Source organism: Lacerta agilis, chromosome 11 (assembly GCF_009819535.1).
Source record: "Lacerta agilis isolate rLacAgi1 chromosome 11, rLacAgi1.pri, whole genome shotgun sequence".
Lineage (NCBI taxonomy): Eukaryota > Metazoa > Chordata > Lepidosauria > Squamata > Lacertidae > Lacerta > Lacerta agilis.
This window is the reverse complement of record NC_046322.1, coordinates 21,058,205-21,192,339: the sequence shown is the minus strand read 5'-3', so window position 1 is coordinate 21,192,339 and position 134,135 is coordinate 21,058,205. Positions and strand designations below refer to the sequence as shown.

The window sequence follows — 134,135 nt, the reverse complement described above, 5'->3', positions numbered from 1 at the left end:
TTCTATAAATTTAAACAGTTTACAATTGTTGTAGGTGATAGTGGGCGATTAAAAAAGAGAGAAAAAGTTTGTCCATTACCAAAATATTATCAGACAGCCCAAGTTTGTCAACTTGTCAGCTGGCATGCACCCCTTTCTCTCTAATATGTCATATAAATAGGAAAACATCACCTGGGCACATGTAAGATGAGCTTATTTTATTTTATTTTTTACAAAATCAGTGCTCTGGTGCTATTTTGTAAGGCAGTCAATTCTGCAGGTCTTTGTGTCATAATAGTTTGTAAATCTTTTCACCTACAACCTCCCAGAGACTTGTACATGAGGATTCCTCCCCAACTGCCTGCAAACAGCAAGGATATATTAAATATTGTGATGCTATCCAGGGATGTTTGTAAGGTTTTTCTAGAAAAAGTGTTTGGATGCAGCATAAATTTTTGAAAGTTATTGTAAGGAGGATAATAAACAGGGAATCCTTGTCTTTGGGGGTTACAGAGGAGCATCCTGAGGGCGATAGTTTCATTGGTTGGGGCAACTAATTATTTTGTTGTCAGAAATTGCTCTATAAAAGGCATAAGAGAGTGATTCAAGGCAGTTTCCTTTTATCTGCCTCACCAATTGATGTCTATACAGAGCAAGCAGGGCTCCCCAAACACGTCAGTCTGTTTCAGATACACAAGATTAAGTAGCAAGTGACATTCAAGACCAATCGGCCCACCCAGAAGAAGTGAAACCAGCGGAAAAGCTGTCAGATCCCCCCTTTTCTCCATTAATCTTGAAGCTTTTCAATGCTGCCAGGTCGCATCTCCATCAAACAAGCTGGGGAGAGTGTCCGGCTATTTTCTTTCCACTAACTCTCTCCTCCTATCATACCCCCTCTTGTAACCCCTTTTGTGCTGGGCTCCAAATTACCTTTACCAGGGATGGAAGGAACACTCATCTTCAGTGCGGTCTGCAAACCTTGACAAGACAAATGCAGATGTTCTCTGTGTCCCACGAGCGGCACAAAAATATGTGCAAATGTGAATGGAAGAGATGTTGGCTATTTACACCAAACGCTGTAACTGTGCGTTTCATAGTTTGTTTATACTTGCGCCACTGCTTCCTTTCCTCTGTTCTACCGTGGCATGCAAGGCTTCCAATGTGCTTCTCATTTCCCAAGGGTCATCAGTAAGTTGAAGATAACTTACGATACATGATTTGTTTGGAGATGGGGCACGCATCAGGGCCGTTTCCTCATGTGTGAGAGCGAAGAGGAAAAGCCATTTTTTTTAAATAAAGTGCCTGACATCTGCATTTTAAAAAAAGTATTTATATTAAGAATAAGCATTCATGGGTGCAACCCCAAGTAGCATACAGCTAACCTAAAAATAATCAACACATATATATTTTTTAGTGTGTTTCTGATTGTACATCTTTTGAAAGGGTCTCATAAATTGGCGATGTTCTGACTCCAGCTCATGTTTTGGTACCTTAAAGGGTTATTGCTGTCGATGGGTAAATCTGTATGTTTTGATTTATCTCAGCTTTTCCAGTCTTATGTTTAGTTCTCCATATTTTCACATGAAATGTTTCCAGCATTTAAGTGTGCATTTCTCCAAATATATGTATTTTTTCTATGCCATTTTGCATAATATACACATTTTTTGATAGCAGTTTTCTCTAGTATAATGCACATCAATGCATTATTTTCAATAACATGTGCATTTTATACACACTTCCCCCCAATAGTCATGGCTTTGTACACATTGGAATGCTGTATCACAAAATTCAGAGAAGTGCTACTGTGGAAGGATACATGCATTCCAGGTCACAAATAGTTTTGGGAAGTACAAATTAGGTTCACATTAAAATGTTAATTCCTTCCGTATCCCCAGGTACTGCAATACCGAGTGAGTTAATGTCTGAGAAATACAGTGAGCACTTTAGAAAAAGTAATATATGAGCTCAAAGCTTCAGTGCTATGCATAAATTATCCAGAGTAAATTATTTTTAAAAGTTATTTCAATGTTCTAATGTTATATGGTTTTATTGCTATTTTAAACATTAGAATTTTAGTATTGCATTATACTGAATTGCTGTAACAACTGCAGAGAGTATAACACACCTAAAAGGCAAGCTAGATATATATTAAAATAAACTTAAAATAGATCCCATTGAAATTTCCTTGCAAGTACACAAGGCATAGGGTTTAAGGTGTACATTTGAGAAAGAAACCGATAAAGGTCACAAACCAAAAAGGGACAGGAAAAGAAACTAATTAGAAAGATCTATGAAATTGTAAAGACAGCTCCATGCATTGAAACTGGGCCCAGATCATCTTCACTGGAGGGGGGTGGGTGGGTCTTACAACAAGATTACTGCCTTGATCTGAATTTATTGAATTCCTGCATCACAGACTCACATGATATCTTGGTGGGTAGAGCTGGGAGCAAACCAGTGGGAGGATGAAGAAGAAGCAATGGGGAGAGGAGGCCAAGAAAGAAGGGATGGAACAGTAAAACAAGTTGTGGAATGACAGAAAGAGGAGATCTTATAAGAAAGGAATGGAATGAGAGTGTCCCTGGCATTGAGCGGGGAAAGTATTCTATAGAGACAATGTGAGAGAAATGTTTCTGTTGCATTTCTCCATTTGTTTTCAAAGGCAGGCGGTACTAAGTTCCTTTAATTGCCAGGTGCTTGCTATCGTTTGCCGGTATGACATAATGAGAATGTGTCAGGTGTCGTTTCATTTCCCTTCACATATTTCATAAGTTGTTGTTGTTGTTGTTGTTGTTGTTGTTGTTTAAGAGCACGTGCTTTTGATCGACTCACAGTCCACTTTACCAGATTGCGAAATGTTTCAAACAACAACAGCAAGCGTGCCATAGTAGGTTTAAAGAAATGAAAATAAATTGCTTTTGTTTTAAAAATTGTTTTTGTTTGCATTTTTAAAGGAAACTCGAGGGCAGAATCTTTGTCTTACTAGCGACATGCCTTGATTTTGTCTTTTAAAATGTCGGGAAGCAGAAAAGGATAAATGATGTTTAAATGAACAGTGGCGTGTTTTATCTTCCTTTCTTGAAACAGAGATCCCAAAATATAAGTAGCCCCATTAGTGATCCTGCCAGAACTGTGCAGACAATGCCTCTAATTGGCTCTCATTAGATTTTATGTGCCATGGGCAATGAATGGTGTGTGACTCGGCTGCCTGACACGCTGTTGTGTAGAAAGCCCCTTTTGAAAGGGGAAAGGACTGCTCTGTGTTTGAAATGCATGGAAAGAAGCCTGTCACTGTGGTCATTTTGCCCAGCAGTGAAGAACAGAAGAGCAGCTTCAGACCAAAAGGCCCACTTTGCCTCAGACTTCATTCCTTGGGTAGCCACTTGCTGACAAACTGTTTAAATAGTACAGGGAACCAACAGAGTCTCTCTCTATTGTGGCATCATCAGTCCAGTATTCTGCTTCAGTGTTCCTGGTCCATGTTGTTGGAGAAGGAATGGGGATGGGGGATTTGCTGGTTTACTGCCAGAAGACAACTCCATGTGCAAAAGGCGAAGCAAGTCATCAGTGTGATGCAAAAACTGGCTCTTGAGTTCAGCCTGCGTGAATAGATTGCCGCCTCCCAAGTCGTAGGAAGTCAGTCGTTCCACTTTATTTTGCACCTCATCAGACTTCTGGTGTTCTAGGTCCAGTTCTGGATTCTGCACATTAAAAGGCAAATTGAACGAGTTCACAGGAGGACAATAGAGATGCAAAGGTATGTGAGATAAGTCCTGCTATAAGGAAAGGGTGAAGGATCTGCGCATTCAGCCGAGAGAAGAGAAGACTAGATCTAATGGACTTACATTACAAGAGGGTGGGTTGAACGTTTAAAACAAAAATGGTACCAGGAGCTCAACAACGGAATTGATTACCTAAGTTGGGAGGTTTTCAAGCCATTTCTTGGGGGTAACCTAACTCCAATCCTGCTTGCACTATACATTCAAAGCTGTATCATACCATTTTAGTCAGTCACAGCTACCCCAAAGAATCCCAGGAACGGTGGTTGGTAAATGGTGTTGAGAGCTGGTAGGAGACCCCCCTACTCCCCTGGCAGAGCTACAGTTCCCAGAGTTCCCTGGGAAGAGGGATTGATGGCTAAACCACTCTGAGAAGTGTGGTTCTGTGAGGGGAATAGGAATCTCGTAACAACTCTCAGCACCTTTAACAAACTAAGGCACTGGAGCCAACTGCTAGATGCTGAAGGGGTCTTTGTCCCCCCCTAAAATATTTGAGAGGGCTGCTCCCCCCCCAAGTTGATGAGCATTGCCGTATGGTTTGCATGCACTGTCATGTGATCGATTATGCGGGGCAGGCACCCGCAAACTATGGCACCCAGAATTATTTGGGGGAATCCATGACATGATACTGCTTTAAATGTGTGGTGCTGATGTAGCCCCTGTATCTCCTGCACCGAACAGGGAATTGATCTGGATGGACTTAGAAGCTCTCCTTTCTATGTGACATGCCCTGAAAGAATTAGCTGAGTCTTCAGCACGAATCTGAAGAACCTGTGCTTGGAGCTGCAGGTGCTTCTCATTTGAGTTACACTTGATTGCAACTGTTGGCTGGCCTGCCTCCTCTGCTGCTTTCTTCCTGGGAGTCTTTACCCCAGATATCCTTGCATTTGCAACATGGGCCTCTGTGAAGCCATCTGGGAGAAGTTCTCTGAGATTTCAGTCTGAATGCATATGCAGCCTGCCCCAAGTCCATAATTCTGCTGGAAATCCAAAATTCTCCTCGGGATGCTTCACAAATAACTAGTATTGGACCTATGGAAGCCAGGGTAAAACTGAACCACACAACAGCCATAATCTACAAACTGAGTAAGTAACACTGCAATGTATGTTTGTCCTATGTATGTTTGTTCAGAAGAGAATATACAGAAGAGAGCATTACACTTTGCAACATACAACGTGGCCACAATGGCTATGTTCTACCTCAATGGTCAGAGGTATTGTGCCTCTGAATACCAGTTGCTGGGGATCCCAGGTGGGCAGAGAGCTGTTGTGCTTATGTCCAGCTTGCAGGTTTCCCACAGGTATCTGGTGAGCACAGGATACTGAACTAGATGGACCACTGGCCTGATCCAGCAAGTTCATCTTATGTTCTTCTACATAAGAACCCAATTTATGAGAGTGTGGAACTACCAAGTGGGCCTACTCTGCTGATCTTTACTGCCAAGATGGTCTACAGGGAAGGAGGTGGTCTTTCATATACTTAAAGGTGTAAATTACTTAGGCTCTAATACTTATGTGAGCTCCCTGAATTGAGCCCAGAATCTGGCAATCAGTGTAGCTGTTTTAAAATGGAGATTATATTGCTTCTAAATGGTGGTCTGGCTGCTTCATCTCAGGCCAGTTGCAATTTCCAAGTTGCCTTCAAGGGCTGCCCCACGTAGAACACATTCCAGCCATCCAATCTGAGCATTAGCAGGGTATGGAATCAAAGAACTGTAGAGTTGGAAGGAACCCCAAGGATTGTCTAGGCCAGGGTTTCCTAAACTTGGGTCTCCAGATGTTTTTGGACTACAATTCCCATCACCCCTGACCACTGGTCCTGCTAGCTTGGTTTCCACACCCTTGATGATCTTGATCGCCCTTCTCCGCACATGTTCTGTCTTGTCAACATCCTTCTTAAATTGCGGTGCCCAGAACTGGACACAGTATTCCATGTGTGGCCTGACCACAGCAGAATAGAGCGGTACTATTACTTCCCTTGATCTGGACACTATACTTTTGCTGATGCAGCTTAGAATTGCATTCACTTTTTTATTGCTGCATAACACTGTTGATTCATGTTACGTTTGTGGTCTACCAAGACCCCTAAATCCTTTTCACATGTACTGCTAGTAAACCAGGTGTCCCTCATATTTGTGCCTCTGATGATTTCTGCCTAAGTGCATAACCTTACATTTGTCCTTATTGAAATTCATTTTGTTAGTTTGAGTAAGTAAAGGGATTATCCTCCTTTTCAATGTATGCTCTTTCTTGAAATGGGTATTCAGAATATAGGCAGCTGCTTTGTACCTAGATCATTGGTCCATCAAGCTGACAATTGTCTACACTGGCTGGCAGCAGCTCTCCAGGGTTTCAAGTAGGGTAGAGTTGTCATATTTTGAAGAGCAAAAGAGGACACTATGATGACTTTTATTTTAAATACTCCTACTATACGTAGGATATAAAAGCTGTGAGGGGCAGGAGAAGAGATGAAGAATGTAGCGTTTGGTGGGAAATGAATTGCAGGAGAACAGAAACAGCGTTGAACAAAGGCAGGTCAGATAGGAAGTTAGAATGGAAACTGCTGCCTCCTCACATCCCTAGTCTTACACAGGGCCTTACACAACCTCTTACACAGGAAAAGTGCTATAGAGTTAAAGCACTGTTTAAGAGTGCCTGTAGCAAACTGCCTTTTTCTGAGCTAGACCATTGCTCCATCTAGCTTAGTACTGTCTACACTGACTGGCAGCAGCTCTGCAGGGTTTCAGATGGGGGACATTTCCAGCCCTACCTGCACATGCTGGCTACTGAATATGGGGCCTTTTGCCACTGTTCTGTGGCTCGTACCCCATTCTAATCTGTTCAGTTGAGTGATTGTGAACATAAAAAAGAGCAGAGGTAGTTGTTGTGTATAGATTAATATGGAGCACAAGCGCTGTGGTTTAATTTATTTATTGTCCTCCTCTGCTTCCTAATGGCCGGAGACACTGGCACATTTGGTTAGTTTTGCATGCTGACAGCACAGCACATTGCAGATTGGTTGTAAACACATATTTTATTGGTTGTGTGCAATTAAACTGTTGAGTCAGAGTTGGACCACAGCTGCTCAGCCGGTCTTCGAGGAAAAGCCATTTAAAAATAGTTCGTAGGAATTGCTTATTCTTAATGCCAGGGCACAATATGTTACAACCAGAAAGATCCATGCTCAGTGTGTTCCTCGAAATGTTTAGCTGTTTCCTTATGCTTCAGCTGTGCTGTGTCTCCCTATGCAGGGGAGAGAGAGAGAGAGAGAAATGAAATGCTCAATCTTGTGGACCAGAATGTTTCTCCTGAGTCTGTCTGGTTGAAGCAAATGTAGCTCTCTTGCATTTATTGGGCGCTTGCTACTTCAGAGCTTTGCAGTACATGCAAAAAGCTGCATTGGCTGCTTTGCCTTGTTTCCCATTTGCTTGCTTGCTTGCTTATTATATTTACATCCCACCTATCTCCCAAACTGGGATTGCAACATTTAAAAACAACTTTAGAAAACACAAAAGCAAACCATTTCACCAGCAGCCTGCTATAGATGGGGCTAAGAAGATGCTCACCCAAGGATGTTAGCACCTGGGCAGGTTTGTAGAGGGAGCCTGGACCCAGGCCATGTGAATTAATTAATTTTTGTATCTCGGCTTTCCTCCAAAGAGCTTAGGGTGGCTTACGTAGTTTGCCTCCCCATTTTATCCTCACAAAACCCCAGTGAGACAGGTTGGGCTGAAAAGTAAGTCACTGACCCAAGATCACCTATCGAGCTTCATGGCTGGGTGTGAATTTGAACCCAGGCCTCTCTGGTCATATAGCCCAGCACACTAACCACTGTGCCACACTGGCTCTAAGTGATGGGGGAAACTTGCATGTATACGAGTCCTGCGTGTACATCGGCATGCACCTCGAGCTCAGTGTTGTATCATCCACTCTCCAGCCTGCCCCACAGTCATTTGGCAAGCTTACATTTCAGAGAGGTTAATGTAGATTTTAAAAGGAAATAATGAAACCTATGTATTGGGAGGGTGGGGGAAAACCTGGCTCATTGACAGATTGCATACTTTACATGCAGAAAGCTCCAAGTTCATTTGACTGGAAGAAATCTCCAGCAGAGATGTCACAAAGATTTAAGGGCAAACAGCCCCCCACCCTTTCAATCCTTGTGAGCAGAATTGGATGTGTAGCCTGATGTGAATAAGGCTCTGCAAACACCTATTCCACACACACCCCTACTAAGGTGAGGAAATTACACTGTGGCACAGGGAGGCAGCAGCGGGGGTGGCTCCGGGTATTCACAGGCGAGCATCCTGACCTCTGGGAACTGGGGCCACATTTACACCATAAACACTGTAAATACATAAAATACCACTGTAAATAGTCATGGCATCTCCTAAAAGGATAATGGGAGCTGTGGTTTGCTAGAGTTGGGCTCCAAAACAATGCAACCCAAATCTGAAACACCATCTGCATCACCAACAGTGTGATGCAGCAGCTAAAAAAGCCAATGCAATTCTGGGCTGCATCAATAGGAGTATAGCATCTAGATAAAGGGAAGTAATAGTACCATTGTATTCTGCTCTGGTCAGACCTCACCTGGAATACTGTGTCCAGTTCTGGGCACCACAGTTCAAGAATGGTACAAGCTGGAACATGTCCAGAGGAGGGCAACCAAGATGGTCAAAGGCCTGGAAACGATGCCTTATGAGGAACGGCTTAGGGAGCTGGGTATGTTTAGCCTGGAGAAGAGAAGGTTAAGGGGTGATATGATAGCCATGTTCAAATATATAAAGGGATGTCATTTAGAGGAGGGGGAAATGTTGTTTTCTGCTGCTCCAGAGAAGCGGACACGGAGCAATGCATTCAAACTACAAGAAAGAAGATTCCACCTAAACATTAGGAAGAACTTCCTGACAGTAAGAGCTGTTCGACAGTGGAATTTGCTGTCAAGGAGTGTGGTGGAGTCTCCTTCTTTGGAGGACTTTAAGGAGAGGCTTGACAGCCATCTGTCAGGAATGCTTTGATGGTGTTTCCTGCTTGGCAGGGGGTTGGACTGGATGGCCCTTGTGGACTCTTCCAACTCTATGATTCTATGATCTTCCAGGTCTGAAAAAGTGCTTTTTGAGGCTCCCCCACTTATTTCAGGGCAAAATCACTTGAGAGCAAGGCCATTGTACTCTTGCAGGAAAAACAGGATGTCCTGTGTTTCTGGGGCAGTCGACAGGTATGCCCTCCCAGAGCTGCACTTTACGGAGTGGCTTAGTAGTCAGTCTCTCTACCCAGGGAATGGTATATCTGGGAGGGGAATAGGGATCTCCTAAAACCTCTCAGCACCTTTCACAATCTACAGCTCCCAGTATCCTTTGGGGGAAAGTCATGACTGTTCAAAGTGGTATCGTAGTACTTTAAATGTTTCATGTGAATGTGGCATGGGGCGACCAGTCCTACAACCTTTGACAAGATGTTGCAGGTCATGTTTCCACCAAGGCAAAGATGGTGCAGGTTGTGTTCCCAAGTTCCCCTGGATTCTTCAACGTGTGTGTGTGCGTGTGTGCGTGTGTGTGTGCGTGCGTGCATGGGTGCACACACATGTGCTTTAAATGTATGCTGCTCTACATAGCCTTTGCTTTTCTGTTTTGGCTTCAGTGCCAAAAACAGAGGTGTAGGCATTTCCTAGTGCCAGGTCCCCTCATTCTACAGCTTGCATCTCTTTTAAACTAGTTCAGCTTTCTCCACCCTTCTGGCTGTTTTTGACTGCAACTCCCATCAGCCCCAAAGAGCCCAGTTGTGGCGAGTGAGGGGAGTTGTAATCTAGGGCTTCAGGCTGATCAATGAAAGGGAGAAGCAGATGATAATATGCTACAGGGACAGGAAAACAGAAAAGGAAATGGTGATCATATGTCACAACTTGGAAGTTTGAGCTGGTAGAGCCCAGAAACATTGAGATTCTCCTAGAAACCCTTTTGTCTGAATTGGGTTGAGGTGTCCCTGGTGGAAGGCGATCACATCAGACATTTGAATGTGTGACCTTAGCCATGTGATTTTTGCTCACAACTATATCACTACTGATGCTCATTAATCCTGGATGTCAACTCAAATATTTCTTCAGTGCTCAGTTTGACTTTTAAGCAAATACTTTTTTTTTTGCCTTTGACTCAACTGAACAAGACTCAACAAAGGAAATTTTCGCAGCTTGCATACCCTCCTCACTTCACAACTGGCGTAATTACAATTATGTGAAGATTAGAATTGCCTACGGGGCTACAACAGTCTATGTGCGGAACAGCAAGTTTACTAGTCCCCGAGAGAGAGTTTAACAATGGTGGCAGACTTCATTACCGAGGTGTTTGTGTGGTTGGCAGAGAACGGATCTTTAAGAATGCTCCCGTCTTTGTTAGTTTTAATACAACGTGCTTCATTAGCATTATTCATGATGCTATCGCACACATTCAAATGTTTCCTGACTCCGCAATTGGAAATAATTTTATCTAGCTCTGAAGCAGTGCTCCTTTCCCCCCCTGGAAAGTGTAATAATAGGTGTGTGTATATGTGTGTGTGTGTGTGTGTGTGTGTGTGTGTGTGTGTGTGTATGTATGTATATATATATAGAGAGAGAGTTTTAGTCTCAATGATAATATAATGTGTAAGTAATATAAATAACCATAGTCTCTGTATTGGCTACCAGGCTTTGCTGGTGCTTCTTTCAGACTGGATATGGAAGATGGCAGAAGCAGTAGTGGTTCACCATTTAGGACGGGGGGACAGTCCTGTGGCACTCCAGACATCAGCTCTCATCCATCCCAGATGGCTTGGTTCATGTCCTGGGATGATTAAAGAGCTCGGCAAATGTATGGTGACAGGTCAGTGTGACTTCTATGGCACTTTAAATAGCTAGAATTGCAATTGCTCTGGGTGGATGGTGGGCACCATTTGCACCCATGGGCTTCCTCAAGGTGGTAAGACCACCTTGTTCGCAGGGAAACCAAAATGCTTGTTTACAAAGCTGTTGTACTGCCAACCTTACTGTATGCTTGTGAAACATGGACCACTTATAAATGCCATCTCCAAATCCTCGAAAGATTCCATCAACGGTTTCTCCGAAAATTGTTACATATCACTTGAGAAAACAGGCGAAATAATGTCAGTGTACTGGAAGAAGCAAAGATCACCAGTGTCGAAGCAATGATTCTTCAACATCAACTTCGTTGGACTGGTCATGTTGTGCGGATGCCAGATTATCATCTTCCAAAGCAACTACGCTATTCCTAACTTAAAAAGGGAAAGTGTAATGCTAGTGGTCAACAAAAGAAGTTTAAAAACTCTTCTCTCAAGGCAAATCTAAAAAAATGTAGTATAAACATGAACAACTGGGAAACACTGGCCTGCGAGTGTTCCAGTTGGAGAACAGCCTATACCAAAAGTGTAATGGGCTTTGAAGATGCTCAAACTCAGGATGAAAGGGAGAAACACGCTAAGAGGAAGGCATGCTTGGCAAACCCTCAACATGATCAACTCCCACCCGGAAACCACAGTCACTTACGGACTCACTGTTAAAACCCTGTTTATGGAAGACAATCTTACTCAGCTACGAGTGATTGCCGAAGAAGACCACCTTGCATTTCTTTCTTAGGAAGCTGCCTTATACTGAGTGAGACCATTGGTCTATCTAGTGCTGTGTTGTCTAGACTGGCAGGCAGCCGCTCTCTGGGATTATCAGGCCATGGGTCTCTTTCCAGCCCTACCTGGAGCCGTGGAGGACTGAACCTGGGGCTTTTTTGTATGCAAAGCAGATGCTCTACCCTTTCCCAATTTTGTTTGTTTGTACAGTTGCAAATGATAGATCCCCCTGTCACCTACAGCCTGGGTTTCTGACAGATTGCTTCCCTTTCTCTTTCATCCATTGGGTTGTTAATTGCATCCAAATAATGATCAGATTAGCAAGCTGCATAGAGATGCTGGGCATCAACTTTCAAGTGGATGGAATGTAAACAGTGGTGGGGCAGGCCTCACCAGGAGCACTTTCCCCCTTTTGATAGTAAACAAACACACAAACAAAACCCATTCTCGGCTTGTTTTCTTGACCGGTTGCCACAATCTGCATTCCCCCACCCCCCAATCTCGCAAGGCCTGTCTCCCTTGGTCCATATGGCTAGTCTTGTTCCTGCTGGGTCTCAGTTGTGTTCTGCGGTCTAAGCAGCAATAACCTCTCACAGTGGAAGGTGAAAACTCCAAAGGGGACAAGCCAGATTAGCCTTCATCAACATGCACATTAGTGAAGGCTGAGCTAGGAAAAGTTAGGTTAACATCAGGAGGACTCAAACATGCTGTTCAGTTTAGATCCCACATATCGTTTTTGGTAGGACTTTGGGCAAAAGCCAGAGAAAACGTGTCATTTATCCTAAAGTAAATGAGATTGAAAGTTTCTTTTCCTGGGGGCTCAAGGAGCTGTGCAGTATCTTAAATGTGCAGGTGCTACTGCACCTCTCCAGTCTTACATTTCCTGCACCTACATCTGCTGCTACCACCTCACTGAAGCAGATAGATGATAGGAGATAGATGCACTCAGCACTTCTGTGCCCGTCCCCCAATAGCAGCCAGTGACATGGAGTGGGGCAGGGAATGCTAGGTGCAGAGTCCCCAACAACCAAAGCTGTATTCTTCATGCTAAAATGGGGCGGTGGACCTACTGACCTCTGCGCCACTCCCAACTTCTCCTGTGTGGACTGCAAAGATCTGATAGGGCTACTAAGCATGTTTTATTCATTTCAACAATTTATCTACCACCTAATTACAACCATCTCTAAACGGTGTTGGGCTGAACATGTTTATAACCGTTTACTGGTGTCGGCGGCTGTCCATTGGGAGTGGAAGGGTGGGCTTTTTGGTGAGGGTGGCCTTAGTGACAAACTGCTATTCATCTGAAATACTATAACAAAGCAGTCAAAAACTGACTATAAGAGCTTTGCGTACACCTCTTCTTAAAAGCTGGTGGCTTTTGATTGCAAAAAAACTATATTAAAGTACATATTCCTTGCTTTTTGTGTTAACATCGCAAAGTTGAAGGGAGAAGCAATGAGTCACTTGTCCGTTACTCACTTAATTACAGTGAGCTGTATTCAACCTTGCATACTTAGAAATGTTTATAGCAGGAAACCACCAAGTCATTGTGAGAAACAAGTGCTTCATTAAGGGGGTATGCAAAGAATGCCACAGTCTTCTTTACGAAATCATGGAAAACTAAAATAACCCATTTTAAAAATAGTTCATAGTTGCTGCAAAAACAATTTCCTCCTGGATATATATATTTTTTAACCTTGACTCACCGGTGATTTGGGGGGGGGGGGGGACAGGCGCATGTGAAAACATGGGAATTTCTACTTTAGCCTCTAATGTAATAGCCTCTGTTCCTTTCTTCCTATAAGTTATCTACAAGTTCTAGTACTTAGTTTAAGAACAGTTTACACCACATTTAATTGTGTGAAAATACTTAAGACTCTGGCAGTCATTTACCACTGAGCTAATCGGGGTAATACTTATCCCGTATCTAACCTGATTTTTATTTTTTAAGGGCCTCTGCATGTTAAATGGATTATTTCAAAACAGGAAACATGAGTTCCTGGGTAATATGTGAAGCAGGGTATTGCATGTGCAAATTAAATTGGTATAATAATGCTAAACCTGTTATGCTTTAAGTCTGCTACTTTCTTTCATATAAAAGCATCTATTATTGGTTTTTTTTATTTATCTAGGGTGTTGACTCCCTTACTAAGGTTTACTAACCACTCTATGGTTAACCCATGTTCCTTTTATTTCTTCTTTAAATTTAAGTGCTGTTCTAGGGTATCTTTCAATTATCAGCCATCACCAAATTTAATAAAATTCCTGCAGGTTGGCCTATTTTTTCCAGTTCTTGTAACATTTGCATTATCTGCTCTCCATATTTAAGAGTGTTGCTCAGCATCTTCTTAGTTTCAGAGCTAATATTTAAAACTGCTCTCCTACAGAGCCTCTTAACTTATACATGCTTCCATGCTGACCACTGGGACTTTTGAAAGCAATGGAGAAAACGTTGCTTTCTTTTCCTAGATGGTGTGATTTGACCTGAATGGTAAAGCCATTTGTCCACTGTGTACGGAGACATTATTATGACATCCCAGCTTTCTCTGCCCTCTGATGGGTGCCTTCTTTCCTGCACAGCCGATATGAGAGCAAGCACTGGATAAAATGACTGGTAAGTGATGTTGAGGTTGGGGTGCGAATGTGTCATTCCTACCATTCCTGCTTTTTGGCCATGATGGCTGGGACTGATGGGAAATGTAGTCCAACATCTGGAGGGCACATTGCCTACTCTTCCAGTGCACTGACATTAGCTCTTCTGTAGCTCCCAGCATCAGCCAGGTGGTTTATCTTCCCCCTTCCTTTAGCAGGCAGGACAGTGGAAAAGCTGCTTCTCTGTGAATAATGCGACCACCAGCTTGTCACCTGGCTGCCAGCATTTTCATCTCCAAATTTGCACAAGGTTTATTTTAATCTGCCTGAATGTATGCTTTATTCATTACCTCCCCCAACAGAACACTTTCCTTTAGTGTTACAAGTTTTACCTGTTGTCAGCCAGTGAACCCCTGTGAGTTATTCAACACATAAACTATACCCAAATACTGCTTTATAGTAGGACCAGGTCCCCCATCTTTTGCCTATTTGTTAACCAGGTTTGTCAACTTACATAGAAATAAATACAGGTAAGAGGACAACTCTGGATTAAATGTAGACATTCAAGTCTCTCTCGGGCTTAGTCCCAAATTTAGTGACGCCATAGTATTCCAAACACTGTACTGGAGGGCTAAATGCAATCCCATAAGAATCTGGACCACCCCAGTTCAGCGAACAAGACAGGGCGGAACAAGAGGCAGCACAGCGTAAATGCGGCACAATTGGATTCAATGGGGAAGAAGCAATTTTGATAATTCCAGCATTACTACAAAGCAATTTTAATGGCATTTCCTGTTCCAGAAGAATACTGTACTATTCTTGTTGGGTTTGGGAAACTGCCTCCTTTCTCCTGGAGGTCAGAACAAGAGGGTTAGTTGTGTAATAAAGTCTTTTTCTTTTTTGGCAGATGCTGAAGTTCAGTAACCAAACATCACATTTTAACACACTGCCAGATAACCTCTCCAGTGATGAGTTCAAGCCAAGCAAGTCCCCTAATCATGAAATTAAAAAAGGGAGAAGCTGAACTTATGTCTAAATATAGACTTCCACTTCCCTGCACCAATACTTTGCAGATAAAGGAGGGATTAGCTTTCTATTTCACAATATCACTTACTGGATGTATTTGTTTAAAATTGTCCCATTAAAACTATGCAGTGTAGTAACACTGCCATGAAGCTGGAATCACTCCCTACAGCTTTGGCACATTTTAAGCTCAAGACATGCATATACTGGGTTTTTTAAAATGCTAGTGACGGGCAGCCCAACATTTCACTGGTGGTTTCAAATATGAGTTCAGGCTCCCATCTTGACCTTCTGCCACTGTGGCTTCTAGCCACCCCACCCTCCAAAAGCATTCCACCCCCCCCAGCCCTTTTGCTTAGGATTTTAATCGTCATAAGAATTTCATCAGTAGCAACTTGTTACCTGGACTGAGCACCAGGGTTGAGGTGCAACAGCAAGTCGGTATCTAGGTCTTCCCCAACAGTTAGGATCACAACTCCATCAATGTCAGGAAGTGGGCAGCCTGGTCAAACCTCAGCCAATTTTCAGTGCCTTAATAAGAAAATCTTAATTTACGGATGTGATTTGGTTTTGGGTTATTTATTTATTTTGGTGTGCATTGATCTCCTCCTGCTTATTTAACATGCTTACATATTCATCATGCAGTTCCCATTCTTGAGCACCAGGAGGAGTCAAGAAGAACTGCCTCCTCAAAGCTGCTGGGTCCGGAAGCACCAAGGAACTAGAACTGCATTCATATCTGCTCTTGGGAGGTAAAAATCGTTTACTATACCTTTGATCATCCAGATGTTGTTGGATTGGTCCAAGCCACTATAGTCAATGGTCAGGCATGTAATCCTGATGGACAGCATCAGAGCTGGTTGCTCATGCTACCACCAAGGAAAGTGCTAGGATTGGGTGTTGCTGTCATGAACTTAGTTTCTGGAAAGTCAGCAAATGGTTTTGGCTATGGCAATTTCCCTAGGTTTTTGCCCTGAGGTCTACTGTCTCCCCCCTAATACTCAGAACACACTGGGTTCTGTCCAAGAGGATGGCCACCCCCCCAAAAAAAATCCTCTCACAATGGCAACAGCATAGTCAGGTCCCTGGCAGCTGCCTACCCTACTGTTGTGCACCAAGGGCAGGCAATGGCAGATTTTTCTGTTGTGGTACTTAAAGCATTACTGTGAATGTACCTTCAAGGGCTAAAAACAAGATCTTACAATATTTTCTCAATCAGACTGCAACTGAGGTTTATAGAAATGTGACACTTAATTCAGTCTTTCAGAGCTAGTCTTCAGATAAGGAATCTTTCTAGGAAGTCAGCTATAGTGAAGTGAACTGGAAGATACTCAGAGAAAATGCAGTTTACAAAACTGCTTAAAACAGTAAGCAGAGATCGCCTGCTGCCAGCACTTAAACAGATTAACCTCTTCTCTATAAATAAGTGAAAAAACCAGAGGAACATCTAACAGCCTTTCTGTGTGAAAGGATGGACATTTATTGAACTATAAAATTACTCCAAAAGGCAAGGCTTGATCTTTAATGTTGCAGCTCATTTCAAACATTCCTTTTAATGAATTCCACGTACAGCAATTTCCTAGAGGTATGAACACCCCAAATCTCCTCTCTAAATATAGGGAAGTTTGTAACAGGTTCAATTGGAGACATCAAAAACATTTTAAATAGACACCACAAGATGCATGAGTAGTTTAAAGGTCAAATTTATTAGGAGATTAAGAGATGTATTATACATGGACTATAAATACAGCACAGCTGACTTTATTCACAGTCAGACGCAGAGACAGCCAATGCCAACCTATTTTGTGGACACCCTTGTTCTTTTGTTCCAAGAAAAGTTTGCACCATAAGACTTGGATTTAGGTTTTGGAATCCTCTGCTCTTGAACATCATAGCTCCAGCCTAGGAAAAAAACATGTAGAGAATTCTAAACAACACACATGCACCCAATAACAGAGCAAGTGCAACACAAACAATTGCAATGTCAAGCTTTTAAGAGCTAACAAAAAAGAAATAACCAGCATATTTGATATACTATATGTAATTACTAGCTTATTCTTTTGTAAAAGGCAGTGAACAATAATCCTTTAAGACAGATATGCCTTAAATGTGACCTCCACCTGTTCTCAGGTTTGTCAGATCTCAGGCACTGTGTGTTCCAACTTTTGCCGCTCCTGCTGATAGACCAGCACCAACAGTTGACACATGAAGTCCTGTAATCCCATGCATCTACACCTCTTTTTCTGATGTCGGGCCAAGTTTTGAAAATATGCATGGTAGCAGGGTACCACAATGCCACAAGGAAGCCAGAAGGACAAGGAGGTGAGCTTGGGAGAATTTATTAAGCGGCCTTCTAATCAGAATCAGCTGCTCTGCAGACCAGGGACATTGCCAATTCTCCCACTGCTTTAAAAAAAATATCAATGAAATCAAAGGACTCTAATCTCTGGAAGGGGTTTTCCCTCCCTGTAAACCTTATTCCAGTTGCACCCATCAGATTCAGCACATGGAGTTGCATATGATGATAATACAGGGGTGGAACTGCTGACCACAGAAAAGAGATGGGGAGTCTATTGCTGATAGATAGGGTTAAATGAAGGGCAGGCAATCTTGATAACAGACTATTAAAATACTCGGCAAAAGTGCAACATGGCCATTCTCTGTCAGTGAGCAGGTTCTAAAGGCTACCAGGGAGTAGAAGGGAGGGAAGATTCCTTCATTCTTATATACGTTTTATGCATATAAATCCGGGCCAAAGGAATTATGCATATGCTTTTTTTGTGCCCAAGTGTGTGTTCTGAGGTGGAGCTGAATATTTCAGAAGCAGTTTGCAATAAGCCACAAAGGTTGGTTTTCTGTTCAAGAAGACAAGTCTACGGGATACAATAGCAAACATTTAAAGTCTAGTTATATTCTACAAAAGATACAGAAAATGTGTATTGTTGTGACCAAGTTTGTAAGGCTAAGCTAATTTGTTTCCTTTAGAAAAAGTATTTAGCAGGCGAGCCCGACAGTCCCCTAAATATGCGCTATGTGGAGCCATAGCTCAGTGGCAAAGCACATGCTTCACGTGCAAAGAGGTCCCAGGTGTCTCCAGGTATGGCAGGAAGGATATCCTGTCTGAAATCCTGGAGAGCCACTGGCAGTCAGTGTAACTTCCTATGTTCCCTAAGGCAGTGTTTCCCAACCTTGTGCCTCCAGATGTTTTTGGACTACAACTCCCATCATCCCTAGCTAGCAAGACCAGTGGTCAGGGATGATGGGAATTGTAGTCTCAAAACATCTGGAGGCACAAGGTTGGGAAACACTGCCCTAAGGTACACCAAGCCCTCCTACGAGCACAATACCCCATTTTCAGGAAAGGCAGCATACTAAGAAACCAAGCAGAGGGGACGGATGCAGGAGGACGTAGGTGATTTCAGTGCAGGATTAGATTGTGCTTTTATTGTTTCTGCTCTTCTATATTTCACCCAATAGAAACCTTTAGATGAATTTATAATAAGTGAGGGGAAAGTCCAGAAGTATTCTCTAGATGCTTTTAACGTCATGTTCTGTAACAGAGCCTTCCAAAAAAAAGCTGCTTATTTCATCCCATCCCCATTCTCCACCAAACCAGATCCACCTGTACATTAATGGACAATCTCTGCTTTCCATCCACCAACCACCTGCAGGCCAGGTAAGCATGCCATAAGATGACAATGAGGTGCATACACAACATACCCAAATGACTAAGCTGTATACCACACATACCACGGAAACCCCACAATACAAGTCAGCTGATCGGATTGCTTCCTCTCAGTTCAACTTCACACATCTAGTTCGCTCCAAAGAAGGATGAATAGGAATGGCAGTATATGCAATTTCGAATGTCCTTTATGCACCCAGAATCTCTTTTGTACTGGGCCAGGGTAACAGCTATGTTTCCAGAGATCACCCAATATTATAGGAGCAACTGCCCCGAGGGAAAAATCCATGAAGTGGCACAGACCAGCTCCCTCTTCTCCCTCAGCCTGGTTAATGTCCTGTCATGCTATGATCCCGGGGGAGCCCTCCTTCTCCCAGATAGGCAGGCATGAGCTTCTACTTGCCCTCCTGTGACTAAGCAGGGATGAGCAGAAATGCTCTGTGCAGGCATGCGTGTACACACACAAAAAATAAAACCCTACAAACAGAAAAGGTGCTGAACTTCCAGTGTAAGTTAAAAATACCTTCAGGATAATTCTTTTCTGGGATTTGTTTTAGGAAAGTTTATCCTGAAGCAAAAAAATACGCTAAGAAGGAAGATATTAGACAGGCTTGGGTTTAGCACACTAGCCTTCATCCCTCTAGAGACAAGCTCAACTTTTGACTCTAGAATTTGAGAGTGAAAATGAGTTTAATGGCCCCTTGTTTCCCCGAGTGTTATAAACTAGCACATAATTTGGCATCCTTGCCAAGCAGCTCCAATCTCTGTGCTCAGGAGGCCTAGTTGTGGAATTAGTGAAACTTGTAGACCAAGATAAAGGTGCCCTGGCACCGGCAGAGGGGAAACCTTGTTCCTCGCCCGCATTACACTGGGCTGTAGGCCAACACTCTTGGTTCTTCATGTTAGTGAGTAGAGTACTAAGTTTCTTGTCAAATATTTGCAGGAAATGAGATAGATAAAAGGGTTTAATTTTTTGTGCCAACACTTAAGGAGCTGCAAATGCTTACAAGAAGTCCTCCTCCTCAGAAAGCCCTCAGACTAATAAGATGTTAGGGAAAACTGACATATCTGAAGTGTGTTTTGGTTCTGTTTGGAAGATGGCTAGTTCAACACTTTCAGCCTTACACAAATAGAGCCAGATGAATCCAAGAATGTGCTTGAGGCAGCTGGAGTACAGCACCTGAGCACAAAATAATATTTATCACAAAATGCTTAGGGGGCGTAAGTGATAACAAAGGTGCCCCTGTTAAGAGCTGGGTTCTTGGTGCTAAACTTATTCCCCTGAAGGAATCTCCACTGGACTGCAGTGAACTTTCCTACTGAGCAAACGTGCCCGGTATCGGAAGCCAACTTCCCAGTTGGCAAAACAGTAAGGATGTGTGCCCTGCACTGACTTGTGAGCCACATCAAACGATTGTGCTTTAAGTCACAGGGCTTAAGCCTATCCTTTAAAAAAGATGAGTCGGTATGCAAATGCATATGATGTATTTTTCCAAATTCAAATTTCTCACAGTAGCCAAGAATTAATCCTCATGGTGTCTGTAAAATCAACTGTGTTCCTTCACCTCTGAAGGTCTGGCAGCAAAACACAAGGAATATATTATCTCGCACGCTTCCAGTAGATTGGGGGACTAGAACAGACAACTCTGAAAACATCTGGTTATGTCAGCAAAGTTGCACAATAACGCAATGCTGCCTCTTGCTCGGTCATAGGAAATCTTAATCACTGACAGCAAAAGTCAAGAAACAAGGTAATCCCTGAGTCAGGCATGAGCATTCAAGGCTGGGTGCATTATGGAGAAACCTGCCAGGGATAGTTGTGGAGCACAACTGGGTAGAGCACTTGGTGGGTAGGAGAAAGGCACCTTCTGATAAAGATAATGGATTCCTCTTTCCCATTAAGTGGCAGAAGCAGGTAGTGTGCCACCAAAGCACTGCATGGAGTGGGATCTGCACATACCATTTTTTTCAGCGAAGGCTATAGCAGCTTCTTTTGTAGAAAAGGTCATCAACACATTGGACAGAGGATCCGCACTGCAAAATATCAATGTTTAGTTATTTCTTTGCTTAAAACATTTTAAATACCACTCTCCATCACACTAGATTTTAGTGTGGTACCTGTATATACACACACAAACTTTAATACAGACTACAATTTTCACATTTATCTAAATGCCATTGGGGGGGGGGTAAAAATGGTTCTGCCTGGCACTGTTATATTTAAGAGCAGTATTAGTGCCAACAGTGGAGAAGACATTCTATAACCTGGGTCTCATTGCTGAGAAAGCCCTCTTCCTTGCAGGCTGTCTTTGTACTGGTGATGGAAGAGTTACGTGGAGGGAGAGTGTCTTGGCAGATGATCTTAAAAAATAGGCATGTTGACATGGGAGTAGGAGCTCCTTTAGGTAGTCCCTGAGCCATTTAGGGCTTCAAAGATTAAGGACTAGCACTGAGCAGTATTCCAGGCAACAGTTTCGGAGCATGGATCACTGGGGCCAGCCTCCCTCCATTCGGAAGTGGCTGGACTACTGAAAAACACTGTATGCCACAAAAGTCATTTGGACCTCTAATGACAGTGCTGGGTCTTAACTGCTTTCTCGGGATCAGTACAATGGTTCAGAAAAGACTAAACACCATCTCCCAGGACAGCAAAACTATCTACCTACAACAACATCACCTTGTCAGGATTCAGGTTCAGATTATTAGTCCTCAGCCAGCTTATTACCAAGTCCAGGCACAGCCTCAACCAATTCAGATGACAAAGAGAAACAGAACTGAGTGTCCTCTGTGTGCTGAGATCCACTGGGGAGTTCCTCCTCCTCCTCCTCCCATCCCCAAGTGAGGCTCAGCACCTCAGTGATGGCAACCCAGAAATCAACCACTTTCCACCTTAATATAACACTGGGTGCCAACTCTAGCTAGTTTTCAGTGTCAACTAAAATTTCATCTCTTCTGTCAGACTTTTAATGGGGTATGACCGTTGGCACATTGATATTCATACTGAGAAGGAAGGGGTGGGTTGTCTACTCAATTTACTGTATTTACTCAAATCTAATGCTCACCTTTTTGGGCCAAATTACCGTATGTTGCGGAAATTAAGGTGTGCATTAGATTCGAAAGCACATTTACATTCGTCAGCAAATACCTTTTTCTGGTTTCAAGGTTCTGAAAATTGAGGTGTGCGTTGCGATTTGATGGCACATTAGACTCGAGTAAATACGATATATTGTTTTAATTGTTTCAATGTTACTGTGATAGTTTTTTTATTTTATGCAACCTGCCATGTGATCATTTATTTGATGAAGGATGAGATAAAAACACATGTATGTAAACCATTTGATATCACCCAGCAGCTTCATACATTAAAAAACATGGGGAGGAGATAAAAAGGAACATTGTGGGACAGCACAAGAACCTAAGGGTTGAATAAAAGTCTCCCAGTCTCTTGAAAATACAAAATGCAGTAAGGCAATATAATTCTTTATAATAGAAGCATTTAATCAGGCCAAATATTTGTAATCTCTGACCAAATAAGTGTACTTGAGGCATGATGAAAGTTTTCTGCCTCTGGCTTCCTGTTCTTCACGATCCCCAATAGTTTGCAGATGGGAATGCATTTTAAGGTGTCAGAAAATTAAAATGAGGCAACAATGAAAGATAGTCTACTTTTTTCTGCTCTCATTTCATATTTCTAGAGAGGAGAAGGCTGAACCACAAAAGGGCCAATAATTCTTAGCCTTCCACTTTCTGAATTAGCCAAACATCCAGCCCACAGCACCCCAAAATGCTAAACATATGCAGTACATATTTTTTTCCCGAATGTCTCTTTCATGGATACCCCCACCACAATAACTAAAACAGAACTTTCTGTGACGCCTAGAGAAGCATGGTTGAATTCTCAGAATTTATGAGAATACATACGTACATTATAGAGCTTCTAAAATTTATATAAAAACTTATCCCAGGGTCACAAAATGGGAGAAACAGACCATTTCACTGAGGACAGCGGACATAGTTGCATCATTATTAAAATGCTGTTTTGGCATGCAATATGCAATGCTTGCAGAATTGTCAGTTATCTTCTTTAGAGATACTGAACTAACGTGCTAACTTTATATGCAAAGACTGATTGTGAACATGATTGTTTGTTTTTTTACCATGCCTTTTAAACACATAATTGAACATAATTTGTGGAGATGCTGCCGCATGCTACTGTCGTACAAACATACACCAACTCATTTTGGAGGTCACTCAGTATCAAATTAGGTGGAGAAGGAAATCGAAGGTATTTTCCAGCCCCTTGTAGTCTGCCTTGGGCGACAGCAATTTAAATATGCTACTGAACATATTTAGGACAGCAGAGTGAGCTCCATTATCACAGTCACTGCAACACACACTTATTGTAACTGTTGCTGAAATCTAAGTTCATTGAATTGCCAAGATCTCTTCTCAAATGTGCAGTGAAAGATCCTCCAAAATTTAATTTCAGAATGAATCTGCTACCAAAATAATACTTAGTTGTTGTTTTTACTACATTCCTATCCCTCCTTTCCTCCAAGGTGCTCATGATGGCATACATGCCCCCCCACCCCCATGTTATCCTCCCAACAACCCTGCGAGGAAGGTTAAGCCAAGAGATTGCAACTGGCTCAAATTCACCTAATGGGTTCATGGCTCAGTGGGGATTTGAAATCTGGTCTCCCAACGAGCATTGCAAATATAATGCTTCATGTGTTTCATTTAAATAATTTCAATACATTATCCTGGTAATCTTTCAGTCACTCAATACAGTGGATCGTGAGTATTGTGCTCATATTACAGATGGCGAAATGAAGGCTGAGAGCTAGGGCCGTGCCTCTGTATTTGAAAGTTTCTAACTTGCTTGCTTTGAGAGGAGGCAAAAGAAAGCCCTCTTGAGGCACAGGCAGTTCTGCGTTAGCAGAAACTGAGAATGGACCTTGGAATTAGAATCTTGTCTCTCGACGTCCCATTTAAGCAGTGACACCAGTGGCAGCCAGAAGATATGCAACAGTCTGTCTACCAAACCCCACTGCAATATCAGCCAATGGGAGTCTTCGGAGACAGGCAGACGAGAAGGGTTTGCTAGATTCAAAAGGCCAGAGAATAAAGTTCCATAGCACTCAACAGCCTACCAACTATGGAACCTGCCAGCTATTTTATACTTACGAAGATGCCCAGCCCATCAGTGGGTTTTCCCAGCGCTCCCTTGTGTCAAATTCTATCTTCCATTTTTTTGTATTGTTAACACCAGCTTGCATGGCATTACGGGCTGCAACAAAAATGTGAACTTTTCTGGTTTTGATATGCTCTTCTGGTACACCTGTTAAAGGTGAAATGTCCTGCAAAAAGGAAAAAAAAAAGAATAAACAAATATGACCCGGGTAAGAATAAACAAGTTACTTTTCTCTTCTTAAAAGATGTCATTTCCATCCAGGGAAATGATACGAACAATCCAGTAGAAAGAGGTTTATCACTTCTGGGTTGGATTTAACCAACTGCTCCCACTAGTGCAGATCTGTGCAAGGACTTTTGGTAGTGTAACTGGACTTTCCTCCCTCTGCTTCCATACATGACATGGCAGGGAGGAGGAGGAGGGGAGACCGTTCCATCAAGCAATGAGAAATGCTTGCACTGACTGAGCAATCTCCTTAGTGCTATGTGGAATTCCTCCCTCTGAATTAAACTAACCTGCAGGTAAGACTCTTGAGACTCTTTTCACTCTCTGTAGAGTCTTGTTTGAATCCCAATAGAAGTGAATGAGAGGTTTAGACATTGGGGTTGCAGAGATGGATTTGAATGGGCTGCTGTAAACTTATTTTCCTGTGGCTGTCAGTGCCGAGCATCTTGTTTTGGACTAGCTGTACCAACCTCAGTCATTGCTGCGTGGTAGCAAGTGGTGTATGGGCAGGTGTGGAAGGATATGGTTTCAACCTGACAAGTCAGACATTCCAAACTAGGTTGAGGCAAGTATTTGGGTAAAATTACTTGAAAACATTGACTTCATAGACAGCTTTGGATGCCATTCTGAGGCTTCTGAATACTTTGATAAAGCAGTTATGAATTGTAACACAATCTGGTTGAAATCTAAAGACTTGCAAGTGCACTCAAAGATTTCCAGATCTATACCAGGGTTCTCTCTCCTCCAAATGCAGTTTCCCGTGCAGCATCAGAGGCTATTTCAAAGGGTCCCCAGCTTTCAGGAGTGTCTTTTGTGAAGGGGTTTGCAATAGCAGCAGAAACAATCAAACAGCCTGCAGTGTTCATATAACCCTCTTGGATCCTGAGCATTGCTGGAAGAAATTAACCCAGTTTAAAATATAATCTGTCTTCTTGTTGCTACGAAGCAGCAGTGCAGAAAAGAGGGTGCCTCCCATGTTACTTTTTATTAGTAAAAATTTGTGGGTTTTAAAAAAATAAATGTTGAATTGTACAGTCACCCAATATTATTATCCAGTTTTTTAAAAAGGCACATAATGGGAAACTGAAAAGTCAGTGTAACCAGTGTTAGAAAGCTAGATATATGAGCTAGGCGCCGAATGGCTCCTTAAACCAAGGGTGCAGTTGCCAAAATGGAATGTCTAGTTGCCATTTTGAGCCAGACAGCTTGAAAAAGGTATTTTTCAATACGACTTTTTGGTTCCTGAAATATGTTCCGATTGCACAGATGAAATATCACAGATAAAATTCTACAGGATGTGTTGCCAGTTTGTGAAAACAGTCAAGATCCAAGGATCCCCAGGCATGCATGGGTCACAAGTGGCCACTAGCCAGGTGTAAAATGTGCCTGGCGAATTTTGAACACTGCTAGTAACTTACTGTAGGCAATAGTGTCATTGTATGCATTCTGTTATGGGACGCGGGTGGCGCTGTGGATTAAACCACAGAGCCTAGGGCTTGCTGATCAGAAGGTCAGCGGTTCAAATCCCCGCAAAGGCTATCAGTGAATAATTAATAAACAGGCAGATGCTTGTGAAACTTAAGTCTCCCCCAAGCTGGAATGTTTAGCTCGAACATTATATTTTACCTAGGATAACCAGTGCAAGGGACGCAGGTGGTGCTGTGGGTTAAACCACAGAGCCTAGGGCTTGCCGATCAGAAGGTTGGCGGTTTGAATCCCCATGACTGGGTGAGCTCCCGTTGCTTGGTCCCTGCTCCTGCCAACCTAGCAGTTTGAAAGCACGTCAAAGTGCAAGTAGATAAATAGGTACCGCTCCAGTGGGGAGGTAAACGACATTTCCGTGCGCTGCTCTGGTTCACCAGAAGTGGCTTAGTCATGCTGGCCACATGATCCGGAAGCTGTACGCCGGATCCCTCGACCAGTAACACAAGATGAGCGCCGCAACCCCAGAGTCGGACACGACTGGACCTAATGGTCAGGGGTCCCTTTACCTTTACCTATGCATTCTGTTAAGGTTTGAGAGGGGAAAGGCAGCAAGAAGGCTGGATTGTTAGAATGATGGTGTGGAAAGGGGGGGGGGTTGGCTTCATGATGCAAGGAGCGGGCCAAATCTAACCAACAGGAAGGTATCCATCTCAAGCCCTTTGTGTTACCTGCTCCCCACCCTTTATTCAATTATGTGTGAGATCCTGCCGGACAGAGAACTGTCTCTTTACACTTGGTGTGGTAGTATTATATCCATCTGAAGCTCTTGTGACTGGGTCAGGCTATGAGAGTAAACTTTACGGAAAGCCTCTCAGCAGTTCTCTCTAATTTGCACAGCAATCCTAGTCCTTTAACAGCTGTTGACAAAAAAAAGTGTGGATCATCAAATACTTCCTGCAGAAGCCACCACATCAAGCTAGCAGAAGTAACTCAAAACTGCCGCCTACTTAGATTCTTGCATGCACAATGCCAATGGGAGAGGCTTGGACTGTCTTCCGCTGCCTTTCTCCAGGAACAAAAGGCTGATCTGGTACAGGTCCAACTGCAGGCAGACAGAACTAATCCAAACCAGTGATGACATGACTTAAATTTGAGGAGGCAAACAAGTCTAAATAGCACATTGGGATTTTTAAAATAAGCCTCCAGCTACCAACTTCAGAGTCTCTTCTGTCACAGAGTTTAAAAGCTCTTCATATTCTCACCAGACCATCCTTAGAAAGAAAGAAAACAGGAGGCCCGTCTTCTATCCCATTCCTCCCCTTTTTTTGCTTCACTTTATAAAATAAACTCAGAGAGATCAGTCACAACTGCCAAGTGTGAAATGTTTGTCTTGCATTTAGAACCAAGGGGGGGGGGAACCCCACAGGAAATTACAACAACGCACAAAAGCTGAGCTCAGACTACCTAAAGCAAACTGTCAAAATATTTTAACAATTTAATCATAAATGTTTTCTTTGAGTGCAAGTAGTGTTTATGTTGAATACCAGTCTAGTCATAATATGAAGACACACCAATTATTAGTCAAAATGTTGCAACACACAAAACTACATTCTCTCCTGACAGATTGGCATTTGATGGCTAAAAAAAGAAATATCTGAAAAGTTGTTTGGTTGGGCAACCAATTGTCAGGCTTCACACAACGTGTTTTACCTGCAGAAAAAATAAGGCGAGGCTTGATTGTTCCAACATGTCTGTTTATAGAAATCAACTAGCAATAATACATCCGCTTTCATATTAACATATTCTTGGGATTAGGACATATTAAAAAAAGAAGGCGGGAGGAATCTTTTATAGGTCACCGACTAAAAGGAATCCAGTTCTCATTAACTTCCAAAAGGTAAGGCTTTTTTTTTTAAAAAAAAAACAAACATGAAAAATGAAGTAGAGGATAATAAGGAAGAATAAAAATGCAAAACTCATTTTTACTGGTTTGAAGGTGTGTCATATATATTCAAATGATACGATTCAAGTCTCTTTTTTTGTTAGAGAGACAGAGATGGGGGTGGTGTGTTTGTACACAAGAGGGTTTTTGTTTAACAACCAAGCGACACATAAATTTTTTGAAATAAGAAAAAATGCTTTTTACAACAAAGCTTACAGGAGGCTTCAGCGTGAGCTGCCCAGCTCTTTGGGGAAAAGGCAGAAGATCAACAGAAGACAAGGAAGGCACAAGCAAAAGCACACTATTTTGGTGGCCTGGAGGCAACAAGTATTTTGGATGGAAAAGCGAGAGCCAGAAAGAATATCCCAATCTCCTCCACCAAGTGCGGCAGCTCAGTGCGCAGGGTATATGCATGGTCTTAAGTGACAGAGATCCTGGCTTCTGGTGTCTCGGCTTTTCTTTCTCCTTTCAAGCAGCACAAAGCCATCAAAAGTGGTTGCTGACTACATCACACTGAGCCAACATGAAGAAAACAATCTCTTCCCTTCCTCACACCCTGAGCATGGTCTCCATTTCTCCTACTGACCATCTATGTTGGGAGCTCAGCTGTTGGGGAAGACAACATGGCCCTTGCCCTTGCAAGCGCATGTTGGGAGTTTGCTGGCTCCAGGGGTGCCCTACTACAACCTGCAAGCTTGCTTTTGTGTCCTCTGCATCAGGTGTGGAGAACCTTTGGCTCTCCAGATGTTGCTGGACTGTAATGCCCAGCAGCCTGAGCAAGCGTGGCCAAGGATGATGGAAGTTGCAGTTCAGCAGCATCTAGAGGGCCAAAGGTTCCCCATAGTTGTTCTACGAGAGCCAGTGTGGTGTAGTGGTTAAGAGCGGTAGACTCGTAATCTGGTGAACTGGGTTTGCGTCTCCGCTCCTCCACATGCAGCTGCTGGGTGACCTTGGGCTGGTCACACTTCTTTGAAGTCTCTCAGCCCCACTCACCTCACAGAGTGTTTGTTGTGGGGGAGGAAGGGAAAGGAGAATGTTAGCAGCTTTGAGACTCCTTCGGGTAGTGATAAAGGGGGATATCAAATCCAAACTCTTCTTATCAAGTAAGGGAGCACAGTTTAACCAGTTCAGTGTTACTCATAACTGCAGAGTAGGTGGGGGAGATGATCCTCTGCAGCCATATTTTGCACATCTATTTCCCTACCCCTAGTAATAGTGAAGCATTTAAAGAATCAAAGAGACTTGCAGGGGCTATGTGGGGGTGCCCTGGCAGCCATGTTTGGCACATCTGAAAAGGGGCTGTACCATCTCTAGCATGGACCAGGATTCCCCTTGTGCATGAAGAGCCCCATGACCACTGAACACACAGATGGCAGTGGCAGCAGGGAGGAAACACATGGCTGCTTAGTGCACTGGCAGAGACAGCATAAAGCACCCCGCAACCACCCCCCTTAATATATTTCCAATGTAAAAATGCAGCATCCCAAATAGTAATACTGCCTATTTGTTTGCATTTATTTATTCTCTCTCACACTTCTCCATGAAGCACTGCTTTTATCGCTCTGTGGTTTTGCATACTATATATAAGATGTGGTAGCCAACTAAGTCATGCTCAATCCATTGAAACAAGCAAACCTAAGTTGACTGATTTTAGTGAGTATACTCTTGTGTATGACTTAGTAGTTGGCTATCACTAAAAATAAAATAAAAAAATGTGTCGGTGTCAGAAACTCCCCAACCCTTTTTCGCAAAATCTACTGCTTTTGTGAGTGGTCAGCTATAGTTTTGCAAAATATGTTCTACCTGCCAATCAGCTGCCACCTTCCCTATTTGCTAATATTTGTTCAAACTCACAGATGATTCCCAGCCCACTTGCTGCCCCCTTGCACACATTATCGTATTTCCCTCTTTCCCCCCCCCCATACCACCCCAAACACGTGCAAGGACCTCAGGACCACAAGTGTTCCAGAAGTGTGAAAATGCACAGTCCTGATGTCTTTGTATCTTTTTTTTAAGAAGAAAAATTAAGTAATATTATGGATGAGAGCCTGGCTCACATGGAACATAGCTCCTGGAGTTGTCTGGGTGGAATATGCTCGCTGCACAGCTCACATTCCACTCATACTCTCTTTTCTACCGCCCCCTCCCCACAGTGTAGCAGTGCTAAGCAGAATAAACTTGCTTCAGTGCTTGCATTCTATTCAGCCAGTCCCACCTCCAAATGTATTTTGAGGCCAAGCCAATTGCTCACTTTTGTCCCAACTCCAGTGTTACCTCTCCCTTCTTTGCGCCTGCACGGAGGCTTCAACTGCTGTCTGCTCAACCCCAGAATCCTCCAAGTGCCCATGCAGCTCAGTTTCTTCTGATTTTTTGGCTCCTCCGCTCTTCCCCCTTCCACAACACTGTACGCTTTCTGCACTTCCACAGAACTAAATTTTTTTTAAAAAAAAAATCCTTCCAGTAGCACCTTAGAGACCAACTAAGTTTGTTATTGGTATGAGCTTTCTTGTGCATGCACACTTCTTCAGATACTAGAACTAAATGTTTTAGTTTGATATATCTCAACAGTTTCCCTAGGCTTGTTCCTGCGCCCACCTCATTTGCATGTGGAGACACTAAGAAGCATGATAGTACTGTAAGCTTACGCACTCTCAAATTTGCAAAAATTAGCAGGTTTTTAAGGAATTTCCTGTGTTAGCTTCTGCAGTACACGAATCATGGCTTCTTCTTCTTCTTCTTTTTTGCAAACACTTGCAGGTAGGGGAATCCTCCCACAAAGTGTGTCATATTTTTTAAGATACTTGAACAGGTAAATCTCTGTTTTACATTGTCAGCTGCAAGTGAGAAGGTATGATTATAAGTGACTCACCATCTCTATGGGAAAAGCATGCCATGGAGGCCTCCTGTTTACCATGGTTGCTAAACATGCATTGGTCTTTAGACTACCACTATACTAGGTGATCTTCCCAGGTGCTTTCCTCAAGGCAAAAGTGAAAGTACAGACCTGGTACACATGGCGTTTTGGATTATAATCTGTGGCTTCATGCTAGTAGAAAGTGCTTGTCCAAGGCAAGACTCCATTCTTATCTTCTTCAGCCCTCTGTACAAAAATACCACATACTACTCCAGAGAGTCACCCAGCCCTTAACAGCAGGGATGCAGAGAGCAGAAAACTGCAGTGGGTAGAGCAGAATTGATATTTTTGCACAAGCAGAAGTGTTTTCTATTAGAATTAGGTCACCACTGAATGCAATCACATTTCTGTCCTTTATATTCTCATAAGACATAGTAATCATAACTTTTCTCCTTCCCCACTTCTGAGCAACAGTGAATCGTCCCCTGCCACCCCAAACAGCATCTGTTGTTGGTCCTGAGTACATGGAAGATGTGCTCTAGATAGAGGCCAACTGCTGTCTGCAGTAGCCGGACTTGCAAAAGAAGCCAAGGGAACTCTGGAGAGGAATCTCCTTCATGACTCAAGTGGCGGAGGATATAATCCAGTCTCTCCTCTCCCCAGAAATGGGGATATTTCTACTGAAAAGCAGCACATCAAAGATGAGGGCTTCTTCACTACTGGAAGTTAAACACTAAAGAAAGCTACACTGTGCCCTAGGTGCACAGCATCAAGTCTCTCTTTGCCTCACTCCCATCAAGTCAATCCACTGCAAGGCCTTTACTGTAGTTATTTTAAAATATTTTAGTGTATAGCTTTACAATAGGACTATGCTGCCCTTGGAAGATTTGTTGTGCTTAAAAATTACTTCTAATGAAGAAAAAGGTCCAGTCTAATGTGAAAAAGTCAAGCTGTAGATACCATGTATTTGAATGGCTGCAACTAAAGAGGGGGGAAAAAAACCTTTAGTGGTGGCAAGGGATTTATCCTTCTGAAAGCCTCTTTTTCAGAGCAAGAAGAAAAACAGGGCCTGCTTTAATAATTTAAAATAGCTGCATGATGCTGCTAGCTCGTTGTACTTTTGATTCATTACAGCCAAAGTTTCCATGCCTTCTGGGAATACAGCAATTGTTTATTGATATCTCCCCTCCCCCTCCCCACATACACACTCCTCCCTCCCCCAGTTTAAAGCTGGCAATTGAACAGACAGTTGTTTAGGACAATGAGTTTCTGGATTGTGAAGCCCTGAGTTGTCCTGACACAGAATTGCTGTTTTTGCTTGCACTAGACATGTAAGGTACTGTAGCATTGCTGAGCTGTTGCCAAAGATATGGAATAAAGGCTTGGCATCTCTCACATACTTGACACCTAAAGAGCACAGAAGCTCTAAAATTCCTATTCCCTGTAGGCGCACTCTCAGTCTAGACAAACTGATTTCTCACACTTTGAAAATGCATTACAACACTCTATTGTGATCATTTCATCCACACAGCTTCAGCTACTGACAGAAGAACCTGTCCTTTTAGCGACATTTCAATGGGCTAAAGCTCCCGCTTCAAGACGCCATTAAAAACAATATAATACTTGAAAAGAAAAGTCCAACTCTCTACTGTGTCTCCAGCGCTTTGTTCCGAGTTCAAGTTCTCAGTGAAAACTACCTGTGAACCAACTTTCTGAAACAAAGATGTTGGGAAAGAGTTGGGTTTTTTATTTATTTAAAAAATACCTTTTTTGTATATTTAGCAGTATTGTGCTTAACAATTCCAAGCTTTTTGTGTCCATTTATTTTCAAATGCTGACAGCAAAGCACCTGTGGGATTTCTTTGATATTATGTTGGGGGTGTGTTGGTGTGTGTGTATTCAAAATATAGAAAACAAAAAACTGGTGCTTTGTATATATAATGAACTAGAATCCTGTTTGGCATGGCAAATGATTCTTTCCATTTTGAAGCAGGTTTTCAGGTGGAGTGATATAAGAGGTGCTTTTAAGAACAGGGAACAAAGAAAGGAATTTTAATAACGAAATACCTCATAAAACAACTGTAAAACAACAACAACAACAGGAAACCAATTTCTAGGGTTCTAACCTTTAATTTTCACTCCTACCCCCAAAGCAGAGGAAGTGGGCTACTTTTAAATTATAACACTCCCTCCAAAATCATGGAAGAAGTTTCATCATTAGTGTTCTGCTTCATTTCTGAGAGTAATTGTATTACTTCAGCTACCTTGTTATGGGGAAAATTAGTAATGTAAGCTTTTAGACAATGATATGGCCACGGGGAAGAAACAATAACAAACCCACTCTCCTACCCCACAACCTTTGGGCATCAGCAGTTTTTGTTTCATGAAATCAGGAACATACAACAATTTCACATCTGCATAACGACAGAGCACACAAATATGACAAGAGATTGTACAGAACCCATGAGAGCAAATATCTACTGTTTAACATTTTCCTCCTCTCTAAATAAAAGGAAGCCAGGAACAAGCAATGGGAAGTTGATGTCAAAATGCAGAGAACCTCCCAGCAAGCGTCCAGCAGCCACCCAAGATTCAGAGCCTTGCGAGCTGCCCTCTTTTCAATGCCAGAATTTCACACATTTCAATGACCATTATGACTTCAAAGAATCAAATTTTCATCATTGTCCATCATCTGCCAGTTGATTTGTATAAAAGGGTTCTTCTGCATGCACTCCAGACAAAAGCCCCCTAACTTCCATTATATCAAGTTTAAAAGTTCTGTTTGTGACAGTTGTGTCTGTAGTAAATTAGGGTAACACTGAAGGAGTGCAGCTGCTCTGCAGGAGCCTCCTTTTTGGCACCATTTCACTTAAATAAAAAACTGAATAATTAGCCTCTGCCTTTATTAAACCACACTGGACTTAGTAATTACTTCCGGTTGCCCAACCTACTTAACCTCCACAGTTTATACTTTTTTATATATAAAGATAGGGACTGAAGAGATGATATCGCTACTTTAGAGAAGTTTAGACAAATTTGCTAGCATGCCTCATATTTTAAATAGACCACTAAGATGCTGCAATGGAGTTGGTTATAACAGACTGTGCCAGGACAAGCCCTGGAAGTTTAAAAACAAAGTTCAAGAGCATGGAGTTGAAAAACATACGACTGGGACAACCGTGGACAACTGCAGTGTCTGCCTTTATGTATTGCTGCTGAAAATTGTTTGTGTAGCTTCTTGAGGGTGAAACTGTTTCATTTCTCAATGCTTTTCCCTATTGTTTTCTCAGATGAGGTTTGAGGAAGGGAAGTCTGCAGAATAAACACTTAACATGAGCAGGTATGCAACTACTGTAATAGATTCAAACAGCACAAGCAGTGGGGAAGCGCATTAGCCTTCAAGAAATTACTTACTATACCCAAACACTTGCCTTTTTGCTACATAGACATTCATACAGTAATTCTGGGTTGATTCCCACATGGAAGGCAGCTGTGGTTTTTCTCCATTTGATCCCTTCTGTCTATCTCCCAATAGGGAATCTTTGGGAGAAATGTCAGCATGCTGTACAAAGATATTGTTAGCAGTGGTTTCCATAAATACTGTGATGGAAAAAATTCTGTCAATCACTAACATTGCTGCTGGCTTGGTTACTGTATCTATGTATAACCCAGCTCATGCTTGTTATTTCCCCACAGGCACCTGGAGATGACCAGGAGGGAACGAAACACCAAGCTTTTGTGCATCACTGGGCACTGATCTGCCCAGAAATAGCATCCTACCTGAACCATTTGCAATGCAAAGGCTTCCCTGCCACACAAAAGTACTGAAGGAACAGCATCAAGGAAGGGGTGAATATTAAAGAGCAATTAACACAAGTGAGCTCTACCACAGTTCCTACTCACAGTTTTCATATTCATTACAATCCAGTCCAAGCCTCCCCACAAATGTGCAAAAATGAGAATGCAAAATATGGCTGAAGATTTGCTATCAATTTACTTCTCCTTTGCCCATCCTGTGTTAACTAGTGGGGCAAAATATTAGAGACCTGAGATCCCATCTTGATGACAACCCAACAAGAGTTGTCGCTGAATTTTCCCTAAAGAAAAAAACAGCAGGAGGAACCAAAGAAAGCAAAAAGAGAATTTCTGACAGAGGGGATCAGCCCTCCACTTTCAGGGATGATTTGCAAATTACTTCCTTCCCCCTTTTTGTGAATACCTATGGCGTTTCAATAATGCATCATAAAAGCATAATACACTAGGGCTTCTCCACACTTCCTCTGGCCCCAATGCCTTCTCCCAGGAAAAAACCAGCTCTTCGCTCTTTAATGCTTTAATTTCAGGTATCCAAGAAGATGTCACTTGATCTGAGATTGAAGAGATGTGTCTGTAGGCTCTCTGGTTTTAGCCATACTACCAGCTGTAAGAACCATCTATAAGCTTAACAACCCAGCACCACCCAGAGCATGACACCTACACAGGCATTAGTAGCATTGAATTTTTTTTGAGTGAGAGGGACTATCAAACCAAGACTACCTTACTTCCCTTTTGCTCATTTCATATAACTAATTAGTGAAACAGTAATGTTTGCTTTTGTGTCCCTCTTGTCTTCTCCCTCCCCTGCAACTATAACAAAAACAGAGAAAAAGTCTAAGCTCTGGTAACCCCTGAAATATTTGGTGCTTACGAGATTTCTTTAAAAATAAAAACCACCACTGCTGTATTTATCCACAGGCACACTAAGATCCTACCTGTGCACATTAAACCCTTCCATACAATTTCATCGAGAGAATGAGGTGTTTGGAAATTGGGAGTTATATCCTACCACAGAAAGAAAGGAATAAAATTGCTTGTTCTGCAGGCAGACACCCAATTTTTTCATCCACTCCAAACACACACACACACAGGCTTTAAGTATATGCATTGCTGTGCTTGACAGTTTTTCAGACAAAACACAAGAAAACCAGCAGTGAAGTTCAACACAAAAGGAACTGTCAGATTAGACATGCAGGCAAAAAGATAGATTTCTGAATTTTCATCTTCCCCAAAAGAAGCAGCATGCTACACAAACCTGAGAAAGGCCAACCATGAGCAATTTCCCACCAAATATGCTCAGTTGCAGATTCTGGCAGTTTGCCACTGCTACCTTGCTGCTGCCATTCTGTGCCACAATAAGCATTATTTTCTGCTTTAAAAATCAGGAAATAATGGTTAAAAAGAAGAAACTATGACTATAGAGCAGCTAAGGGGAGTTGCACAGGATTTCTTTGACTCCGTTGTATAGCAAACCATTTACATTGTTGATAAAAAACACAGCTAGCAATGGCCTCCACAAAGCCGACAATGAATCATGGAATTGTACAAAAGGAAGGGGGTCCAGGGGTCATCTAGTCCAACCCCCTGCAATAATATTCTCTATCATCCTCATAACTTATATTTTCTTATATTGTTCTTCCATAGTGGTGTCAAAAGCAAGTTCTAGTTTTGGTACGATCATGAGAACAGTGTGTTGGAGTGTCATCCTGAGATGCATGGAGCAACTCCATGGGAAAGAAAGCCCTACTGAGGTGTTGTTCTCTTTATATAATTAGAATGGTGAAATGGGGAGAAAACGGACATGCTAGCTAGCTTCACCCACTTTGTCAAATTCCCATTGCCCTCCATGCGCTGGGGGTGCAGAGTCTGCTGTGCTCATGGAGGCTCTCCCCACAATTTAGTATCCTGATCGTGCAGGATTATACCTTAACATGGCTAAAGTGATTGATGAATCTGTGATCATTGCAGAGGTAAAGCATGCCTGAAGAGAGAAAGGGTTGTATAAAGAGAGGTGGGAAGAGTTATGGATTTTACTGAACTTATTTCTTGGACATAGAACATCTTTCTGTGAAAGTTTTGGTCTCAAAAACAGTGTCTCCCCAACTCAATAAAAGCTACTGAAATGTTTTTTTGAAAAATAACTACTACTACTATTACTATATTACTTATACCCCACTTGCCCATCTGACTGGGTTGCCCCGGCCACTCTGGGAAGCTTCTAATAGAATATAAAAACATAATGAAACATCAAACATTAAAAAATTCCCAGTACTGGACTGCGTTCAAATGTCTTTGGAAAATAGTGTAGTTGGTGGAGATGCTCCTTCAGGTATACAGGGCCGAGGCCATTTAGGGCTTTAAAGGTCAACACCAACACTTTGAACTGTGCCCAGAAACATACTGTGAGCCAATGTAGATATTTTAGGACTGGTTTTATATGGTTCTGGTGGCTGCTTCCAGTCTCTACTCTGGTAGCCACATCCTGGATTAATTGGTAGTTTCCAAATCACCTTCAAAGGTAGCCCCGCGTAGAGTGTATTGCAGTAATCCAAGTGGGAGATATCCAGAGCATGTACCACTCTGGTGAGACAGTGTGCAATCAGGAAGCGTCTCCGTCAACACACCAGATGGAGCTGGTAGACAGCTGCCCTGGACACACTTAGCCACAGAATTAAAGGCAGGTTCTCCCACTAATGTGTAACTGTATGGGAAGACAAGCCACAAAGGCACACATAGAGCTTTAAATGTTCACACGCAATAGGTTAGGGCAGTTTAGGAAATAGGAAAGGGGTCCAACATGCCAGTTTCAAGCATTATCAATAAATTAACATAAGGTTGAGCTGAACACAACTACGCGTTTGCCACAGAATAAACAGTGTGGGCAAAGATTTTGGGTCTAGAACAGCCTGCACTAACCTGGGGCCTTTCAGACATTTTGGACTACAACTCCAGCTAGCCTAAAACACATGGAGGCTGTGTTACTGAAGGCTACTCTAGAGCAGCCTCTGCAATGGCTTAGAAGGTCCTCTTATGTTAACTTGCAAGCGTTAATATGAAATCTTATTTTAGGAAGTAGAAGTATTAGATGCTGTGCCCCCAGCCCCTGCCAGTCAATACATTCTTTCCCCCCCACTCTTCCCCATCTTGAGTAATGAGAGATGTTGCACTTTCATGCTGTGATAGCCATTGTTAACAAAAGGCGGGAAAACAAGCACCAAGTAATGAAGATTATTTCCAAAGACAGCAGGTAGGGGAGCTAGGAAGAACTGACACAGTTACCCTGTTAAAATAGTACACAATAGAGAACTGTTAGTGTTAGCATTCTGCACTGCTATGCTTTAGGGATGTCACAGCTATTAACAGTTTAAACTTTCACTGTATTTTGTTAATTAATGCCTAGTACTTTCAAGTCCCCATTAAACTCTACTTCTAGAAGCCTGTTTTCCTAACTCACATTTAGTATATACCAGAAGTACTCTGGTGCTTCTCCCCCCCCCCCCCGTTTCTCCTCTCAGCAACTGTAAATAACCAATACATTTGTTAACATTTATTTTAAATTTTCCCTTGCCCCATTTCTCAGGGTGGATTACAAACCAGAAACAGGAACCTCTTTGTTGTAGAAGTTGTCTTTTGTTGTGTTTATGCAAACAACTTAGAGGTTTTCTCTCTCTATTGTTTAATATAGTATCAAAAATAAACAATAAATAACTTTCCAAATTCAGCAAAAGCCACTCCAAATTAAGGAGGTCTTTCCAAATTGTGGCAAGATTTTAACTCTCTTAGGGAAGCAAATCTGAATAAAAAAAATGTATTGAACAAACCCACACAGATTTCCCCCTTGCACTGGCAGACCCCAACACCCTTCTTCCTGCCACACAGATCTCTAGTAGCGGGGGGGGGGGGGGTTGAAAGAGAGAGAGGAATGTGTCTGGTTGCACTGTCCCTCCCGACACTCCTCCTAATGCTGAACTCAGCCTGGCCGCATCAACTGCTGTGTAGGCAAAACAGCCCCACTGAAAGGCAAGAGGGATGTACTTATGCTTCCTATGCAACACCCCTGACATATTACAGACCTGTGGGGGCACATTAAAGAGGTAATACTATAGACCAGCTGAAGCATGATAACATATGACCTAAAGCAGCCTTTCCCAATCTTGGGTCCCTACAGTGAGAGGGAAAAGTATTTGATCCCCTGCTAAATTTGCCCTCTGATGAAGGAATGACCAGCACATAATTTTAATGGTAGGTTTATTGTAGCTGTGAGAGACAGAGTAACAACAGGAAAAACCCCAGAAACCGAGAAGACAAAAGTCAAGAGACTGATGGGCATTATAATGAGTGAAATAAGTATTTGATCCCTTTGCAAAAGGGTGGCAAAACCCTTGTTGGCAATTACAGAGGTCAGACGTTTCTTGTAGGTGGCCACCAGGTTTGCACACATCTCAGGAGGTATTTTGTCCCACTCCCACTCCTCTTTACAGATCCTCTCCAAGTCAGTAAGATTTCAAGGCTGATGTGTAGCTACTCGAACCTTCAGCTCCCTCCACAGATTTTCAATGGGATTAAGGTCTGGAGACTGGCTAGGCCACTCCAGGACCTTAATGTGCTTCCTCTTGAGCCACTCCTTTGTTGCCTTGGCCGTGTGTTTTGGGTCACTGTCATGCTGGAATACCCATCCTCGACCCATTTTCAGTGCCCTGGCTGAGGGAAGGAGGTGCTCACCCAAGATTTGACGATACATGGTCCCGTTCATCGTCCCTTCAATGCGGTGAAAAGTGTCCTGTCCCCTTAGCAAAAATACCCCCAAAGCATAATATGTCCCCCTCCATGTTTGACGGTGGGGGTGGTGTTTTTTGGGTCGTAGGCAGCATTCCTCCTCCTCCAAACACGGCAAGTTGAGTTGATGCCAAAGAGTTGGATTTTGGTCTCATCTGACCACAACACTTTCACCCAGTTCTCCTTTGGCTCATTCAGATGTGTACTGACAAACTGCAGACGGGCCTGTACATGTGCTGTCTTGAGCAATGGGACCTTGCGGGTGCAACTGTAGAAATATTTTTTTTGTTGATTATAGTACTAATGTATATAGTACCTGGACATAGTTGGGGCTGTTTTTTTTTGGGGGGGGGGTAGGGGAACACTGTATTTGATTGCTTGTATTTGATTATATGTTGTTCTTATATTCAACAAATAAAATATTAAAAGGAAAAAGGAAAAAAAGATCTCAGTCCTTCACGGCGTAGTGTGTTACCAACTGTTTTCATGGTGACTATGGTCCCAGCTGCCCTGAGATCATTAACAAGTTCCCCCCATGTAGTTCTGGGCTGCTTCATCACCGTTCTCATGATCATTGCAACTCCACGAAATGAGATCTTGCGTGGAGCCCCAGACTGAGTGAGGGAGGTTGACAGTTATTTTGTGCTTCTTCCATTTGCAAATTATTGCACCAACTGTTGTCACCTTCTCACCAAGCTGCTTGGCAATAGTCTTGTAGCCCAGTCCAGCCTTGTGCAGGTCTACAATCTTGTCCCTGACATCCTTGGACAGCTCTTTGGTCTTGGTCATGGTGGCTAGTTTGGAATCTGCTGGATTGATTGCTTCTGTTGACAGGTGTCTTTTGTACAGGTACTGTAACGAGCTGGGATTACAGGTAAAACCTCTCCCTTACAGCAGGTGCTTCTAATCTCAGCTCGTTACATACAGTGAAGATACCAGGTAGCCTGACATTTGGCTGGTTGACAGGGGATCAAATACTTATTTCACTCATTATAATGCACATCAATCTCCGACTTTTGTATTCTGGGTTTCTGGGGGGTTTTCCTGTTGTTATTCTGTCTCTCACAGCTACAATAAACCTACCATTAAAATTATGGACTGGTTATTTATTTGTCAGAGGGCAAACGGGCAAATTTAGCAGGGAATCAAATATTTTTCTCTCTCACTGTAGATGATGTTGGACTACAACTCCCATCAGCCTTGGCCAGTATGGCCCAATGGTTAGGAATGTTGGGAATTGTAGTCCAACTGTATCTGAGATTGGGAAAGGCTGATCTGAAATATCACAGGAAGCCATTGCTCCTGGCTCTCCATAAGAAGCTGCAGCACTTTGTTGTCTTTCTGGTTGTATGCTTGAACCCATATTTTAAGCTGGATTCAAATAAACCAGACAGGATCCAGTTCATTTGAATCCAAATATGTGAAATTCATAATTTCAAAAAAAATGAAATATATAATATTAATGAGCACATTTAGTTTGCAGCTGGTTACAATAAGACACTAGATTAGTTCAGAGGAAACTATAGGAAGCTAATTAATGAAAAACTTCTGCAGGGAAGCTGAATTATCTTTTATAGAAAACTTCAATAAGATATTGGAGGGGCATTCACTAAGGATAGGGAATTCTGCCACCACAGGACGTTGTTATGGAATTACTCTTATTAAGAGGCCCCAACGATTATAATTCTGTGTTATTTCTGGAATTAATTGTTGTAAAACAGAAGGCTTTTCTTTAAAAAGAGTGCTAAGGGGACATTTATTATTGACAATGACAATCTCAGCCATTTGTATGGAAGGTATTAGAAGCTCTTCTCATTGTTGCCTCCTCAAAACAGCGGAAGGGGCTGGATTCAGTCTTGTAGTATGCCTTCTCCTGCCCAACCACCCCAAGAAAGATATTTTGCACTGTTCATATGGTTCTGATTTCAGAAATTAAATTCTGGAAATTACATGTGTGTTTCCTGATACCACAGGGAATGAATGCACAGAAATCTTCTGTGAGCATTAAACTAATGCTGGATTGGAGTGGTTGTGGATAGCAAATTTGAAACCTTGCAAAGTTATTATGACAAGTGTCTCCCAAAGCTGATTGAATATGTTGCATGTCTTCTTAAAGGGCTGCACTGAACTTCCATCATAATGAGGTCTGAAAACCTACTATTCTTTGATGTAAAGTGAAATGCTACTTCATGAATAAAAAGGTCTCCCATATGCCTTCCAAAGAGACATATCCTTTGACCCACTGCTCCGGACTAAAGCGTTGAAATTTCTGCACAAGAATGCCCTCTGAGCAGACAAAACAGACACTTGAGATGTTAGAAAAATTGTATAACCCCCCAATCTCAGACGCTCCTGCAACCTAGCAGAGATAGCACAGCCATGCGAAAAGAAACGGAAGAAATGAAAGCCAGACCAACCAGTCCCTTAATCTGAAAACTAAATGTAGCTACCATCACAAAAATGTATTTTGTCAGGATAGTAATTCAAAACGAGCTGCTGCTGACCCACAAAAATACTCGAAAAGCTAGCAAATGATGATCAAATGCCATCATGGGAAATGAGCATCTCTCATGTAAAGTCTCCCTTTTACAAACAAGGATAAATATATTGATTTCATTGCTAGATCTGCCACTGCTACAGTCTGTCGACTGGCAGAGAACTTGTTGCCTGCAGACATTTTACAGAAAGCTCTGTATCACTAGCCAGCTGAGCTTGCTAACACTACCACATGCTTAATCAAACAGTAATTACTTAGAAAAGCAAGTGGCAGCAAGCACTGGGGGCTGAATTGAGATACACTATTCCAATTAAAGAGGGAATTAATTGGCAGGCAATGAATTGCAATGAATTACCAATCTTTTAAAAATTGAATATACTTATCTAAATATGCATGTACTATGCCACCGTAACCTCTGTTCTCAAAATCCTATTCATTTATTTTTAAAGGGCTGCGTTGGAGCATTCATTTGGGGTGGGGGGACTGCAAGCTATATGGTTCTATTACAGAAATGCACACCGTCTCAAAAAGTTTAAGGGTAATGGTTTGCCTGTACTAGCCCAAAGGCACATTTGCAAGGATTCTTGAACAGAAAAATCATGTGGCATATTACTGCACTTTCTATCAATCAAATGTTATTTTAAAATGTACCTTCACCACCAAGGTTGCTACATGACAGCCGATAATCAATTAGTAAACTCTCCGGAATACAAGACAAGGCACCTCAGTGTTTGCAGAGGCCTGCCCATTTACAAATGGCTTCTATTTTCTACTCCCTTGCTTCACATACACTACTTGCGGAGTTGAATCTGCCACCACTAATTGTGGCTTTGATTATCACTTTCAACATGGCAGACTTCGAAGTGATAATCATGAGCACAATTAGTGATGGAAGAATGCAAAAGAAACTGAAAGTTAAGCATTCTGGAAAAGAAGGACTGAAATAAAGTTAGATAAATTGCACTAAACGTTAAATGTGAACAGTCAAAACAGAGTGAGCACAACATAAATTAATTGTACATTTCCAGTGTCTTTAAGTCTGAAGCTTGCCTCCCATCTAATTAATCTGGAATTTCTTTTCATAACAATGCCACCATATACACAAAATAAGACTCCATAGATGGGTTCTGTGGCAACAGGGAACAATTCAAACAGATGATGCTCCAGTTCTATTTTGTCTAGTAAATACTGCTAATAGTTTCTCTATATCTAAAACTGAGCCTTGTCACCAGTTTATAGTGCCAGTACCAAATACTGACCAGTGATATCACCTTCCAGTAGAATTGAACATACAGATAAATAGTTGTGCAGCTACTTTTGTCTTAACAACTTTCTCTTCCTTCACTTTCCAAGGATGCAAATCTCTCTCTCCCCCTCTTAAAAATCTAATTCAATCAACACACTGTGTTCAAAGAACTTCAAAAGAGAAAACCTCACCAACCTCTAGGGAGATGTAGTTTAAACCCCCCCCCCAAAAAAGTCTGCAGACCCCAGATATACTAACTTTTCCAGCAATGCAATTACAGCTACAAATCTGATGTGCCTAAGTATCAGGGCTACTCGAAATTCATGAAATTAAACTAGTAATGATAAGCAGAGAAAGTGCAGCCAGCATTTGAGGCAAGGTGTAACACCAGACACAAAAAGGACTAAATTGGGATTTTAACATATTCTGTGCACTCTTTGCTTATAGCTTAAGCTTTAGACAGGTGAAATAAGTGTGAGAAGAAAGACTGCCCTTTCCTGTAGAATTCCACCTTTCACATAAATGAAACTTTCTAGAAACTTTAAAAATGAAAAATGCACTTTAATTTCTACACAGATTACAAGGAAAACAGTTTCATGTAATAGTTACTTTTCTTCTCCAAATTAATGTGCATGAACATGTTTAAAATCAAGAACTATATAATTAATTAAGCATAGTTTTAGAGCTCTTATAAGAATTTCAAGTAGTAAGGACCACAGTGTACTAAGAAGTATGGCATTGGAGCCCCATGCCAAGTTATTTAGGCATGTCTTGGATTTGCTTCTGAGGTTCCTTAATTACCCTTGGAAAAGATGGGTGGGAGGAGAAATCAAATGTTTGAAATAGAAAGCAGTAATGTTGTAGTAAACAAAAAGAATGGTTACCGGTATGTCCTTTAGTCCAAGGAACAGTGTGCTAATAGGACTCAGCATACCAAGCAACCAGCAAATACAGTAAGAAAGCCTCCATATTTTCCCTAGAAAACACCTCCATATAATAAAAACTGCTATTTCATTGGGGTAGGTTGAAAAAAAAAACCATGAAGAATGGATGAGGATTTGTGGGGGGGTTGGCTCTGCTAACCATAGCTCCCTAGGAATCATACCTCAGTTGCACAAAATCTCAGATTAAATCACTTGTATTTGCTGGGAAAGATCCTATCTGAAACAATGGAAAGTTGTCGTCAGTCAATGCAGATCATTGGTTCAGAACTGGTGGATAAGGGCCCACTACCAGGCTGAAGCCTTATCTAAAGTGGGTTGTAACAGCAGTACAACTGCAACACAAATACATGATTTTAAAATTAGAAAAGTGTTCCTGAAATAGATGTTTGGATTAAAGGTGGGTCCCACTGATAGAGACAATACTGAGCTAGATAGATCAGCGGACTGACTCAATGTATAAGGCAGCTTCTATGGTTTTATGTTGACAATGTGGCACTGCAACCTATTAAGAGAGTCCATTCTAGCAAAAAGTTAGGACTGATTGGTAGATGCCAAGGAATAATTAAATTTTAGTGGGGAATACTCAAAAGCACTGAGCTTCAGAGTTGGAGTGCTGCTCAGATAACTGGGCCTCATGTGGTCATAAGACACTTGAAATAAAATTTGCCAGAGTAAATGCAAGTCGTCATATAATGATTCTGTCAGCTGGTCAGGAAAGAAAGAATGCTATCCTATCAGTAAGAATGGTGTCAAGAATTCAGGATATTTGACAGCTATCTTAAGCAACACTGCAATTTTTCCAGATTTCTCTTCAACAAATTTTTGAGAGTGTATGAAAAACAAACAAACCAGTTCCTATATTGTTAAGGTCAAAGAAGAAAGGTTTCCTCCTGTCAATGACATTAACCTTCAGTTTAAACAGAAAGCTTTGGTCACATGGCAGTTATAATCCTTCCAATGCCTGCGTCCAAGATACAGCTGTCCTTCAACTATGCTTTGAACTGGAACTAGCTGTAAGAATATATTTGGATGGAGACGAGAGTGAAACTAGTCTTCAGCAGCTAAATGGGGCAAACCACAAGTCTTGGAGCACAGAATAATAAGCTGCAGATAAGGCCTGAGCCTGTCCTGTGGGGAAGCCACTCTGGAGAATCTCTGTACAGACGAATTGGCTGCCTCTAGGATGCTTGTACAATGCTGGCACATTGTTCCAACAAATGGAGTTTTCAGCATAGTTAGGAAGCACTGAACAATTCATTTGAGAGGATATTTCAGTAATTGTGGCAAAATCGCTTGCTTGTGCCAGAAGCCTACTGATACTTGTTTAGGATTTAGGTTTTCATGAGCCAGCAAAGTCAAGGTTATGTTTAGATTATGGAAGGTATCTCCAATAACAAAAATGCAAATACAACAGCCTGAAATATGTTTAGGCCCTGCCTTTTAAACATGGATTTTTCCTCTAGCCTACTTCATTTGCTGAATATGAACCACAAACCCAGTCCTTTTCATACATTTCACAATGGAGGACAAGCAAGTTAAACCACATTTCATCCAAAGTATGTTAAAGGACATGTTATGTCTATAAAAGATTACAAGGGATGCCTTTCAGCTCAGTTCTTTTTAATTTATTCCAAACTCATTGGCAGCTCATTATAAAACCAAGACCTTTGATTTATCCAAGACATTCCAAGCCAAGAGTCATGTCCAACGAAGTCACTCTGTTCGCCCAAGGACTTCTGCCTGCTAGCTCCCCCTCCTTCTCCACCCACGCAATCTAAAACCCCAAACAGATTGGGGGAGGGGGGTGCTATGGAAGGAGAAGTTCCATTTAGCAAGTGGAAGTCCTTGCATGAACGAAATGATGTCCTTGGATAGTATTTTTAAAGAGTAAACCAATACTTCTTGTCCCAACAACTCAGACCTGTAGTTTGTCACCAGGCTACTTGCCCACGTTAACTATTCTTCCTGGTGAGTAGTTTGGCAGACCCAGTCTCTCTTTCTCAGGGACATATACACAGGAGGGTTACTAACATTTTGGGAGCTTATTTGCGCATATTTATATATATATCTCTCATGGATATTTCTATACTATCACTCAGTAAGATCCCCAGGGAGAGTTACATAATCACAACACATTCCCTATGTCGAAACTTAATCTAAGCTATCAGTGCCATTTACAGGGAAACCTAACATAAGATGCCCATCCTTTGTGGTTCCAGATGGTTACTGATTCATTTCCAGACTCAATTCAAAGTCCTATTACTTTTAAAGGGTTAAATTATTTGTGGTCAGGACACTTGATGGATTAGTAGAGGAGGTTTCTTTATTAGAGGCACATTTGTGGGGTAAGTCTTAAAGAGACTGCTCTGGAGCTGCACCAAGTTGTGGAACCCACTACCAAGAGAGATCCATCTTTTGCCCTCTTCTGCCTCTTTTGGCAGAATTAAAAAAAAAAAAACTTAACTGGCCAATATGTTTTGGTACTTATCTACTATTCAACTAATCATTTGTAAATGTTTTTTAAAGTTCTACTTGAGTGTATTTTTTTTGTATTTTATATTGTTAGTTGCCAAGGGTGTCCCCAGGTGGAAAGGTAAGACATGCATTTACTAAAATAAGATAAATCTTAAGGCATTCCTAACATACCAGGGAATATGTAAATCTGTCTAGCACTACAAGTCCTGTTTCAGCTTAAGAACCATAGTGTGCTATTCTGTCAACTAAACATTCATCTCTCTTACCAGTCTTAAAAACATTTTTTTAGGGACTCCGTGGAAATGTTCTCCTTTGCTCCTGTATTCTACATTTTCAGGTAGCTCTAATTATATTTAATTCCTAACTGCAATTCAGTAATCTGTTCATAACTAACATACATACCAGATCAGACCATTAGCCTACTTGCCCAATCCAAGATGGACCATCTTTATCTATGCCAGTTTTCATTTGCATTCATTTTAAAGACCCAACGATGTCCCCAAACCACAGTAAATCCTGTAATAGGAATGAAATACACTCTTGAAAGACAGAAGTACCGAGTTAAATGTAAGAATCAATTTTAGGCCATTCATACATCAGACTGTTAAACATACTGCTTGAGGTATTGGACATTTGGCAGTAACAAATGTTCTAACTGAATGCAAAACATTGTAAAATCCATTATATTAGCAGCAATTCTGAAGTGACAGCTAGGAAGTCAACGTTAAAGGAAATTTAGAAATGAAATGTATACTTCAAACTGTGTTCCTTTTGAATGCTTCAAATCTTGAGCTAAGCAGATCTCCAGTTCCCTCAAAACAACAATCTGTATTTTCAAATTTTACTGAGTTCTTCTGTTATTGGGTGATGTCCTATTAAGTCATAATCATACAGAGTTCTTGAAAAACAATACTGATATCCTGGGTAGCAATCTGGGGGTTGTAGCATGCCTCTAGGTTGATGGGCATGTGGTAGAAGTCTGACTACAAGTACCCACAGTGAATACTTAGCCTCTTCTAATTCACTTACGTGCACAAATACACACTTGCTTGGAGTATGTTCTATGGAACTAAATGAGACTTTCTTCTGAGTAGACACACATAAGACTGCACTGGGACTATTGTGTTATCAGTTCAAGAACTGGTCAAGCTTACAACAATGACCACAATTTTCGGTATCACTAAGCTCCAGAACAGATACTGAAGTATCCATAGCATTATCTATAAGAGGTCTTAAAACTATGTCACAGAGAGCCACTCCTAACTCCAAAGAATTATTTGGGCCTCCAAGCGTAACCAGCACAAAGTAAAGACAAACAGCTCAGCTGGCAGCATTCAGTTATCTCCAGTCTGAGGTCAAGCAGATCAAAGGAGCAGACAGGGATCAGAGAGATGCTTTCAGGTTCCCTGCAGAAACAAAACAACTTGCCACTAGTATTTTTATTATTAATAATTAACAATAGTATTGTGGTACCTATGTACTGGATTAAGCATTTCTTGCTATAACATATGGACAAATTGGGACAGCTACTTTTATATTTTCTGTTTTTGAGCTGCAAAGTGACCTGGAAGAGCAATACTTACCACTCAACAAATCAGAATGTGAGTGGACTAACAGGCATGAGGGCTCATGCAGAAACACTGCAGAGATTACTGAAGTTTAAGAGAACTAAAGTATATGTGACACACACAACTTTATAAAAGGAGAAACAGGATTTCTATAATAGTACTGGAACCAATTTTGTTTCATATGGTAGAAGTTAAATCATTTTAAGTTTCACTAAGGGAGACCACTGCTGACATCTCACGTCAGCAACAGGGCAATTTCCCAACATAGACAAAGCCTAGAGGGGCCACCTCTCACCCTGCATTTTATAATGTCAGCCAAGATCAGCTGGCAAGCCATAGATATCAGCTCCTCAGGATAAACTCCGGACCTTTGGAATTCAACCCATGGATGGTTCACCTGGTGTTGCTGTTAGGCCACAAACTCAGGATGCTACAGAAGGACCCATGCTTTAGATCTGACTGTTTAGATGTAGGAAAAACATCTGTGGCAAGGCTAAGTGAGGAATCTTTTTGAAAGTATTTTTTCTGCTATATCGAGGACCTCTTTGTGTCTCATTTAAGCTGAGTACGTATCACCCACATAAATTATCCTCTGCAAATATCCACAATCTGTCTCCCAGTCTAGGAATCACTACAATATTTTGCCTATTTCTTTTGCAGAATTTATCAATGTCACCATAAGGGCATTCAAATTTAAGAAACACATTTAAAATTCAACTCCACTGAAACGTGATGCAGTCAAATTATTCCATAGTATCCAATTTCAGCAATAAAAGGTGAGGAAATAAGGGCAGCCCCTTTCCCAGAAAAGCTCATGATTAACCAGTATTATGAACTGTGTGTCTGTCTCTATGGATGGATGGATGGATGGATGGATATAGATTTAGTTATAAGTTGGTGGGTGCCAGAGTTTGTGGGTGCTCTTAACCCCTGGACCATTAAAAGAGGACAGATGGGAGAGGCCCCTCCTCCAGCTCTGAGTCAGGTAGAAGATGAAAAGAAGAGTTTTTGAAGAGTGGAGTGGAGATTTTAGAATGGAGTTTTTGCAGTGATACTGCAGATGGTAAAATGCAGCAAGCTGGAGATAGGGTCAGACCCACGTTTTAGAGTATCTTTGATTTCTGTTTGAATCTAAGGCTGCAGCTATGGGAGAGACCAGACCCTCTTGGAGTGCAATGCTGGGAGCCCCTCCAACACAGGGGCTCAGCTTGTATATATGTGTATATAAACCATATATCATAAATACACCAGAGTCTTTACCGTGCCTCATTTCCAAAAGGAAACAGGGACCCTGGGTGAGTGCCTGGAACTCCTAGAATCTCGCACTGCTGAGAGGCTGGGGTTGTGTGAAAGAATATTAAAGCTGCTCCACCGAGCTAGAAGACTAGTGGCAAGGGAGGAAGAAATTTGCAAGGTTGTCCATTCAAATTTCAATAATTCTGATTGAAGTTAAGGAAGTTACAGAGTCAGTCTCAAAGTATATATGAGTAACCAGAGTTTGGGTTATTAAATTTTATCACATTAAATGGACACGATGCAAATTTGTGGCTCATTGCTGTGGGTGTTGACATTAAGACCTCTTAAAACTGGATTGCATTAATTTATTTATCATCATCAAACATCAAAAGTTCAGTCTGCCACAGAAGCACAAACTGAACTTTTTGTAATGATCTTATAGATAGTTAATTCATTCAGGGTCCACATTTCTAAATTTAGTGAAGACTAGTCTAGCCGTACTTCAAATGATCCTAGAAGTTCAAATAGGTTAGGGAGGGTAAGGGGTAAATTAGAACAGACATATTTAATTCTGAGAAGCTTGGAGAATCCCCCCCCCCCAATAGCTTTGCAAGGATTGATTGATAACAAGTATTATTTTTTTGGAGGGGGGGAACTATTCATTTAACAAAAAATACCTGTAAAAATATGCAGAATCTGTATCTAGGGTTAACACAGAGTGCATTTTACCTACAAAATGAACTTAACTTACACAGGCTGTTTTACATATAAATATTTTGCTATATTTAAAGTATACAAAAAGTGCAGTTGAATTTAAGTGTGCTCCCACACAATGACCAAGCATTTCAACAAAACCTGCACCAACAATTGTTCTTCATATTCCTAGATAATGTCACTGAAGAAGTCAATCGGAAAGTTTCATTTCATTTAATATTAATTGTAATGGCATTATTGAAAAGGAGGAGCACAATTAATCCCCACCCTGATACACTGAAATGCTCCTGAATGCATAGGTGAGCTGGGAATCCCCCCAGCATGCAGCTCTGCGCTTGCTAAGAGGGGCTGAATGCTGTATATCCTTCAATAACCACCCTGTTTAATTAAGGTAGCACTGCAAGTTTTCCCAAGTACTTGTTTAGCCACTGCCATTTGCTTTCTAGGAGGCACGTTCTTGCAATGTTCAAAGGTAAGCATACTACAACTTATGTATTCTTGGGGGTTCTATTACCATTTTCCATCTCCAAAAATCAAACGTGATACAATTGTCAATGAAGATTATTCTTTTAACTATGACATTCCCACTAGGAGTCTTGGATGCTTTACAACAAAAGTCAGGCCATCGTATAATGTAAGCATAAATATCAGGTTGCATCACTGTACTAGTAATGGACCACACGCTGCAATATGTTAGAACTTAAAGGCTGCCAAAATTATGATCTGGTAATGATTAGCAAAAGAATGCTACACAGTTGTTTCTAATTGCAATCCTTCATGCATATTTAAAACAGGGTGTATGAACACAGTTTGCAATTAATTTACATGGCTTCTTTAAACTGTATTGCGATAAAATGAGACAACCCAACAGTTAATTTTAAGAAGTGTTTGTAAATCATTCATGTATAACAGGGCAGTGGGCAGATTCCAATATGTCACATTAAAAATGTTTTTTACTGCTTCCTAACCACAATTTAGTCAACATGAATGTAGTCAAGATGCATAATTTCGTATTTTAAACTCTTGCATATCTCAGTACACACTTTTTTTCCTGAAAACGTATTCCTGCATTGCAGGGGGTTGGACTAGATGACCCACAGAGTCCCTTCCAACTCTTCTATTCTATTCTATTCTATTCTATTCTATTCTATTCTATTCTATTCTACTCTATTCTGACTTTTATGACCAAGGTACCCCTTTTTAGTCAAGAAAGGCCTTTTACTCGGCAGTTACCCTCTTTTTCCAGTACACTATGGAGGACTGAATACCTGTTGCACAGAGACAACCCTCAAGGCAGCATACGCAGCAGAAAGCCCTTACCAATTTTTCATCAACTGTGATGAGTTGCGTGTCTTGAGCTTGGTCCTGTGCCAGCCGCCATGTGGAAGTGTTCAGTGACCTGCAGTGCAAGACTCGAAGTTAAAAAATGATTCATGCAATGAGAAAATAGAGGCAGACAAATCTTACATAAACAAGTTACTTTAACAATATCCATCTTGTAAAAAAAGGGGAGAGAAATGAGGGCTCAAAAATCCACCCACCTCCCACCACCCCCCAATTAGTTCTGTCTACTGAGTTTTTGGCAGACTCTCACTTCGCAGTTCACAACAGGCTGCACTTTATGTCAGCCTACAGGCTCTCTGTCACACAGAGACTGCCAGTGGCAAGGACTGTACTACTCTATGCAAGTACAGTAGCTGGTTTGTCACGAACAAACAGAAAAAAATGCAAAGCTACTTCGACTCCTCTGGAACTCTGAACCTCAATGAAGCATCAGAGGACTTAAACTCATTAGTCCCTTTCCAAACAATTCAAACTGTAGTGGAAGTTTCAAGGCAGGATCATAAATGAAAGAACACTCCTGAGACACAGATTCTGAATTAATGCCTAGGCCCTGTTCAACATTTCTCTGATGTACACATTTATCTACAAATAGCCACTGTAATTGACTTCTAAAGATCTGTCCCAGCAAAATGATTCAAGCTATTTCTATGGTTCAGTTAGTACATTAGGCCAAACACTGGGCTGGATCCAAAAGTTGTCCTTGCACTGGACAAAAGGACTGACACTCTGCACTGGGAACGCTGTGCAAGAAAATCCAAATAAATTCAAAGAGGTTGTATAGCCTCTTGTGTAGGCAGAAGGAAACAGAACTGCTACAGAATTAACCTCTCATATCGCTATGTGAATTATTGCTTAAGCATGTGAGGAAAGCAGTGGCAGCTCTTTTCCTTCTCAAGGTTCTTTGGATCCAACCCATTGTCTTCACTGTAGTTATCAATATTCATTAAATAACTGGAAGCAAAGTAAGAAAACAAGAAGTTGATGAAAGATTCCAAGCACACACTTTTTTTTAAAGATGAAGCTTGAGACTTCATCTTTTTTATTAGTCTATTGTTTTTATACTGTAGTCATTTATATGCCACTTTGTAATCAAGATACTACTAAGATGAGTTTGGCCAAACTGCGAGAGGCAGTGAAGGATAGGCGTGCCTGGCGTGCTCTGGTCCATGGGGTCACGAAGAGTCGGGCACGACTGAACGACTGAACAACAACAACAACAAATCAAGATACCAGTACAGCTCATTAAAAACCAAGATAGGGCATTATAAATCTCCATCCATTTCACTTCCACCCCACTCCTCTTTGGGAAACATCAGATCAGCAAGTTTACTACAGACAGAATTTAAAAACCAGACTCCTTTTAAGTTTTGAATTGTCTCTGAAGCAGACTTCACAAAGCAAGCAGACTTCCAAATGCAAATTATGTTTCGAGTTTATGAGGTGCCATAGCTGCCTTGCTGGCATAGTTTCCACCACTACATGAGCATCACAATTTTTGAAAGTCAGCTATTTGGTCTGACTGTAACTTGAACAAGTTTGAAAAATAATATGCCCCACTCCCACAAGACGCTGACCTTAAAAGAGAAAGCAAAAAATAGTTTACTTCAATATTAGCTTTCTAGTAGCTTATACTTTAAACTGTGGTGATTAATTGAGAGCACTTTCAAGCATGCAAACTTAACTAGTATTTTATCTTGGTTATAACACATCATTCTTAATAATGACTAGAAATCAGGCTTACCCAGATGTGCAATATTTTAACAAAGTGAAGCAAGCTTCCAAAGTAGAGACTATCCCAGTTGTTTCCGACTGAAAATGAACTTTAAGGCTACTCGCAAAGTTCCATTTATTAGAAGAAAATACCTAAGAGTGTCTCGCATGTTACCTTGTGAATTCCAGAAAGCTAAAGAAAATATATCTGAATGGCTCCCAATGTGAAGCAAACAAGATAAAGCCAGAATTTCAGGCAAGTGGTACATTCTCTTCTAAAAAGTTTGGACCTAATAAGAATCCCAAGAAAAATGGGGCAATAGCATCTTATTACATGGTGCTATCATATCTCACATAAGAACAGGGCAGAAAGCAGGGCCACACAGCCAACCTTAAGGATCAGGCAGGTAGGTGTGGGAGCAGACACTTTCTGAAATAGCCTGCTCTTAAGCTGTTTATGGCTTTAAAGGCACAAACCAGCTCTTTAAATCAAGCTTGGAAACAAAATCAGTTATATATGCTCCAACTGCTGAAATCCAGACAATAATTTGGCAGAACCGTTTTTGCACTCACTGAATCTTATAGAACTGTTTTTTAAAAGCATCCCTACATTGCAGCAATACAGCACTATCTGAAAGTAACCAAGGCAGAGGTGACCGCTAATCTGTGGTCCTGCAAATGTTGCTGGGCCTGACGGGAGTTGCAAGTTCAACCTCTGGAGGGGCACATGTTAGTCATACTCTACTACAGGATGAGTTACTGACACCAGGACCATCGTCTCCAGAAAAGGCCAAATAAATGGCAAACTAGCCAAAGCTACCAAAAGGCTCTCCCTGCCACTGTGGACATCTGTAAATCTTATGAGAGTAACAAGTGTGGATCAGAACTACCCGCACGCTATGCACCTGCTGCTTCAGGGAGAATGCAGCCCATCTGTGCAAGCTAGATGTGGTTCTATTACATTTTTGATCAAATATTCTCAAAAGGCAAGCACAGCCAATCATCAGCATGCCTTGGGTTCCATTCTTTGCCAATAACATCTGTACAAGGCTGTTAATATTATCAGTGTTAGAAAATGGGATAGGAATGCCAGAAGCCATGTGGTTCCTGGGATTTAGGACAAAATGTCTAGGCACCTTTTTTTTGCTGCTCTGCTACCAGAGCAGGCAGCCCCACAGCAAAATAAATAAAAAAGAAATTTAAAAAATGCTGCCAGGCGAATCAGGGAGTCAGCAGAGTACTGCGGCAGCAAAAGACACGTCTTTTGCTACCACTCTACCCTGCCAAACATCTGATTCATCCAGCAGCGTGGCAGCAAAAAATGGTGCATCTTTTGCTGCTGTGCTGTTGGGCGAATTAGATGTTTGCCAAGGGTTGTGCTGCAAAAAAAGAGGCATGGTCTTTTGTTGCCGCTGTGCCCAGCAGACCAGATGACTGCAGCCAGGCAGGTGGGAATGCTAGGTGCCAAGGGCGGCCCCTGGACATCTCCATCCAGTCGCAAAAGTCTGATTGCCAATCACAAAATGCGACTGGTGCTCGTTCGGCTTTCAAACACTGTGTGGGGTACCCTCAAAACTACTGCTCTTCAAATTGAGGAGACACAGTTTCCACTTTAAACAACTGAGTGAAAGTCATAGTTCATGGATTTACACTCTGAATAAAAACAAGACAGAAGTGGTGATGGTTGGTGGTCCCTGGACTGCAGTGTTTTTGTAGGTGATTGATGGTGTTCGCCTCTAGCTGCAGCTGATCAGGACCACAGGAGTTGACTGACTGCTGTCAAGATCCAGGAAACCAAGATTGCTGCTAAATACATTATGCTGTGTGTTTCTCCATAAATAAATATAGCTATCAGCTGAATAAAAACCTTCAAGACCTGGAAATATCCAGTGGGATTTACATCCAAAGAAGTTACATTCAGAGAGGGCGGGGTTACACTGTACAATGTATGGAATTTATTTCAATCAAAGAACACCAGTTAGTTTCTCTATTACTTTTGTTTGTTTGTTTGATCCTAACACAACAGGGCCGTTTCCACCATTACAGTATAAAATGAAAACACAAAATACATCTCATAAAAATAACCAACCCCCCCCCCCTAACCACCACCCCAATAACAATATACACATTTACTACTTATCTGGCAGTTTTTAAATCCTGCTAATTTTCCTAGAATTGCATTAATTTTCCACAGTTAAATATGTGCAGGCAAGCCACTACATGCCTGGGAAGTGCTATGAAATATTTATTTGTGACATATTGACAGGGAAAAAGAGATTTAAAAAATCAACCTCTTTTCTATGTTGCATAACTTTTCCTGTCTAGAGACAATTTTATTCACCACAGGAAACAGGGCAAGTGACCTTTACTATGTTATATTTATAAATATCTAAAAAATAATTGTGTTTGTACCCTGAACTAAAGACAGAGTAGATAAACAGGATTTGAAACAAAGATCTGAAATGAAAATGTTCAAAAGGATAGACAGTACACATAGAAGAACTTAACTTGGAGAAAAAAGGTACCTGACATTATGTCCAGACATGGACAGGTGATTTCACTATATCAGTCTCCTGCAACAACACTGTCTTGGAAACACAGATGCCACCCATTTGGTGCATGAATAAAAACCAAAATAAAACTAATTTTAACATTACTAGCCAAAGGTCAGGCAGCTACTTGGTATCATGTATCAAAGCCAATTGCTACAGAAAGTTCACCTGTCTTTTGAAATTGAACTCATGACCCTTTAGGTAATAAAAACACGATTTAGGAAATGAACAACTACTAGGCATTTCATATGAGCGTTACAAATAGATACAACTGAAGCCCCCCAATGTTGATCACAACCAATAGTGTTATCAAACTCCCAAGTGAAAAAAGTGCAATTCTTCATGCTTCCGTAGCATCAGATGCCGAATTAGGTCAATCAGAGTGCTATTTATACATACAATTGCTTAAGAAAATGAGTAATTTGATAACAAAATTGCTGAAAGAAAGAGTCACCCACTGATAACAAGCCAAGGAACTGCTGCCTAGGCCAGACAAGGTAGACAATGATGCTGGTTCCAATAACTGCTGCAGCAAAACAAGAACAACTCTTCAGCTTAAGGAGGAATACAAAATCTAACAGAACAGTACGTAATTATGCCCATGCAGCATCTCCTTAGCTCCTGACTAGTACTGTACTGGAATTCTGTATTTGTGGGCGGCTGGTGGGAACAGGGAGACGACTGGGGGAGGAAGGATTACAAATTTGCAAAAACCACAGGTGACCTAAGTTCTGCCCTGCCAGTGTTTTCTGAAATGTCAAATGTCTCCCCACACAAATATATTCAGATTGTACCAAAAGCCACAGTAAATAACAAGTGTGCTTTTATTATCACAAAGTAGTACAAAAGTCAAAGGGTTTAATTCCAGAACTGCGAGGAATGAAACAGCTAACGTTCCACAACCCACCTCTGTGTTCAGGGAAGGCTATGATATTTTACTTTTCCAAACTCCTTCTGAATTTTATAAATTAGTTACAGGGGGGGGGGGGCGGCACCTTCCAGATAACAAGACAGGTACAACATCTTCAAGCTTTAAAATGTGTATGAGTGGCATAGTTACAGAAGATAAGCCTTATAGAAAGTTTATTAACAGAAAGTAAAAATAAGTTGCCAAAAACAACAACACTGAATTTAGTTACACTGAACATCATGATATAGGAAGCTACTTAATGTGTTCTAAATGTTGTACACCACCCTGGGATCTTTTGATGAGGAACAATATATAAATCAAACAAATAATAAATAAATAAATAGGGTGGTGCTGATGAATGCCAAGGTTGCAGATTTGATCCCAGTAAGGAACAGCTGCATATTCCTACATTGCAGGGGGGGAGGGGTAACTAGATGATCCTCGTGGTCTCCTCAACTTCATAATTCTATTTATACAGAATCAAATCATTACTCCAACTAGCTTAGTTGTGTCTACACTGACTGGTAGCTCCCCAGTTTCAGGTGCAAATGCTTCACAGTCCTACCGGAGTGGTCAATGACTGAGGCTAGGACTTCCTGCATACAAAGCATGTACTTTGCCACCAAGCTGCAGCTGCTCTTCCTCCAATTTTGATTTATTTTACTTAAATTATTTCTTAAAAACCTTCTTTCAACAAGACATCTCAGGATGAAACCAAAAAGCGTGAATAAAACTAATTCACGGCACAGATACAATTTACAATCAACAAATAAAACACAACGAAACAAGTGACAATTTAAAACCTAAACTAAAAGAACTGAATGGAGATAAAATCCAGAAATTATCTAAAATGTCTGCACAAGTAGGACAGCATTCATGTAGTACTGAAAAACTTATAACACTGGCACCAGGCATGTTTCTTTGGGAAGGGCATTCCAAAGACATGGTGCCGCTGTGAAAAAGGCCCTCTCCTTTGTTGAAAATGTAACAGATTTCTACTAATGCTTGGAGTAAGCCTGTTACAAAAGACAACCCAAGAGTCATTTTTTTTGCTGCCAGTTGTCCCCCAAAGTCAAAGGAACAGTTTCAAATAGCTAGTTTGAGGGGGTGTTGTTTATATGTGCAACTAGTAATTGATAAAAATAATAGAATCAGAGTTGGAAGAGACCACAAGGGCCATCCAGTCCAACCCCCTGCCAAGCAGGAAACACCATCAAAGCATTCCTGACAGATGGCTATCAAGCCTCTGCTTAAAGACCTCCAAAGAAGGAGACTCCACCACACTCCTTGGCAGCAAATTGTGAAAAAACTACCAACACTGGCCTTGTTCACTTATTAACTGTTAACGAGTTTGCTCACTTCTAATCAAAGGAGTTTGTGCCTTTAGTAAGAAAACTTACAATAATGTAGGGCACAGTACAACTATAAGGGCAAAATATAACATCACATTCGTGTATGCAATAGTACTTCTCTTTCCATGCCCTCTGCCACCACCTTCTACCCCCAAGGGTGTCTCCCTATTCTCAGGAGCAGATCTGGGGGACATGCAATGGGAGGAGAGAAAAGAAAATTCCTCTTTTCATTTGTGGAACAAGCAAAAAGTCACAACTGAAAAACCCATAGGGGATTTCAATGGTTACTAGCTTGGTGGCCTGAACTGCCTTAGCAATAGTTCTGAAAAAGTATATATTAACTAATCATTTACTTAACAATTTAGACCAAAACCATTAACACTATTATCTTATGCACTTATTATTCAAAACAAAAATAAATTCCTTCCAGTAGCACCTTAGAGACCAACTAAGTTTGTTCTTGGTATGAGCTTTCGTGTGCATGCACACTTCTTCGTGGGCATGCACACGAAAGCTCATACCAAGAACAAACTTAGTTGGTCTTTAAGGTGCTACTGGAAGGAATTTTTTTATTTTTGTTTTGACTATGGCAGACCAACACGGCTACCTACCCGTAACTGGACTTATTATTCAAGTATTTTTTAACAAACCAATTATGTTTATGTGTGAAGTATAACAGCATAACAAATAGGAAGAAGCAAGTGTGAGCAGATGCAAAAGAGGCACCTTTAATAGTTGTGCACAACTTCACAACAACTTCATAAAGGGAGCTTTAGAAGGAATTTCAGCAAGTAAGGCAGATCCCCCATCCATTTTCCTTCTGGTCACTTCAGAAGAAGTGGGTATAAATGTCAAGAAGAATTAACACATTCAATGGCAACTCTTCACACAAATCGTTCACACACAGGGTAGTCCATGTTTGTCACAATAGAAAACAAACCAGACACACTTGCCCCATTATATATCTCCCCAATGTCCTTCTATTTCTTACAGTGCAATTCTTTCCCAATCACTTCAATTGAAATACGCCCAAACAGTATGCACAGGACTGCATCCATAACTATCCTATGTAAAACCATCTCACATCTTAATTCTGCTATGCCATGTGCAGATGTGAATTTGCTCCCTGCTCTTAAATTTGCATTTTAAAGCACTGCACTTTGAACATGCTACACCCTTAGACATCCATTTAAAATATATATACACACACTAATTACAAATCTACAAACAGTAGATTATGAATTATGAGTATCTTGCGGCACCAGATACTGCATTTCTAGATGAAACCAATAATCAGTGAGTTGACAAGTGTACACACAACCAGGGGCTGCATTTGGTCATGATGTTTTGAGTCTGAATAAATGGTTCTCTACAGAAAACAAGTTATTTATATTTATTTGAGGTTTTGTAGTATCAGCAGTGCAAAGGGCTGTTGCAACTCATCTGCTCTCTGGACAGGACACTGTTCTGTTGAAGGATATATATCTACTCAAAATACTGTGTAACATACGTTCACAAAATAATCTTATTTTCAGAATGGAGAATTATTCTCTCAAAAGCAGGGACTTCAAAGAGTTTATCCTGTGATGCCATACAAAAATTCAATTGACATCCAGCATTATTAGCAGGAGTACTAAAAGACAAATAAATCTTCTTAAATAGAGAAATAAGAGTTAAACAACACCTGTAAATTTTTCCTAATGAATACCTAGAGGCTTTGGGGGAGAATCAATGGAATCTGCACTCTGTGGCTGCTTTCAAGTGAAAATTTTAAAACCTTGCAGAGTTCTAGTCAAGACTTTTACATGCTGTTTACTTTCATCATGGTACAGCTATTTCAAAAGATGCCTACAAGTGGGTTGGTGAAAGTTTAATCTCTGTGTATGTTTCAGTTCCATGACTGACAAACAAGTAAGAGACAACTTCTTCATTCAGAAATTGACTAAGGGCTTGTAATTTTTTCTTAAGTACAATAATAAGCAGTGTTATGAATCATGGAAAAAACATTGAACTTATTTTTCTTCTTTATCTAAAACTAAATGAATTTTATTTAGTCTAGAAAAAATGTGTTAATTTGTATTGCCACCAGTCATATTGATTGAAGAACAAAGTTCAAATACTGTTTGAAATTGCCCGCTCTCTTTGGATATAGGGAATGACCTTCCCAACAGAATGGAAGTTTCTCACACTGACAATCAAATATGTGCTTTGTGATGAATAACATTCTTGAGATTCCTGAAAAACACAATGGCTGGTTAAGTAATAGATCCTTCAAAGAAGACTGTTTATCTGCCAGAAAAATATAGGTGTCAAAAGCGAGAGAAACAATTGAAAGTCATGCCTCTCTAGAATGCAAGATGAATATTGAACATATATTGATACTGATTATTTGAACACAACAAAAGCCATATTTGCATTTCAATTTGTTGTATACCATGCAGTAATTAGAACTGTGGTATAATCTTAATTTTAAAAACCAGCACTGCTTTTGATTTATTGACCTACAAAATTTGTTAGTAGGCTCTAATTAAGGGTGGATTAAGACATTGTTAGTGTCTGATTTTTCCACTATTCAAAGAAATGTGAAAGTAGGTTCATTCTTTCTGTGAGTTAAAATCCTAGACTGCATAAGCAACCCAAGCAGTTGCTTGAGGCAGTATTTTTAGGGGCACAGTGAAGCATCATGAAATCAGATATGGACATCTTAGGAAACTTTACAATATAACTCATTGTGCAGGCACATGCAATCAAGTGCCTTTTATAACATTGCAAGGAATACTGGGACACACTTTCCAGATGATGCTGTGTACCACTTGGGGCGATCTACTGCCTTGAGGTAGCACTAATTGGATATTTTGGTTCAAGGAGATCGCTTAAATACATCAATGTTTGTCTCAGTGGGTTGAAAAGAAAAATGCAATGTAAAGAAGCTGTTATTCGAAATCCCCATTTTAGGATAACTTAAGACCAGTGCTTTTTTTCTTTAAAAATATTTAGGGGTACTCTCATTTGGACTCAAGAAAATCACCATTTTATAGTTCAAATCGGGGAAAATAAATACAGTAAATGCACCAAAGTACAAAGATTCACAAAACGTTTAGGGGTATGCATACCCCTGCGTTCCCCCAGAAAAAAAGCACTGCTTAAGACCACCCAAGAACTGAAGCTCCAATATTCAATATAGAATTGTTTTTAAAAATGTATTACCAATGAGATTTAGGATACAGAAGACAACCCACAAAGCATTTGTCCAGAAGTGTAGCCATTTTAATCTATGCTAACATCAGACTATAAAAATGTTGCAACTGCTCAGATCCTGATTCCCAATGACACAAACATTTGCATACAACTGTGAAGTTCATTAAAAAAGGATAGAGGTAGGCCAAGAGACAAGTAGGCCTTTATCTAAGAAAACTCATGTAAACTACTTGCATTCCAACATTACACACATTTATTGGGAAACTTATTTTGCACTAAGTCTCACTGAATCTATGTATAGGGGTTTGGGTTTTTCCTCCCAAAAGGAAATGTATTTCATATTTTGCTCCAGTACAGATCCATTTCTTCTTTCTGGTGTAAGAAACAGCAGCATATGAATCTGAATCTTCTTTTTATCCAGCAGTGTTTCTGTGCAAATTTTTCCAACCAACACTGGTATATGTACTAACTGATAATAAAGCTATAATGGATGAGACAGGTTAGGGATGATTAGAAAAATCTTTATAGCCCAATCCTATAGTAAGGTAAGGCATGCCTTAAAATCAGTGCACTAGAGTGTGCTTGATTCTGCAAAAGATCAGGACAATTTTCCCTCATAGGACATTAGGAGTACAGTATTTTATTCCTCCCACAGGTAAAAAAAACAAACAAACCACAATAACCAATCAGATGGGTCAAATTTAGCACAGAGAAGAGAGGGAGAAAAATACACAGAAAGACTACTCAAAAGGTAAGACTTTTATTCCATACAAGCTCCAAGAAAACCTCTGTAGCTCCTCCCTTCCGCTTCTCCCTCAAACTTGTTGCTGATAGCATATGGTACAGTTCAATTTGTCTGAACTAAGTGAACTTTCTTTAGCTCTAATTAGCTACAAATGTAGTAACTTCTAATCATAGGCAACCACCAAACCTAAACAGTATGAAATGAATATACTCTTCCTCTTATTTTCTCCACTAAATCAGCAATGAATTTGTTAGGGAGACTTTGGTTAAGATGCAAAGGAAAAGTCAAAATATGGTGCACATATACACATATTCACACGCTATAATAATATTCAGTGCTTCCCAGTCCCCAAAGAGTTTGTTGAGAGATGAAATTTGTCATTCAGAAGCAGCTACAGTACAGGACATTGTCCATGCTGTAAGTAATATGTGTGTCTGAAAAGAGATCAGGTGCCTTACAAAGATAGCTTTGAATATATTTATTCCAACATTTTTTAATGTCTTCATGTTCATGTTCTCTCAAGCCATACAAATAGAAGAGTTTACTTACAACAGAAGTTACTGCAGTGGACTTCCTATTCACCCACAAGCAAAACAACAGTACATATGCATCTCCATATGTATAGTGTACAGTTTACACTATTTTTTAAAGGAAGAGGAAAACATGATTTGCAACTACGGAAAGTTCTGAGAAAAGTACATCTTAAGTAAGCTTCAGCCAGAAGATCAACATTAATAAAGAAATCGTCAGCATCACAAGAATGGAAAAATCAGGCTTCTGAAACGATGGGCTTCTTTCCCATACAGGAGTCAAATCAACATTAACACAAACCGGAAGGACTATCATCACAGTGATCGCTGTTGCAAATGGCACGTTCTTATCTTGTATATACTGCCTTTCCGCACGGAAAAAGGCACAGGCCTACCTACTGCTTCCTTTTACATTTCATGGCCTTCACCATGCCCGGCTGTTTGCAATTATCACCTTGCGCCAAGTGAATGCACCTGACAACCAAACACTACGCTTCACGCAGCTGAGGTCTCCAAGCGAAAACATACAACACAATAAACCTGTTTGTTTAGGTGCCTCTTGGACAATCTTTGTTGTTGTTTTTCTATCTGAAAGGAGAGCTAATTCGCGCTCTCTCTCTCCCTTTACAGCTGGATGCACAGTGAACTGCGCATAGTGGAGGCCAGGTAAAAGAATAAAAACCCTTAAGAGTTGGGGGTAGGCGAAGAGCTGCTCCCCCTCACGAGTAGACTCCCAGGGGCATCCACAGGGGGGAAAGGCAAAGCTGGGTTAGGGGCGTCCCAGTTACACGTGCATATGTGTACACACACACACACCCTGGCTCGTGGCCTCAACCCACGCCCTTTCTCTACGACGATACCTGGACAACGAGACACATACACACCCCATATCTCGTCCCACCCCCAATCCCATTCCTGGGCTGGTGGGCAGTGGAGGATGAGGGGCCACGGCCCTCCCGCTTCCCCTATCTACCCGCCGACGAGCCCGCTTCCCGTGTGTGTATATAGACAGATAGATAGCTAGATATATACCTGGGGCCGAAGCCGCCGGTGGAGGCAACGGCTGCCGCTTCTCTCCCTGCCCCGCGCGCCAAGTGCCTCGCCGCCGCAGCCGCTGACATTGAGAGCTCCTGCAGAAGCAGCACCGCCGCCATGTTGGTGCGAACAGCTGCGGCGGAGACGGGGCGCCGCTAGGGACAAAACGCCTCCGTCCCGGACGGAAACGCGAAGCGGGGGGTGAGGGAAAGGAGCTGAATGGCTGCAGCTACAGCTGCTGCTGCTGCCGCCGCCGCAACAAATTACCACGAGAGGGGAGAGCAAAGAGAGGCGGTGGGGGAGGAGCCAATTTTAAGCAGGAGGACAAAGTGAAAGGAGTGGGTGGGGTGAGGTGAGGTGAGGTATGGTGCAAATCATACCTGCGCGATCCCGCACGTGTCTACTTGGGAGCCATTCTCGTTGACTTCAATGGGACTTGCTCCCAGGTAAATCTCTCGTGGCTGCAGTAATAGCCACCGGCGGCTCCTGGAATGGCTTAGCAATATGTCTGTGTGATTTGAAGATTGGCGTTGGGCTACGAAGGTTGGGGGGGACGACGACTCGGGTTCAGTTCCCTCCCCAGCCACGGAAGTTTGCTGCATGACATTGGGCTAGCCTCTCTCAGCTTAACCTACCTCGCAGGGTTCTTGAGAGGACAAAGTGGCTGGAGGGAGAGAGCCCTTTTATGCTGCCTTGAGAAATTCTGAGGAAAGTTGGGATGTAACCAATAGAGGCAGGGGGCCTCCTTCCCCTCCCCACCCCACCCCACCCCAAGCCCCTTCATTGGCCCAATCTTACTCACCACCAGAAGTGGCAAATAGGTATGGTCTGGAGAACTTGGGTTGCTGACTGATCAGAGACTGGCTATAGCCAGGGGTAGGCAACCTAAGGCCCGTGGGTCAGATGCGGCCCAATCGCCTTCTAAAACCAGCCCATGGACGGTCCAGGAATCAGTGTGTTTTTACATGAGTAGAATGTGTCCTTTTATTTAAAATGCATCTCTGGGTTATTTGTGGGGCATAGGAATTTGTTAATCCCCCCCCCCAAATATAATCCTGCCCCCCACATGGTCTAAGGGACAGTGGACTGGCCCACAGTTGAAAAAGGTTGCTGACCCCTGGGCTATAGCTTCTGTCTGTCTGCTCATCCACCGCTGTTTCTGGGCACCATCCAGAGGTCAAGGTCAAGGAGGCAGATGTGGCAGCAGCTGCAGATACCGGTACCTCTTCCTCTAGGTGCACAGCAACCCCTTGTCAGTTTTACAGTGGTCAGGGATGGTGGGAGTTGTGGTCCCACGACAAATGGGCAACCGAAGTTGAAGAATTCCCCTGGGCAGTCCTGCTGGGCCCAATTCTCCATGCTGCATTGCCCCAAGAGCAAGGGTAGGTCAGTAAGTAATAAGTATAGATCCTTCTGAACAGAGAGAGCCTTCGAGAGATGAAGGACATATAATTGATCCTGGGCAGGTTTGTGCAACCATCAGTTACTGAGTCCTCCCTGCCACCAGAGATGAAGTGAAGGTGAACCAGAACAGCCTCAACACAATTGCTCACCTTTCTTTCCTCTCTCTCTCTCTCTCTCTCTCTCTTTCTCTCTCTGCAGTCTTGTTTTTATCATTCTCTGCATGATGCAATTGGGTGGACTGGGTTTGCTGGTCGTCTCCAGTTCTTTTTGTACATAATCCAAAAAAAGGGGGAGGAAGAGAGAAAAGAAAATGGCAGCTCCTGTGAGGAGCAGCTGCTGCCTTTTCTTTCTCTAATGGTTTCTCTAAGCAGAACACCTGGGTCCGGTTCTCCCTCCTGGGTTGCTCAGAGAATTAAAAGAGGGTGAGGGGACAGAGGCAGGAACAGGCGTCTGATGGCTCAACCACTTGCACTCTCCCTTTAAGTGGCATTTCAGGTTGATTTCTACAGGAGTTGCCGATCTTTTTAGGTACTTGGGTGCAATTAGATTTTTGAGCGAGTGCTGTGGGCACCACCCTTCCTCTGGAGAGACAGAGAGTGCATACATACGCACAATAGATTTAAAGCTCCCTGTTTTCCCCAAAGAATCCTGAGAACTGTAGTTTATCCCTCACAGAGGTTTGATTCCCAGTACCCTTAACAAACTAGAGTTCCCAGGATTCTTTGGGGGAAGTAATGTGCTTTAAATGTATGGTGTGCCTGCAGTCTTCAATTTAAGAAGAATTAATCTTAGCCTCGAAAACCCCATAGAGCTGAAAGATGAAGTGTGAAAGAGTGTCCCTTGTTCAACTTCCTGCTTCAGCTCTACTAGCTTTTCAAGGGACAGAAAGGCACTTCCCCCTCACCAGGTCACAGCAGTGGGTTCAAAAGCTGTTTCTCAAACTATTGTCACTAATTCCTGATTTTTTTGAGGAGCCCTTATTAGATAATAATTATTGCCACTGGAATACATTGTATTCACCAGACGTTTGCAGTCACCTGCAGTTTTTACACCTACTGCACTTTGTAAACCTTTTAATAACATTTGTTCATATTCAGTTCTCTGCATGTTCACTCAAAAGCAAGACTCCCTGTGAGTTCTGTAATTTTTTCTCCCGAGTATGTATCCGTCAGATTGCAACCACACAGCACAATCCTAAATACCTAAGTGTGATCAATGGAATCAACTCCCTAGTGAGTGAATCTAGTATTGCAGTCTTAGTTCTTATTAAATAAGAACATAAATATGACTAATTGCTTGTATGCTAACTCCTGTGCACATTGGATTAGTGGTGTCTTTAAGAATAAAACTATATTGGTGATAGAATGACTCCCTTCTTCCTGCCTGGGGTATGTTTCTCTTCCTGGGCTGTACACGTTTGTTACTTTCCATATGCAAAATGATCTCTCCTGCTGGTAATGTCAGCCCCCCCCCCCCTTTTGTGATGTCCGAATTAGGAATTGAAAAAGGAATAATGGCAGCTTTCTATCCACTGCATCTTTTAAATCTTGCTAAATTCACTATGCAATACTATTACATAATGAAAGATTTATTTTTTATTTTGACACCATTTTCTGTGTTTTAAAATCAGTGAGGATACTCACATGGCACATGTTATTTGTGATTTTATGCAATCCCCAAGCAATAGCCAAAGAGCTGATGAGGCGGTGGGGGAGGGGTGGACGCTATTTGTTACGGCCTGCTGGACTGCATATGAAATTTACAATGAAGTCAGAGCTGTCTGGTTTTAATTCCCCCCCCCTTTCCTTTTGTATGAGTCTTCAATAAAACATCACAGCCCATGGAGAAAAAGAAAAATTGAAAACAGGCAACTTCTGCTACATTGTCCGTTTCACATGCAACTAAACAGACGGCACAGACCTACAGGGAAACTCCACCTTTTCCCCATAAGTCTGCAGAAAATCATTTTTAACGGGCACTGCTTTCATTGCTGGCTATTGATAATGTGGATTGAAATCTACTGTTTAAATGTTACTCTAGAGGCAAGTAAGAATTCCAATCAAACCCCTTGTTATCAGAATGAGTCAGGGTAGATTGTTTGTGTTGCAACTTGTTCCCTGTGGCTTGTATCAAGCCCACCCTTTGGGCTGTAATCAAGAGAGGGCTCATAATTCCTTTCAATGCAGCTTCAATGTAAAGTCCATCACTGATAGGCCAGGAATACCATGAATGCCTTCCTTGCATCACTGTGGCTGTTATGATTGCTCACAACTCCTGTGATATTTGGTCATATCAAATATTGGTATGATATTCGATACAGGGAAAGGTCCTAGAACAGATAATTAAACCGTCGGTCTGTGAGCACGTAGAAAAGGATGCTGTGCTTACTAAGACCCAGCATGGGTTTCTAAAAAAAACAAGTCATGCCAGATGACTATCATTTCCCTTTTTCATAATGACAAACTTGGTGGATCAGGGGAACCCTGTAGACATAGTGTATCTTGATTTCAGGAAGGCTTTTGACAAAGATCCCCATAATATTCTTACAAGGAAGCTGGTAAAATGTGGGCTGGACTAGGTAACTGTTAGGTGGATTTATAGCTGGTTGACTGACCGAACTCAAGGAGTACTCAAGTACAGTTCCTCCTCACCCTAGAAAAAAGTATAAGTGGGGGTGCTGCAGGGTTCTGTCCTGGACCTGATGTTCAGCAATTTTATAAATGATTTAGTTGAAGGTATTGAGAGGATGCTGATCAAATTTGCAGATGACACCAAACTAGGAGGGCAAGTCAATGCCATTGAAGACAGAACTGGGATTCAATATGACCTTAACAGATTGGAGAACTGGGCCCAAACTAACAAAATGAATTTCAATAGGGACAAATAAAAGGCTCTACACTTAGGTAGAAATAATCAGTACATGTGAAAAGGATCTAGGGGTCTTGGTAGACCACAAGCTTAACCTAAGTCAACGATGTGATGTAGCAGCAAAAAATGCTAATGCTATTCTAGGCTGCATCAACAGAAGTATAGTGTCCTGATGAAGGGAAGTCATAGTACTGGCTCTATTCTGCCTTCGTCAGACCACACCTGGAGAACTGTATTTAGTTCTGGGAACTGCAATTTAAGAAGCATATTGACAAACTGGAACATGTGCAGAGGAGGGCAACCAAGATCATCAAGGACCTGGAAACCAAGCCTTATGAGAAACAGTTGAGGGAACTGGGTAGTAAAGAGGAGATAGAGAAGAGATAAGATTTCACATGGAAGGAGCAAGCTTGTTTTCTCCTGCTCTGTAGCTTAGAACCCAAGCCAAACCAATGGACCTAAACCAAGAAAGGAGATCATGACTCCATCGTGTTTTTATTCTTATTCTTAATCATTTAGTAAATTTATATCATGCCCTTCCTCCCAAAGGATCTCAGAGTAGCAAACACATTAAATGCATGGTTGTTAGGAAACCCCTTACCAAACACCTGTAACAAATTACAGTTCCCAGGCTTCTTTGGGAGAAGCCATAACACTGAAAGTGGCATCATAGTGCTTTAAATTTAAGGTGTGGACTTCTATATGTCTCCCGGGGGTTAATAAAAGGCTTTATTTGTTTGTTTTCAGAGGCATTTTAGAATTGAATTTATTTTGCTTTCTGACAAATAAATAAATTGTGCCACACAGTTTTATTGTTCTTTGAACTAAGATTATTGATTATTTTACCCAGGTTTTCTTTGTGTGCTTATGCACATCACCTTGGGTACACACTGGAAAAATGATTAAAATATTCTTTAACAATTGCTTACCTAGCAGACGGCGGGACGTGGGTGGCGCTGTGGGTTAAACTACAGAGCCTAGGGCTTGCTGATCAGAAGGTTCGAATCCCCGCAACAGGGTGAGCTCCCGTTGCTCGGTCCCAGCTCCTGTCCACCTAGCAGTTTGAAAGCACATCACAGTGCAAGTAGATAAATAGGTACTGCTCTGGAGGGAAGGTGAACGGCGTTTCCATGCGCTGCTCTGGTTCGCCAGAAGCAGCTTTGTCATGCTGTCGACATGACCCGGAAGCTGTACACCGGCTCCCTCGGCCAGTAACGCAAGATGAGCGCCACAACCCCAGAGTTGGACACAACTGGACCTAATGGTCAGGGGTCCCTTTACCTTTACTTTTACCTAGCAGACAGGGAACTGTGATTCTTTTATCCCCCACCCCCACTTTAGAAACCTGCAAGATGAGTGGAAGGCAGGGCTGCAAAGCCTTAAAAAATAAATAAAACTCATTTCAGGCTTGTTTAGCGGCCGATGCTATTAAGAAACCGTTCATACTGTTTGACGTAAGCAGGGATTTTCTTTTCTTTTCTTGCATTGTCTATGCAAAAGCCCCCTTTTCTCTCCCCCCCCACTTTATAGTGTCTTCTGTGGGTGTAAAATTGGTTATGTTTTCCATGAGAAGAAAGAGGTAAAACAGATTTTTGTCTTTGAATTTTTATAGCCATATGCTCTTATGTTCTTTTTCAGGTTCCCCCCTCCTTTAAAAAAAACTTTAAAAAAATATTGGGTGTGCCTGACTGATGCTTGAGCCTTGTGAAAATAAAAAAAGGGTGCTGATCATAATGGCTTGAGTGCCTCGAGCAGGATAAATCAGACACGTCTTGGTAGATAATAATGTTAAATGCTAATTATCCTTTGCTGGGAAGAAAATGTCTCTTTGTTGTTCTTTTTGAAGTCTGGTGGTGAAGAGAAGCAGGGACTTTTGAGGCTGGTTTAGCAAAGACCCCACATATTGTAAATGTGATGGGTGCCTTGTCTATTAGATCTCACTGCTCAAAGTTAAATAGACCCTCTTTACTTGTTCCATCTTTAGAGTGTGTCTAATATTCTCAACAGACTGTTGCACAAACATACACCCTGCCTTCTCTCAAGTGCCGACTACAAGTCTTGAAGACAGGAGTGTTAACTGCGAACCCTGAAATCTGGTATACCCCTAAAAACCCATGCCAATGGCTTGTGCTAGTTTTCTGAAGTCATATGCCACCACCACCAAGTGGAGACAAATATACCCAGTCAGAGTTTCTGGTTAACACCCTCCTCACCCCCCCAAAACAACCCATCAGTTCTAAAACTACACCAAAGATTCTTGCTATTATTTGTGACTTTTGAATGACATAAAATTATTTGGGGAAACAGCGTGAAGACACTTTATAAGAGAGAGAAAACTGTTTCCCTCTTTTATCACTGGGGGAAAGAAGGCTATCAGTGAATAATTAATAAACAGGCAGATGCTTGTGAAACTTACGTCTCCCCCAAGCTGGAATGTTTAGCTTGAACATTATATTTTACCTAGGATAACCAGTGCAAGGGATGCAGGTGCTGCTGTAGGTTAAACCACAGAGCCTAGGGCTTGCCGATCAGAAGGTCGGCGGTTCGAATCCCCGCGACGGGGCGAGCTCCTGTTGCTCGTTCCCTGCTTCTGCCAACCTAGCAGTTTGAAAGCACGTCAAAGTGCAAGTAGATAAATAGGTACCACTCCGGCAGGAAGGTAAACGGCGTTTTCGTGCACTGCTCTGGTTTGCCAGAAGCCGCTTAGTCATGCTGGCCACATGACCCGGAAGTTGTACGCCAGCTCCCTCGGCCAATAAAGCAAGATGAGTGCCGCAACCCCAGAGTTGTCCGCGACTGGACCTAATGGTCAGGGGTCCCTTTACCTTTTTAACCAGTGCAAAATGTGATGAGCTCAGTAGGCTGAGTATTTCAAAGAATCAGCTTCATACAGCTACAGGTATATTAAGCTCCAGCTTGGATATTTTCTATGTGCTGTAAATTAGTCAGTGGGGAATTATTTCTCTATTAGATACCAGTTTCTTGTTGCTCAGACCATTGTACTCCTTCCAAATAATAATAATAATAATAATAATAATAATAATAATAATAATAATAATAATAATAATTTGTTATGTATACCCCGCCCATCTGGCTGGGTTTCCCCAGCCACTCTGGGCGGCTTCCAACAAAATATTAAAATACAATAGTCTGTCAAACATTAAAAGCTTCCCTAAACAGGGCTGTCTTCAAATGTCTTCTAAAAGTCTGGTAGTTGTTTTTCTCTTTGACATCTGGTGGGAGGGCGTTCCACAGGGTGGGTGCCACTACCAAGAAGGCCCTGTGCCTGGTTCCCTATAACTTGGCTTCTCGCAGCGAGGGAACCCCTGCCCTCCAGATACTGCCAAATCACAACTCCCACCAACCCTGGCCATTGGGCATTCAGGGCGGGGCTGATGGGAGCTGTACCCCACACCTGCCCCTGAACTTTAGTTGAAACATGGGAAGTCAGCGAGGCTTGGCTACCAAGTGGTTGCTGATTTTGTTTTTGAGGGAAACCCTTTCTTCTACAATGAAAGAGAGAGAGAGAGAGAGAGAGTGTCCACACTGATTTCTTTAAAAGTAGAAATACTTCACTTAAAAACAGCAACAATCATGTGTACACGATTGTTATGATTACAAGAAAGCCCAGCTGAAGATGTCAAATGGTTTTCGGGGAAACCCCAGAAGGCTGCCAAGTGCAGACAAGTGGAGAGGGGATTTGAAGAATAAGGGGCAAAATGGGAATGTGCCGTTCCCCCCTCCCCCCCTGTCACCCTGCCTCCTTGCTGTCACCCCAACGCCAGCATCACACCTCTTTTACCTGCAGCACCAGTGGTATCCCATCTGTGAAGTGCCAGTAGCAGCTTCTGGCAAGGTATCACCAAAGTCTCATGAGATCTCATGCATTCCGTGGGATCCTGTGAGATTTCAGCGCATCAGAAACTGCTACCACTGGTGGTAGAGACAACAGGGCAGGTTATGGAGGCAAGGTGAGGGGAGGCAGGCTCCTCACCCTGCCCCATCAGTGGGATGGGCCTATGTAAATATCTTTGTAGATGAAAGAACATGTATAGGATTGCACTGTTGGTCTGCAATCCTATATGCACTTACTTAGGATTCAGCCCCCTTGACTTCAGTGGAGCCTTACTTCTGAGCAGCCTTCGACTGTGCTGTATGAGAGCTTATTTCCCGGCAACTAGAACCAAATTGTGCCCTTTGACAGTGGGGTTTTCACCTGTCCAAACACTTGAATGTCCCTCAAACCATTCAGATAAATGAGGTGTGCTCCAGTACCATGAATTTCTGACTGAATTTTTATAACGTGTAATAGGCACATCACTAAAGCTTGTAAAATAAAAAGCACCTCTGTATATTAGCTTATTGTGGTGGAAATCTAAAGTCTCAAAAGTAATTGCTGATGATGTGAATTTCTTGTTTAGGTAGTTGCGTTGGGATTTCCACCTGATAGTTTAAAAATAATATTGTCTGTCAAAAGTGATAAACAAAACTTTTTTTTTCAAACAACAACAACGGTTCTGATATTTGAATAATAAATGTTAAAGTCATTATGCAGCAGAACTCAGGCCTTTAAAAGAAATTATAATTTATCTTAAATTCTACCCAGTTGGAAATGTTCAGATTCTTCAAGCCAAATTATACAATTACGAAGGACTATTGCAAAACTGGGGAGAACAGGATGGAGGTATCCCATGCCATTAAAAGGCTTAGCATATTAATAGCCCTTTGACATTATCAACCATTCAGCTGCAGGATTCTGTCATAGGAAAGAAAAGGCTTCTTACCCCAACAGGAAGCACTGGCAAAGCAAAAGTGACATTAATTCCCTGTCAAATGAAACCTAACTCTTGTTTCTGAGATGCACAATGCATGAAAATGCTTGCTTGTTTGTGCACAGTTTTTTTCTTATGTAAACTTCTTCATATATTAAGAAGCTCGCCGTTTAATTTTGAATCACTTTTTTATGAATTGTGTTTTCATCCTATTAAGTTTTGCAACAAAGACATTCCCATTACCCATTACAGTTCAGATCACAAAATGTCACCTCCAGCAGAAATCCAAATGTGCAGTGCTCTCTCTCTCTCTCTCTCTCTCTCTCTCTCTCTCTCTCTCTGTGTGTGTGTGTGTGTGTGTGTGTAACACGACTATTGAGGCTTTCTCTGCCCAAAGTCAATACTTGCACTTAGGTATATGTCATGACAAAAATTAAAAGCCAAAATAAAATTACTCATCATCATCCATGGATTGCTTGTGTTGCTGTTGTTTTATAAGAGTTTAATTTTTTTGTTCCAAAGAGGCTGTGTGTGCTTGTTTTTTTTTTTCTTTTCTGTTTGTTCCAGAGCTGTCACTCTAAATTTGGTGGTAGTGGCGTGTCTTTGCACAGTGAAATCTTGATCCTTTGCTAATTTTGTTTACGCGTGTATTATTTTTACACACCCGCTCCTACGCTGTCCTATACACTTTATATTGTCAATTATTTTTTCTTTCAGTTAACATTTCAAAAGAAGGGAAATAATCATTTAAGGGAGATAATCTCTTCTGTAACAAAGAGAGAGAATCAGATTTAAATGAGGCAGAGTTCATCAAAGAGACTTGTAATCCTTATTGTGTCTGTGTATTCCTCCAATCAATTCACAAAACGTACTTTAAAAAAAACGATAGCACAAATCGCAGCAAACCTAATACATCAATTTATATTCACACACAGTGTTTGACGTTTTCATATATTGCAAACTTAAAAATTACTTTAAACATCTTATTCCTCCTTGCCTTTTCCATGTATCACATGGAAGCTATGGATGCAGAATTTAGCTTTTTGTTTTCTTCCATTGAATTTAATTGTGCCCACAAATGTAATACTTTGTAAGAAACATTTTGTTGCTCTAGACAGAAGTACACACACACACAAAAAAAAAATATTAAGGTAAATTTGGAACCCTAACCATATCTATTCAGGCATAGGCCCTATTGAACTTAATGGATTATTTCCAGGTAAGTAATGTTAGGATTGCAGCTTTAGGCATCTATATTCTATATGATTTTTATTCAAATCTTTGGAAGAGAACTAGACAATCTGATAAGAGAAGCTTTAATTTTTCTTGAACAGCTGATTTGCAACCAATGTGATATTAGTGGTTTAATTTGCATCAAGCTAAATAGATTAGAATTTCATTATTTTATATAAATCTTTTTTTATATCTCCAAGTAGTTCTGGTCATTCTTATTAATCTGAAAACCTGTTTCACATACTCTTTTATAATACTTAACTATAGAAAGCAATAGAACTAGGCAATATTGGAACTATAGAAGTATACAGGTTAATGACACATTCAGTTTAAGGTTTTCTAGTCCAAAAGAGATACAAGTATAATCCCCTTTAAAATTCTTCATTCTACATACTTTTAATCATTTAACAAAACAAAAAACAAAAAAGCGTAGGCTAAGATTTAGGTAGAAAGCGGTGGAGTTGTATAAAATGCCACATGAACAGGTTCCCAGAATAAGGGATCCTACTTAAAGAAAAACTATTCGCTCCTATGTAGACACAGGCTACGTTCACACCACACTACAAATCCTAGAGTGGCTTAACATCCAATCCTGTTTCAGAGAACTTTGGGAGGGAAATAGGGTCATAACAACTCTCAGTACCCTTAACAAACTGCAGCTCTTGGGATTCTTTGGAGGAAGTCATGAGTGTTTAAAGTGGTATTGTAGGGCTTTAAATGTATGGTGTGGACACGGCCATCTTGTGGTCCTGGAATGGCAAAGTCCAGCACAAACCTATGCATATTTATTCCATGGGACTAATTCCCAGAAAAGAGTTACAGGATTGACAGAAGCTGTCATGAAACGGACAGCAGCTGTCTAGGGTTTCAGACAAAGGTCTTTCTCAGCCCTGTCTGGAGATGCCAGTAAACAGAGTCTAATTAAACTCTCAGCAGGGCACAGGGCACAGCAGTCGTAATATGATTTTCATGTATAAAGGTAAAGGTAAAGGGACCCCTGACCATTGGGTCCAGTCGCGGACGACTCTGGGGTTGCAGCGCTCATCTGGCTTTATTGGCCAAGGGAGCTGGGGTACAGTTTCCCGGTCATGTGGCCAGCATGACTAAGCCGCTTCTGGCAAACCAGAGCAGTGCATGGAAACGCCGTTTACCTTCCCGTCAGAGCGGTACCTATTTATCTACTTGCACTTCGTGCTTTCGAACTGCTAGGTTGGCAGGAATTTTCATGTATGCACATGCTACATTAAAATATCTGCAGAATATTTATTGAAATAATAAGCTTTGGTTTAAGGCAGTCTGCCCCAACCTGGTGCCTTCTATATATCTCTGGGCTACAATTCCAACCATTCCTGACCCTTGGCTTTGCTTGTTGGGATTGATGGGAACTGGAGTCAAAATACCAATTCAGGCATGCACTATAGTGGGGGTGAAGTTTTTTAATTTAAAGCATGGGGATTTTAATTTAAGGCACCTCTCCTTGCCATAACATGTAAACCTGGGGTGAAGAACCTATGTCTCTCCATATATTGTTGGACTCCAGTTCCCATCAGCCCTAGCCAGCATGGTCAATAGTCAGCGATGATGGGAACTGTTGTCATTCAGCAGCTAGAGGTCACAGTTCCTTATCCCTGGTGCAAGTAGTAAACATATCCTGCAGTCTTACATGTTGTGTTCATGTGCGTTTTGGCCTCCATGCATCTTGATCCAGGACCAGCTCCGCTTTTGAGAGGTTGGTCCTTCTGTTGTATTGGCAATAGTCCAAGCAGTGCTGGGCAGCTTGGTCTACCCATCCTTTAAATTCCTCATGACCAATGGCCATCCTGGCTTGAGGTTATGAGAATGCAGCCCAAGATAGCTGGAGGGCACCAGATTGGGGAATGCTCATGCACACACTTTAAAAAAATGGATAATATGCAGAGCTCAGCATATGATAGTGAAGAAGAGGAGGAGGAGGAGGAGGAGGAGGAGGAGGAGAAGAAGAAGAAGAAGAAGAAGAAGAAGAAGAAGAAGAAGAAGAAGAAGAAGAAGGTGGTGGTCACGGTTTACAAAATTGCATTTGAGAGGAAAATGGATTTCCTATTTCTGAAACATGATACCATGCAACCATGTAAAGTTCTGCTAACAATACATTCAAAGCATCATCAGCAAAACCATATTTCTTAATTATAACTAATGGATGAAGTAGAATTAACAGCAAAAGTTGACAATTTAACCTTTCACCAATGTCAATTGAACAATTTAACCAATGTCTCTGAAATAAGGATTCAGTTCTCATAGACTTGTTGCTATGTATTTAAGAATGACAGTATTAAAATTAGCAACATGTTTCCTGCTCCGTGTTCTGCCTCATCACAGTTTCCTTTGACACGATCTATTCTTTTTAAAGTCTCTAAAATGAGACAGGAAATGTGTGTGCATGCGTACAGGGACGGGCGGGGACGACGACGACGACACACCACTGATTTGGATCCTAACTTCATTGTGATTTGTCCGTCAGTTCCCTGGATTCCATCACAATTAGCACTTCAGTGTCCGGATTTCCTTCTCCTTGAATGCCCACAAGGTTCTGCCTGTGATGGCTTTTCAATGTGAAGACCTGGAACAAGAGGATGAATTCAATAGCAACCCAAACTGGTGAATGAATGGTATTCCCAGGCCATTGTGCGGGTTAGTCGCATGTGGGGAGGTAAAAACAAGGCATTCTAGTCTTTCTTAACGTCTCATCTACATATCAGTCTCATGGGACCTGAAGCCTTTTCAGCCAAAGCTTTCCAAAATAAGAGCTAAGAGGTGTACGTTTCCCAGGACTGCCAGCATGAACATCAGTCATCTGAAATATGCAAGATCCCGTTTACACTTCACTCCCTTTCTCTCTCTTTCCCGACCCCCAAATGCTTGGGATATCTGTAACATCAAGTATTGGCCAAAATTTGAATATATTTAGACAACTATAAAACTGGAAACCCAGTCCCAGCTTAATGCTGAGCATGGGTATTTTGATTGAATAACACCTTTTAGTTCACTTTTGAAATGGGCAAGCTCTCCCAAAGTTGCCTCGGATTAACTCTGAAATTATCTGAGCTCTTCTGGGGAAATAAAAAAAAATTCCAAACAATTTTTATGAGCCAATCCAAGACTATGGAAAACTTACCTGTCGGTCTGCCTGCTGTATTTTCTCAAACTGCTGGTTGGAAGAGAAGTTGCTTTGCATGCAGCAGGTCCCAAGTTTAATCCTTGGCATCTCTCCATAGGGCTGGGAGAAGTACCTGTCTGAAATCCTGGAGAATTGCTGCCAGCCAGTGTAGTCAATACTGATCTGTGATTGAACTCAGTATGAGGCAGCTCCCTTTGTTCTTAACAAACCGGCTCACATCCCCAAAACACGTTCCTCCTCCTCCCTAACCTCCCCTGTAATTGGCCAATAGGGGCTGCCATCACCTGCTCCCACCCCACCCCACCAAAAATGCCTCTGGGAATGATGCGACATCATGGCGTGGCTTTGTTCTGTTCAAAATTACAAAGTGGAAAGCTGCTGGGATGCTGAGGGCAGGAAAGTCTCCACCCCTCTGTGCTGGGGCTGGTGGCTGGTGCAGGTTTGTTTTTAATTTATTCCTTTTATTTTTAAAATACATAACCCACTTTTCACCATCTTGGTCCCAAAGCGGCTCATAAAATACATACAGAAAATATACAAAATGAAAACTATAAATTAAACTTCAGAGGATTAAAACACCGGTGCTGGTGCAGCATTCGTGGTGCAAAGGCCCCCTGGAATAAAATGGCTTTAACCAGGCGTCCGAAATGTAGCAGGGACAGTCCTTGGCTGATTTCTACTGGGAGAGAGTTCTGTAGAGTTGGGCCCACTGTACTGAAGGCACAGCTCCTCATTGACATGAGTTGCGCTTCTGGTCCATGGGAGACTACTAAGAAGGCTCCACCAGATGATCGGCTTTGGACCTACCAACAGTCCAAAACATCTGGAGGGCAGCAGGTTGGCATAGGCTGATCTAGGGGGTCCTTCAATTTTCCCTCATTAAGTCTGCACAGTCTTTTCCCCCTCAGACAAGCACATTCAGAGCCTGCCAGGACAGTGAAAATACAGCTTGCTCCTCTGCTCAGTTCCTTCTCTGTGTGTACAGAAAGTTATTCTAAGTACATGTGTTTGTGTTTTGTATTGCTTTATGATTTATTGTACCCCTTGATATTTAATATCAGCTAGCAGTATAATAATATTTTTTATGAATAAATATCACATTGAATCTCACGGGAGCAGAGAATTGCCATGGAGGGAATGTTGCTTTGAAACAGGAAATTTAAAAGGTCCAAATCCTGCAGAAAAGAGGCTTGTGGCACCTTGAAGGCTAACATTTTTTTTGTGTGTGGCATGAACTTTCATTTGTTCCATGGCTTTTAGCTACCAAAGCTCATACTGCTGTGTAAGTGTGCTACCCTTTGAAGGTGTCACAGGGCTCTTATAGTTGCCCTTTCCTGTGGAATTGTATCTTTTTACACTCCCTGTTGCAAAGTACTCTGTAAATACCTCTATGTGCCATACAGCAAACTGAATTTAACAAGTCAGTTTGTTTCAGAGTAGCATATAACTGAAGCACAGCACTCCTGGGTACAATTACTTCCCTTGATTTTTCCCAGCGAAATTCACACAATCCTGGTATGAATATGAATTCAGCATGGAACAGTTGGCAGGTTAATACATTTATGCGCATTAACATGGACACCTCATATTCAATGCACCTGCAGCTTTGTTGCTTCCTTTAATCTGTCTTGCTTATGCATTCAGTTAGTATCCCATAGGAATAAATGTCTCACACATTCCAAGCATTTCTGAAACAGACTGGTATCTCTTAAACATATGGCAGACTTGATTTCATAATGGGGCTCACCCATTCTAAGCTTCACATCACCTACCAATTACTATGTAACTGAATTGCTGCTCTGAATATGGAATACTGTACACTTTGTTTTTTTGGCTGTAGTAGTATGAAATATAATTACAAGTTATTTGGCAAGGGGAAGTGGAAGAAGAGATAATAAATAGAACTTTTGTCGGTTTCTCATTTTCCATATAAAAATGAAGCGCCATCAAGCACACTTTCAGGGTAACATGCTTGTCTGTTGGTCCACAAAAAGGGCTACAGAGAATGGGTCAAGCGGCTGTGCTTTCATATTACATACCTCCTCTTTTTCCAGGACATGTCCTTTTTTCCATGGATATGTAAAAGGAGAGTCATCATAAGCCACCCGTAGTTAAAGGCAGAAGTGGGCAAATGTGTCTTCTTTTTTGCTCTTCAAAATATGTCAACCCCATTTATATGTCCATTTATTGTCTCAAAGGCTGTGGCTTTCTTCACGTATCAGACGCTGGCCTGTCTCTTCTGTTCTCTTCTTGGGAACCTTTCACCAGCTACGCCTGCCTATGTGACATGGGGCCATTTTGTGGGATGCATTCTGCAACACGTCATTGGCACAAAAATGCCAAGAGAGAAGTGGTGGTAAGAGTGTGAGGATGGCTGACCCCTGAATCAGAACAAAAATCAATCTGTATAAAACCCATTTGGCGTTTTCTCAGAGAAAGCAGCAGGGCAAACAAAACTCCTGGACCCATGCCTAGAAAGTATGGGACAAGCAGAATGTGGATGAGCGATCAGTCTTAAACTGGACACATAGTGTTGTATCCCCATTCATGCAAGGACTTCCACATGTGCAACAGAACTTCTCCTCCCGCACGCCCCCCATCTGTTTTAGGGATTCCCCCAACTCTCTGGAGGGGGGATGCAGGGGCACATGGGTGGGGGACACACACAACTGATATAACCCATATACATGGCAGCTGTTTGGAATGAATAATCTACAATGGGGAACCAATGCCCCTCCAGATGTTGGGGATGCCAACTCACATCAGTTACAGCCAGCACAGCCAATGGTCAGAGATGACACAAGTTGTAGTGCAGCAACACCTGGAAGGCTACAGGTTGCCCACCCCTAATCTAGAGCCTGACAGAAGAAGTGAGATTCTGTTAGAGCTTTTGGATCTCTCAGCATCTTTTGACACGACTGATCATCAAAACTTTGTGAGCTGGCTGAAGAAGTTGGGTGTATGAGACATAATTGTTTAGTGGTTCCGTTTCTAGACCAGTATTCCATGTCTGCATCAGGACCAATAGCAGAAGGTAGAATCGGATGAGTAATGCTCTGCCTCATATAAATGGAAGGAATAATAATTTGGAGATATAGATATAGATATGTCAGGTTATGTATCCACAGCAGTAACCAGAGAATGACCTCTGGGAGAAGTGCAGACATAAGAAATGCCATGGTACACCTGCAGCAGCACAACTGGATGCCTTCATCTGCTCCAGCTGCAACAAAACATGTCTCTCATATATTGGTCTCTACAGCAGCAGCAGGCTCTGTAACTCTCCAACGGTTGGACTTCACCCTCAAAGGCACACTCTTCCATTGTCTTCTGAGACAGACAGGTGCCAATCTTATAGATACATATGAATTGAAGTAGCTTTGGAGGAAGCCTAAATCCTGAGCCAAAGCAGGGTGCTTTGGAGCAAATCGGGACTTGTCTGAGATGAAGTGGAATCAGTACAAGGCACCCCAACTCAAACCAGGAATCTCTGCTAAGCACCTTGCAGTGCTTGAATGAATCAGATGCCCCTACAGACAAGTGTCTGCTAACATTACCTTATAAGGAAAACATCAGAATAGAGGGGAAAGGGGAAGATAGGGCAAAAGGGAGATTGTAGGGGAGATTGTGACTGTCAGGTCATGCTTGTAATCAGGAGGGATGATTTTACCCAGACACTCTAATCCCAGTATTTTCAGAAAGGAAAACCAATAGATTTTAGTTTCGCCTCTCTCTGAAAATCAAATCTAATGGTAGCCAGCACTAAGACTGCTGGACCCATTTGCTTGCAGTTGTCATGTTTCTTAACTAGGGGCACCTCTCACATGCCTGCTATATTCCAACCAACTGGTTGTTGTTGTTGTTTTTAAAAAACCAAACATTAAAGGTGTCATTGGACATGCCTGAAAATTTGATCTAATTCTGCCAAAATAAAAAAGTTATAGAAGGTACACACACACACACACACACACACACACACTTTTAAAGACATCTAGCACAGCACACACCCCGACCTATTTGTCTGTAATTTGGCATGTTTCTTTCCTCAAGGCACCTCTCCTATGTCTGGTATTTGCAGACCAACTGCCCACAGATCACTTGGGGAGATTAAGTGAATCCTTTTTATCCACTCCAAGGCTACAAAGGCTGCCCTTAAAGGAAAGCACCGCCACTATCCTTCTGAAATTTGGCAGGGTTTATTCCCTTAGGAAGGGTTACCATGTCTGCAAATTGTATCCCATTTCAGTGTGTGTGTGTGTGTGTGTGTGTGTGTGTGTGTGTGTGTGTGTGAATGGCAGCCACCACAACCAGTTTCTGCAAAATGGCCTTGTTTCTAGGGAATAGGGGTGAGAATGTGAACTCTGAAAAATACCTCCTGAGAAATTTCAACTTGCACTGGCTCTAAAGTGTCAGAATTGCAGTCCCTGGTATCCTGCTCTGCTGCTAGATACTCTAGTAGCAAAAGTAGCCAGGATGGCTGATTACCACCTTTGATTTGTATTGTGATCCTCTCAGATCATGAGCTTGCATCCTGCTTTTTTTACGGAAGAGAAGTCCTGCTAAGATTGGCTGCCTGTTTGCTTCTAGGGCCAATTCAAGTGTTAGGGCTTACCATTAAAGACTCAGATGACCTGGATCCTGCTTATCTTTAAGAGTTCCTCTTCCCATATGTGCCTTCCTGGTCTTTCAAATCTACCCAAGACGTCTTGCTCTGTTTTCTATCATTATACCAAAGAACACAAAACGAGGCCTTCACTGTAGCAATGCCCCCTGTGTGGAACTCCCTAAAAATTCAACTGTTACCATTACAGAACTGCTCTGGAGGGCAGGGCCTGAACCAATGGCTTCAAGATACAGGAAAGGAGATTCCGCTAAACATCAGGAAGAACTTTCTGACAGTAAGAGCTGTTTGACAGTGGAAAGGTCTCCCTTGGACTGCCTTGGACTTCCTTGGACTGCCCTTCCACAGAGATTTTTAAGCAGAGGTTGGATGGCCATCTGTCAGGGATGCTTTAGCTGAGATTCCTACCTTGCAGGGGGGAGTTGGGCTAGATGACCCTTGGGGTTCCTTCCAACTCTACAATTCTAAATACAAACATCGCAGATCTCCTAGACCTCTCGCATTTCATGGCCTTTTGGTCTCACTGTTTACAAAATCACTTTCCCTATCTGTGTCTGCCAAGTGAGGATAACAGTTCATGCATCTGATAAAGCTGATACTTTCCCCCTGAAGCTTGTGCCAAAACAGATCTTGAAGGTGCTTCGGAAAACTAAATTGTTTTTGCTGTACCAGACTAATCTGAGTACCCTTCTGGAGTTCCCCAGAAGTTAGGCATTCTTTTATTTGATAAGGGTTTTGCTGGCATTTTGCTCATTGCATCAGAGTGTTCCAGAGGCTTCCACTGATGGAAGTCTTATTGCCAGCTGAGTGACAGTGTTGGATACAGCCCAGTGGTGCCTATTCACCAAGTATAAATAAATCCAGCTATCATTTTAGGTTTCCATAGAACTACTAGGTGCAAGGAATTAATTCCTCAGCAAGTAGACCTGTTAATACATGATTAAAACTTCACGATCCCAGTGTCCACCAATAAAAGCTTTATTGTATGCAGGCAAAATACATGGTTATATTGACATTGTATGGTTTTACAGGATAAAGAAAGAGTCCCCGGAAGGATTCTTGAAACTGGACTAAGCTCTTAACGACATAAAGAGGAACAAAAGCTGTCACTGTTACAATGTTTCTTACAATATTTCAGCCTTCCTTCGAGAAGCTGAGGGCATTGTATAACCCACATTTTATTCTCACAACAACCCTGTGAGTTGAGTTTGACTGAGAGAACGTGACTGGATGAAGGTTCACCCCATGAGCCTTGTAGCTGAGTGAGGATTTGAACCTGGATCTCTGATGTTCTAGTTCGACATTCTAAACAATACTGCACACTAGCTCTCAGGTGCCTCAATGTGAGACGTTGCAAGGAAGTTAAGAGTATAATTTTCTAGAATCTAAATGTGACTTCGCACCAGAATGAAACGTTCATTCTGTGTGGAACAACCCTTTTACTCAATCGTGGTTGAATAAATAATAGCAGATAAAATTATTTGAGCCGTGCTTGTTCACCAATTTCCCATAACTCTAATAGATCACTTTTAAAATGTCAGTATTGTTGCAAACCCTGTTCCTTTTACATCCCCCCATGAACTAAGGTTCAGGTTTCATTTATTCAGGTTTACTATGGCTCAGAGCTGTAGAAACGGGGAACCAATGTTTCCTGTGTTGTCAGACCTCAACTCTCATCCTACAAGTTCTGGCCGCAATCAGTTCAGCAACATCTCTGGAGGGATGCAGGTTCTCCAGTCCTATGCTAGGCATTTTGCCAGAGGCCTGCAATCTCATGGCAATTTCTAATGATCTACTGGAATCCACTATGTGAATTCGTACCATCACACAGTGAATTTTTTCCTTCGCTCTCTGCTACTGATCATCACCAATGTGGCCCCAAATCACTTAGTGAGTTCAGCAAGCGATATGGCTGGGAGTAGTAAATTCAGCATTTGAATATAAGGTTTAATGCAGTGCTGCAAATAAGTCTTCAGAAGACCACTAGTGGCCAGTGTTAGTTGTATGGAACTTAACTTGAGAGGGCAGAGCAGTGGGGTTGTAAACATTTTGGGGGGTGGCTCACTCAGGTGGATTGCCTCCACCATAGCCCTGCCCAATCCCCATCCAGGTTATCTGCAGTGACACTGGTGTTTGGAGGGTGACTCCACCCTTCCACGCCAGCCAATACTGCAAAAATTACTTAGCCCACAGATTATTTTACTAGTCCACTGCTACTTGGTTCATCTGAAAGAAAACCATCACCACCAGTTTCCCAGAGTATAAATGCTTCCCTTCCCAATCATGTGACGCTTATTCCTACTCACCACATGTGATGAGGCAAGCAGCCATTTTCAAACCCGATCAGCACCAACTCTTGGAGTTCATCCAGCACTAGATTGGGATATTATTTTTTTTATACCCAAAGAAAAGTGCAATTTTGCTTCCATGATGGAACTCAAAGTAGCATATAAAGGATTTACCTCATGGTCTTCCATTCAGACACTGCCCAGGGCTATATGTGCTTGGTTTTAAGTTGACAGGCCTTCAGACAATTCCTCAGGGCTCGAATTAACAACCTGCACTCGCAAACCCGGTGCCCTCCAGCTGTTTCAGACTGCAACACCCATCCCCCCCGGCCAGCAAAGCTAATGGTGAAGGATGATGGGAATTGTAGTTCAACACCTAAAGGGTACCAAGTTGGAAAGCCAGCTCTGAACCCTCCTAAAACTAACTCCCTCCACATTCAAAAATCCTGGGGAGGGGCAACCAAATTAAGCAACCAATAACTGAAGCCAATGTATTATAGGGAAAAGAAATCCATTTTTTATTTTTTTCACTCATAATTTATTTACAAATACACATTATAACTTTTATATACATTGCACATTTACATGGTAGAAAAGTACAAAACTATATATTTAAATGAATTTATATTTAACTCGCCATGTTTGAAAATATAAAATTGCCTCAGAAAAAAAAGTATTATGAAAAGCAAGAAACTTGAACTGATAAAGCTTTGATATAATATTCTGTGAACACTTTGAATGAGAAATGAAAAGGACTTTTAAAAAATGGAACTTCAGGACTATCTTAAAGGAAACATCAAATAAAACGTTGATGCGTGTGACAATGTTTTTTTTCCCCAATAAAAAATTATGCTCTCATTACATTTAGCCATATAGCTATTAACAGCCTTCATAATCCGATCTTTGGGTTTGGATTCTCATAGTACAGTAGAAACACCCAGTACACTGAGATCACCTCAATAACATGAATCAGTCAGAAGAACATAACCAAGGGGAAGAGGTTTCCTTAAAGACTGCCTCATTGCACCCCGAATATATAGTTAAGTCAGTTAACAGCGCCTTTTGGTCAGTCAAGATTCCTTGTAAACAAATACCCGAGGGATTGTGGATGTATGTACAGAACCGGCAAGGAAATGCAATAAATAAAAAATGTAACAGGAAACTGACATGCAAAGTTTTGTTAAAGTGGAAAGGAGTTAACATTGGCAGAAACAAGGATATGAAGAGTTGTGACGGGGATTTGGGGGGTTAAGCTCTAAGGAATGGATTTATAGTTTACAAGAAAAGAAGAAGAAGCTTTACTATACAGGCAAGAGACCTCACAATAAATAACACTGTTCATCCCATAACGATTAAATTTCTTCCAAAAAAAAAAATAGGTGTACAGTCAATCGGACATTTTTTTATGTATAAATTATAAAACATGACACAGTATAAATAAATGTCTACAAGATTCAACTATATGTATACTTTTTTCTTCCCCAAATAAATAAGCATACATTTATGTACAGTATGGACATTGTATTTCTTGCCCAATGGCTGTTCCAAAAGTGATGGAAGTTTTACCACAGATTGGAAGATATAGGAAAGCTGTAGTCCTGGTCGTCGTCTTCGTCTTCATCCTCAGGATCTTCATTAATGGCTAGATAGGAGAATACAGGGGAGCTGTTGTTTAAACACGGACAACAACAGCGCAGAAGCAGCTCAGTGCATGTTTTCAAAGCCCCCTGGCATAGCCGTGATAGAGAGTTGCATTTTTACTTTTTTTTTTTTTTTTTAGCGTGGCTTGTAGTGAGATGCTCTTTGGCACCTGCTGTTACGCAATAAAGTTTTTGTGTGCATGTGTGTATGTGTTACATAATCTATGAAGTCATAACTGCAGCAAGTTCTGAAGACTCAATGGCTCAGGTTTTATTGGCAGATTCCTGAAATTAGATAAAAAGTGCTCTTGTGTTCTAGGTGTTTTTTAAACCGCTTTTTATTTTTTTGAGTCCTTCATTCAGAGGCAACTGCAAGGAGACAGCAGCCCACATGGTTAAGTGTTAAGCTAGTTTCGGCGGGGGTGGGGTGGGGGGTCGTGGGAGGGGGGAGGGGAGGGAGGGTGCGATTAGATTGTAGCCAAGTGTTAATAAAGCAAACAGCAAAGCACACGGAAGCAAACCATATTAAGAGAGGGCAGGAAATTGCCCGAAAGATGCATTTAAGTCAGCCCTCTGATGTTAAGCAGACCCTTTCCTACAGTGAGAAAAGGCTCCCCAAAATGTCCGCTGTTGGCTATCTGTTATGCCTTACGAACCACAAGACGTCTGTATAATAATATAAATCTTTCTGTATAAGATCTCTCTCATGTTCCCTTTCATGTTTAATAAGGGTGCCAGTCTTCCCTAAACTGGGGACTGTTTTGCCTTCAGAAGATAACCGTTCCTGGGAAGGTTAAAAATCTCACTTACAGTTGCAAGATCCTGAGTGCTTGACTTCCAAAAGTACACCCAGTGAACACGCTGCCTCCTTCATAGCACATTCGCTTGGGTAAGTGGTGTTATCGCTGGCACAAACAGATTCATCCGATTTGCTTTCGGGACAGAGCTCATCGCAGAGGGCACACCGGCCTCTGCCCACTTTTAAATCCCACAAACATTTCTTCCCGGTGCTGCATTGGATGTCTTCGCAAGATTTGGCCTCTACAAGAGATTTTCATTTAAAAAAAAAAAAAAGAGGGGAGGGGGAAAGAGGTTGACGTTTGCTTGCTTGCTTGTTTTTTTTTAAAAAAAGAACAAAAGCAAAGTAATTGTGAATTTATATTCTGACCATTTCTGCAGGGTCACAATGACGATTCCAAAAAAACAACAACCCTGTGACTGCCCAACAGGAGGCAGTAAAGCTGGAGGTGTGGGGGAGAAGCTAGGACTTAAAATTGAGTTTTACTTGTCTCCTGGTTTTCTGATGGAGGGTGGGGCCCTGGCTGAAAGTTTTAGCTAGAAGAGGGAGAGTTTCAGCTAAAGGCACTGGAGGCTGTGAGTGCAATCTCAGAGAGGTTTCCTTATCCATCACTCTCAATCAGCAGAGGCCGATGCCCCTTAGGACTGGCAGGGAGGCCAACAGTAGATGCAACCAGAGTCAATGGCAGGTAGAACAAGAGACAATGATAGGCATGGCCAACTAATTCTGGTTTTGTCCCCATCCTCCTCCCTACTGAATTCTGCAAGTGCAAGAGATGGAGGAGGAGGGGGTGGGATCTGACTGCCAGTGCCACTCTCTGGACTGATTATTAGGAGGTGGGGGCTGACAGAGGACAGACTAAGATTGGTAAGGCAGAGCTCCATTCATCCTAGCAGACCAGCCTCCAATGCTGTCTGCTCAGGCTAGGTAGAGAGACAGGGTCACGATGCTGGGTGCTGAGAGGCACAGCAGTGAGGTGATGGATAGCAGAGCTGTGTGGGCTACCCAGCTTGCCCTGCACCCCATAAGCTATGCTGCTATCCTCCTCTTTGGTGCAGAATCCTGTTCCTTCTTTCTCCTGTTTTGAAACAAGATTAATTTGCTAGCCTGATTCACTTTTTGAACATGGAAGGTTGAGGAGTGCCATCTGTTCCTTTGCTGGCCTTAAGATCGTTTTACTCTACTTCCCTTTGGGTGTAATGACTCAAGCTGAAACCCTTGCCATGCCCAAGTCCAAATCCTACAAATCTGATTTATTGGCAACAGCTACCACAGAAAGTCCCAGCCCCTAAAATTGTGTTGCCTGGTGTGAAGGACAAGGTGGTGACACTTCTCTACTCCACATACAGAAACCAACTGGCTGGTGGTTGAATCTTACTTCCATACTAATGACGGAATGATACTCTTCACCACACCTAGAGAGGATAGGAGAGGCTGTGTGGCAACACAAGGGAATGGCTGCAGAGCTCAGGAGGAACTTTAGGTGGCTGCTGCTTCTACCCACCAGCATCTGCCGCCTGAGGCGGTTCCCTCACTTCGCCTAGTGTAGGGCTGGCCCTGACTATAGGGAAGCACTGGGGGAGGGTGTCAGCTCTGTGTGTGGGCTGGATAACAAGGTGAATCAGAGTGATTCAGGAGTCTTTCCCTGCTTCCCATGCTGAAGTGCCACGTCAAAAAGAAAGACAGGCCTGCCCACTCAGGATTATGGACGAAAATGAATCCCTTTTATGTCCCTCACACAAACACACACAAACACAAACTTGGATCAATTTATCTGCAATTTGACAGGCATAATCCACTCTGGAAGGACTCCTGTGCCTACAAACTTTATCCACTCTGGCCAAAATGGGGGGAAAGTTTTAGCTAATGTTAGATTCCCCAATACAGTGAATGAAGAAACACAGAGTTGTTTTAGACACAGTGCCTGGTGGGAACTAGAAACACAAATCAAAGCAGAGAGAATTCAGAGTGACCTTGAAAGGAACCGGAGTTTTAAAAAGGCAGAGATTCAAGGTGAATTTTTAACACACATGACTGCCTCCAAAATGGCCCTAGGTTGCCTGATAAAGCGGGTGTTGGTGACACACATTGCCACTGAGATCCATAAGCATAAGCATACTCTCTAGGGAGCAAATCCCATGGAACCCAGTAGGACTTAGAAGTGGGCTATGTGGCTCTTGTGTCATACTGATCTTCCATGTCAGAGGTAGTGGCCTACTGCCAATGTAACAGCTTCCACATGAACTGCTGAGCCAACTCTGGGCACAGGGACAGCTCTCAGTGCTGGCACAATGTTATAAACTAGTAATTGCTGCTGGTCCCAAGACCCCTATGCTCGATCTTTGAGACCAAAGATCAGAATAGGATTTTTAAGGGAAAGGCATGCGAGGAGGGAGGGAGGGAGGGAGGGAGAAGCATCTTGCTTTCTAGGGCTCAATTAGTCCTCTATTTTTATAAACAGTGGAAGACCCAGCCGCAATGGTCATACTGAATGACTAACTCTGCATTCTCAGAAGGGTCAGATAATGTAGCAAACCACTTGTGACACCAGAAGGAGTTGCAAAATCAGCTCGTGTTACAACAAGGAGTCCAATCAAAATCAAAGTTTTGTCTCCCACTCTAGGTGTTAGGTTAGCACAGCAAAGCAAGGGAAGACTGCATGATCAGAAACCTCTCTGTCTTGAACGGTCACTACAGTGGCACCTCGGGTTACAGATGCTTTGGGTTACAAACTCCACTAACCAGGAAGTGGTTGCTCCAGGTTAAGAACTTTGCCCCAGGATAAGAACGGAAATTGTGCGCCAGTGGCGCAGCGGCAGCAGGAGACCCCATTAGCGAAAGCACGCCTCAGGTTAAGAACCGTTTCAGGTTAAGAACGGACCTCTGGAATGAATTTAGTTCTTAACCCAAGGTACGACTGTATACTCATTTTGCGTATGTTTGAATTTGCATAGAAATGTCACAGGCTGTAAATTTTGCATGTCAAGGTCCTTTAACTTCAACATTTACAGCCAACCGAGGAAAAACATTTCATGCAACCAGTACAATGGCTTGTGGTGCATGAACACTAATACCAGGTTAAATTTATTTGCCTTGAGGGATCCACTGTAGTCTTTGTTGTTTTAGCATGGAGTATGTATGCAAGTGCATAGGGCAGTGGTGAGGTGGGGGTGGGGGTGGGGGGGCTGCTGTTAAAAAAAGTTAAAAATCTAAGATCTTGGCCACATGCAAGGTGCTTTTTAGATTGCAGCTGTTGCCTTTCTGTCCATAAATTCAGTACAAGATATATAATTTGCAACTGATTATCAAATTAGTAAATTACATAGGAAAGCATATCAGCTGTTGGCTTCAGTTGTACAACTTTTAGCTGAAACTTTTAGCTGTATTATCTTCTTTCTCTGATGCTAAGGCCATTATGCACGCTGACATGGCTGCCCTGTTATTCCCCCACTCCTGTGGGTGATCTAGTTTTCCCCATGCTGTGTATAGCACGGGAGAAATTGCATTTCTCAATGGTCCAGGCATAAGAGAGATGAATATGAAAGCAAGTCCCCTTGTTCTGTTCACCTCCTGTTTTGTTCATCTCCCCAGTTGACCTCCTGATTTGCTTGTGCTGTGTTTATATAGCTTTGTGTTAATCGTTCCTTCACCCCACACTTTTCAGTGTACTTCCCTGTCGTTTTCCTAACTGCAGAAAGTCTGTTGATATTTTTTAAAAGTGGATTTGTAAGACCACCAGAGCACTTCAATCCTTTTTAATTGTGCTAACCTAAATGTCCAGTATGTGCTTTAATCCCTTGACCAAACATAAATGGAAGGATGTAGGGTTGCCATATTTCAAAAAGTGAAAATCTGGACAAAAAGGTTGTTGAGCTTTTTTGGAAAAATATATGTTTATTTGCTTCTCATATGGACTGCCATACACCCAGGTTTCACCAGACATATTGACTGATTTCCAAAAATGCCACCTGGATGCCATTTTTGATGGGCCTATTCCAGACATATGGCAGCCCTAAAAAGATGAGAATTCAAGTGGGTAGTGGGGGGGGGGGAGAATGACTTGAAAGCTCACTGAAGCAGCTGAGGGAGGGACCAGAACCTGCCATGCTCTCAGTCATCAAGGAGACAACAGGAGACAACAGGCTCAGTTTATTTTTTTCTGAATTTGATTTTTCCAAGCCCAGCACAATGCATGACCAGGGTGGGTAGTGATGGTTCCCTGTCACTAATTTTGACACTGGCAGATATCACCAATTGGCTGATTTCCCCAGGTTTGCTCAAATAGGCTTCTGCATTTTTCACTTGTAGAAGTCACAGACTTAAAATATGAAGTTCTTTGCTTTTTATCATCCATTGTAAATGCTCACAGAGTGATGCATTCTGGACTAAAATGTGCTTTTAATAGCACTTAGGAACGCTGCCTGGGCGGCAGAGCAGGACAAAGTCCTTTAATGTAAGGGAATGTAAGTACAAAGGAGCTGTTGAGGTGTAGTGTCTATAGAGTGCCGGATTTAAATAAGTTGAACATACATTCAGAACCCTGCTCTGATGTGATGCACACCACGTGATCTTGGGGAAGAAGACACAGGATATGTTGCTAATCTAAAGTCTGACCCACACAAATGGCAGATGAGGTGGTAAAACTCTGCCAGGACAATGCCTCTTGAGACTGTATAAAAGGTAAAGGGACCCCTGACAGTTAAGTCCAGTTGTGGACGACTCTGGGATTGTGGTGCTCATCTCGCTTTAATGGCCGAGGGAGCCGGCGTTTGTTCGCAGACAGCTTCCGGGTCATGTGGCCAGCATTACTAAGCCGCATCTGGTGAACCAGAGCAGCGCACGGAAACGCTGTTTACCTTCCCGCTGGAGCGGTACCTATTTATCTACTTGCACTTTGACGTGCTTTCGAACTGCTAGGTTGCCAGGAGCAGGGATTGAGCAACGGGAGCTCACCCCGTCGCAGGGATTCGAACTGCCAACCTTCTGAGAGAGAGAGAGATCCCTACAAAAATCCCTATAAAAAATGGAATGCCAGGAAGACAGCTAAGGTAGAAGTTCTCTATTTCATCTACTTTTCTACTACATTTATCTATTTATTGTATGGAGAAGCATTTGATCATGTAAGTCCATAGCAGAATCAGCAGAGAACTGGGTTTCGTAGAAAAATTATCGAGTTAACTACGGCTAGAAGTATTAACTGCTTTTGACTGTATTTCTGCCAGTGATGAAAGTCTCGATTCTGGGGGTGGGGGTGGGGTACTCCTTGCAAAAAGGTTAGTTTCCATTGCCCTCACTTATCCTGGCCCTTAGCTGCCATCTGTGATACAAATCTGACTCGCTTTGTAAATGATATCTTGTTACTTAATTCCTCAGTGCGTACGGTGATCTATGAGGAAGGTGCAAGAAGTTGCAGCAAGAGGGGAAATGGCAGAGATATAGCAGCCAGGTAAATGGAATTAGAAAAGTGGATTTTCTGTAGAAAATTCCATGCCACTGAAACGGCTAGTCTTGACCAAAAAGTAGAGAAAAACTGGCTTACCCCTTGCACAACACATTCCATTCCTCATCTTCCACACAAAAACCACAGCAGAAGAAAATGCTAAAAGTTCCAAAATTACTTAAAAACCAAGTAGGAATGTATTCCTGGAATCCAGAAATCCAGGTTTTAGTTCAAGAAAACTTTCTATTTAATTCAGTTGACAATTACTGAGGACAAATCTTTGGCCCACCTCCCATTGGAACCCCTAATATATGAGGATACCAGATCTTTGAAGATGTTTTCAGACCACATGGCTTCAGTGTTGAAGTCAACTGGATTCCAATAGAAACAACTGCTTGAACAACAATTCATGGGGAATATTATTTTACATGGACCGAAAATAGCTTTTCTCCCTTAAAAAATCTAGATCTCTCACAGGAGTGGGGAAATAACAGTTTGTAGTGAAGCCATGTAGCGTGCATAGCCATAGCATCAGAGAAAGAAGGGATGTGAGAAACCTCTTTCCAGCCTTGGCGTACTGAGTGATAGGATGGAAAGGAGGACTAAAGGTCTTATTGGACTCAGTTTAAAATCTGAACCACAGAAGAAATTTGGGGCTCATAATACCAGCTTCATATTGTAGTTACTGGTACCCAAATTTGCGTTTTTGGGCTGACAATACTAGTCTCCTATTGGAATTACCCAAATCTGCATTTTTCAAGTCTGGAATTATGAATTTCAGCACCAGCCCAACTCCGGATTCTCTCCCCTTTCTGTCACTTAAACTGCCATCTGCTCCTCTTCTGTTGTAAAGAGATTGTATTACAATGACTATGGTTGCCGGATTAAGGAGAAATTTCAGGGGATTATTATTACCTGATAGTTTAATTGATTAACAGTGCAACACTATAGATGTCTACTTGTCACCACCACATCCAAATACTAGTTGGATCAGCTCATGGATAGTGGGGGCAGCGGACCTCAGGGGATGCACAGGGCTTTGGATCCAGTGGCTCTAAAGCAAGTGGCTCCCCACAATGGAAAGCCCTATTTTAGGGCTATGTGAACTTTTGTGCCCACTTGGGCATAGCACAGACCCTCCAAGTGTCCCTATTTCCCAAGGACGTCCCTGATTTAGAGAACCCACCCCGCTTTTCTGATTTGACGCCAGAATGTCCCACTTTCCCCTAGGGCGCCCCTACTTTCATTGGAGAAATGTTGGAGGTTACGGAGTTATCTGACCCTCAAGCTGTTTGAAAGCAATCCTGTACAGTCGTACCTTGTTTTGCGACCGGGATCCGTTCCAGAGCCCCGGCTGCTAGCCGAAAAGAATGCAGGACAAAGTGCCATGTCTGCGCACATGCGCTTCCGGGTTTGCCATGGACGTTTGCCAGAATGGACACTAGACAAGGCGGACGTTCATGGAGGTATTACTGTATAAAAGGTAAAGGTACCCCTGACCATTAGGTCCAGTCGCGGACGACTCTGGGGTTGGGCGCTCATCTCGCTCTATAGACCGAGGGAGCTGGCGTTTGTCCGCAGACAGCTTCCAGGTCATGTGGCCAGCATGACTAAGCCGCTTCTGGCGAATGAGAGCAGTACATGGAAATGCCGTTTACCTTTCCACCAGAGTGGTACCTATTTATCTACTTGCACTTTGATGTGCTTTCAAACTGCTAGGTTGGCAGGAGATTACTGTATAAGGAAGGTTTTTTTCATGTTTAATGTTTTATTGTGTTTTTATATATGCTGGGAGTTGCCTAGAGTGGCTGGGGCAACCCAGTAAGATGTGTGGGGTATAAATATTAAAAAATATAATTATGGAATGGGACCTCCCCATTTTCATTGGAGAAATGTTGGGGGATATGATAGCATGGGGCCTCTGCCACAGTGGAGTCATCCCATACTAGTGATTCAGAGGCCAGCATGGAGGAATCCATGCAGCTTCCTAATATCTCAAGTCATTGACATGTGTTAGGATTGTTCCATCAATCTATGTACATTTTCCCTTAAGAGGAAAAAAGCCACAGCAATTCTTAAGAGAGAAGCATGCTGAAATTTGGTATTACTTCTGTACACATGCATTGAAGCAGGCAGAATTTTGTAAGAGGCACTTCCTTTTCACATAGGAGTGAATGCCTCTTGCAAGACGATGCTTTCTATCTATCTGCAGTGTTAATAACTATGGCTATTAAAAATAATTTTCAAGTTGACCTCAGGGCACCTTTTTAGTCAATATAATTGTTTAAAATTGATTCATCTAAGCAATTTAGCAACTAAATCAGGTGTGGGGAAATTGAGGTTCCAGCATGGTTGGACTCCAGTTCTCATCAGCCCCAACCTGCACAGCCAACATGTAGCAATGATGGAATATTTAGTCAGCAGGTTCCTCACCCCTGATCTAAACCTTGCCATCTTAATTGCAACAGGAATGTAGTTTGAGAGCAGGCAAAGGTGGTTTGAAATAAGATCCCTGTCACAGAATCATCAGGTAGCCTTGATCAAGTCTCTATCTCACACCCTCTTTCTCTCGCAGCCTTTAGTTCTTTAACTTTAAAATGGAAATCATACCTCATAGAATCATTGTGTGTAAAGTAAATGAATATATATTTGCCTTGCTGGCTTAGGCCACCTATTTCTGAGGGGCACAGATACCCTGAAAGCAGCCTCTCTCCACTCTGGAGGGTTCCTCTGGCTTCCAGGTTGCCCAAATCCAGGTGTCTTGTCCAGCCAATATTGAATAGACTATCCCTGACACTGGCTGTTGTATGGCGCTCATTGCCCTTCTTGTTAAGGCGATTGATGGAAGCTCTCTGGGTCCCAATAGAGTAGCCCCACAAGCCATTTGTCACTCCACACATTGGTAAACTTCCCCGTGAGACAAGAGGAAGCAGAATGAGGATTACAATAACAGTAAATGGTAATATTTAACGTTTATAGAGCACCTTTTGAGTGTTCAAAATCCTACATTCCTGCAGTGTGAGTCTATAAAACAATATTTTCCTCACCATTCAGAAGATACAGTTGGCCCTCACTCATCTTAGGTGAACTCAGAAAACCTACCAAGATGCCCACACAGAAGAGGTTCTGTGGGCAGGAAGGAGGGGTGTGTGTCCTCAGATGGGGGGAAATCTATTTAAAATGACTTGAAGATGAGAACTGGTCAGGGTAAAAGTTAAACACAGGATCATAGGAAGCTGTCCTATGCCAAGTATTGTCTACACTGACACGCAGCTGTTCTCCAAGAATCGAAACTGGGTTTTCTCCCAGCCCTGCCTGGAGATGGCAGGGATTCAATCTTCTGCATGCAGAACAGATGCTCTAGCACTCAGCCAACGTCCTTCCATAAACACTCCTTCTACCTGTCAGTTCTCTCCTGTGGCTGCCTCTCCACTAGACACCAAGCAGGGAGCCCTGTGTTTCCCTCACAATATCTGGTTCCACCCATGAGGCACAGATCCCAGGTTGGGTGGTGTAGCCTCCTTCATTCAGGCCTCTTGGGTTTTTCCCTCCCCAGTGCATGGTACTTACTGATACATTTTCCTTCGTAGGCTAGACCAATGGATCTTCCGAGCAGGCAGGTCGCTTTCCTCAAATGACAAGCGCTTGCATATGTGATCCCGTCGTTCCCACAGAGATACTGTTCAGGGGAGGTAGGCTCCGGGCAAATCCGATTGCATGTCACACAGTTGGCATTATTGTTTTGATCGACCACACACGTGGAGCTGCCAGGGCACAAAACATCCCTACAGGTCTCTGAAAAAATAGACAGGGGGGACAACCTGTGAGCAACCTCCACTACCAAGCAACCCACAATAACACGTGGCACCACCAACAACCATTGAGAAGTTGTTTAGTAGCTTTTTACATTAAATGGAAATGAACACATTGAAGAGGTGGCCACTTAGGACTCTCTGTCTCAGTGGTGGGGAGTCTCTGGCCCATCTCTGGCTATTTAGGCCTTACCCTCCTTCTCCACCCCTACAAATATATCTGCCTGTAAAGTGTGAGCAGGCAAAGTGCTTAGTCCTCATCCAGTGGGCTCCCACTTCCAGTTTGTGAAGTTGCATATGCTTGATGTTTGTTGCAATCCTCTAGTTTCTTGATGTAAACTGCTGTTTTTTCCTCAAACCAGCTTACAGCAACAATAGTCATTTGTTACTTATACCCCACTCATCCAACTGGGCTGCCCCAGCCACTCTGGAGAGCTTCCAACAGAATATAAAATTCTGTTACAGGACTGCCTTCAAATGTATTTGGCAGGTTGTGTAGTTGTTTATCTCCTTGACATCTGGTGGGAGGGTGCCACTGCTGAGAAGGCCCTCTGCCTGGTTCCCTGTAACTTCACTTCTTGCAGTGAGGGAACCGCCAGAAGACCCTCGGAGCTGGACCTCAGTGTCCAGGCTGAACAGTGGGGGGTGAAGATGCTCCTTCAGGTACACAGAGCCAAAGCAGTTTAGGGCTTTAAACACCAGCACCCAACATTTTGAAATGTGCTAGAAAACGTACTGGGAGCCAATGTAGATATTTCAGGACTGGAGTTATATACCGGTAGTCCTGGCAGCCGCTCCCAGTTCCCAATCTGGCAGCCACATTCTGGATGAGTTATAGTTTCTGAGTCACCTTCAAAGATAGCCGCATGTAGAGCTTCAATATGACTAGCCGCATTTACTTCATACTTAAGAAGGATGTGTATGTGTGAGACAGCCACCACACATGAGGCAGATGACAGCTGCAAGAGCAGGAATTCCAGGTGGAGAGGTTTGCAAGGCCATGCGCATCCAGGCGAAGACACATCTGCCTCCTGTCTGGTGTGAACAGCACCATGCAAATGTGAATTGAAACACAGCGGGGGTGGGGCAGGGAACGGACTTGCTGTGTTTTAAGTCTCCCTTATCTGTGGCGGCAAAGGGGACATAAGGATCTGGCCCATTGTCCGGATCCGGTTCCCTACCCCTGCTTGGTTTACTAGCCACAACATGGATAGCACTGCTGTTTTCAACACTTGAAGTAGGCGTCACATTGGCTGCATCCCAGTGCCCCTTGTGGCGAACCCTTGCCAAGCCAAGAGGGCACAAAATAATAATAATAATAATAATAATAATAATAATAATAATAATAATAATGTATTTATATGGGTCCCTATTGAGAAGAGCCACAAAAAAGCAACTGTATCAAAAGGAATTATTGTGAAAATAAGTAATATTTAGGCGGGGAGGTGTGGGCACCAAATTTTGTTCTCTCCTGGGGTGCCATACTACCAACATCCACCCCTGGGTGTGGATGAGTGTGACACTGTGAATGTTCTCTTGTGGAAAAAGTAACAGCTCCAAGCACATGAAAACAACTAGGGCACCAAGGAACAGGATCAGCTTTAACTATTCTCCAGGATGATTCTTGCTTTTTAATTGTACATATGTTAATTTTTGGGTGTGTGTGTGGGGGGGGGGGTAATTTTAAAGTGGCATTCCCCACCTATAGCCTGAAGAGGAACACTTGAGTCAACCGCCTTAGGACTCTACCACCTCATTCCGTTACACATGGGTAGGCACCCTTAACAAACTACAGTTCCCAGAACTCTTTTTCCTTCCTTTTTTTTTAGAGGGGAAGCCATGTGCTTTAAATGTATGGCGTGTCCACAGTCCTTATTGGGGGGGACTTGAGTTAGAATCCACAAAGCACTTTCCTGCACTGGTATCTCCTGTATTATATACCATGATAAGTAGTATACCGGGAGCATCAGCAACTCCTGTGCTTTTCCAGATATACCTCCCCCCCCCAGCATTGCGACCCAGAGAACAGATTTCTTGCAAACTTACTTTTGCATCTGCCCTGGTACTGGACTTCAAGTTCAGGCTGCTCTTTACACCTGGCTTTCAGAAGGGCACACTCGTTCTTATAGGTTTTCCCATCCAAGCCACACACCGGGCCCTTCCATGTGATATTAGAGCAATCCGGAGCGCAGACACACCGAGGTTTGTTCTTCTTGTTCATTTTGCATTTCTTCCCAGGCCCACAGTCCACGTTCTCACAGGTTTCTAAAGTGGAAATGGGAAGGGAGCAGGGCGGTGTTGGGGGGGGGGCGGGTAGAAGAAAAACCCAGAGACGTTGCTTTAATTAAACGCCCAGAATCCTCACCACAGCTTCACAAACCACAGGCTGACCCAGAAAAATAAGGAAGGTTATCCCCTCTCCCCTCGCCATAGCAAAAGGCCATAAAATAAAAAACACAGGATCTTCCCCGTTTGCTGAGCCAGGTGCTTTAAACATGATGCACAAGTCCGTATCCACTCCACTCCTTCCCAAATGCCCCTTATTCTGGTGCAATAGGCACAAAATCATGTCTGTGCACTCCCTAGTTATTAACCTGCAATAGCAATCATTGGGCAATAGCAACGGACATTAGAGCCCCCTCACACACATTGAAAGGGTGGGACATGCTATCCTTTTAATCATCTGATGGCATGCCAGAAGGGCTAATCTCCAATGAGAAACTGCTTGCGCAGGACGAGCAAGTGAGATGCATGTCAAAGATGGTTTCTTTGAGGAAATCTGCCTCAACACCTTCCCTTCTCCTGTCCGTTGGAACCATAGAATTGTAGTGTTGGAAGGGACCACAAGGATCATCTGCTCCAACCCACTGCAATGCAGGGATCTTTTGCCCAACATGGGGCTCAAACCCTGAGATTAAGAGTCTCATGGTATGCAGTATCTTCTCTGCTCATCCAGCACCCATGACCTGCTGGGTTTTGTTCTCTAACCTCTTTCATTGGGGAGGTCATTTAAGTTACAGACAGCCCAAGGTTGCATGTGCCTCTCTGAAAAGCCCTGGCTGTGATCCATTTCTTTTAAAAATTATTATTAATCTACAATAATCCTGCCCAAGATACTTAGGTAAGTGAGTTGCTGCTACACCTTAGTTCTTTATAAAACAGCCTTCGCCATCCTGGCACCCTCCTTATGTTTCGGACTACAACTCCCATCTGCCCTGGCCAGTGCTGGAAAACGCCTGGAAGGCACCAGGTGAGCAAAAGTTGCTATGGAACTTTGCACACTGTTGCCACTAAAAGAAAGTTCGTGGTGGCTGCCACCTTCCTCTTTCATGCTCACTCACACGCCATGTTCCCCCATGTAACCAGAGCTCAACTTGAGTCTTCATCACAGCATGCTTTGGACTCCAGTGGTCAGTAAAAGGAACAGGGGTGTTGTTGTTGTTTCTGGCAGGGCCCCTGTGGCCACAAAAGCTGTGTGGCAAAAGGCTGCTCCCAGCATGAAGATGAATTGGCTGGGAAAGGGTGGCCTGCCAAACTTCTGCTTGTTGTGCAGCTGTTAGAGGCACAGGGGGAACTGCTGGCAAGCCTACCTGTGGACTCTGGTATGAAGAGCGCATGCAGAATTTATTTCTGCATAACTCTAGCTGCCCCTAAACACATCTAGAATTAGCTCGAGGCAGTCTTAGAGCCTCAGGAACTCTCCATCAAAAATAAAATAAAATAGCCACGTCCATTATAAGGATATGGTCAGCGCATTTATTTTCTTGTAGAGAAAGAGACACCGGATGGCAGACTGTCTAGAAACACCAACCTGAGATCTGGAAGCCCTCTCTGTTGCTGTAGGGCTTTCGCTAGTCAACAAACGGCAAGGCAAATGCACTCTGTACCAGTTCAGGGGCACTTTAATCTATTCTGCCTAGCTACATGTATCACATGGTTAGTTAGTTATTCAGCATATAACCCACCCTTCACCAGATGATCTCAGGGTGGAATATGATTGAGGACACGGCACTGAAAACAGATGCCTGGGCTCTGAGCCTTGCCACAAATTACGAAGCCCTAGGCTGTGGTGGGTGGGGTGAGAAGTCTCCTCCTTCCTAGGAAGGGGAGGCAACTCAGGTTCAGAGATTTCTATGCAGAAGAACTCAGGTCCAACCTCTGACTTCTTCAGGGATAAGAAGGATTCTCAGGTTGCAGGACTGGGAAAAATGTTCTGCCTGTGTGACCATGGAGAGAGAAGTGCTGCTGGTCAAAGCAAACACTAGTGGTCAGTGTGGACCAATGGTGTCTGACTCAGCACTGTGCAACTTAACAGATTCATTCACATGTTACAGTGGACACAGGTACAAAGCTGTCACACAACTCACTGAATGTAACATGTGAACACCCCTTATATATGCTGGCGAAGAAATACAGTCCTTTCCTATTTTTATTTTTATTTTTAAGAGGCCCCCACCTTTGCAAGGGATACAGTTCGGGGCACCCCCGCTGAAAATCATCCACTTGAAAAGCACGTGATCGCTGACGTCCTCCTCGGTCCAAGAAGTGGTAAGCCTGCCGGTTTTACAGCACTCCTCCTTGCTGAGACCATTTTTGTAGAGGACCTGGCAGCGGCCGTTCCTGGCTTGCCGGAGCCAGCAATTCCCAGCTGCATTCAGAAAGAGAGAAAGAGAGAGAGAGAGAGAGAGAGAGAGAGAGAGAGAGAGACCCAGCCATATCAATGTCAGTTACCAGTGACCCAGACACAACACGTGCGGCTTTCATTGACTTTTACTAGACTGTTTACTTTTTATTTGTCCGGTTTCATAACCTGAAGCTTCTCCTCTGGACCAAATGGAAGCGCTATTCCAATAACCCGATGAAGCCAATTTGACGTCTTACTTTTCCATATGGAGAAAGCAAGCGCTGTAGCTTTGGAGGGGAATGTGGCGTGTAGGGTAGGGTGGGGCCCGAAAAGACTTAATTGCACGTGACGGGGGTTCGAAATAGATCTCATGAATTATTATTTTTAAAAGAAAAAAGGAAGGAAAGAGAAGATCATAAGGGAAAAAATGACGCTTATTATCTCCCCCTCATTTGTTCATCCCTCCACCCACCTTGCTTAATCCATACATAAAAGTTTGCACACACACACACACACACACACACACAACCGACGGGGAAATTTCACTACATTCTTTCCCGTTCCTCCACCCAAAGTATAGGATTTGGCAACGGTGGTAGCAGCGATGATAAAACCGTAGTCTTTCGAAATCATCAAACTTTGTTGATTTCATCAATAGAAGAAATAGACGGCTTGTAGTGGAGGAGTGAGTGACCGAAGTGTGCACGCGTACTGCTAAGCGCAGGAGGAGTGAAGCAGAGAAGACTCGGATTAAGCTGCACAAGTTTACACGGGTTTACTAGAGAAAAACAACTGGGGGAACATACGCGCACACAAACACACTGTTACCCACAACAACAACAACCTTGCGGCTGTCTGCTGCTGCTGCTGGATCCGAACCAAGAACACTGATTTGACCTGTCGCCCCATTCTCTGAGACTGAAGAATTTGGGGGAGGGGGGTGAGTCCCTCTTGAATCACCAATGGGACTCCTCCAAATACTCAGTGGCAATCGATTCTGCTTCTTTATCCATATGGGACTTTTGCCAGAGCAAAGAATTCAAAAGGAAATCGCGCGCGCGCACACACACACACACACACACACACGACTAACATGGTCCCAAGCCCCAAATCTATCCGCCTCAAAACTTCCAAAGAGTAATGGTAATAATAATTATCGTATTTTAGCTGCTGTCAATCTAAGGTTGCAGTACAGCACCAAGGGAGACATAATCATTAACAAAGCCAACAGAAATAAATACCCCAAGTCTAGAGGTATCCTAATAACCCCTCAACCCACATCTAAACAATACTGGAGTGGAGATAGGGCAAAACGCTTTTAGTTGTAAATACGTGGTTGCATTGTGGGGTTGTTGTTGTTGTTGTTTTTAAATCACCCTAAGATATCCTTTGCCAAAGTTCACAGAATGGCATAAAACTGGAGGAAAGGAGGGTCACATAAAACAATTATCCAAACTTGAAAAAAAACTCTTTTCCTCTAGGAGTGTGAGCTATGATAATGAGTTCCTTTCGGAGCCCATATTCCCATCCTCGTCGCGCCAATATGATTTTAGCAAATTAAACAGCAACCTTAACAAAAAGCTGCAACAACAAAAACAAAACTGCACAGCCTCTCCCTCTCCCCCCCCCCAGGCGCGCGCGGGAGCACACACAGATTCACACATGTTCAAAACCAGACCTCCATGGTGGTCGAACTCGGAAAAGTTCTTAGCTGGTGCAGCGGCTCATTTAAGCTGCAGCGCGTTAGGGATGCAAGATAAAAGCTATTGAGAAAGGGGCTAGAACTAATGATGATGAAGGTAATCAAGATTTTAATGATGATTGCGCCTAGCCTCTCTGCCCGATGCACCCGGCCAAACGCGGATCGCCCTGTCACCTCTGCGCCGTTTGTGCCAAAGAGCCCGCGCAGAGCGATCTTAAGCACGTTTCCACCCCAAAAAAAGTAAGTCCCAGTGCGAGTTGAAGGGACTTGTTTATTTATGTCCGAGACGGCAGCCGTAGACATGCAAAATCCCAGACATGTCTGCTCAGAGGCATGCCCCGTTGAGTTCCACAGTCAGCTCATCTGACGGGAGTCTCTGGAGAAAAGCGTGGGGGAAGAAGGCAGAAAGGGTAGACAGACAGACTCTCTCTAGGCAGACGGATGACAGAATAGGCACATCTGCACATTAAAAAGGCGTAAAAGCGCATCTTACCCTGTGCTGTTTGATCTTCCATGAAGTGGCAGAAAAACAGCAGCAGAAAAACCATGCCCGGGAAGATTCTCTGATTTAACATCCTTAGTTATTTCCCTCCAGCGGAAAGAGAAGACGCAACCTCTCAAGTGGCAGGAGGAAGACGAGGGAAACGAAAGAGCACGCCAGACAGACAAGCCTGCTTATTGAATGAACGTCAGGCTCTGAATGCTGCCTCTCTTTAAATCTATGGGGTCTTAGCTCTGCGGTGGGCGGTCTCCTAATGTGTGTGTGTGTGCGCGCGCGAGTGAGTGTCTGTGTGTGTTCGGGGGGGGGGGGAGAGTGTTCGAGATTTTTAAAAGTTGAGTGCGAATCAGTGTGAAACCCTTTCCAATGATCCGACCCCCCCTTTTTTTTAGGTGCGCGCGCGCGCGCGCGGGCACACAGACACGCGCGCCCATCTAGTCTTTACGCTCCGCAAGCCAGGCACTCCACTCGCCACACTGGCGGTTAGACCGACCCTACCTACCCAAAGAGACTCGCCTCACCTTTCTTACCGTCTGCGGTAGCAGGAAGGAAGGAGCGTTCGTTGTTGTGGTTTGTGTGCGTGTGTCTGAAGCCAACAACAGTTTCTAGTAGCCTTTAAAAAAAGGGGGGGAGCTTATAAAGAGTGAGGGAATAAGAGCACCCCCTGACTCCACTAATAAACCAGGGCGCAGGGAAAAGAAGGGGGAGAGGGGCGCGTTTAGACACAGGAGACGCTACTTCTTAGGGAGTCTGTTTCGAAAGCCCTGTTTCGCTGGTTTGCAGCGTCTGCCTTTCCCTAGCCCCTTCCCAACCCAACCTGGCCGGGGGGGATTATGCGAGTTGCAAAACAGCGGTTGCGTTTGGAACGGAAGAGAATTGTGTGTGCAGAGATACATGCATGCAAGGAGGTGCAGCTGGGCTTGACGGCGACTGAGCAGTCACGAAGTTTCCTCCCGAGAAGAAAAGGACGAAGCCTTGGCGTTGTCCTCGTTGTCTGTCTTTCCTGCGCCCCTCTCCCTGGAAGTGTTTGGAGAGGGGGGTGTTGCACGGTCTCCCCACCCCTCCCGCCGTCTCCCCACCACCAGCCCCGCGCCCCAGATGTTGTGGCTACTCATAAATCTCTAACCCTCACACCTCCAAACAGTAGTTAAGTGTCTGGCGCGCACATATTTCGCCCTCTCTGGGACTCGTCAAAAACAAATCAAAGTTTAATGCCCGGTTCAATACCCAAGTGTGAGTCTTTTCACTTGGGGGCTTCAGGAGTATTTGGAGTTGCAATGGAAGGTGGTGGCGGCGGTGGAGAAGAGGAAGGAGAAGAAGGAGAAGGGACTGGCGATGGGGAGGCGACGTAGGCGGTCCCTTTTCTCGAAGAATAAAATAATAAGCCACTCTCCTCCTCTACGACGGGGGAGGCGGAGAGACGGGACGGACGCGATTGCAACAGGCCTAATGAACTTTTGCAGCGTTGCTAGTCTATTAAGCGCTGTCTGGCATTCTTCTCGGCTTCTTTCAAGAAGAGTTGGCGGACTCATTTATAATAACATTTTTTGGCACCGCTGAATGAAACTGAGTAGGCGATATTTCCTTTTATACCAAACGATTACTTAACGGGAAAAAAATGGGGAGTGTTGATTCAAAAAGCCGCCTCTTTAAAAACAACAATAAAAAAACCACACACCCAACACCCCTCTCCTCCAAGCCTCGTCCAGTGCCCGGCCCTTACCAACAGGGCAGCAGACAGCAAAAAATGCAGGCAAAACATTCTTGCTTACTGCCAGGTCACTGGGATTTGTACCGAAGTCCGGCCGATCCTTCTTCAGACTTCCCCCCTTTATCCCCTTTTCTCCCCCCCCTCCATCCCCAAGTCTCTCTCTCACTCTGCCCCCCCCCCACCAACCCCCCTTCCTACAACTGCAAATAACTCAGTGATAACAGATTTTTTTCCGCCAACTGCAGGAGATAGTGCTAATCTTTTAATAAAAGATCCCATTACAATGGGATCTGTCTGGACAGACTATAATAGATCTAGAAATACAGCCGTGCTAATATTAGAAGACAGTTGTTTGGGTGCCTCAGACTGGGCCACGGTCCCGCCTTTGAAAAATGGGCATGAATCACAATACCACGCCGAGGCATATCCCCCCCCTCCCCCTGTCACACCCATTCACAAACAGACTGGTTAATGACTGACCTCTTCCTTGCAATTATATATATATATTTGGGTGGTGGTGGTGGTGGAGTATAGTCATTATGATCTTTATTGCCGAGCTCCGGGGCATCTTGATAATTTCAGAAGCTTCTTTGCATCCTCCGCCGCGCCCCCCCCCCCCCGCGTCTCACCCCGTTCCCCAAATCAGTTCAGCCGCGCTCTCCCTTTTCCCCCTGTTCTTCCTCTCAATAGCACGCCTGATGCGGGGTTGATGAGCGCCCTCTTATGGCGGATGCCGTTATGCACGGACAGGAAGGAATAAAACAAGCCCGGCTTCTGCAGGAGCCGTCGTTAAAAATGCGGGATTCCTGTCGAAAACAGGTAGCGGCGGCAGAGTCTAGGATGGAACCCGGCGTTCCCGCACGATTTTGACAAAGCCGGATATTTTATTTATTTATTTATTTATTCTGGCTTCCCTTAAAAACACGCGCGCACGTAGCGGGTGGTGTTTTCCCAGACACTGACTCTTTTGAAACTTTGCTCGTTCCCTTATGAATCAGGTTTGTAAATGTTGCCGCTGAAATGTCCTGCCTCTCCGATTTAGCCCTTACGCCATCCCCCAAGGGAAGTCAACGTGGGGAGCTGAGGCTGGTGGGAATTGAAGTCTAGAACAGCTGGAGGGCGCCTGGTTGGTTATCTCTGCCTTATGTTCTAAGGAAATAATAAGCCATTGAGAAAGCCGGATAAGCTCGCTGGCTTTCCATCCTCTTCTCAAAGTCACAACGGATGAAGATGCAAAAGGGTCTGTTGTGATCTGAGGCTGATTACAGACCTAGCTGCATCTCCCCTTTCGTTCTGCATATTTGGCTCAGAGCACTGCACACACAGCACCCCAATTTGCAAGATATTGGCAAAGTGAGCTGGTATTCTTATCCAGGTGTTGTGGGTGGGATATCCAGTGCCATATTGACTTAAGGTCATTTTCAGCGAATTTGTGGCCAAAGAAATATTTGAACTGGGAAGTAGTCACACAGTTACTGTACCAGCCAGTGTTTGTTTTTCTGGAGGTACTCAACGGTAAAAGTTAAAGGACCCCTGGACAGCTAAGTCCAGTTAAAGGTGACTATGGGGTTGCAGCGCTCATCTGGCTTTCAAGCTGAGGGAACCAGCGTTTGTTCACAGACAGCTTTCCAGGATGACTAAACCGCTTCTGGCACGATGGGACACCGTGACGGAAACCAGAGCACACGGAAACGCCGTTTACCTTCCCATCACAGCAGTACCTATTTATCTACTTGTACTGGCGTGCTTTCAAACTACTAGGTTGGCAGGAGCTGGGACAAAGCAACAGGAGCTCACTCCATCGCTGGGATTTGAACCACTTCACCTTTTGATAGACAAGCCCAAGAGGCTCAGTGGTTCAGACCACAGCGCCACCTGTGTCCCTACCACTACTCAACGGTACGCTGCCTACTGCCTTTTTTTCTAGAAGAAAAGCACTGGTTTAACATGTGGCACTTACCACAATAACTTCATGGTGAGTACTGGCACCTTTTTTCTAGAAGAAAAGCACTGCGTTTGATCCTAACAGACCCTCATCTTGCATAACTCTGTAGAACTCTATCTATGACGCCCTTTGCAAATATGGTGCCCTCCCATAAACCCCAGACAACACAACATCTGGAAGGCACCTGGTTCCCAAGATGAGAGCATGTTGGATGGAAGCGATGGGAATACAGTTAACTTTCACTTGTGTATCTCCTGTTGGTGCTAAGTATGAAATGAAATGCATTTGGGGGCCCAGGATCTCAGCTTTAATTCCATGTTGGATACTGGATAGATAGATAGATGATGGATAGATAGATAGATAGATGATACCTGAAAGCCACTGCAATTTGTGTGCAAACATATATAAACTCGAAAGATAAAATTGCCATATTAAATGAAAAATTATGCAAACTAAAACTCTGCAACATCATGACCCTAATTTAAATGTCATCTGTTGGAAATTTTGTGATTTTTGGTGTCACCAGCTTATCTTGGCCTGCAAGGAGAAAAGTAAAGTACAGTAATAAGAATACGAGACATAATCAGTGGCAAACATAGTCAGGGACAGAGCAGCAGAAAGAACTAGGCCAACAGGATGGAGTAACAATTTTTTTTAAAATTAAAATTAAAATTTACCATTCTTTACAGCATTCTGGCAATTCAAGAAAAGATCACTCCCTCTGCCCAATTCACACATGTAGCAAAACACTTGGTTACATCAGGTCAAGGACTGAGCCAGTGTGTGGGATCAGTGTGGATAAAAAGGAGGGCCATTTGCTCTGGAGAATGGTTCACGTTCTCCCACTGAAGCTTCGCCTTGATCATGCTTCACCTTGGCTTCGTATTGATCCACTGGGCAAAATGTTTATCCCAATTCTAGAAAGTATTTGCTATTACAGGGGCGGCTTTAACAGCCCATATTCCTGGAAGCAAACCTCATAACAGGTCATAACGGTCCCATATGCGCCTCAGATGTGCATCATCGGCAGATCAATATGATTGCCCTGGTATGGAGACTTGAATCACACCTGTTTTCTGACATCGCGTAGAGACAGCTGCAGTTTCCTTTATTGTTTTGGCTTCTTCAAATGCTAGACATTTGGTTTTGCTCGCACCTAAATGTCGGGGAGCAGCATTGTTGGACCTGAAATCTTCCTTTCATATATCAGCAGGCCTACATTTTTGACGGCTCTGCCTCCCTCCTCTTGCTTCGTCAACAGCAAAATGTAACTTACAGTAAAGGCAACAATAATGCCCACTCTGTAAAGGAATCGTCTCACGGGACACAAGAATGCCGCTATTCTCAAGCTTTGCGTTTTCTCATTAAAAAGCTAGCTTGTTTCAGAAGCCTATACATTTTAATATGTCTGGCTGCATTCTGAGGAAAATAACAATGAGGGGGAACCCGGCCCTGTCTCATGGGAAAATGGTTCTTTGAGACAACTTGTGAGGAACCATATTCAGTATGTCTTTGTAAGGAATGTTAGTTTTATTGTCATTTTAATCAGTTTTCATTTTAGTAAACATTGGGAATTTTCTCCAGCGCCTGTTCCAAGGATTATCTTGCCTTCCAGAAGAATGACCATCAACGTCAGATGGTTCCATTTTCCTTGATAATTGTTCTTGTTTCTCTGTTGTTACAATCAGGTACTTTGCTTCCCCGGAACATCTAACAGGTAGGAACAGTATGTGTGCATGAGCGACGGTTGACCGGCCCATGGCTGAAAAAGGTTGCCTGCATTAGGTCTTTTTCTTAAATCAGCTACCTTAGATTGTTCCAGAAATGCTGCCATTTTTTAGGGTGTCACACTTCCCAGGCCACATGCCCTGCTTCACACCCCATATCCTCCAACATCCCACTGATCCAATTTGGGACACTCATAAAATTGTAGAATTGGAAAGGGTCTTGAGGGTCATCTAGTCCAAACTCCTGCAATGCAGGGATCTCAGTTAAAACATCCATGAAGCAACTCAGTTTTTTCTTTGGTCCCAAGCTCTCATGGGAGCTAGTTGACTCATGCCACAGTGCTGGACCAAAAAAACAGGACATTCTGGGATCCAGTCAGAAGCTGGGATGGCTTCTGTAATTCCAGATGTCCCACTCATATCGGGATGGTTGAGCAGTTTGACATCCTCAGTGAGAGGATGTGAATATGTCTTTGAACTCTAATAATGACTCTTGCTTGGAGTATAGAGAGAGAGGTGTGTGCATGTGTGCATAGAAATTAGCCTACATTTATATCCATTGCTCCGCCCACCTTTGCCTTTGGTCCTGCCCACCACTGGCATGTGACCTCTGGAAGGTTGCCTAGAAGTGAACGTGGGAAAGTGAACTGAGAAAGGTTCTTCTCTCATCCTCCTCCGTAGACACTCTGGCATTCTCAGCACATTCAGCTCACGTGCAGAGTTCCCAAGGCAGCACTATCTGCCAGCAGAAAGGTATGCTTTCCAGATGGTCAGGGTGGTCCATACTGTGCAAAGCTCCAAGTGTTATGGCTGCCATTTGGAGCATCCATGAGAAAGCCAAGCACATGTTTAAAGCTCTACCTTTGAAATCAGTGGGGCTTCAAGGTGCCTTCAGTGGGATTTCGAGTTTGGCTGCATCACGCCCTCTTGCATCAATAATGGAAGAGAGCGATGGAAAGAACTTCCTTAATTTTAACACATAGTACCGTGTATTTCTGTGTATAACACACACCCCATGTATAAGAAAACCCCTATTTTTTGGGACCCCAAATTAAGGAAATGGGGGGAGATTGCCCGGAGTTGTTGAGTTGTTGACCAATTGTCTTCCTGCTCACTGCAAGCCGCCGCCAATTGTCAACCCAATTGCCGCAGCAGCCACCAATTGCCAGCAGGCCTTGCCGCAGACACCAATCACGTGCACAATCACTGCTGACAATCTCTTGTTTGTAGCTGCCACCAATCACCCACCCCCCCTCTGCACTATCCGTGTATAAGACGGCCCCCAATTTTAAACATTTTTTAATAATAAAAAACATTGTCTTATACACGGGGAAAAACGGTACTTTGGTGACAAATATTTGCATTGGTTTTAGAACCAGTTCAAGTAGCCAGATTCCATTATCATAAAACTATTGAAGCCCTATTGGAAAATTGTGAGCTTGTCTGGTGCAAATTAGATCTATCTGGGAAGTTTACATTATTTATTTACTTTTATTAGTTAATAATCATCATTATTATTCATTCATCACTTCTTCTTCTTTTACAAAAAATCTCGAAGCGACCTACAAAGATTATGAAAGAAAAATGGTCATACACATAAACATAGACATGACCTTGTTGTTGTTGTTGTATTTTCTGGTTTTTATGTATACAAATCCAGGCAGGCCACCACTCTCTCCTCCACTCTCAGGTGTTCATCAAGCAAATCATCACGAGAAACTTCACTGCACTATCTCCATAAAAATCTGAATAATTTTGCAGTGGCTTTGTTAGACCAGTTGTCTCTTTTGCGTATTTGGTTCATCACGAGCCAAGGGAAGGACTGGGAAGGGGTGTTGTGTCTGTGCAGTCTGTCTGTGACCTTAAATACAAGAAGCCTCTTGTGAAGCTTTGAGGACTGTGGTGACTGTGTGTGGTTAGACAAATGCTTTGTGTGGATATAGTTAAAAGGGCATGCGAGCAGGTGGCATTCCCAAACGCCTCCAAATAAATCTGCACATGCTGTATAAGGTCAAACTTACCCGTGCTCGGGGTTTATTGGTAGCTGAAATAGTAATAACAGACCCTTGTGTCCCTACTTGAGGTCATAGATTTTTGACACACATTGTTAACAGTCGGACAGTGGAGAAAACATAAGGGCAGGTTGGAATCTCCTAGGGCTGTTTTACGCCCTGTTGTCAAGGGAGGGCCCAGAAGCTATCACAAAATGGACGGGGAGGGGGGCAGGAAGGGAAGAGAAGAGAAGAGAAGAAAGCAAAATAAAACATTAAAAACGCTTTGAATATGACATTTATTTGTGCAGATCGCACTTTTAATTTGCCATTTAGGCAAAAAAAAACGTCTCTCAGAGTAGCTTCCCTGTTCCGTAGTAGAACAGCTCCTGCCTTCAGGCTTACAGCCTAAAAGACAGAACACAGAAGGAAAAAGAGAAAAAGTAACCCCAGTGCCACTTCTTAAAGATATAGTTCTAACCAAGTCCAGCTGTGATGCAAACAGTTCAGGTAGCCTGATGGAATGACTGTTACTAGCCAACAGTTGAGGGAGGGCAAATGGCGGCTCCTCCCTCAGTCAGGGCCCCTGCTTCTCTTCCTTTCCTCTGCTCTGCACCCTGATCTTAAGCTGCAAGTGAGAAAAAGCTCAGCTAGATGGGCCCACCATAAACACGACAAATGAAAACGGTGCTCATTTTTCATTTTTAAACATACAGGACCACAGTTGCAACCACATAGGACTTCTTCACCCATTAACGCTTTTCAGATATACATCTAAGCTGTTTTTATTGCACAACTCAGAGCATCATCCCTGACTAGTAGATGGGCATCCAATAACACCTAGAAGACAGCACATTGGTTTCCCTTGGTGGAGGCAATGCAGAATGAGATTAATAGGATGCAGTATAAGACAGTTTCCTTTGAGGGCCTCGGTCGAAAGGTTTTCCTGTCTATTGGAAGTGTCAGGGATTCCCCCCCCCCCGCATTCAAAGCCATGTGCTTCAACACTGAGCTGTGGCCATTCCCAATCATGCTTTGCAGTGTATTAATTTCCCTAACTTTTATGGCTTAAGTCTGCACTTAATTAAAAAAACAACCACCACAAACCCATTGAACCATAAAACATTTTAGTGTCAGCTGGTTTGGGTGGCTGGAATGCAATCAATGCCAACATGCATTTGCAGTTTATTTCTACAAATGCCATACCAAATCACGTGACATTTTATGCAGAAAGCAAATGGAAGGCATGAAGTTGTAATGTGACACACACACACACACACACACACACACACACATGTTCCATAAACAACATAGCTAGAAAGTGGCTTGTGCTTTACTTAATGTGTGAAACCCTTTGCCTTTTCAAGTGTTTAGGATTGTAGATTAAGTAGTTTATGGAATACATCTTAATCTGTTTACATGGATATCTTAACACAGATCATTGAAGGTTCTGATGATTTACAACAGCAGTTGATGCAGCAGCACTTTTATATAGATTCTATCCAAACTGAGTTTCATTTGTGTGTTCCATTGGACAGAATGATGGGATGTACAGAAGGTAGGGAGAAAAGAAACAAGCTTCAAGCAGCGATTTTAGAGCCATCCTATGCACATTTGAACAGAAGTAAGTCTCACTATGCCCTCTGGGTTTACTCACAGGTAGGGATGGGGGAGAAATTCAGTTCAGTTTGTCTTTAAAGGTGAACCCACCCAATTCACACTTTTTGAAACAACACACAAACACAAACCATCCTTTGAAATCAGCATGTCTCTGAATTTTGCAATGCGCTTCTCCAGCCAAATAGTGTGTAAAGGGTGCTGGTGTATGCATGCGTTGGTGAAAATAACATACAAGAATCCATTATATTAGGTTTAATTAGTTAGCAAAAATGTGCATATTAGATGAAATTCTGTATATTAGGAGAAATCCACCCAGACATGCTGATGAACTTTCAGGAGGATTAAAAAAAATATCTTGCAAACTGATGTGGAAATGTGGAGAACTGAACTTGAGATAGGAAAAATGAGAAACTGAAGTTGACAGATTTGCTCATTGCAGCTGCTAGCAAAATGTGTATAGACCTGCAGCCTAAAATTCATTGTGGATGGGTTTCTGAGGCCCAGGATAGGATGAACATCATTGTCAAAGGTTGCAAGAAGCATGCACAGATTTCTGACCAAGAGAAGCCATTAGCTCCATTTCTACCTGCTGGGTGTGGTGTTTCTTTCTCTCCATGCAATAAAATTGTTGTCTGCAGAGAGAGAGAGAGAGAGAGAGAGAGAGAGAGAGAGAGGAAGGGAGGGAGGGAGGGAGGGAGGAAGGGGTAAGAAGAGTTAAATGTAAACAAAGCCCAGAAGAGAACAACCCAAATAAGCAGCAGGCTGGCACCTCCAGTGAACCTTAGCATTCTAAGTCTCACCAATGGTTAATTCACACCCTAGCGTCTCTCTTTTAAAAATCAGACACCACCCAGGCCATCTCAAACATGCACACCATTATTTCTCACTCAGTTTCTAAAAGCAATTTCCCTTTCCTGCAATCCTGCATAGTGTTTGCGTTTTTCTTATCATCCAAAACTCATTCTGAGAAGCCAACCAACACTCAGTAAGCCTTATTAAAAAGCAGGAAGCAAAAACAACATATGGAAAGCAACACACACACACACACACACACACACACACCCCTTTATCTCAGGCCCTCCATGCATCCTTGACCTGTGACAATATCTCTTGCTTGTCTGGATGGGCAGATGTACTTGCAGAACCTCTGACTGTAGAGTCCAGACAAATAGTCACATCTGTTGCTCCACCCCTTGGAAGGTGGCCCATTCAGGAAGATGGACTTTAGGTTACAAAAGGTTCCCCCACCCTAATCATCAATTGAGGTAAGTGGCAACTCCTCCTGAAGACTTCAGGGGAAAAAAATCTTCTCCAGTTCCATGGTTTTCCAGAAACTTTTGTTTCACCTCCAACCATCCGTCCAAAAACCAGAAAAGACATTCATGAAATTTCCAGCACAGCTCTAGTTCGTGCACTTGTTAGTTCATTTACACTCCACTACACAGAAATAGCTCCAAGTCTTTATTCCCCTCTTCCTCCTCCAGTTTCTTCTTTTCATCCTTGCTCTTTATACCTGAAGTCCCCTCCGCTTGGGTACATAATGCTAGGCTTTGCCACTTGTGGTTAATAGGGATGATTCACATAAAGACTGATGGCCACATTCCCTTCTAGGGGTCATATACTAGTGATGGCTGGCCAGAGGCAAAAGTAAGCATAGCATTAAATGTAGACTTCACCTTTGCGCAGTAGGCTAGTTTCTTCACTCTGTCTCCCATCTAGGCAAGCAAGAAGCATCATCAGAATTCAATGGCACTTTCAAACTAGAGAAAAGCACTCAAGGAGGTGCCAAGCAGGGACAATGAGGGGTGTGGCTTGGGTGTGCATGGTCTTGGGAGAGTTCTGAGGGCCATACAGAGAGACCTGGGAGGCCACATTTGTCCTGCAGGCCTTGAGTTCTTCATGCTTGCTATACACAGTGTCTGAAATGAAGGCTGGCTGAACCTAAGCTTTCAATGAAATGGAGACGTGTTTTTTGTTTTTGCTTTTGCTTATGAGAACTGATATTTACTGACACAGTAAAGTGGAAAAGTCATGGCCAGGATAAAAACTCAACCCCAAATCAGTCTACAGTAAAACTCTCATTTTAACATACTTTCAAGTTTGTCAGAACGGGCCCCCAGTTACTGCATGTTGTGCCGCATAAGGAAGACTGAAGTAGAGTAGACTGAATGGTATAATCATTATAAGGATGATGAACAAATGAAGCGGAAAGAGGATGGGTGCTTGTGTGGTTTTTTTGAATGAATGCGTGTCCATGCATGCATGCAAGAGAGAAAGAGAGACAAAGAGAATAAATGGAAGGGAGAATGCCACAAATATTATTATTGTCATTGTCACTTATTAATTTATGTACCACATATGCCAAAATGGCCAGTATGTTGTCCAAACACTCCCCACAGAGGAATGCAACTCTTGACCCTGAAACACTTGCCCACTTCTGATACGATGGATCCTTACCATTTTCTTTTCTTACATTAGGATGCAGGGAAAATTTGGCTCCATGAGATACGGCTACGAAGGAGAACTGAGTTTCAAAACAAAATAGAAAATTCTTTTCAGTGGCACCTTAGAGACCAACTGTGTTTGTTCTTGGTATGAGCTTTCGTGTGCATGCACACGAAAGCTCATACCAAGAACAAACTCAGTTGGTCTCTAAGGTGCTACTGAAAAGAATTTTCTATTTTGTTTCGACTATGGCAGACCAACACGGCTACCCACCTGTAACTGAGTTTCAAAAGTTTGCCGCGTGGATGCACTGCCCTCCGTTTTCCTATATTTCCACCCTTGTCTGGTGAGATGAAGACCTAAGCTGGAAAGCTAAATCCTGACTTTCTCTTTCCCCCCTTTTTGGACCTCTGCCTTGAGCATAGGCAGTCATGCTTTCTGTGGTGACTGCTAAGAATGACTTTCTTATGACCCTGTCTAAGCTGATGCTCTTGGGTTCTTGAATGTAAATAATCTAATAGACTTTAGCCAACAATTTCCAAAGGAGATGCAGCTGTAGTGCTATTACTTGTGGAATAACAACCAAACCAAAGCTATTCATGCTTGAGGCTGCTGTGTATTCATCATATGATACACACAGGGAAACACAATATTGCAGCAAAACATCAGCTAAGCAGATACTTGAGGCATAGGTTATGCCCGCAGAAATGTAGGACACATATTTCTCCAAATACCATTAACACACATATGATTTGTTCTTGCAACATTTCCAGTGGGAGCTGATTTATGCCCCCCAAATACTTTTCTTTTCTTTTACTGGAATTAAAAATGATCTGAGTTGCAGTGCACTTGGGCTTCTAAGTGCAACCAGTTAGGCTGCTTAAATCTCGTTGACTGAAATTGCATTTTTAGGCAGTCTAAGCTGCATGCTGAACCGTACGCCTTCGACAGCAAATAATCAAGCAATGAAATTATATGCCTACAAATGCACCTGAGCATCTCTCCTCCCCCCCCCAGTTCTCCCCCCCCCGGGCTTTCAACCATGAAAAGGAGCAATTGTACAGCATCCCATATCGAGAAGCACTGATTTGGCTTCCAGGCAGCACAGGCTTGTAAGAAATGAGAAAACTGAAGGGCTTTCTGAACTTTTATAGAGGATCAGGAGTAAGCTGTTTGGCACAGGTGTTTCTGTAATTATGATACACTGGAAAAATTCATGGTGATCCACAGCGCTCATGCTGAGGCCACAGCTGTTCCAACACATACTTCTCTGTATATGATGCTGTGCTTTAGAGTTAGCACACTTGGTTCTGTGTCATGTTAAAACAAACAGGTTTTCCCCACCCCGAAAACAGGTTTCAGTGGTGCTAATGGGTGGTGGCTGCAGAATGGTGGGTTCGGGTTGTTTGGTTTTTTTAAATCGCTGTTCCTTTCAGTGCAATGCTGGTATTGGACAGTATCCCTTGCATTCTGCTGGTCCCCACCCATCACTAAAAGGCTTAGAGGCTATCAGACACCTTCCTGAAGTTTTCTGCGCCGCAACAGATCACATCGTTTCTGTTGCCCAAAGGATGGCAAAGAGCAGGAAAGGTGATGAAAGTACTTCTTCACACAGTGCATTGCTAAGCTCTGGAACTCACAAACCACAAGGTGTAGCAAGCTTTAAAAGTGGATTTAGCAAATCCATGGAGGATAAAGCTAACAGTGGCTACTAGCCCTGCTGGCTATGTCATCTCCAGTATTGGAGGCAGTGAATATGCATTGCTGGACACGAGAACTCTATTGTGCTTATAAGATTGCCATAAGAATGAGTCTTTGGTCTAATATTGAATAAACAAATAATACTCGGGCAGTCGCACTCCCGGGTCTCAGACAAAGGTTTTCCTTTTTGCCAGCTACTTGATCTTTAAATAAGAGAGAAAGAAACCTGGAGTTGCCAGAAATTGCACCTGGAACCTCCTGCATATCTGCGCTTCACCGTTGAATAGTGTCTGGCAGAAGCCACTCCCCAACCTTGGTGGGCTGTGTGGGTTGCTTTGACATTCCTCCCAGACACTGAGGTTCAGTGCCAAGGGCCTTCTGGTGGTTCCCTCGCTGCGAGAAGCCAAGTTACAGGGAACCAGGCAGAGGGCCTTCTCGGTAGTGGCACCCGCCCTGTGGAACGCCCTCCCCACCAGATGTCAAAGAGAAAAACAACTACCAGAATTTTAGAAGACATTTGAAGGCAGCCCTGTTTAGGGAAGCTTTTAAAGTTTGACGCACTGTTGTATTTTAATATTTTGTTGGAAGCTGCCCAGAGTGGCTGGGGAAACCTAGCCAGATGGGAGGGGTATAAATAAAAAATTATTATTATTATTATTATTATTATTATTATTATTATTATTACTATTATTATTAGAGAGACCCTGGCATGGATGCAAATCTGCACCAGACCTTGCAGATGCCGAATAGCACAGAGCTGGTTTTGGCCCACGCTGTCTGAGTGAAGGATGCAGAGCCATGCCTCTGCCCTTAATTCCATCCCACATTGAGAAGATGGGCTTAGCCTGTATTATATTAATCCTAGGGTGCATTGTGCATCTGCCAGGCAGCACTTGTGCTGCAATTTGGGATAAATCCAAACAGTAGCTGGTTGGCTGGCTTTATTCCTATCTGACTTCTTAGAGCAGAAAAGGAGGAAAGTTAGCAATAGTATGGTTGACAAAGGGCTAGATAATCCACGGAGGAGAGGTGTCTCAAAGGCTATTTAGTTAAGATTATCAAGGGACTGCAATCTCATGCTTAGTCTATAATTGCCCTGTTTCTATTACGCTTCGCAGCAACCCTCCAGTATCAATTACTCTTAATGACAGGGGTCTTCACTGATTTTGAGAGAAGGAAAATCTCAAATAAATTCTTCTTGTCTGCTTGTGGATATGTACTTTTACATTCTGCTAACTCAGATGATGATGATGATTATAAAATGCATTGATGGATGACGACAACAACAACCCAGTCCAAGATAATGAGATAAACTGAAGCATGGGTTTAATTCTCTTGCAGAAGTCAGTGAAACTTAAAAAGTGCTAAATTTTGGTAGGAAGATACAGTGGTACCTCGGTTTAAGAACACCCTGTTTATGAACTATTCGGTTTACGAACTCCACGAATCTGGAAGTAGTGTCCCGGTTTTTGAACTTTACCTCAGTCTAAGAGTGGAATCTGAACGGTGGAAGGGCACTGGCGGCGGAAGGCCTCATTAGGGAAGCGTGCCTCAGTTTAAGAACAGTTTTGGTTTAAGAACGGACTTCCGGAACAGATTAAGTTCATAAACTGAGGTACCACTGTATCTCTCAAAGTTAAATTTCAAAAGCACAACTTGGAAATTCTGGGAAACTGATGTTTTGCTGAATTTAGGATTTGTGTGGAATTACATTTCTACCCTTTTGGGCATAGTTGGTTAGACTCTAATATGACTCGTAGTGAATATTGTGTGTTCTTAGACAGACAACTAGTGAGAGTTGTCAATCAACCATTTTATTCATGTGCCGCCTTTCCAAAGCTAAAACCATGCTCGAGGTGGCTTACAACATATAAAAAAATTATATAAAACTGCAAGCATAACAAAAGTAGTAATAAACAATAAACAAAACATCAAAAAGTATACAACTAAATTGAACGAGATCCAGTGTGGTGTAGTGGTTAAGAGCGGTAGACTCGTAATCTGGTGAACCGGGTTCACGTCTCCGCTCCTCCATATGCAGCTGCTGGGTGACCTAGGGCTAGTCACACTTCTTTGAAGTCTCTCAGCCCCACTTACCTCACAGAGTGTTAGTTGTGGGGGAGGAAGGGAAAGGAGAATGTCAGCCGCTTTGAGACTCCTTTGGGTAGTGATAAAGCGGGATATCAAATCCAAACTCTCCTTCCACATAAATCATAAGATCCAAAATTAAGATATTAAAAAATGACATCAACAGTGACAACAACCCTCCCCAACAACCCCCTAAATAATATCCCAGCCCAGTTGTATGTAAGGAGTATGGCCAACTGAACTTCATTTTCTCTTTGTGGCAAATTGGACTAGCATAGGAGAGAACTGTGGTCTTGCCTCTGCCATGGTTCATCAGACACTGGAGCACAGGTGAATATGGCTCCCAAGGCTCACATCCTTCTCTAGAAGGATGTCCCACATAGATTGCATTGCAGTGGACAAGTCTCTTTGAGGCTACAAAGATAAGAGTGATAATTAAGCCACAGAAAGTGCTGCAAAATGGAAAAACCTATCCAGAACTGCTGAAAAAGCATCACTAGCAGTCTATTAATACCATTATTAGGTAGGCATAAACAATCGTCCAATGCACATTTAATATTTATAAAAAAGCTGTTGCTCATGCCACTAATAATTTGTCTGGGAGGATCAGACTGTCAGTTAACTGCATTCCTTAGCAAAAAATGAAGGCAGGGGAGAAGAAAGAGAGAGGGAAGTACAATTTTGTAACTTGCTTTGCCAGGTACGGATATTCTACTCTTGTGGCCTGGCAATGTGTTATTTTGTACTCTTGAATCTTTAATAGGCAGCTGTGCTAAAAAGAAAAGGTCCATTTTTATTTTATGCCCTTATGGCACATCTGTTCAATTAACAGCATCGCGTAGTTTCATTGCAGCTGGATTTGGGAGGCTGCTGATGAAATCAAATTCAAATTCAAATCTCTCTCACTCTATTTTCCCCTTTTCCTTTCACATCCTGTGTCCCTGCAACAGCCTCATAAACCTGTCGGCTGAACAGTTTAAAATCTATTTTAGAACCCTGAATTCCACGTTCCAATAATTTGTTTTCTCAGAGTACCCTGGATTTTAAACAACATGAATGCCGGATCCTAGTTGGTACACGGGCCTCAGGTGCTTGCAGTGATTGCTGTGGCAACAAAAACATGCAGCTGAGGATGAACATCTGATCATGTAAACCTCATTGGTACTGCATAGTATGGATGAAGAATGAGGGGTACTCTCATTCTGACTCAAGAAAACCACCATTTTATAGTTCAAATTGGGAAAAATAAATACTGTACAGTAAATGGACAAAAGTACAAAGATTCACAAAATGTTTAGGGGTATGCGTACCCCTGCGTACCACCAGAAAAAAGCACTGGTCTTATGATACTGATGAAAATGTACAGTTACATGCAGTTCTTGCTGCTTGCAGCCATTGATTGCAGACCCTCCAAGTGTCCCTATTTTAGAGAAGCTGTCCCAGTTTCTGATATGATCCCAGAATGTCCCACTTTTCCTTAGGATGTCCCTATTTTCACTGGGTAAATGTTGGAGGGTATGGAGTTATATGACCCCTGAACTGTCTGAAGGCAATCCTGTAGAGGGAAGTTTTTAAAATGTTTAATGTTTTATTATGTTTTTATATATGCTGGAAGCTGCCCAGAGTGGCTGGGACAACCACATTAGATGGGTGGGGTATAAATAGTAAAATTATCGTCCCTATTTTCATTGGAGAAATGTTGGAGGGTATGTGATTGTTAGAACACTGCTAGAACACTGGAGATTATTTAAACGTCTTGGAAAGGTAGTTTTGTTACCAATCTTATCTATCAGTGGCTACTAACCCTGATGGATGTGTTCCACCTTCACAGATGGAGGCATCATGCTTCTGAATATCATTTGCTGAGCACCGCAGAAGGAGAAAACTCTTCTTGACCACTGTGAGAACAGGATGCTGGAATAGATGGGACACTATCTGGATCCAGCAGGCTCTTATGCCCTCACCACAAAACCATGAAAAAACATGTGCTATTACCAGCATTTCATCGCAACCGTCTCCAAATCTTCTGATATACATAAAAATGTAAGGTTGTTGTCATGGTGCAGTTCTTGCAGCCATCAATAGGTGGCCACACAAACTACAGTGCAATATGGCAGGCCAGCAAGCAAGCAGTGTGGGTGGAAGGCAGCCCAGGTGAGCTGTTTAATGGAGTGTGGAGGTGCTTCAGAGAGCTCCTTCCCCCACCATTAAACCCAGTGGCATTGATGAATAACAGAGGGGGAGTTGGTTGGTCACATGCAAAGTGAAGAAGGGTTGCGTAATGGGGAAAAGGGCTTGGCAAGCAAGTGAAGTTGGTGAAAAGAGCAAGCAGGGGCAGGAGCCCCTGAAATTTTGCTGAACATATACATTTTTGCAGAGAAGTTTCCCCTAATATAACACATTTTTGGAATAGTTACATTTCGAATATATATTTACACCACTTAATTCAGTGTTAGAAACTGGGGTAGAAAAGCTAGGAGCCAAATGGCTTCTGGGACCTGGGCTGTGGGTGCCAAAACAGAATGTCTAGTCATCACTGGGTGACTATTTATTATTTTAATAAGCAAGAATTAATATGCAATTCACATAAGTGACACATTGTTAATATCACATTTGAGCAGAAATTGTTAATGCATGTTTAATTTGTTGTTTACAATAAAAATGTTGGTACCATACTTGAATTTTCGAAACACTTTACTCTTTATTGTTACACTCCTTAACATATTGTCAATCCTTAACATATACTTTGAGGCTTCAAAGCACATGCATTTCAGTAATCCTTCGAGTATCAGCCAGGCACAAAAAATGGCACCCAGACTTTTTGAGGTGCTTGCAAATGGAGAATTTTTAGGCACAAAATGCACCTGGTGCCCTGCTAATTTTGAACGCTGACAACCCAAATATATGTATTTTGGTACACATTCCTTGGCTGGAAAGCTGCAAAATAATTAATTAAAAAGGGATGTGCAAATTTTGAAGGATCGCTATGTTTTGGGTCTCATATTGTTTTGGAAAGTGTGCATTAAGTAGGTTCACTTTTAAATGCAAACTGAAATGAAATGTTTTTCCATCTGTAGTTACTCCCATGCCTGGGAAGTTTGTAGATAATTTATCCTCCCCCCCTGGGAAAAGTCAGGGATATGGTCTCCCCATTTCTCTGCCCTTGGTTAGGGTGGAGAATTTCAAGAGGCTGTACAGGTCTATCACTAGCCAACAAATGGCAGCTCTCAAACTTGAATGACTGAAGTGTTATTCTGGTAACTAATCAAAGTGCTTTTGAAATAATGATATGTGATGGTGTTGTATTAGAGTCAGGAGAAGGAAAGACAAGAGTTATAGTTGCAAAGTCAGAAAGCATCAACAAGCAAGAAAACGTAGAAGGAAAAGTATGAGCAACATTTGTAGGGACCTCAATTTGGAGATGAGACGTTTTCATCCAGTTTTGAAAAGATAAAAAGAAAGAGTTGAGGAATTTGTTAAATGGCCCCAAAGACTGCAGCCAGTGCAGAAGGTCCTTTTCAACACAAATTTGAAGGCTACAAAGAACAAGGTGAGAGTATCATTCTTGCTGATGACAGTGGCAGACAAGGATGAGTGGAATGGACATATTTTTAGGCATGTTGTTATCTAGACAAAACCAACAGGCTAAGAAAAGAGTCTGCATGTGAAAAGAAAAACAGAAGGATACAAAAATTGGGAGCTTAGTAGGGACAGTTTACCACCCTTCTCTTGCGTCAGGCAAAATATAATTGTACTGAAGTTGCACTATATTATATAGCCAGTAAATGACTGGGGTCTTCACTTTGATGCCAGCGAAATGAATATTTGGTGGTGCCCATAAGAGTTTCTTAGTGCCATGGCTCTGGGACTGAGATTCTCCTGTTTCAGGGGATGCCACCGGGGGCCTGTCCTGACTCAGAGAACTCCCATCTCAGAAGCCCTGGTACAACCAGGGTCTTTTCTGCACTATCAGAGTAAAAGACACCTGGAATTGGCTGAGCCCCTTTAACTGAAGTGGAAGTTTCCAGTAAAGGGAAAGCTTACAAGTGAGACAGAACTGCTGCTCCTAAGTTAGGCTGAGGGCTTGTCCACACTTCTGCTTTCTCTGTGCCTAGAAAGCACAGTCTGAGCAGTTTCTCACTTTCTAGGCAGGGATCTGTGTGGTTTTCCCTTTGCCCCACTCCTTTCCCAGGGAAAACCCACTCTTTGAATTGCTTGTTTGATTGATGGAGCACTAAAGAGTGGGTTTTCCCAGGGGAAAGCAGTGAGATGAGAGGATGACCATTGCTGAAGCAACATCAACATTCTGCACTCCTGTAGCATTCAGTCTGAGCCCTGCCCCAGATAAGGTCAGTGCTTGCATTGTAACACATAAAATGTGCCCCTGGCATCAACCGTGGCATAAACAACAGCCAGCTCCTCCTCCTCCTCCTCCTCCTCTTCTTTGCCACTCAGTTGCTCACCTCTCAGTCTGGGCAGTGGTGGAGGTTTGTCCCAGCCTGGGTGCAACCTCCAGCATGGTCCAGAGGGTTTAGGACTGGTGAAGATGCAAGATGGTAGCTACCACTGCCATTTCAACTTGCTCACTAATTGCACCATTCTCTTCTAGGCCACATGGAGAGGGCAGGTAAGCAGATGGGAAGGAGGATGAGCAGAAACGATGGGGTTCTAGCACTTGACGGTAACCCCCTTTCTGGGGCTTGGGGGCTCAGCAAATGCCTGGCAATGCTGGCTGTTGAGGCTGTAGGTCCTACTGAAATGAAAGGATGCTGATCTCTTCAGTGGTACCATAGTAAAACAACATATTTTCTCCCGTAAGGTCTTTGCTTTGGGCTGTGTATCTGCATGTCACTTCATTACTTAATAGTCCTCAGTGCTACTCAACCTTTCTGTGGTTAATTTTTGTAGTGTGCCTTCTGCTACTGAGTTTATTCTTTCTTTTAAGTTTATGGTGTGTTTATTTTATATTGATCTTTTGATCGGTTTTTAGAATATTCATTGGTGTGCCTTTGTTCACCCTGTGATCGTATGGTGAAGGGTGTAGAATGACCTAAATAAATAGGTAAATTAAATGAGTAAATCTCTTCCTCTTACTACTCAACAATGGTTTTCTTGAAGGCAAACTTCCTCTCCCCTCCGCTTGTTACCTTTTAACTCAAAGTAAATTAAAGTAGTATTCTGGCCTCATTTTACTAGCAAGTTCACTCTGGGCTGCCTAATTCACCGTATCAGTTCCTAGAGATGGTGTGTGTGTGTTTGTGCGCACATGCACGCACGCACGCGCACGCACACAGATTTTAATTTGGAATCAGTAGCGGGGGGGAACAAGGAAGAAATAATGAGAAATACCAGGGTAGGAAACTGTAACAAGAATAGAAGCAGAACAGGCGGCGGGGGCGAACTACCAGACGTTTACTGCATTATTCTGTAGCAAAATAAAGTTTTTTAAAAAATTACATAAAACATTTGCTTTCACATTTTTAATTAGATTTTCTGGAAATGGAAAAATAATTTGCTTTAATGGAATTACTATCAGCCTGTGACCCAAAACCTCTTTCAATATTTAACTGTATTAATATAAACCAGTCATTTTGAGTTAAGTAAAAGAATATGTTCAAAGTGGGAAATAATCCAGACAATCTACGAAGCTCGCTTTCTTTTTTACAAGCCTCAAATAGCTTCCATTCTACTAATGGGCTTAATTCCGTTTTCAAAGTATACATAGGAAATGTTCGCGGCATTTAGATGTCTTTATCCAAAACACGTATTACTCAGATTCTCTCTCCGTGTGTGTATCAGATAAACCACAACGCCAGTATTTTAAAACCCCTAATAGTATTGGCAGTCCTTGAAAAATCTAAAAAGAGTTGGGAGGTTTGTCATAAGCTGATGTGTCAGGGAGGCGTGGGTTTAAGAGAGTCAACAATGCTTTTATGATACAAGGTTCCTCATTTCCCCCCAGCCTCCTGAAAACACATGGGTTAGGCAATACAAATGCATAAGCCTTTATTGGTGCGCCAAGTTATGTGTAACTAGGTTCAGAAGTTGAGGAGGCTGGAAGGCAGTGGATGTTGAGAGAGATTAATGCTTTATTGATCTGTTGTTGTACCAAGGATGGGAAACGTGGAGCCTTCCAAATGCTGCTAGAGGACAGTTCCACTATCCCTGATCATTGGCTATGCTGGCTGGGGCTGGTGGGAGTTTAAGTCCATCAACAACTGAAGGGTCACAAGTTCTATATCCCTGGGGTACACATTGTATTCTGTATTGGAGATATTGCTCCATTGAGATCCACCTTTATTTCTTGCAGTTATGCCTTGGGTTAGCTAGATGATTTGTTGTTGTTTTGTTTCTGAGTTATTCTTTTTTACTTGGTCTATTTCCCCCCCCTTGCATCAACTGTACTTTTTAAATAAAACCTATGCAGCACCCATCACGTTTTCTGAAAAATCTAAAATTAAGTTCAGATATTTGCAACTCTGAGTGCTCACTGGAAGGGCAGATCCTGAAGTTGAGGCTCCAGTACTTTGGCCACCTCATGAGAAGAGAAGACTCCCTAGAAAAGACCCTGATGTTGGGAAAGATGGAGGGCACAAGGAGAAGGGGACGACAGAGGATGAGATGGTTGGACAGTGTTCTCGAAGCTACTAACATGAGTTTGGCCAAACTGTGAGAGGCAGTGAAGGATAGGCATGCCTGGCGTGCTCTGGTCTATGGGGTCACGAAGAGTCGGACACGACTGAACGACTGAACAACAACAACAATTTGCAACTCACACAGTGGGGAGTGGCCTGAATTTGTTCAGGTATACAGATGCAGAGAGGAATCTTAGAGCTATAGGGTCATAGAGTTGGAAGGGACCCCAAGGGTCATCTAGTACAAACCCCTGCAATGGAGGCATCCTGCCCACCGTCCCTGGGTGGGCTTGAACCACCAACCTTCTGATTAACAGCGAGACATGCTGATCCATTGTGTCATGAGGTGGTAGAATCCCAGAGACAGTCTGCTGTTTCCCTGTGGCAGTTAGAAGGCCATTGCAGCAATTTTTTTCAGGGGTTGTGAACATGCAAATTACCACTGAAGAAATAATATTCGGACTGGGGAATATGCCTTGTCACAGTACTTGTGGGTTTTGTGTTTCTTTAGCGAATTGTGTGGGCTGTATCCATTTGGCCTGTGTCTCTTTCCCCTGGTGTGTACTGTCACCGGATGCCCAAACAAAACAGACAAAATGGGTCACCATTATAGAGAAGTCTGACAACCAGCCATGTAAATCAGTTAGGTGCAAGAAGCAAGACTCAGAAACGGCCCAATGCAATGCGAAAGGTCCCAAGTTCAACTCCCTGCATCTCCAGGTAGAGTTGAGAAAGAACCTGTCTGACACTCTGGAGAACAGCCATTGTAGACAAGGCTGAGCTAGATGGGTCAATGGATGTCAGTGGCTGGACTGAGGAGGAATGGTGGGATCTGCCCCCCCTTCTTGCACCTTCCAGAGAAGAGGAGGACAGTATAGATTTAGAACAGTGGTTTGCAGAAGGTCATAGTTCAGAGGCTGCAGAGGGGAGAAGCTGGGAAATATTGAAAGAGCAGCAGGAAGAAGAAGCACCAGGGGAGAGACAGCTGACAGACTCAGTGTCTCTTGACAGCATTCCCGACCCTCCCTCTCCCAGAACCAGGTGTGCCTTGAGAGTAGTAGAACAGAAAGCTGAGAGGCAAAAAGCACAGATCAGTTGGCACAGGGGTGACGTAGAATAGGAGGAACTGAGGGGGTGGGGCCTTACTTAGAGCAACGCCATTATCTAAGAGAGACCGCATTCCTTCGTCTCTCTCTGTGAATATTGAATAAATTACTTGGTAAGAACTCTTCTTGTTTTCCTGCTTCTTGGCATCCCACCGTAGGAGGGATAGGTTTCCCTGAAGCCTTGATAATGGTCTAACTTTCTGCACAGCAGTTTTCGAAAGTAATAGTTAAGTTTTGTTGGAAAGAAATCCATTGGTCCATTCTGGATTATTCTTGTTCTTGGGAAACACATGCAAACATTTGGTGATGATGCACATATTTGGGTTCAGGGCTCTTCTTAAATTCTTTACATGCGGAGTCTTAATATAGTTTGGGTTAGACATTCCACTCACTGTGTGTGCAGGGCCTTCAAATATGGTCCCTCTTGTGGTATGCATGGGCAGAATGAGTGAAAGCATCTTCTGACGTGCTCTAAGCATTATCTAATGTGACCCCAAAAATGTAGGGCTGGGTGATGCAGAAGAATAGGTGGAGCTTTGCAGATGGGAGCAGGCAGTAAAAGAGCTGTAATTTGGGACAATTGATTCTTAGGTGGGTATGCTCTTTATTCCAGATACTGGATTTACTAGCCCCATTTGTCCCACCAAATGGTGTCCATGATTGTATCCTTTATTCCCATATAAGTGAATGGCTGCCATTCACACCTATGGAGAACATCAAAGTTCTGCAGGGGAACAATGGCTAAAGTTGGTGGCCTGGCTTCCAACGAGAACACTGCCTGCAGTCCCCACTATATATGAATATTCTCTCCAAAATACACTACCTCCCATAATAATGGACATTTTGCTAGTGAATTACAATTGCAAGTAGAATTCTAATTGCATGCAGGAGGTATTATTATGCATAATCTCCCAATTGTGTGTGCTTCTGCAAATTACAGGCACGGTTTGGCACTGTATTAGGTACACTTAAGCCCCATGAAGTCAATGAGCTTAAGGCACAACTAACTTTGCAGGATTCTGACTTGTGAGTAAAACGTCAATACTGTGGCTTTCCCTTTTCTACTTTGGAATGGCACCGGCATTTTCAGGATTGTTGCTGAATTGCTATTGGAAGTCTGAGTTGCTGCACCTGCTCAATAAATGCAGGTGTGATTAGGTAACCAGCCATGCAGTTACCTGGTTTCATAACTGTGTTGCATTTTGTAGATTCCAAAAATGACCTGATTATTTTAGATTGCTCACAGTTTCACTTAACCTTGTGACTCCTGCTCGAGAGCTGTCTGTGACATCAGGTGGGAAAAATGCCATTTTAAAGTTCAAACCCTCAAATCACTGATGCTGCCCTGTTTGGTTGCAGATTCTTTAAGCAGCAGTGGCCACAATCATTACAGTTTGGTTGTTTTGTATGAGATTTCTCAGCCACCCTGACAATGCTAATTTGGAATGAATGAATGAATGAATGAATGAATAAATAAATAAATGCAAATAAACAACACATTATGTTGTTGTTGTTCAGTCGTGTCTGACTCTTCGTGACCCCATGGACCAGAGCATGCCAGGCACGCCTATTCTTCACTGCCTCCCACAGTTTGGCCAAACTCATGTTAGTAGCTTCGAGAACACTGTCCAGCCATCTCATCCTCTGTCGTCCCCTTCTCCTTGTGCCCTCCATCTTTCCCAACATCAGGGTCTTTTCTAGGGAGTCTTCTCTTCTCATGAGGTGGCCAAAGTCTTCTCTTCTCATGAGGTGGCCAAATAAAAGGTCTAGGGCAGTGTTTCCCAAATGTGGGTCTCCAGTTGTTTTTGGACTACAATTCCCATTATCTCTTACCACTGGTCCTGCTTGTGAGGAGGGTTGATGGGATTTGTAGTCCAACAAGAGTTGGAGACCCCTGGTCTAAGGGATTCTCAGTCCAGGTTTCTCCACTGGTGAGAGAGAGGACTTACATCATTTCCTATGTTCACTTCCTCTCTATCTGCCCATCCTGTTCTCCCTCCACTCACAACACCAATGATGGAAATGAAATGTTGACGATGGAAAAAAGAAAAAAGGTGGGAGAAGCAGTTAAATTTTACAAGTGTGAGAGTAGAGCAAAACTCTTCTCATGTTCATACAGTGACTGAAGAATGCGGACCTGCCACTGATCCTGCCGTTAGCATCAGGCATGCGTTGGTGCTGGAGATGTCTTGACGGAGGACATCTATGCATGAAGAGCTGTTGTGTGTAGGCTTCCATACAACGGGGACCCCCATAAGTCAACAGCAGCAATTTAAGATCATATAAACATTTAAATTTAAGAGCGAGATTCCACTGATAGTGTATCTTCAACAGATCTTCCAAAATTATAATGTTCTTATGTTGGATTGTAAACCAGGGTTAGCCAATGAGATGGCCTCTGGATGTTGTTGGGCCACAGCTCCCAACATCCCCAATCATTGGCCATCTGGTCACTTCCCTTCTTTTTTGTGTGCTTTTAGTTGAGCTATGTCAGAAACCTAACCGAATGACTCATAGAATTTTGGGATATGCTGCTCTCTCTCTCTCACTACTTCTGATTACAAAGAAGTATAGCAAAACCATAACAGGGGATGTTTTCAACATTGCTGCCTTTCTTAATCACTCCTTAGCTTTTGTAAATAATCTGCGCAAGTACATCCGCAGGACGTCACAGGGACACCAATGAGTAATTGGCAGTTCTACAGTGAAAACCATGCGACCATGAAAATTTTATATGAATTTTCTCATCATCACAGGCCTTTCTTCCTATTCCTTGGAATTCATCTGAAACAAATGTTTTGAATTGTCGCTGCTTAATGCCAGACACTTATTAATTCTATTTATTTACTTCTTTAAAAATTCCATATCCTGAAGAAGCATTTACTCAACAAGGCAGGTTTAAAAATATATTTATATAGGAACTAATATACTTAACCAGAATTTTTCTGCATTCCCTTTGATGAATTTTTGCTTGTGCTTTCTGAAAGAATTCCCCTGCCCCCCAGGATTTCAACGATCATTTTTGTTATTTGCTTTTCCTGTTCAATGTTTTGCAGAGAAAAATAAAACTTTTTGCATTGATCACATGTCACATTTTCTTACAATGGATGTGAGAGAGATATGACTAATTCAGATTTAATGGTTTTGATGTGTGATCAAAGAAAAAAGAGAGGAAAACGGGCTATATAATAGGAAAAGGTTGGTTTAAAGGAAAAACAAAGAAATAATTAAATATATTAGGTACTGTCCACCACAGACAGCTACAGTCATGCAATGGCCACAAGCCCAACTAACTTGAATTTATGAGACAAATGTACTCAAAGTGCATTTTTAGTGTTTGGTGTTTAGGCTTCAAAACTGACTAACTTTGTTAGGCCTCTAGGGTGCTGCAAGTAAGGATTTCAATAGGATGCTATATCTACTGGCCATTGCAAAGTTAACATTCAAATTCAAAAAAGAACACAAGAACACACACAACTTCTGAAGCTATACAATAAATGAATGCAAGGCATGATCCAGTTGAATGCAGGCTGTGTGTCTACATTGGGGTTGCTGAGAGAGAGGGAACAGAATGGAACAACGAAATATGCACTAAGACCTAAGATTTTATTCTTTTTACCATATGCTGTTATGCTGGGCTGTGTGCTTCACTTATGTGCAGATATATTTTGAGCCTAAACCTTGCGTCTAAACCTCTGCTTCAGTTACCCCAAAATGGAGATGCACACGAATGGAACTTGAGTAATATGGAGTGGTTCAGAAACTGGTTTCATTGCATGGTGGGGCTTTTCCATTCACCTGACCTCCCTTTGGCTGTGTTGCTGCTGTATATTGGGAGAGAGAGTGGGAAGCAGCGGTGAAGTCAGCACAGTGCAAACGCGCTGGCAGGAGCAACAGATTGGCCTCGCTGTTTGCACAATGCTGACCTTGCTGCTGCCTTGCCACTGCTTCTCTCCATCCCTGTATGAAGCAACGACACAGCCAGAGGGAGGTTGGATGAGTGGTTCAGCCCCACCATGCTGTAGGCTACTGTTTACTGTAACATGCTGATGGGTAGGTAGATCAATGTTGTGGATGTTTGCCTCCAAATGTACAATGAGAAAGAGGGCTCTGCAGAAATCAAAACTCAAATTAATCTCCTATTTTTGATATTTAGCTTTATTTATCATTATTCATACTGATGGGAGTGGGAAAAGGCAGAATACAGAATACAGCAACAGCAGAATTTTGGAAAGATACGGTATTATCCCATGATGCAAAGTAATTCTTCCTTTTTGTCCTGTATGACTGCTAGTCACACACCTAAAACACTACCTCAAATGGCTTTTAATTCCTTCAGCATTTTTACAATAACTCCAGCCATGATGAATTCATTTGGCACTAATATGGATGTCATAAGTACTTTATCAGATTTCCACCTCAGTTCATTATTAATTACCTTGGCCATTACTGAAAGAGTTGCCCAGATGTGCTTATGATAGAATTAAAGTAAACAATGACTGATTCTCTGAGGTTATGATTAGAGCAACTCAACACAATCTGAAAAAAACCTCATGTGTCTTAAATGTAAAGCACCTGCAAAGCCACATGTGAAACTGGCTCCACAGAAATCCTTGTCACTCACTAACGTGGAAAGGTTGGTGTAATGAAGAACTAGCTCGTATTTTAAAAGTCAGTGTGTGGAATAAAATACTCTTTCAAAAGAACTAGGCGTTCTTCCTCTTCAAAAAACCACAGAATTGACAATGGCAGTGTTTAGAACACCAGTGGTTTTATGAGCGAAATATTATCATCTTAATTTTTCTTCATCTGGTGCGCTATATCCTGACTTGCAAACAGCACATCACAGAAAAATGCACTGTTTTCATGGACATACAGAAGTTTAAAGATTGCACAGAACAATGAGCTCATCCAATTCATTTTGCTGTCGTTCTTCCTGACAATTATTCCACACAATTTCTTTCCTTTCCTTTTTTGTGCTTTAACTTTTAATGAGTATATTCTGGTATAAATTGGCTTCTGCATTGTTTCTTAATTTTGCTAAACTTCCATGTTGAGATAAATCCCCCCCCCCAACCATAGCTTTGCTAGCCCAAAAGTAAATCCTGTGTAAAACAACAATATAATACTATTTTGAAAGCTGCTTGTTCACTATGCATTTGGTTAGATACACGATTTCATCTAGTTATAGATTTTGGCTATGCATTTAGACACCTCTTACCCCAGAGAAGTTGGCAAAAATATATGGAACAAATTCGGGTAAGTGCTGGAAATGTCAAAAGGAAATAGGTACGTATTTCCACTGTTGGTGGAAATGTCCAAAGATTTATGAATTTTGGAATATTATATATAGAAAATTTGAAAAAAAATGCTGAAAATTACATTTGGGAAAAAACCTGAAATATTTCTATTAAGTATGACCCCTGAGAATATTCCTGAAGACAGAAAAAACATCCTTTTGTACGCATGTGCCGCAGCTAGGATACTTATAGCTAAAACTTGGAAAGGAGAAAAAATACCAACAGTCCAAGAATGGCAAATTAAGCTAATAGAATATATGAATTTAGCAAGGATGACAGCAGCAATAAGAGATATACAAAAACAGAAAACAAAAGCAGAAAGGAAATATGTGGAAGAATATTTTAAAAAAGAAGGTTTGAAAAAGGAACTAATGATTTGCTTAGATTAAGTTACGCACGTGGGAGATTTAAATTATATACATATATATATTGTTGCCATTTTTTTGTTCGTCTGTAAGAATGAGAGTAACTAAATTATTAGTTAGAGTAATGAAATGAGTATTATACTAAGAAAACCGTTGTAGAAGCAATATGAAGTCATATTTTAAATTGGATGTATAATTTGAAAGAGACTATTGTAAATTTATGTTTATTATTTGTGCGATGTAAGATTTAATGTTTTGTTGTGTTTTATGTTTGAAATCCTTTTTTAAAGAAATATAAATTTAATAAAGACTTATTTTAATTTTAAAAAAATAGAAAAAAATAGACACCTCTTAAGATATCATTGGCGCTGATACTACTTTAATGCGGCAGCAAAAACAGTGCAAACATTTTAAAAATTAAATGGCATTTGCTGTTGTGGCAAAATGGATGGCAGTGCTGTTTTGAGGTTGTCCAAGATGCAGCTTTCCCCGTGCTTCACTCTGAAAAGAACCGTACACCTCGATGTAGGGTCCTTTTTCAGAGCAAGGCGGCCTCAGAGAGTGCCTGCATCACCTCCATTTTTCCACAGTGGCAAAAACACACCCTCCAAGCGTCCCTATTTTCCAGGGACAGTCCCAGATTTACAGAAGCCATCCCAGTTTCTGATTTGATCCCAGAATGTCCTGCTTTTCCTTAGGATGTCTCTATTTTCATTGGAGAAATGTTGGCGGGTATGGAATAAAAAGGTAAAGGGACCCCTGACCATCAGGTCCAGTCGTGTCCGACTCTGGGGTTGCGGCGCTCATCTCGCTTTATAGGCCAAGGGAGCCAGGCGTTTGTCCGCAGACAGCTTCCGGGTCATGTGGCCAGCATGACAAAGCCGCTTCTGGCGAACCAGAGCAGCGCACGGAAACGCCGTTTACCTTCCCGCCAGAGCGGTCCCTATTTATCTACTTGCACTTTGATGTGCTTTCGAACTGCTAGGTGGGCAGGAGCTGGGACCAAGCAACGGGAGCTCACCCCGTGGCAGGGATTCGAACCGCTGACCTTCTGATCAGCAAGCCCTAGACTCTGTGGTTTAACCCACAGCGCCACCTGGGTCCCTCGGGTATGGAATAGGATCTCCCTATTTTCCTCAGGGAAATGTCAGAGGGTATGCAAAAACCATTTATAAATTTGGTGTTGCAGGAAAGTGGGTGGCAATGCTCTGTGCTGCAGGGGCGTTCCTAGCCCCTTGGCCGCCCGGGGCGGGAAGCCAAGAGGCACCCCTGGGGGCGGGGCATCGTGACGCGTGCGTGCGTCATGACGTCATGACGCACGTTCACAGCGCGATGCCACGCCCCCGGGGGGGAAAAAGGGAAATAGCAGGTGCTTGAGAGCGCCCGCTTTGCTCCCCCTTCCCTTTCGGCTTCTTTCAGCGCCGAAAGGGGAGGAAAAAAGGAAGCGAAGCCAGCGCTTAAACGCGCCGCTTTGCTTCCTTTTTTCCTCCCCTTTCGGCGCTGAAAGAAGCCGAAAAGGGAAGGAAAAAAGGAAGCAAAGCGGCGCGTTTAAGCGCCGGCTTTGCTCCCCCCCCTTCCCTTTCAGTGCCGAAAGGGGAGGAAAAAAGGAAGCAAAGCGGCGCTTTAAGCGCCGGCTTTGCTTCCCCCCCCCTTCCCTTTCAGTGCCGAAAGGGGAGGAAAAAAGGAAGCAAAGCGGCGCTTTAAGCGCCGGCTTTGCTTCCCCCCCCTTCCCTTTCAGTGCCGAAAGGGGAGGAAAAAAGGAAGCAAAGCGGCGCTTTAAGCGCCGGCTTTGCTTCCCCCCCCTTCCCTTTCAGTGCCGAAAGGGGAGGAAAAAAGGAAGCAAAGCGGCGCTTTAAGCGCCGGCTTTGCTCCCCCCCCTTCCCTTTCAGTGCCGAAAGGGGAGGAAAAAAGGAAGCAAAGCGGCGCTTTAAGCGCCGGCTTTGCTTCCCCCCCCTTCCCTTTCAGTGCCGAAAGGGGAGGAAAAAAGGAAGCAAAGCGGCGCTTTAAGCGCCGGCTTTGCTTCCCCCCCCCTTCCCTTTCAGTGCCGAAAGGGGAGGAAAAAAGGAAGCAAAGCGGCGCTTTAAGCGCCGGCTTTGCTCCCCCCCCTTCCCTTTCAGTGCCGAAAGGGGAGGAAAAAAGGAAGCAAAGCGGCGCTTTAAGCGCCGGCTTTGCTCCCCCCCCTTCCCTTTCAGTGCCGAAAGGGGAGGAAAAAAGGAAGCAAAGCGGCGCTTTAAGCGCCGGCTTTGCTTCCCCCCCCTTCCCTTTCAGTGCCGAAAGGGGAGGAAAAAAGGAAGCAAAGCGGCGCTTTAAGCGCCGGCTTTGCTCCCCCCCCCTTCCCTTTCAGTGCCGAAAGGGGAGGAAAAAAGGAAGCAAAGCGGCGCTTTAAGCGCCGGCTTTGCTCCCCCCCCCTTCCCTTTCAGTGCCGAAAGGGGAGGAAAAAAGGAAGCAAAGCGGCGCTTTAAGCGCCGGCTTTGCTTCCCCCCCCTTCCCTTTCAGTGCCGAAAGGGGAGGAAAAAAGGAAGCAAAGCGGCGCGTTTAAGCGCCGGCTTTGCTTCCCTGCCCGCTTTCTCTTTCGGCCGCCGTTCGTTCTGTCGCCCCAGGAGCAGCAGCAGCTGCTTCTCCCACGGCGACGGAGCGAGCGGCGGTGCGTGGGGGTGAGAAGCGGCGGCCCCTCCTGCCACTCCCCACGCACCACCGGTCACCCCGGGAGCAGCAGCGCTGCACAGACGGGGTGCTTGGCTGAGCGAGCACCCCGTCCGTGCAGCGCTGCTGCTCCCGGGGTGACGGAGGGAGCAGCGGCGCGTGGGAGGGGCCGCCGCTTCTCACCCCCACCCGCCGCTTATCACCCTGTCACTGGGGGCGTACCGCCCCTACCGCCCCTCCCCAACGACGCCCCTGCTATGCTGCCCCCACCCCCCACTTTTCTCCGAGTTCTTCCTCAGAGCGAGTCATTGGGGGCGGGTGGGATAGCTGCACTTTGTAATGGAGGAGGTGGGGAAGGGAGAAGAAGGTGGCAGCAGCAGAGGGAGCAGCAACTGGGTGGTCCCCCTCAGGTGGCATAATGCCTTGAGCTGACCTGCTAAAAATACCACTCTAAAGACTTTCCTGCGCATTTGGAGCACCGATAGCGCAATCATGGGAGTTGCTCTTTTGCTGTCCACATGGGACACTGTTTTTGATCTAATATGTGGTCCAGTTCAGTTTTTAAAATTGTAATTAGTAATAGGGCTCCCCTTGCTTTTCTTGGCCAATTCCCCTTTCCTTTTCCAGGTTTAATCAATTTCACGGGCAGGGCATTCCTAGCTTATTTCCCTCCCCCTTTTGTTCAGACCACTTCCCCCCACTTCTGGCATTGACAGTCTTTGTTTATCTGGAGCTCTTTGTCTTTTCTGACTAGCTAACTATACGTTTGTCTCTTCCAATCTTTAATCTTTCCTCCAGCTCCCGCCCCCTTTTGACCACTTTTGTTACTCTGCTCTGAACTCCCTCCAAGTCATCAATATCTTTCTGGCATTGGCCAGTAGTGTCACAACCTCTCACTCTTTTCTGTCCTCCGTGCCTTTATTGAGGCAACAGAAAAGAACAAGGATGGGCTTGCTGCTTGCCCTATGAGACGCTCAGGCCTAAACTCAGCGCCTTGGATCAAAGCTCTTGTCTTTTAAGCGGCTTCAGTCGTTTATTTTTG

The 134,135-nt window shown here is 42.8% G+C and overlaps 2 protein-coding genes across 3 annotated transcripts; both read right to left on the bottom strand.

Moving 5' to 3' along the window:
- Nucleotides 1-16,674: 16,674 nt before the first annotated feature.
- Nucleotides 16,675-63,126, bottom strand: NDUFS4 (NADH:ubiquinone oxidoreductase subunit S4). The gene is made up of 5 exons (XM_033163906.1): nt 62,958-63,126; nt 50,905-50,983; nt 23,860-24,032; nt 20,633-20,706; nt 16,675-16,889 (listed from the first exon to the last, which is right to left on the bottom strand). The coding sequence occupies exons 1-5, from the start codon at nt 63,077-63,079 to the stop codon at nt 16,786-16,788; spliced, it is 552 nt and encodes a 183-aa protein (XP_033019797.1). The 5' UTR covers nt 63,080-63,126; the 3' UTR covers nt 16,675-16,785.
- Nucleotides 63,127-84,136: 21,010 nt separating this feature from the next.
- FST (follistatin) lies at nt 84,137-102,042 on the bottom strand. Of its 2 annotated transcripts, none has more exons than XM_033164080.1 (6): nt 101,811-102,042; nt 99,448-99,639; nt 97,038-97,256; nt 94,750-94,974; nt 85,751-85,981; nt 84,137-85,225 (listed from the first exon to the last, which is right to left on the bottom strand). In XM_033164080.1, coding segments are annotated over exons 1-6 (951 nt in total). In that variant the 5' UTR covers nt 101,893-102,042; the 3' UTR covers nt 84,137-85,223. The 2 variants fall into 2 exon arrangements, with proteins under 2 accessions (XP_033019971.1, XP_033019969.1); XM_033164078.1 differs by having other exon boundaries at nt 84,137-84,942.
- Nucleotides 102,043-134,135: the final 32,093 nt, after the last annotated feature.

Coding starts and splice junctions, on each gene's coding strand:
- NDUFS4 (XM_033163906.1), bottom strand. CDS start 63,079: ATGGCGGCGGTGCTGCTTCTGCAGGAGCTCTCAATGTCAGCGGCTGCG. Junction 24,033..50,904: donor TCACAGTTGATGAAAAATTG/GTAAGGGCTTTC, acceptor TCCTTTTTGCAG/GACATTTCACCTTTAACAGG. Junction 16,890..20,632: donor AGCCTTCGCTGAAAAAAATG/GTATGTGCAGAT, acceptor TTTTTTTCCTAG/GCTGGAGCTATGATGTTCAA.
- FST (XM_033164078.1), bottom strand. CDS start 101,892: ATGTTAAATCAGAGAATCTTCCCGGGCATGGTTTTTCTGCTGCTGTTT. Junction 99,640..101,810: donor GGAAGATCAAACAGCACAGG/GTAAGATGCGCT, acceptor TTCTGAATGCAG/CTGGGAATTGCTGGCTCCGG. Junction 85,982..94,749: donor CTACGAAGGAAAATGTATCA/GTAAGTACCATG, acceptor AATCTCTTGTAG/AGGCCAAATCTTGCGAAGAC.